The 119,133-nt window shown below is 36.1% G+C and overlaps 18 protein-coding genes and 1 pseudogene across 28 annotated transcripts; 10 read left to right on the top strand and 9 right to left on the bottom strand.

Annotated features, from left to right (window-relative positions):
- The first annotated feature begins 4,925 nt into the window (after positions 1–4,925).
- LOC116114619 (probable receptor-like protein kinase At2g42960) lies at positions 4,926–8,353 on the top strand. Its single transcript, XM_031400760.1, has 7 exons — positions 4,926–5,963; positions 6,057–6,161; positions 6,344–6,466; positions 6,745–6,915; positions 7,001–7,130; positions 7,280–7,489; positions 7,875–8,353. The coding sequence occupies exons 1-7, from the start codon at positions 5,311–5,313 to the stop codon at positions 7,995–7,997; spliced, it is 1,515 nt and encodes a 504-aa protein (XP_031256620.1). The 5' UTR covers positions 4,926–5,310; the 3' UTR covers positions 7,998–8,353.
- Positions 8,354–11,903: 3,550 nt separating this feature from the next.
- Positions 11,904–12,907, bottom strand: LOC116114627 (stellacyanin-like). The gene is made up of 2 exons (XM_031400773.1): positions 12,670–12,907; positions 11,904–12,477 (listed from the first exon to the last, which is right to left on the bottom strand). The coding sequence occupies exons 1-2, from the start codon at positions 12,845–12,847 to the stop codon at positions 12,170–12,172; spliced, it is 486 nt and encodes a 161-aa protein (XP_031256633.1). The 5' UTR covers positions 12,848–12,907; the 3' UTR covers positions 11,904–12,169.
- A 2,956-nt stretch (positions 12,908–15,863) lies between these two features.
- LOC116114637 (stellacyanin-like) lies at positions 15,864–16,569 on the bottom strand. Its single transcript, XM_031400782.1, has 2 exons — positions 16,319–16,569; positions 15,864–16,218 (listed from the first exon to the last, which is right to left on the bottom strand). Exons 1-2 carry the CDS (start codon positions 16,494–16,496, stop codon positions 15,983–15,985), a joined length of 414 nt encoding a protein of 137 aa, XP_031256642.1. The 5' UTR covers positions 16,497–16,569; the 3' UTR covers positions 15,864–15,982.
- A 14,085-nt stretch (positions 16,570–30,654) lies between these two features.
- On the bottom strand, positions 30,655–31,561 carry LOC116115508 (stellacyanin-like). The gene is made up of 2 exons (XM_031401658.1): positions 31,294–31,561; positions 30,655–31,141 (listed from the first exon to the last, which is right to left on the bottom strand). The coding sequence occupies exons 1-2, from the start codon at positions 31,469–31,471 to the stop codon at positions 30,879–30,881; spliced, it is 441 nt and encodes a 146-aa protein (XP_031257518.1). The 5' UTR covers positions 31,472–31,561; the 3' UTR covers positions 30,655–30,878.
- A 755-nt stretch (positions 31,562–32,316) lies between these two features.
- On the bottom strand, positions 32,317–33,446 carry LOC116114752 (mavicyanin-like). Its single transcript, XM_031400890.1, has 2 exons — positions 33,281–33,446; positions 32,317–32,802 (listed from the first exon to the last, which is right to left on the bottom strand). Exons 1-2 carry the CDS (start codon positions 33,444–33,446, stop codon positions 32,456–32,458), a joined length of 513 nt encoding a protein of 170 aa, XP_031256750.1. The 3' UTR covers positions 32,317–32,455.
- A 5,642-nt stretch (positions 33,447–39,088) lies between these two features.
- LOC116115411 (WRKY transcription factor 71-like) lies at positions 39,089–41,609 on the top strand. The gene is made up of 3 exons (XM_031401565.1): positions 39,089–39,708; positions 40,202–40,339; positions 40,867–41,609. Exons 1-3 carry the CDS (start codon positions 39,218–39,220, stop codon positions 41,222–41,224), a joined length of 987 nt encoding a protein of 328 aa, XP_031257425.1. The 5' UTR covers positions 39,089–39,217; the 3' UTR covers positions 41,225–41,609.
- Positions 41,610–45,135: 3,526 nt separating this feature from the next.
- LOC116114741 lies at positions 45,136–46,348 on the top strand (annotated as a pseudogene).
- Positions 46,349–49,200: 2,852 nt separating this feature from the next.
- LOC116115275 (WRKY transcription factor 71-like) lies at positions 49,201–51,721 on the top strand. Its single transcript, XM_031401433.1, has 3 exons — positions 49,201–49,820; positions 50,314–50,451; positions 50,979–51,721. Exons 1-3 carry the CDS (start codon positions 49,330–49,332, stop codon positions 51,334–51,336), a joined length of 987 nt encoding a protein of 328 aa, XP_031257293.1. The 5' UTR covers positions 49,201–49,329; the 3' UTR covers positions 51,337–51,721.
- Positions 51,722–56,214: 4,493 nt separating this feature from the next.
- Positions 56,215–60,611, top strand: LOC116114473. Of its 11 annotated transcripts, XR_004125562.1 has the most exons (8): positions 56,215–56,333; positions 56,498–56,684; positions 57,092–57,291; positions 58,748–59,229; positions 59,327–59,398; positions 60,215–60,263; positions 60,357–60,426; positions 60,525–60,611. XR_004125562.1 is itself a non-coding variant. In XM_031400656.1 (6 exons), exons 2-5 carry the CDS (start codon positions 56,540–56,542, stop codon positions 59,371–59,373), a joined length of 855 nt encoding a protein of 284 aa, XP_031256516.1. In that variant the 5' UTR covers positions 56,215–56,333; positions 56,498–56,539; the 3' UTR covers positions 59,374–59,398; positions 60,357–60,580. The 11 variants fall into 11 exon arrangements, 5 of the variants coding, with proteins under 5 accessions (XP_031256516.1, XP_031256510.1, XP_031256500.1 ...); XR_004125565.1 differs by lacking the exon at positions 60,215–60,263 and having other exon boundaries at positions 59,346–59,398; XR_004125563.1 differs by lacking the exon at positions 60,215–60,263.
- A 71-nt stretch (positions 60,612–60,682) lies between these two features.
- LOC116114463 (two pore potassium channel c-like) lies at positions 60,683–64,124 on the bottom strand. Its single transcript, XM_031400617.1, has 2 exons — positions 63,011–64,124; positions 60,683–61,061 (listed from the first exon to the last, which is right to left on the bottom strand). Exons 1-2 carry the CDS (start codon positions 64,030–64,032, stop codon positions 60,917–60,919), a joined length of 1,167 nt encoding a protein of 388 aa, XP_031256477.1. The 5' UTR covers positions 64,033–64,124; the 3' UTR covers positions 60,683–60,916.
- Positions 64,125–65,217: 1,093 nt separating this feature from the next.
- Positions 65,218–69,153, bottom strand: LOC116114733. Its single transcript, XM_031400872.1, is given in 7 exon segments — positions 65,218–65,796; positions 66,664–66,867; positions 67,133–67,202; positions 67,336–67,395; positions 67,765–67,856; positions 67,985–68,173; positions 68,500–69,153. Coding segments are annotated over 7 exon segments (1,656 nt in total). The 3' UTR covers positions 65,218–65,409.
- An 11,256-nt stretch (positions 69,154–80,409) lies between these two features.
- On the top strand, positions 80,410–86,162 carry LOC116114646. Its single transcript, XM_031400792.1, has 9 exons — positions 80,410–80,799; positions 81,083–81,126; positions 81,207–81,324; positions 81,418–81,538; positions 82,021–82,709; positions 82,919–83,258; positions 83,349–83,616; positions 84,868–85,341; positions 85,592–86,162. Exons 1-9 carry the CDS (start codon positions 80,598–80,600, stop codon positions 85,799–85,801), a joined length of 2,466 nt encoding a protein of 821 aa, XP_031256652.1. The 5' UTR covers positions 80,410–80,597; the 3' UTR covers positions 85,802–86,162.
- Positions 86,163–86,417: 255 nt separating this feature from the next.
- On the top strand, positions 86,418–87,549 carry LOC116114668 (AT-hook motif nuclear-localized protein 16). Its single transcript, XM_031400811.1, has one exon. The coding sequence runs from the start codon at positions 86,598–86,600 to the stop codon at positions 87,393–87,395; it is 798 nt and encodes a 265-aa protein (XP_031256671.1). The 5' UTR covers positions 86,418–86,597; the 3' UTR covers positions 87,396–87,549.
- LOC116114657 (pentatricopeptide repeat-containing protein At2g42920, chloroplastic) lies at positions 87,403–89,356 on the bottom strand. Its single transcript, XM_031400800.1, has one exon. The coding sequence runs from the start codon at positions 89,305–89,307 to the stop codon at positions 87,694–87,696; it is 1,614 nt and encodes a 537-aa protein (XP_031256660.1). The 5' UTR covers positions 89,308–89,356; the 3' UTR covers positions 87,403–87,693.
- Positions 89,357–91,475: 2,119 nt separating this feature from the next.
- Positions 91,476–93,778, top strand: LOC116115269 (glucan endo-1,3-beta-glucosidase 12-like). Its single transcript, XM_031401423.1, has 4 exons — positions 91,476–91,797; positions 92,402–92,902; positions 93,057–93,087; positions 93,173–93,778. The coding sequence occupies exons 1-4, from the start codon at positions 91,734–91,736 to the stop codon at positions 93,345–93,347; spliced, it is 771 nt and encodes a 256-aa protein (XP_031257283.1). The 5' UTR covers positions 91,476–91,733; the 3' UTR covers positions 93,348–93,778.
- A 794-nt stretch (positions 93,779–94,572) lies between these two features.
- Positions 94,573–95,469, top strand: LOC116114728. The gene has a single exon (XM_031400862.1). The coding sequence runs from the start codon at positions 94,573–94,575 to the stop codon at positions 95,467–95,469; it is 897 nt and encodes a 298-aa protein (XP_031256722.1).
- Positions 95,470–98,349: 2,880 nt separating this feature from the next.
- On the bottom strand, positions 98,350–100,587 carry LOC116115488 (glycerol-3-phosphate acyltransferase 1). The gene is made up of 2 exons (XM_031401641.1): positions 99,785–100,587; positions 98,350–99,306 (listed from the first exon to the last, which is right to left on the bottom strand). The coding sequence occupies exons 1-2, from the start codon at positions 100,526–100,528 to the stop codon at positions 98,410–98,412; spliced, it is 1,641 nt and encodes a 546-aa protein (XP_031257501.1). The 5' UTR covers positions 100,529–100,587; the 3' UTR covers positions 98,350–98,409.
- Positions 100,588–102,611: 2,024 nt separating this feature from the next.
- LOC116114965 (ribose-phosphate pyrophosphokinase 4) lies at positions 102,612–106,055 on the top strand. Its single transcript, XM_031401104.1, has 7 exons — positions 102,612–102,883; positions 103,693–104,008; positions 104,382–104,477; positions 104,688–104,756; positions 104,849–104,977; positions 105,543–105,642; positions 105,721–106,055. The coding sequence occupies exons 1-7, from the start codon at positions 102,747–102,749 to the stop codon at positions 105,852–105,854; spliced, it is 981 nt and encodes a 326-aa protein (XP_031256964.1). The 5' UTR covers positions 102,612–102,746; the 3' UTR covers positions 105,855–106,055.
- An 805-nt stretch (positions 106,056–106,860) lies between these two features.
- On the bottom strand, positions 106,861–114,166 carry LOC116114429 (protein MEI2-like 2). The gene is given in 14 exon segments (XM_031400580.1): positions 106,861–107,544; positions 108,618–108,797; positions 109,071–109,139; positions 109,230–109,314; positions 109,417–110,350; positions 110,465–110,556; positions 111,122–111,275; positions 111,396–111,510; positions 111,604–111,762; positions 111,989–112,455; positions 112,539–112,682; positions 112,792–112,845; positions 113,856–113,874; positions 113,909–114,166. Coding segments are annotated over 12 exon segments (2,559 nt in total). The 5' UTR covers positions 112,835–112,845; positions 113,856–113,874; positions 113,909–114,166; the 3' UTR covers positions 106,861–107,427.
- Positions 114,167–119,133: the final 4,967 nt, after the last annotated feature.

The following is a 119,133-nucleotide window of genomic DNA, read 5'->3' as shown; positions in this document are numbered from 1 at the left end:
AACTTCAAATTTCCAGCGATAATCTTCCACTGTCCCAGTTTGTCTAATTTCTATTAAAGCTTCGTGGGGTCCCCTTTCTTGTGAACTACTGAATTGATGAAGAAGGGCACACTTAAAGGTAGGCCACGACGTCATTGGACTCTTACTTCCACCCACTGAAACCAGTTCACATCTAACGCTGTCCATGCACACCGCCATCATGGACAATCACTCAGCCTTCGGAACTCGATACACACTGAAGTATCTCTCAACCTTGAAGAGCCAACCATAAGGATCCTCTCCCAAAAATAGTGGAACCTCTGGCTTCCAGCCACCATACTACGACTGTCCTCGCACTTGATGGATTATCCTTTATTTCCCCATTATTTTGATCGCCACCCAAAGGTATTTCAGTCAACCCATTTCTCTCTACTCTTTACTCTCCTGGTTTCCTCCTCATTTTTGAGCCTCATCCAGGCTAGCATTTCCCTTAAGCACTCTTTGATCGTTCCCAAATCTTTTTTCACCGTACTCATATCTCCCTTCATCGTACTATTCTATTTTTCTACGCTATCCATTATATTCTCCATTTTCGTTTTTACCATAACCCAACCTTGGCTCTGATACCATTTGATATGAACCTCTCCTAACTTAGCCAACGACAACAGGAATAGCAAGGAATAAAACAATATAAATCCAGAAAAGTAAGATAAGCAACACTTCTATTGATAATCTAAAACAAAATACACAGCAAATAGAAACTAGCAAAGCTACCCAACACAAGAAAAACAAACAGATAACTCAAACAAGAGAATCTAAGATAGTGTTGGACTTCGAGGGCTAGCTTCTCCCTAAATGCTAGACTTCAAGGGCTAGCCCCTCCTAGTTTTCCCTTCTATTTTCTTCCTCCTAACATCTGCTTCTTCTCCCTTTTTATTCTCCGGCTCTCTCTCTCTCTCTCTCTCTCTCTCTCTCTCTCTCTCTCTCTCTCTCTCTCTCTCTCTATTGTAACCCTAACTCATGTAAATGACCTTTCAACTCTCAAATGAGAATTCAGCATAGACATAGGGATCCTCTTTTTTTTCTCTCTCTCCCTCTTAGAAGTTCTAACCCAATTCTGAGCTGTTGACAGCTCTTATCCTGGTTTTATTCTATGTCTGCTGCGTAGCAAGAGGTGACTTGGAAGTTGAAATGGAATCTAACCTCTCCAACTTAGCCTCTATAATGGCCTACATCACCTGCCCCTAAGCAACCAATTTCTATTTCACATTACCAATTACTCTTTCTTATTTTTTTAATTTTCTCTTCATTTCTAAGAGTATTTACCTCACTTACATATTTGGAAATAGAATGTGATTCATTAAAAGCATGAGTGTTCAGAGATGATTATGTTTGCTAGAATATAATAATAATTGATTGTGCTGGCTAGCTAGCTAGATAATGGGTTGGTTGCGGTATATAATAAACAAAGTTAATAACTTGTATAAGTCCCTCGTGCAAGCATTCCATAAAAGGAGAGCATCTAATTGGACTCTCAAGGGGGTAAGAAGATATAAATAAACCAACAAAATTACAAGTTTACAAGTTTCATTTCAAACACTTTGATCAGTGCACTGTGAAGCTCAAAGGCTTGTCTTCATTTGATTTATTAATGGTTTGAAGTCTCAAGTAGAAGATTGATATGAGGAAACTAGTGTTAAGAGAAAGAAGGTTTATTATGCATTTGTATATTTTGTTAAGCAATTAATTCTTACCTAAAACAAACTGCTTAATTATGAGTTTCGTGACTTGGAATTTTCATATGGAAGCAAAGCTAAACCTCCAGTCAAATAAAAAGCTGTAGACAGTCGTATATATGACCAAACAAATTCTTCACTTTCAATTGGAAAGCTAGCTCTTCCCATTGGTTCACTTCAGAGCTTCTTGACTTGATTGTTCATCAACCAATACCAAATCGTGATCTATAAGCTATTTTTAATCAATTCATGACGGGGTGTAATTAATTAATGGATAGGCTTTTACCAAATAAGGTCAACCAATATTATTGTGAGATGACCATTTATAAGAACAATATTACATATACAACATTCTCATACAACATGATGTGATAAAAGATGATTGAGTGAAAGTTTATTTTTAATTTAAAATCAGTCAATGATCTTTTGTCACATTATATTATATGATAAAATGTTGTATGTGTAGTATTATGCCCACTTATAATTTGTGCTTGTTGTTATAGACAAATGGGAGATGAATATAAAATCAAAGTATGAATGAGTTCAAACATCCATGAGATCGGCCAGGATTCATTCCTCAACAAGACAATTACAATTTACAAAACATGCAACATTTTTTTCAACTATATTTCAACGTGATACTTGAGCAAATTAATAATAATAATATTTAAATATTTTTGTAGTGGGAATATCATGTTTTTATTTGGATAAAATGGATTTTGTATTTTTTAAAAATTAATGTGTTGATGTTTGTGTACAAATATATATTCATAAATTCATGCAACCGTGGAAACATTCCTTCCCTCTATCTATATTTAACAAAACATAATCTTTTTAATTAATTAATTAATTAATTAATACATGCAGGCAGCTGAAAAGGGCAGTCTTTACACGTGCCTTACACGTGATGCCCATGCAAGTTTTGTTCCAGTAAAGCTGAAGCAACGTGCTCATCACTGATCAACTCCTTTTCAAGATATCACATGATTTACGGTGATCGGCGGTTAGAATTGGCCCTTTTAAGTCAAAGTTTGTCGGAGACACTTAACATCTTATTAGATTTTCTTATCTTCAAAAATATAATTAATTAATGTAAATCTGTAAAAAAGATTAATTTTGAGACATACTTTAAGGAAAAGGTTATGCTTCTAATCAAAGCCTCCAATGGTAGACCCATGATTATATTAATTAACCACATTTATTTACTTTAAATAAATAATAATGTTTTAGTCTAATAATATGACACAACATAATTACCTTAATTAAAATTGAATTAAATGTTTGTTACTATGGTCAAACCAACTTTATATTATTAATGATACCTAGTTATCATCATATATATTAATTGTAAGTAATTAAGCCTGAAAATTTCGGTCATGCTTATCAATTAATGTATTGTCTATGTTATGGTAACTGATCTTGTTTTCATAATTAATGATCTTCTATTTAATGCTTTTTTTATTTATTTATAAATTTTAATGACAGTATACCAACATATTTTTATTACCAAACCAATTTAGAAAAGATTGATAAAAAGAAAATTTAAATTATGGTCTTATCAAAATGAATGGAGACAGACAGGTAATAGACACCAAAGAAAAAAACAAGTTTCAACAGTCAATGTCAAATCCTTTTGGTAAATGTGAAATAAAAATATTTTACCTAATTAAGAAAAGTAGATCAACTTTAAATAAGAAATAATTAAACTGAAATATTTAAATAATTTTATTGAAATATTTAAATTCCTTCAATAAACTAATTTCTCAAGAAAAGTACGAATATCTGATCCAATTGACAAATAAGAAATAAGTGGACTAAAAATGGTAAATTAAGTTGAATAATCCGATAAAAATTAAAAAAAATCTACCTAAATTCTTAACCAATAATGAAATTAAATGGCCAAAGTTAGGAACAAACCTTTTGTACAATTACTTTTATAATTAAGGGAACTTAACGATGATTTAAGCATATACCAGAACCAGAATAATTAAATGACTAAACCAAAGGATTAATTGAAAGGTAAGGTTAAATAATGTTTAAGGTTGTGTTATGTACTATGTAGAGAGAGTAAAACTTGTAAGAAGGGTAAGAAGGAGATGTAAGAAGGAAGTACAAAGAGAAGTAATGGGGTTAGATTTGTAAGTTGGTGTTGACTGATCTCATCTCTCACTGTCCCTTTCCTTTCTTAAATTTTCTCTTAAATTTTTTAACAAATATTAATTAATTTTTTCTTTGCCTAGTTATAAATGCCAATACTGTTCACCTCATTTTTGCTTTTCCTTTACTGTTTCTTTCTCTCTCTCTCTTTCATTCTTTGGTTTCCTACTTTCCTGACCTGACCTCCATTGCAAACTAAGCTTCCTTTCCAGCTTTCTATTTGGGAGGTCCCTCTCTCTTGCACAAAGACCCACCAACCATTTCACCCACCTCTTCTCTTTTTTTTGGTCCTTTTAAATAACTCTCTCTCTTTCTCTTTACATTTTCCTTCAAAGATTGGATTTTTGTCTGGCCTTGACATTGCTTCACATTCTTTTTTATCATTCTCTCAATTCCTTTCTGGCCCACCTGGGGGCACAAACCTCTACTTGTAAACTACTCTTCTCCAATTGTAATTCCATCTCTTCTTCTTCTTCTTTTGTTTCTGTGGCATCTGGGTTTTTTTGTGGGATTGTGTTATTTGAGGTCTACATTGGCCTATCTATGCTCATTGACTCTCTTTTGGTTCTAAACAAAGAAGCCTTTTCTTTGCTTCTGTGGTCGCTCAAGGAAGAAGATCAAGGGGGTTAGTGTAGTTTAGATCAATACCACAAAGGTTATTGCTTTCTTCTTCTTCTTTTTCTTTTTTGCTGTTTTATCACTTTATAGTGTATTTACATTTCTCTTTTTCTGACTCTTGCTTGGATCATAAGTGATGCTTTCTTATCAGAAATTCCATTTGCTCAGAGTCTTTGATTGGTGTTTTCAGTAAGCGTGATGAGTCATCAGTAGATTTATTTATGCTGTCTTTTTAATGTAATTTGTTGAAGTTCTTTTGATTTTTTTTAAAAGTATGATTTAAATGCAAATGAGTTTTTTATTGATTGGTTAAATGCCCTTCAATTGTACTTAGGTTTTCTTTTAGCATTACAGTTTTCTAATTGAACCATAAAAATAAAAAAATAAAAACTAAAAAATGCAATTGAACTTGGTTCAATTTGGTATCAGATTCTCCTTTCCTTTCCTTTTCTTTTTCTGTTTGATTCTTCTTAATAGTTGCAGTGTAAGCCAAGAATCTAATCGTTCATTCAGATTATATTAAATGCACTAGTTTTACTACTTTTATCTATGAGATTTGAGTGTTAGAATTAGGATAAGGATGCTTTTAACAGTGTTGGGTTGCTTGTGTTGTTTAAACTTTGGTTTATTATGAATCAAGTTTATTCAAAATTGAAAATTGCATCTTAGAACTTAAAATTTCAGGGATGAGTTCGTATTTTATGCTGTGTAGACTTACCTTAAATGTTTCTAATATACAGGACGGAATGTGCTAATTTTTTTGTATCAGAAGCAAAAGGACCATATACAAGTTTCTTTCTTAATATCTGGAAGATCAGAAATGTCGTCTGAGGGTTCTCTAAATACTGAATTATCAAAGAAGACAGCATTTTTGGGTCTAAAACTATGGGTTTTGATTGGTATCTCTGTTGGTGCATTTATAGTTTTGATTCTTTGTATCTTATCTGTATGGGTTTCATTTCGGAGGAAATCTAGAAGATCATTAGATAAGTTCTCCCTCACCCAAATACCCAACGTATCAAAAGAAATTAAGGTTGACATAGTCGGGGGTCAGAGTTTTAATGACCGCCCTGAAAGTTTATTTCTTTCAGTCCAAGATAAATCAAGTGATAGGAATTCAGAGAAAATGCTTGTTCGCAAATCAAGTGATCCTGATAACATGAGTCAATGCAGTTCTATTTATCTTCATGAGAGAGCATGTAGTTCACAGTCAGGAGAAGAAGGAAGCTCTGGGATTGTTCAAAAGCATTCTTCATTGTCTTATGGAGGACTAGTGACAGCTTCTCCCTTAGTTGGTTTGCCAGAAGGTTCACATCTTGGATGGGGCCACTGGTTTACTCTTAGAGATCTTCAATCAGCAACAAATCGTTTTGCGGCAGAGAATGTGGTTGGTGAGGGTGGATATGGTGTTGTTTACCGCGGTAGACTGATCAATGGAACTGAGGTAGCAGTGAAGAAGCTTCTTAATAATTTGTAAGGATACTTTTAATGACATCATGTCTGTACCTTTTTTTTAAGTTATGTATTTGAGTCAGCTTTATGATTTTGTATTGAATTGGGAATCAGGGGACAGGCGGAGAAAGAATTTAGAGTTGAAGTGGAAGCTATTGGTCATGTTCGACATAAGAATCTAGTGCGACTTCTAGGCTATTGCATAGAAGGAGTTCACAGGTGTGATGCAGTTACTATTCATTGATTGGTTAATCACTCATCATATGTTAACTTTTAGCCATGTATGCTAGTTCAGCATATTTAATTTATTAATGTCTCACAAACTTCGTGTTTAATTGCTTAAGTTGTGGCTTGGAGACAAATACTTCTCAAATTTGATCGTATTGCATTTAATTACTCAGGATGCTGGTGTACGAATATGTGAACAATGGCAATTTGGAACAATGGTTACATGGGGCTATGCGTCAACACGGTGCCCTCACTTGGGAGGCCCGCATGAAGGTTATTATTGGTACCGCCAAGGCGTAAGTTAATCTTTATCCCACAGAAGATTCGTATGATAGTTTAAAACCCTAATGGTAATTTTGGTTGAAGTTTGATACATTTTTGATAGTTCAATTAATTTTAAGACATTTTAGATTGTTTCCATTTTTTTGAGATCTTTTTCTTTTTCAGATTAAAAGCAAAGACTATAGTACATTAAAATTTTTTAAATATTAGAAGTACTTTAATTCCAGCATTCTGATTCTTCTTGAGGGGTAGAAGTCAGAACTGAAATTTTCATTTGCTTTACATATTGCAGGCTTGCGTACTTGCATGAAGCCATAGAGCCTAAAGTAGTTCACCGGGACATTAAATCAAGCAACATCTTGATAGATGATGAGTTTAATGCTAAGGTCTCTGATTTTGGCTTGGCAAAGCTCTTGGATTCTGGAGAGAGTCACATAACAACCAGAGTTATGGGAACATTTGGGTATGTGATCAGTTTCTCTTTCTAATTGATAATTCTAACTTACGTGAAGTATCTAAAAATGGGAGTTCTCTTTTGTGAATTTCAGTTATGTCGCTCCTGAATATGCTAATACCGGAATGTTAAATGAAAAAAGTGACATTTACAGCTTTGGGGTCCTACTACTAGAAGCAGTTACTGGAAGGGACCCTGTGGACTATGGCCGACCTGCTAATGAGGTGCCAAATTCTTTAAGTTCAATGACTGATAATGCTGAATTCATGGTTTTTCAAGAATTTTTCTTCTCGCTGTATGTGGAAGCTTCTTTAAATTGGTAAGTAGAATGTCTGTGAGAACATCTGCTAAGCCTTACATCTGCTCATGGCAGGTCAATCTTGTTGAGTGGCTGAAGATGATGGTGGGAACAAGAAGAGCTGAGGAAGTTGTGGATCCAAACCTTGAAGTAAAACCTGCAACCCGATCATTAAAACGTGCGCTTCTAGTTGCACTTAGGTGTGTTGATCCTGATGCAGACAAGAGACCCAAAATGAGTCAAGTTGTTCGAATGCTTGAAGCTGACGATTATCCATTTCGTGAGGTATGAAATTTTGTATTTCCCTGGATTGATAAGAGCCGTTGTTTGTCCGACTGTTACAAATTCTCTGAAAATTTACTTCAGGCATTCCTTTTTTTTTCTCATGATCAACATTTTGACTAACAATTGGAAGATTTAATCACAGTACCTTTATCTTCTGGTCCGATTGTGAGGTATAATATCAGATATATTGGTAATAACTATGATATAACACCTCCTCAAGTGGAATGTTGTGGCTTTTCCCCTATAATCCAGATATTTCCCATATTTGCAAAATACTGAATTAATTTAACGAGGAAAGACTTAATAATTCTGTCTGTTCCTATACTTTTCATTTCAAGTTAAACTGATAAGCCCATGACAAAATTTGTAACACACTTTTTTTCAGGATCGGAGGAACAGAAAGAGCCGCACAGCAAGTATGGAAATTGAATCCATGAAGGAATCAACTGATATTGAAAGCAAAATAGGAGATTCTGAGAGCCATATATCTGAGTCGACCCATGGATAGAACTGACAAACAAGTGACCTGGGTATTTATTGCCTTACATTAGATTAAATCTTTTGGTAACCATTGATACGTGATCAAATATCAGAATTTTGTTTTTTGGAAAGTTTTCCTCAAGTAAAACGAATTGGATTGAAGATAGCCCCTTTGGATAGTGAGTCTTCTCATGCATTTGCCAAGGAAGGATTAAGGGAGAGATGCTGAAGCCTGAATGTATGAGAAAGTGAAGTGTTTGTACAGATGTGTCTCCGGTGCGGCCGGGCTGTCCTTCATACATAATTACAGTTCTTTTTTTTTTGGCTGGGTGTTTTTACTTGGTTACTGTTCTTGGAATGGTTATACTACTTATTTCGGTTTCACTTTTTCATTCTCTCTTTTTCGCCAATTATAATTTATTCATCTTTAATGGCCATCAAAGTATGATCAATTTCTTATGCTCCCCTCTTTGTGCCACTGGATTTCAAGCAGAAACAATGCACTTACTATGCTACAGTGTAATGATGCATATTATTCTTTTGTTCTTGTTCTCTTTTCTCTGCAGTTTATTGCATCTTCTTAGTTAACATAATTTTCATAGACTCTTCAACATTCATATCCAGGACATAAAATCTTTAATAAGTTATGGGTCTTAAATTCGTAGCAGTTGTCGTTGAAAGTAGTTTTGATATGGTAGAATGTTAATGTTAGTCAGAAGAGTGGTCCAGAGCCACAAGCACAAGGCTCCCTGATTGGCACTATTTTCTTAATTTGTGGCAGGGCCTGGGATCGTGCTACAGATCATGTTAGCCACTAAGTTTGAATTTAGAGCTGTTGAGTTGAGTTCAGCTTTTGACCTGCCTGTAAGTATCCGACTCCTAGATTGCACCACGTCTAACGGTCGGATTCTATCCTTTCTTCACCACAAATTAACGTGGCTGAGTCAGCTGCAGCTCATTTTTCTAGCTCACGTCACCTTTATGACTGTAATGCACAGCAATTATTATTTAATAATTCTTATTAGACAAGACAACAATCTTGTTACAGGTTTCTGCGCATGCTAGTGGGAACACTTTAAACAGTGCAAAAATTTCAAATTTGGATGAAATTAATGCACTCAAATAAAAAACGTTTATTTATTTATTTTTACATAATAATACATTTATATAATCAATAATGAGTATATTGTGTACATTTATATAATGTGTACACATACAGTATCATACAGTAAAACCTTTTTATACTATATATAGAAATAATCTACAAATAGTTATAAAATTTTTTATATATAGAATAAATATTATAATAAATTATAATTTCTCTAAACTACGTCTTAAGGAACTTGTTTCTATACAGTAATAATTATATGTATATTGCAAGAAATATGTGATATGTTACATTAAAAGTTAAGATGAAATAAAATATTTATTTAAAGTTGTTTGGAACAATAATTTATAATTTAGAGTTATTATCACATTTTCTATCTTGTGGATACATAATAAGTCGTCAGCATGAACACTTTCTTATTGAAGCCAAAATATTTCTACCTTCTCAAGTATGTTTAGAGCTTCTTGACACGAAACTTTTGGTATTTCTGTAATATCATCCGCATGATTATCTTTTTCATCTTCTTATCTAATTTCAGTAATGATTTCTTCCTCAATTAAAACATACACGACTCATTGCTCATTTTGATGATTGAGGAAGACATTAATGTTAATTTAATTCATGTAGTGAAATTGTCTAATTGGATCACTCAATTCATTTATACTACTAAAACATGAATTATAAAATAAGAAATCAAAACAATAATTCTTATAATTATCATTGTTTTAAAACCCAGACCGGACCGGTCGGTTTAACCAGTTAGACCGGGACTCGGGGCCTTTTTAGGGTCGGTTACCCTTTCAACTGTTTTAAGTTTGAAATCTAGCAAACACACCCCTGATTAATACCATTAGTCTTTGAAGGTTTGAAATCCAGTAAACACACCATCTAGCCAAATGCAAATCGGCAATGACCTCCCCTTTTCTAGCGACCTTCCACCTTCCCTTGCCATCGGAAACCACCTTTTGACTTTCTTCAGGGCCATGCCGCTTCATCTCTCGCCGCCGCATGATGTTTCGTTGTCCAGCAATTTTTCTTCCATTTCCCAACGTCGATCGGCTTTCTTTGGCATCAATAGGCCTCCTTAGCCACTCATCTACCTTCTCTGAAGCTCCCTTGCTGCCATTCACGAAGATCCACCATCATCTCGCCAAAAAAAGCCAACGCGACCATTTGACTTTCATCACCAATATGCCATTTTTCGAAAATACCTTAACTTGCCATCTGTCGATTCGTCCTCCCCAGCACCCGATCTACCCTCCCTGGTGTGTCATCGCCGCTCTCCTAGACGATTGTCAATTTGCATTTGGTCAGGGGTGTGTTTGCTAGATTTCAAACCTATATGGATTGATGGTATTTATTAGGGGTGTGTTTGCTAAATTTCAAATTTGTTAAACCATCGGCTAAACCGGTTAACTCGTGACCCAGTCGTCTAATCGGGTCACCCCCCGGGTCAGGTTTTAAAACATTGATAACTACACCTCTATTAAGTTATAACCTTCTCATAGTAATAAATTTAGTTGGTCCTAACATTATGACTATAAAGAGGTACTGTATATGTATTTTTAGACAATAACTAGAGAATAGAGATCATATTGATATATATTTTTTTTTTATTGATAAATGAATAAAGGGAAATGTTAACATATGGGAATGGGACACGTAAAGTTTGTCTAATATATAGAAAATATGAATTATATTAATGTATTTTATTCACAATAATATCATTAGAATTTTTGTATCCGTGATAGTAATATATTTTTCTTTTAAAGTTGCTTTACTTTGAATAGGCTTCTTCCTTCTAGATAACACCCTTCATGAAGATTGAAGCATAGCCTTCTTCAGAATGTCCTAGTTCTTATAGGATGCTAGACATCTTCCTCTTTCTCGAATGATTTCATATTTTTGACAAAAAAATATGTGACATAATTGAACAAGTAAGTTGGGAAGTAGACGCATGCCGTGATTTATGCATTTTACATAATTATATTGTGCTACTGTTAATTATTTAATACATTAAATCTCTAAACTTTATGTTTAGATTGCCAGTAAATTATATACACCCAATTTGACACTATCCTATACTTGTTACATATATTATAGAGTTAATGACATTTTCCCACCCAAATAATGGCTTAATGACACTTTTCTACCCATAAACTTTTAAAGTATCATTTTATTACTCAAATTTATATTCCAACGGCAAACAAATAGCAAACTCAGTACAAACTGTTGAAGCTTTTGAAGAGGGGAGATTGATGAGTCTTTTGGTGTGGAAGATTGAGTTTTGGTGGTTGAAATTGATCGAAATTTGACTTGGAAGGGACGGTTGCACAAACCTTAATAGCTCAATTGCTGACGATTGATGAGGTCGATGGGAGTAGGGTTTAAGGGGTTTTAGTGAGTGATGATCGGGAAAGAGAATGATGGTGATATCGGATCGCAACGATGTCAGAATCAGAAACAAAATATAAATTTGGGTAATAAAGTGATATTTTAAAAGTCTATGGGTGGAAAAATGTCATTAAGTCATTATTTGGGTGGGAAAAAGTCATTTAGTCTATGTTATACATGGTATAAAATTATTCTTAATTACTTGCCATATCATAGTTGGTCAAATTATCTTTCATAGAAAAAAAATAAATTTATTTCATTTAAGTAGAGTTAGCTTTTGATTAGATAGCACTTAAACTATTAATTATGAAGTAAAAGATCAGTAAAGTAATCTTTAATGAGCTCAAAGTCCACCAAAAGAATTGATCGAAATTAAGATGCAACTGCTGCGGACATCCAAACACAAGCAATAGAGTATATTAAAATCTAAGTTTGTTTATTAAATTATCAAACTATAAATTACGACCACGTGATCATCAACGTTTGCAGACACAATAAAAACTTATCTTGCTACCTCATGTCCATTAGAATAGACTAAAAAATTACATAAAGGTACAGTAAACCTCTGAGAGACGACCCAAATTAATTAAAAGCAGTGATATAAACTATAAAGATCGATACGGGGACAAAAGACGACCACCAGAGCTTGAGCGATAGGAAAGATGGAGCCATGTTTCTTGGACGCAGCAGTTGCAGCTTCATGGCGATAAAACATCAAAAGCCGGAGATGGTGCTGGACTAGTGTTGTTACTTTGGGGTACAGGAATTGGGATGATGACTGGGATCGGGATGATCACTGGGAATGGGATGATTTTGATGTGAAGCTTTTGACCAATATGACAGTGACCAGGAAAACCAGACACGAAATATAAGTCTCCAAGTGTTTTGAGGGTGATATGGTCGGAGCCACTGGTGTAAATAGCAATGGGAAATTTCGCATTGCAAGTCTTGAAATGTTGCTTGGTTACTTGTTTCACGTTATGAAATAGCCTCTTGTATTTGAATACTGCATATATACGTATAAATCCACTGTTATAATTAAAACCCTTGTCATATCTCTACAAATTATTGAAGAAGAAATTTAAACGATATAATATTGAACGCAAACGCAAGCAATCAAAATATGTTAAGATTACTCGATGATGATGGAAAGGTCACCATCAAACTAGTAAAACGAAAAAAATGTGTCAGAGCATACCAAGAACATCTCCAACATGGAACTTCTTAGGAGAAGCCCATTTTTCATAATCGACTTTCCCATAAATAGGCAGCGTCCACCCAGCAGAGTCTCCGACATTGTAAACAACAGCGAAACAGACTTGACAAAGAGTTGTGATTATCAACAGAGCTACTAAATTCCTAACTGCTAAAGCCATCACTGATCAAGTAGAGTTTTATCAAAACGAAAGAATGTGTGTGAGACAAAGCACGGTGTGCTTGGGCATATATATATATATTGGATTTTCTTGTCCTAGTGTTGAAGTTTGTGAGAAATAATTCTTTGGTGGACGGATCTCCCGCGTACTCAATAAATAATTATGAAATACAATAACATACTGTTTTAATGTATAATAAACCAATATATTTATGCCAAATATATATTATTTTTTGTTTTATTTATATATTCACTATAGTTATTGTACAGGACATAAATTTATTGGTTTATATTATTGGTAAGGTGGTACTCTTTTTTTGTATTAGATACCCTCTCATCTTGTGATCAAATATAAATTTACCAATTTTTTATTGAATAGATGTCCTAATGGACACGTGGTACCATGATCTAAGCTTCCGATTAAAATTATTATTCGAAAATGATAGAACCATCGAAGGTTGTACATCGAATCTGTGCACCAAATGACGTGGTAAAATCCTGATCATTGATTAATATTAATTGATAATAAATAAACGGTCAGAATTTTGCTACGTCATTAGATGCACAGATTTGGTGCGAAACCTTCGGTGGTTCTAGCATTACTCATTATTATTATTAGGAAAGAATTTGTTTTCACAGAATTTTATTGCGATTGCATGTGAAAAGTATTTCTTTACTTTTTGCTCTTTCCAGTTTCTTGTTCAAGTATTGTTGATATTCTACCAGTGTAATCGATTTAAAAAAGTAGTTATGTGTTGCAGTAATCTGATCATCTCTGAGAATTTTTCATAATTGTGACGATACGTGATGAAATATTTCCTTGATTTCATTCTTGCTCACTTAAACTGGTTGATGACTGATGAATTTGGCAAAGAATATTTCCTTCTTGCTGGACCGGTTGGAACCTTACGCAAGTGAAGCAATTACCTAGTGTCACGGATTCCACATCAAAAACGTATTAGACAGGTTTTAGGCTTACAAGGGGGAGTTAACCTTTTGATATCATTTTATAATTTTATTTATTTTCTTTTTTGTATGTTATTTTAAATTGATATCATTATGATTTTTTATTGAATCTTTAATTATTATGGCTTAGATTGTAATTATTTTTAATCAAAAATATCTATTAGAAAATATATATTTGGATATAGTAAAAGTATAAAAAAATTAATAATTATTATAAAGTTAAAGTTAAAATTTTCGCCTTAAGCCTCAAATATCCTTGAGACGGTTGATGAGTACATGAACGATGTGCCAATGTCGATAATTACAACAAACGGACTTCTGGAAAAGAATTTCCATATTGGAGATGTTATTAGGTCGATTACACATATATCTTAACAATGGTGTACATTTATGTGCAGTATTCAATCACAAGAACCAATTTCACTGCGCTTAAATCATGCAAATATGCAATGCAACATCTTCATGAATTGCCATGAACGTTGGGGCTGACTCTATCACCCCCAAAACTCATTGTGAATCTGGACACAGAAGGTTGACATCGTGCTCACTGCCAGTCGTAATCCTTAATGCATCAGAATCCTCTCTATTGACGGCATCTACCACTACTACCGACACTTTCCATTTCCGATCTTTTTGAGCTTTATTTGCAATTTGTGTTATTGCAGGTTTTGCATATACTAAACGGGTTTCGGGTTTCTCACATTTTACTGGGGTTGTTTCGTGATCACCATCATGAGGTTTTACCGTACATTTAATTACTTTGCAAGACATGAATGTTTAATTCTTTATTCTACTTATGATTACAAATTACAATGGATTTTGTGAATTTGTTTTAAAAACATAAAAATATTAAATCATTCTATGAATTTAAAAATTAACAATTAATCAGCCTGCTCAACGACACTTCTTCCTGTTGAGTATCCTATATTATCTCTCAAATCAATGATTTCCTCCTGTTCGTTCTGGTGCTAATCTAATGATCTTTCTCACAGAAGAACTAGTATTCGATCTCTGTCTGTTAAAGGGTTTGTATTATTGTTATGGAAAATGACGACAACGATACAAATGAAGTTGGAAAGTACGTAGATGCATATCTTGTGAATTTAAAATGATATATCATGCGTCTATTTTAATTTAATGAGTCAAAAAGATATTATATCGTGTAAACAACCATTTAATAAATAGATTAACCTTATTAAAACGAAAAGAGGACCCATGCAGGACAGAAAATGTGAAGTCTTTTTTTTTTTTTTTTTTTTAAATTTATCCAAACTCTAAGGAAAAAGATCTCAACATGAAATTTTAAAAACCCTTTATACAAATCCTCACAGTCCTGATCACCATTTGAATTTCAGAAATGAATACCATGTTGTACATAACTGAAGCAGCACTACTATCCTTTTTCGTTTGTTTGATTTATTTTAGAATGAAAATTTTATGTTTAGCATATATATATATGGGTAGAAGCTTCTAGCATATGGGTTATTAAGCTATAATAATATTGTTCAATACTGAAGATGGTAGTTTTTAAGAAGAACAAAAAAATGGCTGTGTTCATGTATGTTGTATTTGCGTCTCTGATAATCATGTCATCCTTGTTTAACTTGCCTGTCTTTCCTATTTCTCAAAACGTTTCCGTATTTGTAACTAAAAATGATATAATTGAATAAATTTATACAGGTTAGTTGGGAAGTAGTGTGTCTCCTTATTTGACCAATACAGTATCTTGTACACACCATATCCACTTATGTGGGACTTTCTCATTGGTTCACTATTCATAAAACTCTATACTACTCTAATTTCCCAAGTATTTAAAATGATTTACGCATTGAAGGAAATAAAATTGAATCTCTCGTATAGTTTATGTTTAGTTTAGTAATAAACACATCTTCCAGACTTTGACTTGTAAAAAATTATCAAATCTTGTCCAAATAACATCCCATTGGAAGCAGTAGAATTAAAGGTAATTAATTTATTAAAGTATAACATTAATTAAACTTTGCATCTGCCTAGATATACATAAAGATCATGTCCGATAAACTAACACTTAATTAAAACACTAAACCTCGTAGAGATTCAACAGTATTATTTATCTCTGAGAAACCTGTTGGTCTAGTACATGAAAAAGCAAAAGAAAATTAAATCCTAGCAGAGATTGAACAAGTGAAGATCAGATTGTTGTTGGTGCAGGAACAGGAGCAAGTGGAGTGACGTTGATGTCAACCTTCTGTCCAACCTGACAGTGACCGGGAACACCGCATATGAAATACTTGTGGCCAACCTTTTCGAGGGTGATAGAGTCGTTGCCGGTGTTGTAAGAAGCGATGGGAAATGTTGCATTGCAAGCCTGATAATTTTTCTGGGTTACTTGCTCCACGTTGTGAAATAGTTTGTTGTAGCTGAATACTGCACATACATATTAATCCATTGTTAACTAAACACATATTATAAAAATATTGAATGAACTTGAAAAAACAAAAGAAGCAAAAAACGTGTAAGAGCGTACCAACAACATCTCCAACATGGAATGGCTTGTTAGAAGCCCATTTACTGTAATCAACATTTCTTAAAATAGGCAACGTCCACCCAGCAGAGCCACCCACCTTGTAAACAGTGGCAGAAGAGACTTGGAAAAGCATTGTGATCATCAAGAAAGCTAGTGTCTCCCTAATTGCTAAAGCCATCACTAATCAGTAATCACCAGAGTCTCAGGGAGAATAAAGATCAACTAGTGTATGTGTGTGTAATAGGTGGTATGCTTGGGCATATATATATATACACAAATCTATTGAACTTTGAGTGAGAATTCTTCGGCATAGCAGGGACGAAATATATGTCGGTCCAATAAAAATTTGACAAGTTTTTATAGAATAGACATATTGATGACACGTGTGTTGCCAATATTAAACTTTCAATTATAATAATTTTCTAGAAAGAACTAATTTAACGGATTTATATTTGGATTGAATGTGAAAGCACTGGAAGGAGTCTAGACTTTTTGTATTTCTTGTGGATTTTTGCTGCTGGCTAGTTTTGAACGGTTGGAGTCCTTTCAAAGAAAAATTGAAACTAAGAACTAAATATTAAAAACTTGTGTTTCATAATTTTAATTTAATTAACCAAAAGCTTGCCAATTTAATTAATAAATAAAACTTCGCACTTTGATTATCAAAACAGTTAATTGATGAATCATGTATATATGCAATTGGAGCTCTAAAAATTAATATACATCATTGCCAAAAAAATCTTCCAAGTTTGACCCATAAAAGGATTGGAATTAGATTAGCATTCGTTCATTAATTCGTACTTTGCATATGATTGATACAAGTAGAATAACTAAAGCTAGTATCCAAAGCCAATAACAAGAAATGCAAGCGGAACCAAAGCCCACCAAAGCTTGAAATATTGGAGAGATGAAGCAGCGTTGATAGTGGGAGTGGGACTCGGTGCGGTCAATGGGGATCCTGAAGGCGGTGAAGTATGATTAGGACTTGTAGTTGGGCGTAGAGAAACTGGAATCACCATTATATCAACCTTCTGTCCAGCTTGACAGTGGCCAGGAAAGCCGCACATGAAATAGTGGTGGCCCGAATTTTTTAGGGTGATAGAGTCAGCGCCGGAAGTGGAGTCAGCGATTGAAGTCAGCGATTGAAGATGTTGCATTGCATGACTGAAAATCTTTATGGGTTACTCGCTTCACGTTAAATTGGAGATGTTATTAGGTCGATTACACATATATCTTACAATGGTGTACATTTATGTGCAGTATTCAATCACAAGAACCAATTTCACTGCGCTTAAATCATGCAAATATGCAATGCAACATCTTCATGAATTGCCGTGAACGTTGGGGCTGACTCTATCACCCCCAAAACTCATTGTGAATCTGGACCAGAAGGTTGACATCGTGCTCACTGCCATTCGTAATCCTTAATGCATCAGAATCCTCTCTATTGACGGCATCTACCACTACTACCGACACTTTCCATTTCCGATCTTTTGAGCTTTATTTCAATTGTGTTATTGCAGGTTTTGCATATACTAAACGTTTTCGGGTTTCCACATTTTACTGGGGTGTTTCGTGATCACCATCATGAGGTTTTACCGTACTTTAATTACTTTGCAAGACATCAATGTTTAATTCTTTATTCACTTATGATTACAAATTACAATGGATTTTGTGAATTTGTTTTAAAACATAAAAATATTAAATCATTCTATGATTTAAAAATTAACAATTAATCAGCCGGCTCACGACACTACTTCTCCTGTTGAGTATCCTATATTTCTCTCAATCAATGATTCCTCCTGTTCGTTCTGGTGCTAATCTAATGATCTTTCTCACAGAAGAACTAGTATTCGATCTCTGTCTTGTAAAGGGTTTGTATTATTGTTATGGAAAATGACGACAACGATACAATGAAGTTGGAAAGTACGTAGATGCATATCTTGTGAATTTAAATGATATATCATGCGTCTATTTTAATTTAATGAGTCAAAAGATATTATTCGTGTAAACAACCATTTAAAAAATAGATTAACCTTATTAAAACGATTATTATTAGGAAAGAATTTGTTTTCACGGAATTTTATTGCGATTGAATGTGAAAAGCATTTCTTTACTTTTAGCTCTTTCCAGTTTCTTGTTCAAGTTTTGTTGATATTCTACCAGTGTAATCGATTTAAAAAAGTAGTTATGTGTTGCAGTAATCTCATCATCTCTAAGAATTTTTCATAATTGTGACGATACATGATGAAATATTTCCTTGATTTCATTCTTGCTCACTTAAACTGGTTGATGAGTGATGATTTTGGCAAAGAATATTTCCTTCTTGCAGGACCGGTTGGAACCTTACCCAGTGAAGCAATTACCTAGTGTCACAGATTCCACATTAGAAACGTATTAGGAAGGTTTTAGGCTTATAAGGGGGAGTCCCTATGCCTAATAAGTTAACCTTTTGATATCATTTTATAATTTTATTTATTTTCTTTTTTGTATGTTATTTTAAATTGATATCATTATCATTATGATTTTTCATTGAATCTTTAATTATTATGGCTTAGATTGTAATTATTTTTAATCAAAAATATCTATTTGGATATAGTAAAAGTATAAAAAATTAATAATTATTATTTAAATAAATAATAAAGTTAAAATTAAAATTTTCGCCTTAAGCCTCAAATATNAAAGGGACACGTGGGAGCTCCATAGCTATTGGCAGGCCTGACGTGGGTTTACCGTTCTGACAGGAGCAGGTCCCCCCCATCACGTGATTTCCTACGTCAGCCCTTTATTTTCCAGTAGTAACAAAAGTCCCCTAGTTTTTAAGGTTTGAGGATCGAACCTTGGAAACTAAATCATTCCGCGATTGGAGATTTGGGTAATTTCGACCTGAATGGAAGGAGCTTGGGTCAAAGCCTTTTACGAACACACCCTCGCACAAACTTCGCCCGAACGACCTGACAATCATCGCCTAAGCGAGCTAACCTCATCGGGCACCCCTTACTGCTTTAGAGATGAACTAAATGAGGTCTCTCTGCACTGACAGGCGTTCTGCGTGTGTCAGGCGTCTGTCAGGCGCATTAAATGCGTTGTGCGCTGAACCAGAGTTGCTTTGATAGAGCATTAATTGTGCAATAAATTCGAAACGACAACCCTCATCACAGCATTGAATGTGGCGTGGGGCGTATTTAATGCAGGGAGAGAGAGGCGCGTCGTTTCGACTCTGAGGGGTGGTAACCGTCGTTTCAGAATCCATATAAAAGCTGAACTTTTCAGATGGTGCCACCAAAATCTTTTTTACTTCGAGTGAGAGACACTTGCAAAACGGAGATTTTTCTTTTACGATCGGCGTTTTTCCGATATCTGAAACAGGAACTGTCCTCGGTTACGCGCCCCAAAGGGTAAGGTCTTTTTTCTCTTTCTTTTTTGTTTTTGGTGGTGTAACGGCGTTGGGTCTTCTGATGTTTCATCAGAGATGCGACGCCGGAATCAGGTTCGAGTCGTGAATGACGGCTCGAGCCATTGTTAGGGTTTAGGGACTGTTCCACGCCGCCGTGCTAGGTGACGTGCGATGGCTAAAATGACCTTGTCTGTCAGTGTTGCAGACTTTTGGAATGGAACCCTCAACGTCTCGACCTGAGGAAGGAGCTGGTTCGTCTTCGCGAGATGTCCCCGCGAACGCATCCCTCGATGTCTTCTCGGTTCTCACCCGAGAAGAGTTCGATCGGATAAAAAGGCAGTTCGACGTCCGAGCAGAGGTGTTCCTCGACGCCACCAGGTCATCGCGGCATCCTGCCGATGGCCTAGCTGCGATCTCCGAGGAGATCTTCAAGGGTGGGGGGACGATTCCTTTCCACCCTTTTGTTAGGTCGGTCCTGGACCACTTCGGGATCGCACCAATGCAGTTGACGCCAAACGCGTATGTCATCGCAGTCGCGATGTACATCGCGTGCCGCGAATGTAGTTTGGCGAGCTAACAGCAGCGGAGCTCGGCGTCGCATACTTTCTCAAGAAAAGTAAGGACAAGGATTCTTACTACTTGTCCCGGCGACCTACCATCGCCGCAGGGATACATAGCTATCCCAGCAACGCGGGGGCCTACGAGACGAAGTTCTTCTTTTTCTGCTATGACGGCCACTGCCACTTTCAAAACCCAAGTATGTTTTTCTTCGCTAGGTTTATTGGCTGTAAGCCTCATTTGTTCTAACGACCTGCATTATTTTACAGTTAACAAGACGACTAGCCAGGACTTGCTCACCGACCCGGACAGGCTTGTCTCATTTGGAGTTCTTCCCGAAGAAAGCCGGGACGCGAGGAAGCTTGTGACAACTGCGAACTTGCGAAAATACGGTTTTCTTAGTGAGAAGGCATCTTTAGAGTCCCTGGAATGTAAGTTACGCTGATACCCTTCTGGTCGTAGAATAGTTTTTGTTCGGTTACTAACATATTCACATGCAGCGACCATGCATCCGAAGAGTCCGGGCAGCCCCGACGAGCACCGTTCAAATTCCCCCGCTCGAGGAGAGAGAAGGAGGCCAAAGCTGCTCGCCCCGCGGCGGTACAACCGACGCGACCTGCCGCGCCTCCCCAGACTCGTCCTGAGCAAGAAGCGACCATATCTGAACAGGTCGCTCAACCACCTGCTCGCACAAAGCGGAAGGCCCAGCGATCGAGGAAGAAGCAGATTCAGGCCGAAGAGTCTGAGACTGAGACTGAGACTAAGGAAGAGCCATTGAGGTCGAGGCGGGAAGTTAGGAGGAGGTCGGGCAAGGAACCTGAAGAAGAGACGATAGCCGTCGATAAGGCGAAGGACACACCAGTACTAGACGCACTTGGGGACCTGCCTGAGTACCTGCAGCCGGTAGTCTACTCCCTACTCGAGTGTGGGCTATCAGAGTCATATGATCAGTTCGCAGATTAGGGCGACGTCGACCTGATGACCACGTCGTTTCAACACATGAGCAAGGTAAACGACTTGTTTTTTCTAAGAATGTCCGCCTTCTGTGTTCTTAACTCTTTTTTGCTCGCAGGCTCTGCTCGCCATAAGGATGTCCCTGGAAAAGGCTCGACTGGGGGCCCCGAAGGGAGAAAACGACCTTAAAGATGAGATCGCGAAGCTCAAACAGAGCCTGAGCAACGTTGAATCTGAAAGAGCACTGTCCGCTGAGGTAGCGAACAAACATCTGAATGAGAAGTTGGCTGCCATGAGGACAGTTGACTTTCAGAAAGCAGAGCTTGAGCGATGTGCGGAGGAGATAAGAGAACTCCAGAGGACAACAACTAGGCTCTCTAAGGAGGTCGGAGAGAAAGAACAGGAGCTCCAGACGACCTTCATACGAGCTCAGCAAGCGGAGCAAGAGAGAGAGGCCTTTCAAAACGAAAAGATAGCTCTCGAGGCTGAACTCCAGGAGAGTCAGGGAAAAATTGCTTCCCTGACCGAGGAAATCCAGGTTCAGTCCGAAGAGATTGAGGATAAGACTGCCGACTGGGCGATCGGGTCTATTTACACGCTACGACCAAAGAACCCAGATCTGGACATGTCCGACCTCTCACCGGGGTGGTAAGAGACCTTGCGGATCTTGGCAAAGGATGATGATGGAGCAGCAGTAGCAACCGCCCGAGGGTCCGACCAGGCAGAGGGTTCGGGTCTTGCTTCGAAGGATCCCCCCACCGACTAGGCATATTGTAATGAGACCCCCTTTTTGAATTAACAGGGTCCTAACTTTTATTGTAAATAAATGAGAATACATTTGGCTTTCAATTGTTGTTCGCTTTATCATGAGTGCTATTCACAATTCAATATGTTTACATGAGCAATATTACACGCGAATTGCTACAAGCGAGCAGAATATATTTGAACTGTTATAAGCGAACAGAATAATACTTTACAATTACAGGGAACTAACAAAATCAAACTAACTTATGAGGGTTGAGTTCGGGATTACTGATAGTATGGTCGAAGATGCTCGACATTCCAAGCTCAGGGTACTTTGGAACCGTTCAGCCTTTTGAGGTGGTAAGTCCCCGGTCTGATCACCTTGTCGACCCGGTATGGACCTTCCCAGTTAGGTCCTAGTACCCCCACACTTGGTTCCCTGGTTCCGAGGAGAACTTTTTTCAGCACAAGGTCTCCTACCTGGAAGTCTCTTCGCTTGACCTTTGAATCGAAGAACCTTTTCGCACGTTGCTGGTAGGCTGCTATCCTTAGCGAAGCCTTGGTGCGGTGTTCTTCAATAAGATCCAGGCTCACCCTCATAAGTGCTTCGTTTTCAACTTCATCGTACAAGTCTCTCCGAAGAGAACCAATTCACACCTCCACGGGAATCATTAATTCGCAACCATAGGCTAGCGAAAAGGGCGTCTCTGCGGTGGAGGTTCTTGGAGTTGTCCTGTATGCCCATAGGACTTCGGGGAGATCGTCGGCCCAATTTCCCTTGGCCGCCCCGAGCTTGGCTTTTAGAGTGTGCTTGATGGTCTTGTTGACAGCTTCAACTTGGCCATTTGCTTGCGGTCTGGCGACTGAGGCAAATTTTTTATGAATGCCCAGCTCATCGCAGAAGAACTTGAACTCCTCGTTGTCGAATTGTTTCCCATTATCCGAAATGAGGGTGTGAGAAATTCTGTAGCGGCACACTATGTTCTTGAAAACGAAGTCTTTCAGTTTTCTGGTCGTGATCACGGCCAGTGGTTCGGCTTCCACCCATTTCGTGAAATAATCTACCGCGACCACGACATATTTAACTCCTCCCTTTCCGACCGGCATGGGGCCGATGAGGTCGATCCCCCACATAGAGAATAGCCAGGGGCCAGACATCGTTACCAGTTCGTGAGAGGGGGCTCGCGAAATGTTCGCGAACCTCTGACACTTATCACACTTCTTGACAAAATCCTGGGTATCTTCTTGGATCCAGGGTCAATAATATCCCTGGCGAACCACCTTGTTCGCTAGAGAGCGTGTGGCGGTGTGATTCCCACATATCCCTTCATGGATTTCTCTCATGATATAATCTGCTTCTTCGATGGTCACACATCAGAGGAGAGGGGCACTGAATCCACTTTTGTACAGCTGATCCCCCATGAGCGTGTAACGAGCAGATCTTGTTCGCAGGACCCGTGCCTCAACCTTGTCATCGGGCAAGATCCCGTCCTTGAGATACCTGTAAACGGACGTTATCCAGGAGTTTGACTGTGTTACATTCACGGCCTGTTCGGTTGGATTGATGCTCGGGGTCTCGATCAACCGAACAGGAATGTTGTCAGGTGCCTCAGAGTTCAACGACGAGGCTATTTTTGCCAAGGCGTCAGCCACAGAGTTGCTATCTCTGGGGATCTGAGTGATCGTGAAATGCTTGAACTGCTCGAGCGCGGCCTTGGCTTCTTTTAGGTAACAGACCATGTTCTCTTCCTTGGCTTGGTATTCTCCTAGGATTTGGTTGACGACCAGCATAGAGTCGCTGTGAACACTGATTGTGGTTGCACCCATTTCTCTGGCCAACCGTAATCCGGCGAGCAGAGCTTCGTACTCAGCTTCGTTGTTGGTCGTCTTGAATCCGAACCACAGGATGCCGTGAATGCGAGCCCCTTCGGGACTCAACAGGAGGAGACCTGCTCTTGCCCTTTTTCGGGTGGATGATCCGTTGACATAGAGGTTCCAGGTGGATAGGTTCTGGATGCTCTCTTGGATGACTTCGTTGGGCTGTTGGTCCGACTCATTCGGGAGGTAGGAGAATTCTGAAATAAAGTCGGCGATAGCTTGCCCTTTGATGGTCGACTTAGGCTTGTACTTTAGGTCGAACTGGCTTAATTCCATTGCCCATTTGAGTAGTTTACCCGAGGCTTTCGGCTTCTGGAGGACCTGCCTGAGGGGGTAATTAGTCATTACATGGATTGTATGGATGTGGAAGTAAGGTCGTAGCTTTTTGGAGGCGATCAGCAGAGCATAAGCTAATCGTTCCATTTCAAGATACCGCATCTCGGCATCCGACAGACGTTTGCTCGCATAGTAGACAGGCCATTGAACTTTCTCTTCTTCTCGAACTAGGGCTGCACTGACCGTGAACTGCGAGACGGATAGGTACAGAGGCAAAATCTCTTGTGGGTGAGGCTTAGAGAGGAGAGGCGGCTTCCCGAGATGCTCTTTTATACTCTGAAACGCCTGTTCACATTTGGGAGTCCATTCGAACTTCTTATTGGCCTTCAAAACATTGAAAAATGGCAAACAACGATCTGTTAGCCTTGATATGAAGCGGCTTAGTGTGGCTATTCGCCCATTTAGGCTCATGACCTGCTTTTTGTTGGTCGGGCTCTCCATATTGAGCAGAGCTTGAACCTTCTTGGGATTTATTTCTATCCCTCGCTGATTAACCATGTATCCCAAGAACTTTCCTGATGATACCCCGAATGAACACTTGAGAGGATTCAATTTCATTCTGTAGAGCCGGAGGATGTCAAACATCTCAGCGAGATGTCCTATGTGTTCTGAGGTGACCTGGGATTTGACCAGCATGTCGTCCACATAGACCTCCATTGTTCTTTCGATCTGGTCGGCAAACATCTGGTTAACCAGCCGCTGGTAGGTTGCGCCAGTATTCTTGAGGCCGAAAGGCATAACTTTGTAGCAGTACAGCCCTCCGTCTGTAATGAAGGATGTGTGTTCCTCGTCTGGGCCATACATAGGGATCTGATTGTATCCCGAGTATGCATCCATGAAACTTAGCAGCTCATGCCCCGAGGTGGCGTCCACGAGCTGGTCGATTCTCGGCAGAGGGAAGCTGTCTTTCGGGCAGGCCTTGTTAAGGTCGCTAAAATCAACGCATGTCCGCCATTTTCCGTTTGGCTTCTTTACCAGGACCGGGTTGGCAACCCATGTTGGGTAGAGTGCCTTTCGGATGGATCCGCTCCAGAGGAGGTTTTCCACTTCTGACTTCAATGCAATATACCGCTCCGGATCCATTGCTCTTCTTTTTTGGCGAACTGGCTTGCCCTCACCGTCGATGTTTAACGCATGGAAAATAACGTCCGGGCTGATCCCGACCATATCTGCATGTGACCAGGCAAACACGTCGACGTTTTCCCTGAGGAAACCTGTCAAGTCGTTAGCAAGCTGGTGGTTGAGATTTTTACCGACTCTTAACACCCTGCTCAGCTCTTTCTGGTCGACCTGGACCTCAGTCAGGTCCTCAACTGGCCCACTGGAGAGGCAGTCTTGAATGCGAGGGTCTAGGTTGTCCTCAACCGTGCCAGGTTGTGGATCGATCCTGTTGATCGCCATGGCCTGACGAGGTGCATCTCGTGGAATGCCCTTTCCTTTGTGCGCCATCTGGACTGCTTTTACATAGCAGTCGCGCGATGCGCGCTGAGAGCCACTGACTTCCCCGATCCCCGTCGGGGTGGGGAACTTCATCTTCAGATGGTAAATTGAAGTGACCGCCTTGAACTGTCTTAGTAGAGGTCGCCCAAGGATCCCGTTGAAGGCTGACGGGCAGTCCACCATCAAGAATTCAATCATTCTGGTCATTCGTCAAAATCGCCCAGCGTGACCGGGAGTAAGATTGTTCCCTTGGGGAGTAGATGATCTCCTGTGAATCCGTATAGCGGGAACGAGGTAGGTTTCAGGTCGGCCTCGTCCAAATTCATCCTCTCGAAGGTAGATGCGAACAGGATATTCACGGCACTCCCGTTATCCACCAGCATTCTCTGGGTGTTATAGCGCCCTATCAGGGGAGTGATTACAAGGGCGTCATCGTGGGGATGGTGTAACCTGGCCGCATCTTGTTCGGAGAAGGAAATCTCTTCCTCCCGGTGAATCTTTTGTGGTCGTCGATCCGCACTCATTACTCTAATGGGGTCGTGATGAGCTTCACGAGCATACATTTCTTGGGCACCTCATGAATTTTCAGCAAAATGTGGTCCCCCGAAAATCAAGTTGAGACCGAGCACCCCTTTCTGATCGCGACGCTTCTTACTTGGCTCCCCCCGATCTTTTTCTTTCGAGGGAGCAAAGTCATCGATGTATTCCTTGAAATGCCCCTTCTTGATAAGTTCTTCGATTGCTTGCTTCAGGGCTCGGCACTCGTTAGTATGGTGCCCATTGTCCCGATGATAGCGACAGTACTTTTTATTATTTCTGGCTGTCGCAGAGGTTTTCATGGGTTCGGGTTCTCCGAGCAGACTGGCTTCTTCGGATTTATCACGGATGGCTGATACAGAGGCGTTCAGCGGAGTGTATTGGGGCCTGTCGCGGTCGCGACGAGGAATCGGGGCATAGGATTTCTTGTGCTCGTAGCGGGGTTTCTTTCCTTTTCGCTAATCGTCAATATCTCATTTGCGATCAGCTCTTCTACCTTCTCCTCGACCAGACATACTACCCGAAGATCCGTGATCGCGACGTCGTAGTGCCACCAATGAATTCTCTATGCGGAGGTACTTTTCTGCGAGGTTGTAGAATCTGGTGAGGGAAACATCATCCTCAGCCTGTAATTCTTTCCACAGGTCGGTTTGCGGGCGAACCCCAGCTATTATGAGAGTTCGGATTGACTCTTCGGGGGCGTGAGCCACCTTGTTGAGTTCCCTGTGGAAACGGTCGATATAGGATTGTAGGGACTCGTCCCTTTCTTGCCTTATATTGCTGAGATAGCTCAAAGGCATCGAGAACTTCCGATTTGCTTGGAAATGCCGTAGGAACGTCGTGCTCATCTGAGGCCACGAACTGATCGTTCCCGCTCGGAGCGACCTTAGCCACTGTTTAGCATGAGAGGTTAGAGTCACAGCCAGACAACGGCATTTTCCAAGATCTGAAACCTGGTGGAGCTCCATCAGGTCATTGAACTCATACAAGTGATCTTGCGGGTCATGGTTCCCATCGAACGGCCACATGTCAGGCATTCTAAAACCTGGTGGGAGTGGAGCAGCTAACACTTCGGGAGAGAAGGGGGATGCAAAGGCGACCTGGGCCTGCTCGTTCTGTTGCTCTCTCAGCCTGTCCAGAGCTCGCTGCAACTCCTCAATTTGCGGTAATGGAGCCAGTTGGGGATTGCTTTCCCCCACGCGAGTCCGGCCTTCGCGATTATGATTCAGGATAGTACGAAGGTCGGACTCCTCTTCGCCTCAACCGGCGTTTCCGACCGCTTTCGACACACGCTAGCTGGAGGCGTGTGAAGGCGATGGATGGTGCGAGGTATTTTCACGACTCTCGCAGTGGTACGAACCGCCCCGCGAGGTGTAAGGAACATCCTCACGATAGCGATCAGGATCGTTCCTCTGGCGGTGATAAGAATCGCCCCGACCAGCACTTTTGTTTGGGTTCACCTGCGACGTGGCATGGGACAGCTCGGGATTTATCTTTTCGCCGAGTCTCAGTTTTGCCGGCACCCTGCTCGGGGCACAGTTTGTGTTCGCTGGCCCTTTGGAGCTTGTATGCTTGCTTTTTGCCACTTGCTTACCCTTGCGTCTATGCACTGCAGTGCTCGCAGCACGGGCTATTTCCCTTTGCCGCGCTTTCGCGCGACCTGCAGGCGTTTTTGGCGGTTGCACTGCCCCAAATGTTCTAGAGGGCACGCCTTGGTCCAAACGGTCCAACCTTTGGTTGACCGTCAGAAGAGTATTGTCGAACCTCTCCAGGTAACCTCTGATGGTGGGGTCAAGCTGCAAAGTTGTTGGGATATCCACCGCAGTAATTTGTGGGGATGGAAGTACTCTGGAAGGGGTATCCCCTTGGGTCTGGGGAACTCCCTCAACGCGCTGGTTAGCTTGTTCAGGTTCAGATTGGCGGGCCATCTGTTGCTATAGGACCAGTAGGTTAGAGATTCTCTTGATGAAGGGTGAACACTAAATCTGGGCTCTCCTTCTAGCGTCAAACTGTTGATGCGTGATTTTTGACACCAACTAATTGACACGTGCGCAACGTTGATTGATCAAGAGGCACACGTGATTATGAGTAAAAAGAGAAATAAATGTAGTGAGAGCCTTTTAAAGTGGTTCGGATGCTAAGGTAGCAAGTCCTACGTCCACTGATTTGTATTAATATAGTGGGTCAGGTCGCAACAGCGGACTAACTTACAAATGATTGGTAAGAAAAGTAAATACAAAGTTAACAGAGAGAGAGAGAGAGCTAATTTCAAATGTAAAAATAGCCGAATCCCTTTAATGAAGGGGTCTTCCTCTTTTTATAGTGAAGTTAGTGCAAGTAATCATCAGTAAATCCATGGGTTGGTGTGAATGTCAGGAGTAAATCTGGCTTTATGTCACATTTCCCACCTTCCAAACTGATTTTACGCGATTTAGAGTAGGAAAAGGGACACGTGGGAGCTCCATAGCTATTGGCAGGCCTGACGTGGGTTTACCGTTCTGACAGGAGCAGGTCACCCCACCCCCCCCATCACGTGATTTCCTACGTCAGCCCTTTATTTTCCAGTAGTAACAAATATGATGTGTTGATATATATAATTTTCAACTCGAGGGAAAAGATAAAAAAACTTGAGAAAGAAAGAGGCATTAATTTACATACCAATAACATCACCAACGTGGAATTTCTTGGTCGAAGCCCATTTATTGTAATCGACATTGCCCACAACAGTCCACCCAGTAGAATCACCAACTTTGTAAACAGCACCAAGTGAGACTCCAAAAACAGTTGTCAACAGCAGCAAAGCCGCCACATTCTTAGCAAAAGCCATTACTAATTAATTATCAACTCACGAGAGCAGGGAGATCAAATGGTGAGAAAATCCAGGGTGCTTGGGCGTATATATAATGAAATTTGTAGTCCAGAGTCATGGCTTGATTATGTTTACTATTCCTATGGAGTATAGGATTCCCTCTTCCCTTTAATTAGTTATCTTATAGAGTTACGCTGCCAATCAACTTTCCTAGAAAGACGATGGAACGTCGTCTAATTAACTAATATATTTCAAAGTAAAAGTTTAACATATTTATTTAGATAAGTATCATAAACATGATTATATTTTATAAAATATCTTACATGTTTGGGCAATACAAATTAATATATAACAATTCTTTCAAAATTAAAGTGGAAAAGCCTCACCATTTGTGAATTGCTTTAAAGTGCCATCACTTTGTACAGTTCGACTTCTTCCTTCTGGGTAATCGACAATCTTTCATCAAGATTTGAGTTTAACTAAAAAAAAAAAATTTACTTGCGCGTTTTACTTATATAAATATTCTTAGTTGCTTATTTGGTCATATTTCTTTCTGAACTTGTCATCAATCCCTCTTCTAATAATGATATTCGTATTGTTGATATAAAAAGGACGATATTATAAATTGCACATGATCAGTATGCAAACCAAATTGGAAAGTAGATGCAAATGTGAATTTGAATTTAAAATGAAGGATCATGCATGTACTGAACGGCTTAAGAAAATATAATTAATACCATGTTAATTACCAGTTAATAAATAGTTCTTCATGTACTAAAGTATTAACTTGATTGATCACCCATTTTTATTGAATGTCAAACTTCCGGAGTTGCTAACCAGTTGGTTCAGGAAAAAGTTTTGCAAATTGTATGTGCTGTCAAAATAGTTGGACTTAATATTAAAAATGAGGCCATAAGAAAGCATAAATATTCAATATACACTACTTATATATATATATGATTGTCACATTTTTTTTTTTTTTCGATTACATAATATCAACATAAATTAATTTGTATATATTAATCTTTGTCAAGAGAGTTGAATGTGATGTATTATTAGACTTAAAGTTTCTTTATTCTTCGTGTACATGTGTAGACTTCTAACCTCCTGAGCATGTTATTTACTGAAGATTAGAGTTTAACAAATTAAAATGGATTTGTTATGCCATGTTCTATTGCTTATCCGGTTCTATTTCTCTACGACAAAATGATGATATAACTTATCAACAAATATACAAGTTAGTTGGGAAGTAAATGAGAAAGTCTAGCAAGAATTGGTGCGTGAGAGAACAAATACATAACATGTGTGTTGATGTGGAGCCCCTTTATTATTGGTAGGATGTATATGCTAGACTTTTCCAAAGTTGATAAATATACGAGAATTTAAAATGCTATATGCATTTAATCACATAAAATTGATTACATTGTGTTAACTGATTTATAAATAAATTATTTAAACTTCGTGTATAGTTTATACAGAAGATTAATTCAAGAATTAGATGTGAAAATATCGTAAAGTGGTCTAAATTTCATATAAAAAAATGTAAATAAAAAATTGGTTCATTATAGCTAACATCCAATTTGAAGCGAGAAACTAAAGGCAATTAATTCATTAAAAGTATATACTATTTTAACTATAAATTATAATATATAAATCATATACTAGAAAACCTACCTACCTCAATATCGTGTCCATTAAATAACAATTAATTGAAACATTAAACCTTTAGAGATCCAACCAATATTATAATATCTTACAAACTTTTTGGCAATATTATCTGACAAACCTGTACGTCTAGTACATGCAAAAGCAAAATCACTGATTAAAATTGCTGATAAGAGGTTGAATTTATATGGACAGATCGATGAAGCAGTGTTCTTGGTGGAGCAGTCGCAGCTTCACGGCGATTAAGCGCCAGAAATGGGAGCTGGTGCTGGTGCTGGAGAGGCAGTTGGGGGAGGAGAAAATGGAGTGACCTTGATGTCAACCTTCATTCCCATTTGGCAGTGACCAGCAACACCACATATAAAATACCAGTGGCCAAGCGTTTTGAGGGTGATAGCGTCGAACCCGCTGTCGTAACTAACGATGGGAGATGTTGCATTGCAATTCTTAAAATTTTGGTGCGTTACTTCTCTCACGTTATGAAATAGACTGTTGTAATTGAATACTGCATATATAGCCATATATAGTATACATAAACAAAAACACTGTTAATTAGATCAAAATATTACAGTATGATCAAAAGGTCACCCATGAAAGTATTGAATGAAGAGAAAATAAAAGCAAAAGGAAATTACAAGCATCAAAGAACTAGCTTACTAATAATATCTCCAACATGAAAGGTCTTGTTAGAAGTCCATTTGTTGTAATCGACTATGCCTAAAATTGGCAACATCCAGCCAGCAGAGTCGCCCACCATGTAAACAGCACCCAAAGACACTTGAAAAAGAGCTGCCATCATCAAAAAAGCTTGTAGATTCCTAGTTGCTAAACCCATTAATTATCAATCGACCAGGAGAAAAGATCAACAGATGAATGTGCGAGAAAGGGTTCAGCGCTTGGATATATATATAAATTACTGTATATATACTGAAATGGGCATCCTATATATGCCTAATCCAGATTTTATGAAAACACTGATTAATGACGTGGTATCAGCATCAAGCTTTCAATTATTATAAGGTAATAATTAAAATAGAGGATTTTTATTGTGTCAAAAGAATTTCTCCATATATATATATATTTGCTTTTTTTTTTTTTTTAACCAGAGAAATCAAGTAAAAGAAAATGAAATTTTCAAAATTCAGTGTCACAATTTTGATACAAATTTGTTTTCTTTACTAATATATAAATTCTTTATATGGTCCCAGAATAAGATAGAATTTCATATTATAAAATTAATGAATCAAATGTTCACCTAATTTTAATTTATATTCTTCATCATATAATCGTATCTACTCTATCATAGAAATTAGGAACTACTTGATAAGTTTGCTGTGCCTGTAATTAATTAAAGAACTATGGATATGAAAAAATAAGATGTCAAGTTTAATTAAGTTAAAGACTTTTAAGTTTTGTAATTAATTAAAGAACTTGGATGAGAAATTATACACTACAAAAAAAAAAAAAACAAAATTTAAAAAAAAAAAAATTGGGCCCTTTTTTACCCTATTTTTGAGGGCCCTAGGCAGGTGCCTCAACTGCCTACCCCTTGAGCCGGCCCTAATCTGTTTTCATGCATGTTTGGCCAACCAAAGAAAACTGAATTTGAACATCCAATATTCATTATTTCATACGTAATATAATTTACAGATAACTGATATCCACTGCAATGAAGATATATAAGGCCAATTTATTGGTTGTTTAGCATTAATCAACTCAACAGTAAAAATATCCTGAACCACAAGCATTTAAATTCTAGTTAACACAAATAACCATGTCCAGATGAAGACAGATCGACCCAATAGTATGAGAAATCTGTCTAGTACGCAAATTCTGCAGTGACAAAAATTGCAAAGGTAATCAATGAGGACCAAAGCTTGAACGATTGGAGAGAGGGAGCGGATCCTGGTGGCGATGAAGCGCTTGGTGTTGTTTCTGGGCTGGGAGATGGGCCTAGAGAATCTCGAATAACCCTAATATCGACCTTCTGTCCAGCTTGACAGTGACCAGGGAAGCTGCACAAGAAATAGAAGTGGCCATATGATTTGATGGTGATAGAGTCAAAGCCAGTGGTGTAGGTTGCCGCGGCAGATGTTGCATTGCAGGACCGAAAAGCTTGATGAGTAACTTGCTTCACGTCGTGAAGTTTATTATCGTATTTGAATACTGTTTACATATAAAACCCCACTTGTTACATATGATTTGTCAATATATTTATGTAGGAAGCAAGCATACATGCATTTAATCTAAAAAAATGGAGTTATTCATTAATCTAGTTTACGTAAAGCCTAAAAGTCATTTAATTATCTAATGTGGAATTCAAATCTCCATACTTAACAATCTTTTTAGATGAGATCATCAACCGCTAAGTGTCAACTGATAATCAACTCAAAAGAATAAGATAAAATGATCATTCTTCTTCTAATAAATTAATTTCGGATCTGTTTGCTCATTTAAATTAATCTTCAAGTGTTTGATTAAGCGAAGTTACTCGTTCTTCTTATAAACCCCAAAAACTACTCAACATATCGATCTCCGTAAACAAATTTAATAGAAAAAATAAAAAAGGTCGTTGAAAATTAAAGAAAACATATATATATATAAAAATATACGAAAGCAGAAGAGTATCGGAGAAAGAATATACCAATAACATCTCCAACATTAAATTTCTTGGCAGAAGCCCACTTGTTGTAATCAACGGTACCCACACGCCATCCAGTTGAATCACCAACAATGTAAACAGTACCAAGAGAGACTCCAAAAAGAGTTGTCATCAACAAGAAAGCAACTCCATTCTTTGAGAAAGCCATTGCTAGTCAGAAGATGAGGATGGATCAAACAATGAAATAAGGTTACACGGTGCTTGCTTTGATTACATTAGGCATACAGTATAGGATTCATACTAATGAGTTATGGTACGTACGTTCCTACAAATTAAATGGAAATTCCTTGATTCTTTTGATTTGTTTCCATGATTGGATAATATAGTACATGAAGGAGGAAAATTTTGTCAAGCCGTTTAATTTAATTGGATTAGAATTCAGTGGCTTCGAGGCCGGCTCATGATAAATTGGTCTAACTTTAGAAAAGCCAGTTCTAAATTTCCATTGGTGCTGTTTCTTCTACATATAGAATATTTATTAGATAGGCTTTTCATATATAATTTATTTACTGTTCAATTTGTCACCTGTAAAAATGTTTTTAAGTTGGCAAGTTTTTTTTCTTTTTAATGTTTCTTCAATTAATATTATAACCGTAACCAGACCAATAATCGATTTTTATAATTAATAAATTTTAATATTGTTAGATTAACAAAAAAATGGACACAGTTACATTGCAAGACCGGACTCAACTTTAACCCAATTTCGGGGTCCAGATCTGGATTAGTTTGTTGGACCCGACATTCGATATTTACTGAAGAAAGAGATTTGGATCCGGCTTATATCTGAAAAGTTTTTATGATTTATTTCATTAGATTAACAATTTAAAGAATCTTAACAAATCCAAAACCAATCCTTTACAATGGAAGAATTGAATATAAATATATATTTTTTTTTTTACCATTTATTATCTAATATAAATAAGTGGAGTAATTACTATATCATTCTAAATTTGGGAAGTATATAACAATTGATTTGAAAAGAATTGGGAATTTTAAAAACTTTCCTCTGCTTTTAAAACTTACCATAAACATCTATATTTAACCTATATTTCAAACCCATAATAAATATTAAAAATCTCCATCCATAAAATTGGAAGTTTACTATAAACATGCACCAAAAATATCAATAAGATTTCAAAAATTAATTGGGGAGGGGAGGGTAGGGGTACAGGGTATCACTGACAATTTGGAAGCCATGTTTTTATGATTGTTGAATGTTGACCCTACTAAAAAAGGTTTTGGCTTATCATCTCAGTCGGACTAATACCAAATTTGAAGTTCAAGACTGGGAATGTGGGCCTAAATTTGCTTTGACTATAACTATGATCACTTTCCGGATTTGGTAAGATGGGGCTATCAAAAAAAATGGTCCACATGAAAAGACGTCCAAGACGACTCGGAGCCCATTGTAATTGTTTTAATAAAAATGGAATAGCAAAATGTCATCTCCTTTTGCCCCATACCAACCAACTATAAATCATGACAACCTCCCTTTCAACAACGCCCACCACCACCCATACTCTTTAAAAAGAAAAAGTGATTTTGACAAGCTCCTACTTCATCATCCTGGGCAATTGCAATTAGAGTATTCATTAAGTTTCCTTTGTTGATTGGTCCGAATTACCACTACTTATGCCTTGGATTGTTACTAGTTTATATGATTTGATGTGGATTACGATACATAGATGGCCTCAAAATGCGGTGTGCTTTTCTCTTTCTGCTATTACTTAGGTTTATTAATTCGCTGGGATGTCAAACTGCAACTTTTAATATGATAATATCATACATTCCTCGCCTTATTCTACAGGAAATCTTTATACATGTTTACCTTCTCGATCATATAGAATAAAGTGTAGTTAAGTAAACTAACCATAAATAAGCCAAAAAAGACAGACATTGTGTAGTAGGCGAGTCTAATTTTTCAAAATATTGAGTTACATTAAGATTATAATTGTATGATTTGGCCATCTAGAATCTCAAGAAGAAAATCATGATGAACGTCGACGATCTGCAATAGAATAATAAAACATGTTGGCCAGAATCTTTGTCTCTCTCTCCTTCAAAAAATAAAATAGTTCCTAGAATGTCGTTGCTAGAAAATAATAAAATTAGTAATAACACCGAAGTCAAATGTTTTGCTTTCTTCGTTCAACTAAATTAATTATTGATGTAGGTGGAATAAAATAGCTACTCTTTGAAAACTGCTTTAGCAAATGGTCTTAGTTCAATTTTGACCTTTGCCAAACACTAACAGTCTTCTGCATAAAGTATGAAATAGTCAACTTGTCAGTAAATTACTTTGATGATTCATAACAAGCTAGATTCATAAAATATGCATATAGAAATCGATTTCTTCAATGGTGGAGCACATGTTTGAACGGTTCAGACATTGAATTTTATATTCAAGTAAGATGATATCTTATTGGGTAACTTTGGGACCTTCAATAGATTCTTCTCTCTAGTTGTCTTAACGCTTTAGTGGTTGGAGCTCGCAGTCAAGAATGGTTCAAAGCTTAATCACAGCGAAACTAGAAATCCTTTCACATTTGTGTTTGGACTAATTGTACAAGCAAGTGAATTGATATAGACATAAATCATCAAAAAAAAATGGGATATAGAACAAAGCTGTAAACAATTAAGTATTTTTATTGATTCAACATCTGGCTTTGTTTCGCTTTAGTTAGATAAGATACCAACCTGAAAGCTACACATAACTAATAATAAAGACTTGTTTTCAACTTGCTTATGAGTCGCAGCCAAGCTCGCTCGCTCGATCTATCAAACAACAATATACGAGATTGCTCATTTGATTACATTCATGCAGAAGTTTAAGTAGTGCAACTTATTAATTGAAATTGATAACACTAGTGTTACTGACAGAAGGTACTATGCCCAGAGTTGAAATTTGATCTTGGAAGAGATAGGTGTATGCGTTTATATCATGATCACAATTAATAAACGTACTGTTTGAAAATATATTTTTTCCAGGTTAGGTGAACAAATATAATTATTAATGGATTGGAAAAACTCATTTGCCTAACATGTAAAGAATGAGAAACAAAATACTACGTTCAAAGATGCTAATTAGTGCTACTTATAATCATGTATCCTTTTCAATTTTTCATCGACCTTTCATTTCATTTTCAAAACAGCGTTGCAGACAATCACCACACGTTAGTACATGTGGATTCTGCAATGCCAGATGCCTCCAGCTCTAGCAATAGCATGTTATGTTTGAATTCCACCACAACAACAGTTACCAAATTTCTGATTTGTGATTTGTGATGTTTGGAGCTTCAATTTTCTCAATCTCTAGCTGCCCTTACACCCACGCTTAACAGTTTAAGATACTAAAGTCAGAGAAGATCCTTTTCTTAATCCGGCTTCTTAATTTTTCTAATGCTGAATTTGGAGTAATTTGGTTTTCCTTAATGCAGATCGAATTGCTGTAATATTTTATAGAGAAGGTCCAAGGTCAAAGCATTTTGTTAAGTTGAATTTTTCGTCATACCTACACCTGTAAATCTATATATATAATTATATGTTTCCATGTTTATAAGGTTCTTAGTACTCCCAAACCTAACAATTAACTCGTCTCCATTGACTAGTACTTCAATAACAATGTCGTGTACCATATTTTAGTCATTGATTGAGCTCGAGAGGACAAAAAGGTCAACAATCTCAAGCAAGATCTATTCATTGTGGGTTTTATTTTTATTTTTTGTCTTCTATCAAAAGTTTCAGCCCTTAAAATCCTTTTAGATTATGTATATATATGATCAGATAGGACATTCACGACACTTGTAAGTTGTAACCACCATTATAATACATTCAGATTTTAGTGAAAAAAAAAAAAAAAAAAATAATAAATATTCCTAACCTGAAATTTACTCGAATTAATATAGTCGTAAAATACTGCAAATGGGTGCTCTTAGAGTTGTGCAATGCAAAAGTCTTACCTAAATGATGCATTTCGTCTATGATAGCGGTCGATAATATTATTAGATTTTGAAAATGTGGAATGGATACGATATTTTTGGTCTACTTGAATAGTTTTCAAATATTACGACTCTATATGCAAGACGACTTCTAATATTGTGGACATATAATAATTAAGTAATGAACTTTGCACAGGTTTCTTGAATTCAAGTTCAACTATTCAAGAAGAATAAGATGATTTTGCATCTTTTTAAGCATTAATGATGAGGTCAAACATTCATCAAAAGAAATATCGATATGTGTCCAACTTAGATCCAATACAGGGTCATTATTCATAGTTTGCGTAAAGAAAGTGAGGGCGGTATATCTCCATGATTGGATTTGAAGATTATAAATATAAATCATGCCATTCTCCATCTAATCAATCACTTACAGCCGCAGACATGGAAAATATTAAAATATAAAAATACATAAATTTTCTCTTTGATTTAAATTGCAGAAGATGGATCAAGAATGCGGTTACTTCCCTGATTATGAATAAAGTTTAAAATAATTGGATACTTTAGCATATTTCTTGAATTAGATACTTGCTGAAACAAGTCACAGTTGTAAATCCTGCTAAAAAAGGAGTAAACGAAGAGTACAACGTATAGAATTGATTCTGGTTCAAAGGTAACTAGCTGGTTGCAAACTATAAGCAAAAAGTTAGAAAAAAAAGGTGGTAGTAGTACTGAATATTATATGAAATGAAGCCTTTGAATCTTAAAAAAAAAAAAAAATAACAAATTGAGAAATCAAGTATAGCTAATGAAGACATTGAAAAAGTTAGAAAAAGGTGGTAATAACATAAGACAACATTAATATAAGCTTCATAAATGATAAGCATGGTTTTTTCAACTTTATGCACTGATTAGTTAATATAATTATATTTTTTATTTGATTATTCGTGAAAAAAGAAGGAGAAGAATACAATGTAATTATAATCTGCAAGGACTTAATCAAAATTAGTTTGACTTAATGAAACAAGAAGCGTGCCACAAAATTCGGAAGGTAACGGCGATGAGATGACGTGAAACCCCAACAGCTACAGCATAACAGTTGTAGGCCAAATAAATGAAAAAAATTAAAAAATAAATAAAATTTCCCACGTGCCAGTTACGGTCAAATGCCGGTGCCCAATCCTGACACGTGTAAGCCGATCCTCACCAATAAAAAGAAACCGTAAGTTGTAAACATTGACCACCTTTGCAACGTGATTGTGACCGCTTCACCCGTGAACGGTCAAGCCTCAGTCATAGTTTATCTTCAGTTTTTTTTTTTTTTAACTTTTATTATTATTGCATTTGTAAGAATTATAATTAAGTGATTGTCTCCCTTCTTCTTCTCTCGTAAACTAAAGGCGTTGTGCATATAAATGCTTTCTTATTATATTACAATATTTGATTGAATTAATGATGTAATTACAAAGAGATTTTAATTGGTATATAGAGTAACTGAAATTTTATGGGAAAAAGAAAGTATAGAAAGTAAAAATTTTAACCAATTTGATTGAAAACACTAGTATTAACAGTTTTCAAAGTTTTTTTAAGAAAATTTTATTTAAAACAAAAAAACTTTAAAATGTTTTTATGAAAAAGACTTTCAAAATGCAGAGTTAGTGGTATGAACTATTAGCAAATTTCCATTTTTGTTCACATTTCATGGTTGAAAATTAAATAACAATTAATTAAGGAAAAAAACGATAGAGTAAAGTTTTTTCTGGTCTTTGGAAACAGTGGAGAATAGCCAAACCTATCGTCCAAACAACTCCCTATCTCCTTTTTATAATAATAAAAGTGGGACAAAATTTTAACGCAAACCTCACTTTCAAAAAAGAATAAAGAAAGATCAGTTGAACCTAAAGCTCTCTCTACTCTTATTTTCTCTCACTCTTATCATCTTCTTGCTCTCCAATTTCAGCACTAGTGTTCACTTTCTTCTATGTCGAATAATGAGAAGAAAACCCCGTTTCGTTACGATCCTTTCGACTGTAACCCTCAAGGATTTAACCGGTTAGGCTATAACTTCTTTCAAGATCATCATCAAAATCAAAATCCTTCCATGTATAATAATCAACGTCCTTCACCTACACAAGGCCTACAAGGGTTTGATCCAAGCTCCTACAGCATGAGCTTCACTGACTGTTTACATGGCTCCATGGATTACAACACTCTATCAAGAGCTTTTGACATCTCGTGCTCATCATCTGAAGTGATTAGTCCCATAGAAGACGCTTCTAATAATAAGAAAAGTAGTACTGTACATGCTGCTGGAGATTCAGCTGGAATCAATGAGAATCCATCAACCCCAAATTCTTCTGTTTCTTCTTCGTCTAATGAGGCAGCAGCAGATGAAGATTCTGAGAACAACAAGAAAGATAAGCAGCCGAAAGCCCGCGAAAATGGAGATCATGAGAAGAATAAGAAAGCTGGGTAAGTGATATATATATATATATATATATCTTGCGTCTTGGTTTGTTCATGGTAAAAATTAATTGAGAATTTAAGCTTTTTTGGAACTGGATTTCTTCTATGTGTGTACAGGTCTAAATAGGGTTTGCATATCATTTTCCATGTTTTTTTCTTTTTTAAATGATCAGAGTACACTTTCAAAGTCTTTCTGTGACTTTGGCCACTATTCTAAAAAGACTTTCTCTACCTCTTGAAAGAGATACGGATCTGTCTACTACACAATCATTTCCTCTCAGTTTCGTGATCATCGATTGACAATTCTGCTTCCGTTGGTTCTACAAATAGAAAATAATATCATAGCAAAAAATGAAGAGTAACAGGTTACAAAACCCTAATTCACATATACATCAATTATCATTTTATGTGCATGATTATTAATGTTTTAAGGAAATTAGTTTAATTAGATGTCTAGAAATTTCTTCAGGTGTGTTCTAACTTGTTAATCTATGATCAGGAACAAGCCAAAAAAGGAGAAAAAACAAAGGGAGCCGCGGTTTGCTTTCCTCACTAAGAGCGAGATCGATCATCTTGAAGATGGGTACAGGTGGAGAAAGTACGGACAGAAGGCAGTCAAGAATAGCCCTTACCCAAGGTCACTATTTTTCAATTTCTTGCACACGTATAACACAAAAGCGAAACTAAACTTTCTGATTTTCAAATGTATATCAATTTATCAGAGAATAGATGATTATTAAGATTTAACTTTTCAAAACTTTTTATTGATGAAATGACTTAGTTTATGCAGTCGATCTGAATGAGATTTGAGAAACCGCTCATGCTGTTAAATAGTTACTTCATGAATTAAAGACCATTTCACCAACTTTAGTTGCAATCACACACCTTGTTGATCTTCCAACCTTGACTGCATCGTCCAATGTCATTTAAGTTTAAACCATTGTTACAGCTCATTTTTCATCTGACATTGGTTTTAGATATTAATATTCCATCTCATTGTAATCATATGAAGCTTAATTTTGTCCTGAAAAACCCTTGTTATTATAATCTAAGTCTCATCATCTATTGATGACACCGAAAAGTCAATTAATAATCATAACACAAAGAAAACGTTATCATGAAAAGTAGACATATTTTCTTATTGACTATTGGTTGGTATTGCAGAAGTTACTACAGATGCACAAGTCAAAAGTGCACAGTGAAGAAACGCGTTGAAAGATCATTCCAAGATCCCACAATCGTGATCACAACATATGAAGGCCAACACAACCATCAGTGTCCTGCTACACTTCGAGGCACTGCCGCCGGAATGCTATCACCTTCACTTTTTGGATCTGCGTCGGTTGGTCCCAGCTTTCCTCAGGAGCTCCTCACTCAATTGCTTCCGCCACTTACAAATAACCAAGCCGTTCCACCTGCAATGTACTATCAGAATCTTGTACCACAGCAGCAGCTCCAGGTTCCTGATTATGGCTTATTGCAAGATTTAGTTCCCTCATTTATCCAAAAACGGGAGCAATGAACTCATCATCACTTCGTCTCTCTAAATTAATTCGCAAAGGGAATTCGCTTCTCATAGATGAACAAATACCTGCATGGTATCGCTCTCTTACATACCGAGAGAGTTAATTTCATATTTCTGACATATTGGAATTCATTCACATTCATCTCCTGGAGCTTGCAATACCCCAGCTGCCTTTTTCAAAAAGTGAATGATGATCCCTTTCCGTATGTCTGTTTGCTATCTCTGCTGCCAAACTTTGCATGAAAACAAGTCTCAAATGCGAGGATGGTGGGGAAGTGTTAATAGTATATCATTATGTTTGTAAAATTGCAATTACTATGGTGGTTGTTTGACCACTTATATGGAGGTACGTAATATATATGGATATATATGTTGATGAAGATGAGAGGAGCTCTTTAAGCGTTTATATACAGATGTAAAACTTGGCCATGATATCTTTAAGAATATCAATGGAGTTTTAAGGTATTAATCATGTCAAGTACTGCCTTTGCAGTACTTAGAAATCAACCTATCATTTGATCTCTTTGCTACTCAAATTTAGAGTCTTGCATGCATTTTAACATCTCCAAGTTTAATATTAAATACCACATTTTATAGTAATTGCCCAGAAATGCATGCAATGCAGTAGAACGATATATAGCTAGCTAGCTAGCTTGAGGATGTTAAGAGCTGTGTGCAGGGGTCAGGACTTTCTCTATTAATAGTATAAGATTTAAGATATTTCAATCAGGTATTTGAATGTTCACCATGTGTTTAAATCGTCCATGGATCTTTTAATTAAGCAAATTTAGTGCAGAAAGAACTAAGGAGATATAAGCTGGTGTAATTCTGTCCAATATTTGTAAATAAAACATACGCAAAGTAATATTTCCAAAGGTTTTGTTTGAACAAAATATTCACTCTTTTAAAGACTAACTATAATGGAAGTTATATATATATCGGATCAAACTATCTGTCTAGTGACTCTTGTCCTTTGTCTTCGATTATAAAGCAAAATTTCAAAAAAAAAAAAAAAAAAATCAGTTACGAAATTTCTCTCAATTGTCAGCATTGCCATTGCCATTATTGATTCATTTTTAACCATTCCAGGTATCTACGTCACTACATCTTTACTCTAGCTAGCCGTTTTATATATAACATTAATTGCATGTGTTAGTACTTGGATCCCCGGCCATTAAAATCAGTGCATGTTTCCATATTCTTATGCTTTTTGGGAGCCGGATGAATCTTTCCAGTTAAGTTGTTTGTCTTCCTCATTGTGTGAGAGAGAGAAATAACTAAGATCGGGTCATGATGATCTAGGGATCTCTGCCTTTAGGAATTTACCATATATACTTGTAAAAGACGATTCACTGTGCTGATTTTGTGACTTTATTATTAGATATGTTGAATTGTTATTTTGACACAAAGGATCTCGCACGCGAGATTGTTAAGCAGGTCTTAAAAATTATATCTGTTTAATGTGAGGTTTGGGTTAAAGTCACAATTACATACAAAGGTTAAATAATAAATGAGATAATAAGAATTTTTATAGTTGATAGGGTTATGCAAAATTATCCGCTACCCGAACCAAACATGCTAACTGAACCAAATTTTTTTGGTACCTGAAAATTCTGGTAGCTTTCGGATAGTAATTTATGAGATACCCGAATTTTTGGTTTAGGTATCGAGTAGAGATGGCAATGGGCCTGATATTTTCGGATACCTAGCTCGGCCCGAAAGGGCTGGGCTTTACACTGTGTTTGCGGGCTTGGGCTTGGGCCTAGGCCTGATTTTATTCTCCTGGCCCGGCCCGGCCCGACAATTATAGTATTAATTTTACTAAATTATCTTTATACTATATATTTAATTACAAGATTATCCTACATATATATGCCACTTTTTTCCCAAACCTTAATCTCATCCCATTTGATGAGTATTCAAAAATAAATAAATATTTAAAAACTATTTTTAGAATTCAAAATATAAAAAAAATTAAAATGTATTAATATTTAAAAATTCACATTATAAAAATGGACGGGGTTGGGTCAGGCCTGAGGTTACAAAAAATCCGTCGGACCGGGCTTGAGCTTTATTTATCATACTCGTGATGGGCTCGGGCCTTTGTCATGAGGTTGGGCTTGGGCCTGGGCCAAGGGGTACCCGGTCCCGGTCTAGCCCATTGCCATCACTAGTATCAAGTCTTATTAAAAACGCAATCGGGTACCTAATACCTGGTTTTATTAAAAAAATAAAAAGTAAAACAATTTTTCCTTTTTTGTTTGACTCATAACAAAAGCCCCAACTTAATTTAACCCTAAAACGCAAATTTCTCTCCAGTTCGCGTCTTCTTCTTCAATTCTTCCTGCAGGTTATGTCTTTGCTCTTTTGTGTGGGCAGCATTATAACATATAACAACAAAGATTGTCAGAACAGCGACGAAAACATTTCCAAAACCACAAAACATTTCACACTGAAACACAATACAACTCAGTTCAACTCAATTTTTCTTTACTCAAGTTAATCACTACTACAGAGTACGTACACCCAAATGAATGACCTATAATTCTAATGCAAAGAATCAGAACTTATAATAATTCTAGACCTTCTCTTCTGCCACTTTTTCTTTCTCTTTTCAACACTTCCTGAAGAAATGGAGAAGACTGGAAAGAATAAGAAAGGCAAAGGGAGAAGAAGAAATGGAGAAGACTGGGAAGAATGAGAAAAGCAAAGGGAACCGAAGAAGAGAAAGAAAAGGGTCGGTGGAAAAATTAGATGATGAAAGATAAATGGTCGAATGGAGGTGAATAAGACGAAGAAGAAACAGAAGATTGGAGAAGGAAAAAAGAAATTTACGATTTTGCCCTTTAAAAGTTTAATTAAGTATTTAACCATTTACAATTCGGGTTATAAACGGGTAACCGAAAATCAACCCGAACATTCAAGTACCCTAAAAACCGGTTCGGTTTTCGGGTACCCTTTTAGCGGTACCCGATTAAAATGGCAAAACCGGTTCGAGTACCCAGTTTTGCACAGCCCTACTAGTGGTTCGGAAGCTTAAAACGATTCCTACATCTACTGTTATCTTTTATATGAGTTTTCTTGGTTATTAGCCAAGTTACAAGAGGTTACGAATAGTGAATAGAATTACAAGAGCTTGGTATTCAGAAAGAATATTAAGTCAATCTCTTTTCTGTAGGTTGTCTTTGCTATTTGTTTTTGTGAATTTAGAGAGTCTGATCCCGATTTTGTGAGAAGAAGTCCTTTATTTATAGCCACTGAGTTCAAGGTAATGATTACAAGTCTGCAAGTGGGTTGGTATTGTGCAAGTCATTCCTTGCCTCCTATTGGCTAATAACTTAGGAGATATCCTTTAAATTATATGACGCTTGGACAGGTGTCTGGATCACATTCATTCACAGACAAATCTTGAGCTTCGATAGCCGTATTCTCTCTGTCTTAGGGTGACGTGGCAGATTTCAAGCGGTGCAAAGTCTTCCTGAACTTTGATTTTGGCTGATAACTTAAGAGATATCCTTAAATTATATGGGTCTTGGACAGGTGTGTGGACCACATTTATTCACAGACAAATCCTGAGCCTGCTAGGTTGGTGACAACCGTATTCTCTTTATCTAAGCTTACGTCAGCCTTGATTTTTTTAGGCATAACAAGATATAACGACTTTAAATGACTTACACAATTGTTAATTTATTCTATTTTTATCATTTTCCATGTTTTTTTCTTTTTTAAATGATCAGAGTACACTTTCAAAGTCTTTCTGTGACTTTGGCCACTATTCTAAAAAGACTTTCTCTACCTCTTAAAGATATACGATCTGTCTACTACACATTCATTTCCTCTCAGTTCGTGATCATCGTTGACAATTCTGCTTCCGTTGGTTCTAAAATAGAAAATATATCATAGCAAAAATGAAGAGTAACAGGTTACAAAACCCTAATTCCATATCATCAATTATCATTTTATGTGCATGATATTAATGTTTAGGAAATTAGTTTAATTAGATGTCTAGAAATTTCTTCAGGTGTGTTCTAACTTGTTAATCTATGATCAGGAACAAGCCAAAAAAGGAGAAAAAACAAAGGGAGCCGCGGTTTGCTTTCCTCACTAAGACGAGATCGATCATCTTGAAGATGGGTACAGGTGGAGAAAGTACGGACAGAAGGCAGTCAAGAATGCCCTTACCCAAGGTCATATTTTTCAATTTCTTGCACACGTATAAACAAAAGCGAAACTAAACTTTCTGATTTTCAAATGTATATCAATTTATCAGAGAATAGATGATTATTAAGATTTAGCTTTTCAAAACTTTTTATTGATGAAATGACTTAGTTTATACAGTCGATCTGAATGAGATTTCAGAAACCGCTCATGCTGTTAAATAGTTACTTCATGAATTAAAGACCATTTCACACAACTTTAGTTGCAATCACACACCTTTTTGATCTTCCAACCTTGACTGCATCGTCCAATGTCATTTAAGTTTAAACCATTGTTACAGCTCATTTTTCATCTGACATTGGTTTTATGATATTAATATTCCATCTCATGTAATCATATGAACTTATTTTGTCCTGAAAAACCCTTGTTATTATAATCTAAGTCTCATCATTATTGATGACACCGAAAAGTCAATTAATAATCATAACACAAAGAAACGTTATCATGAAAAGTAGACATATTTTCTTATTGACTATTGGTTGGTATTGCAGAAGTTACTACAGATGCACAAGTCAAAAGTGCACAGTGAAGAAACGCGTTGAAAGATCATTCCAAGATCCCACAATCGTGATCACAACATATGAAGGCCAACACAACCATCAGTGTCCTGCTACACTTCGAGGCACTGCCGCCGGAATGCTATCACCTTCACTTTTTGGATCTGCGTCGGTTGGTCCCAGCTTTCCTCAGGAGCTCCTCACTCAATTGCTTCCGCCACTTCAAATAACCAAGCCGTTCCCACTGCAATGTACTATCAGAATCTTGTACCACAGCAGCAGCTCCAGGTTCCTGATTATGGCTTATTGCAATTTAGTTCCCTCATTTATCCAAAACGGGAGCAATGAACTCATCTCACTTCGTCTCTCTAAATTTTCGCTAAGGGAATTCGCTTCTCATAGATGAACAAATACCTGCATGGTATCGCTCCTTACATACCGAGAGAGTTAATTTCATATTTCTGACATATTGGAATTCATTCACATTCATCTCCTGGAGCTTGCAAACCCCAGCTGCCTTTTTCAAAAAGTGAATGATGATCCCTTTCCGTATGTCTGTTTGCTATCTCTGCTGCCAAACTTTGCATGAAAACAAGTCTCAAATGCGAGGATGGTGGGGTAGTGTTAATAGTATCATTAGTTTGTAAAATTGCAATTACTATGGTGGTTGTTTGACCACTTATATGGAGGTACGTAATATATATGGATATATATGTTGATGAAGATGAGAGAGAGCTCTTAAGCGTTTATTACAGATGTAAAACTTGGCCATGAATCTTTAAGAATATCAATGGAGTTTTAAGGTATTACTCATGTCAAGTACTGCCTTTACAGTACTTAGAAATCAACCTATCATTGATCTCTTTGCTACTCAAATTTAGAGTCTGCATGCATTTTAACATCTCCAAGTTTAATATTAAATACCACATTTTATAGTAATTAAGCAGAAATGCATGCAATGCATAGAACGATATATAGCTAGCTAGCTAGCTTGAGGATGTTAAGAGCTGTGTGCAGGGGTCAGGACTTTCTCTATTAATATTATAAGATTTAGATATTTCAATCAGGTATTTGAATGTTCACCATGTGTTTAAATCGTCCATGGATCTTTTAATTAAGCAAATTTAGTGCAGAAAGAACTAAGGAGATATAAGCTGGTGTAATTCTGTCCAATATTTGTAAATAAAACATACGCAAAGTAATATTTCCAAAGGTTTGTTTGAACAAAAAATTACTCTTTTAAAGACTAATTATAATGGAAGTTATATATATATATATCGGATCAAACTATCTGTCTAGTGACTCTTGTCCTTTGTCTTCGATTATAAAGCAAAATTTTCAAAAAAAAAATTCAGTTACGAAATTTCTCTCAATTGTCAGCATTGCCATTGCCATTATTGATTCATTCATAACCATTCCAGGTATCTGCGTCACTACACTTTACTCTGCTAGCCGTTTTATATATAACATTAATTGCATGTGTTAGTACTTGATCCCCGGCCATTAAATCAGTGCATGTTTCCATAGTCACAGTGTTTCTCTGAATTCAAGTTCAACTTATTTCAAGAAAGAATAAGATGATTAGTTGCATCTTTTTAAGCATTAATGGATGAAGGTCAAACATTCATCAAAAGAAATATCGAGAATATGTCCAACTTAGATCCAATAACAGGGTCAATTATTCATAGTTTGCGTAAAGAAAGTGAGGCGTCTGTATATCTCCATGATTGGATTTTGAAGATTATAAATATAAATCATGCCATTCTCCATCTAATCAATCACTATACAGCCGCAAGGCATGTAAAATATTTAATAAATATAAAAATACATAAATTTTCTCTTTGATTTCAAATTGCAGAAGATGGATCAAGAATGCGGTTACTTCCCTGATTATGAATAAAGTTAAAAATAATTGGATACTTTTAGCATATTTTTCTTGAATTAGATACTTGCTGAAACAAGTCACAGTTGTAAATCATGCTAAAAAAGGAGTAAACGAAGAGTACAACGTAATAGAATTGCATTCTGGTTCAAAGGTAACTAGCTGGTTGCAAACTATAAGCAAAAAGTTAGAAAAAAAAGGTGGTAGTAGTACTGAATATTATATGAAATGACAGCCTTTGAATCTTAAAAAAAAAAAAAAATAATAACAAATTGAGAAATCAAAGTATAGCTAATGAAAGACATTGAAAAAAGTTAGAAAAAGGTGGTAATAAACATAAGACATACATTAATATAAGCTTCATAAATGATAAGCATGGTTTATTTTCAACTTTATGCACTGATTAGTTAATATAATTATATTTGTTATTTGATTATTCGTGAAAAAAGGAAGGAGAAGAATACAATGTAATTATAATCTGCAAGGACTTAATCAAAATTAGTTTGACTTAATGAAACAAGAAGCGTGCCACAAAATTCGGAACGTAACGGCGATGAGATGACGTGAAACCCCAATCAGCTACAGCATAACAGTTGTAGCAAATTAAATGAAAAAAATTAAAAAATAAATAAAAATTCTCCCACGTGCCAGTTACGGTCAAATGCCGGTGCCCAATCCTTGACACGTGTAAGCCGATCCTCACCGAATAAAAAGAAACCGTAAAGTTGTAAACATTGACCACCTTTGCAACGTGATTGTGACCGCCTTCAGCCCGTGAACGGTCAAGCCTCAGTCATAGTTTATCTTCAGTTTTTTTTTTTTTTAACTTTTATTTATTATTGCATTTGTAAGAATTATAATTAAGTGATTGGTCCTCCCCTTCTTCTTCTCTCGCAAACTAAAGGCGTTGTGCATATAAATTGCTTTTCTTATATATATTACAGTATTTGATTGAATTAATGAAATGTAATTACAAAGAGATTTTAATTGGTATATAGAGTAACTGAAATTTTATGGGAAAAAGAAAGTATAGAAATGTAAATTTTTTAACCAATTTTGATTGAAAACACTAGTTATTAACAGTTTTCAAAGTTTTTTTAAGAAAATATTTTATTTAAAACAAAAAAAAAAAAAACTTTAAAATGTTTTTATGAAAAAGACTTTCAAAATGCAGAGTTAGTGGTATGAACTATTATGCATAATTTCCATTTTTGTTCACATTTTCATGGTTGAAAATTAAATAACAATTATTAAAGGAAAAAAACGATAGAGTAAAGTTTTTTCTGGTCTTTGGAAACAGTGGAGAATAGCCAAACCTATCGTCCAAACAACTCCCTATCTCCTTTTTATAATAATAAAAGTGGGACAAAATTTTAACGCAAACCTCACTTTCAAAAAAGAATAAAGAAAGATCAGTTGAACCTAAAGCTCTCTCTCCTCTTATTTTCTCTCACTCTTATCATCTTCTTGCTCTCCAATTTCAGCACTAGTGTTCACTTTCTTCTATGTCGAATAATGAGAAGAAAACCCCGTTTCGTTACGATCCTTTCGACTGTAACCCTCAAGGATTTAACCGGTTAGGCTATAACTTCTTTCAAGATCATCATCAAAATCAAAATCCTTCCATGTATAATAATCAACGTCCTTCACCTACACAAGGCCTACAAGGGTTTGATCCAAGCTCCTACAGCATGAGCTTCACTGACTGTTTACATGGCTCCATGGATTACAACACTCTATCAAGAGCTTTTGACATCTCGTGCTCATCATCTGAAGTGATTAGTCCCATAGAAGACGCTTCTAATAATAAGAAAAGTAGTACTGTACATGCTGCTGGAGATTCAGCTGGAATCAATGAGAATCCATCAACCCCAAATTCTTCTGTTTCTTCTTCGTCTAATGAGGCAGCAGCAGATGAAGATTCTGAGAACAACAAGAAAGATAAGCAGCCGAAAGCCCGCGAAAATGGAGATCATGAGAAGAATAAGAAAGCTGGGTAAGTGATATATATATATATATATATATCTTGCGTCTTGGTTTGTTCATGGTAAAAATTAATTGAGAATTTAAGCTTTTTTGGAACTGGATTTCTTCTATGTGTGTACAGGTCTAAATAGGGTTTGCATATCATTTTCCATGTTTTTTTCTTTTTTAAATGATCAGAGTACACTTTCAAAGTCTTTCTGTGACTTTGGCCACTATTCTAAAAAGACTTTCTCTACCTCTTGAAAGAGATACGGATCTGTCTACTACACAATCATTTCCTCTCAGTTTCGTGATCATCGATTGACAATTCTGCTTCCGTTGGTTCTACAAATAGAAAATAATATCATAGCAAAAAATGAAGAGTAACAGGTTACAAAACCCTAATTCACATATACATCAATTATCATTTTATGTGCATGATTATTAATGTTTTAAGGAAATTAGTTTAATTAGATGTCTAGAAATTTCTTCAGGTGTGTTCTAACTTGTTAATCTATGATCAGGAACAAGCCAAAAAAGGAGAAAAAACAAAGGGAGCCGCGGTTTGCTTTCCTCACTAAGAGCGAGATCGATCATCTTGAAGATGGGTACAGGTGGAGAAAGTACGGACAGAAGGCAGTCAAGAATAGCCCTTACCCAAGGTCACTATTTTTCAATTTCTTGCACACGTATAACACAAAAGCGAAACTAAACTTTCTGATTTTCAAATGTATATCAATTTATCAGAGAATAGATGATTATTAAGATTTAACTTTTCAAAACTTTTTATTGATGAAATGACTTAGTTTATGCAGTCGATCTGAATGAGATTTGAGAAACCGCTCATGCTGTTAAATAGTTACTTCATGAATTAAAGACCATTTCACCAACTTTAGTTGCAATCACACACCTTGTTGATCTTCCAACCTTGACTGCATCGTCCAATGTCATTTAAGTTTAAACCATTGTTACAGCTCATTTTTCATCTGACATTGGTTTTAGATATTAATATTCCATCTCATTGTAATCATATGAAGCTTAATTTTGTCCTGAAAAACCCTTGTTATTATAATCTAAGTCTCATCATCTATTGATGACACCGAAAAGTCAATTAATAATCATAACACAAAGAAAACGTTATCATGAAAAGTAGACATATTTTCTTATTGACTATTGGTTGGTATTGCAGAAGTTACTACAGATGCACAAGTCAAAAGTGCACAGTGAAGAAACGCGTTGAAAGATCATTCCAAGATCCCACAATCGTGATCACAACATATGAAGGCCAACACAACCATCAGTGTCCTGCTACACTTCGAGGCACTGCCGCCGGAATGCTATCACCTTCACTTTTTGGATCTGCGTCGGTTGGTCCCAGCTTTCCTCAGGAGCTCCTCACTCAATTGCTTCCGCCACTTACAAATAACCAAGCCGTTCCACCTGCAATGTACTATCAGAATCTTGTACCACAGCAGCAGCTCCAGGTTCCTGATTATGGCTTATTGCAAGATTTAGTTCCCTCATTTATCCAAAAACGGGAGCAATGAACTCATCATCACTTCGTCTCTCTAAATTAATTCGCAAAGGGAATTCGCTTCTCATAGATGAACAAATACCTGCATGGTATCGCTCTCTTACATACCGAGAGAGTTAATTTCATATTTCTGACATATTGGAATTCATTCACATTCATCTCCTGGAGCTTGCAATACCCCAGCTGCCTTTTTCAAAAAGTGAATGATGATCCCTTTCCGTATGTCTGTTTGCTATCTCTGCTGCCAAACTTTGCATGAAAACAAGTCTCAAATGCGAGGATGGTGGGGAAGTGTTAATAGTATATCATTATGTTTGTAAAATTGCAATTACTATGGTGGTTGTTTGACCACTTATATGGAGGTACGTAATATATATGGATATATATGTTGATGAAGATGAGAGGAGCTCTTTAAGCGTTTATATACAGATGTAAAACTTGGCCATGATATCTTTAAGAATATCAATGGAGTTTTAAGGTATTAATCATGTCAAGTACTGCCTTTGCAGTACTTAGAAATCAACCTATCATTTGATCTCTTTGCTACTCAAATTTAGAGTCTTGCATGCATTTTAACATCTCCAAGTTTAATATTAAATACCACATTTTATAGTAATTGCCCAGAAATGCATGCAATGCAGTAGAACGATATATAGCTAGCTAGCTAGCTTGAGGATGTTAAGAGCTGTGTGCAGGGGTCAGGACTTTCTCTATTAATAGTATAAGATTTAAGATATTTCAATCAGGTATTTGAATGTTCACCATGTGTTTAAATCGTCCATGGATCTTTTAATTAAGCAAATTTAGTGCAGAAAGAACTAAGGAGATATAAGCTGGTGTAATTCTGTCCAATATTTGTAAATAAAACATACGCAAAGTAATATTTCCAAAGGTTTTGTTTGAACAAAATATTCACTCTTTTAAAGACTAACTATAATGGAAGTTATATATATATCGGATCAAACTATCTGTCTAGTGACTCTTGTCCTTTGTCTTCGATTATAAAGCAAAATTTCAAAAAAAAAAAAAAAAAAATCAGTTACGAAATTTCTCTCAATTGTCAGCATTGCCATTGCCATTATTGATTCATTTTTAACCATTCCAGGTATCTACGTCACTACATCTTTACTCTAGCTAGCCGTTTTATATATAACATTAATTGCATGTGTTAGTACTTGGATCCCCGGCCATTAAAATCAGTGCATGTTTCCATATTCTTATGCTTTTTGGGAGCCGGATGAATCTTTCCAGTTAAGTTGTTTGTCTTCCTCATTGTGTGAGAGAGAGAAATAACTAAGATCGGGTCATGATGATCTAGGGATCTCTGCCTTTAGGAATTTACCATATATACTTGTAAAAGACGATTCACTGTGCTGATTTTGTGACTTTATTATTAGATACGTTGATATGTTATTTTGACAAAAACGATCTCGCACGATCCAAAGTGTTAAGTAAGTTTTAAAAATTATACCTGTTTAATATAAGGTTTGGGTTAAAGTCACAATTACATATAAAGATTAAATAATAAATAAGATAATGAGAATTTTTATAGTGGATAGGGTTATGCAAAATTATCCGCTACCCGAACCAAACATGCTAACCGAACCAAATTTTTTTGGTACCTGAAAATTCTAGTAGTTTTTGGGTAGTAATTCATGAGATACTCGAATTTTTGGTTTTGGTATCGATTAGAGATGGCAATGGGTCCGATATTTTTGGGTACCCGCTCGGCCCAAAAGGGTCAGACTTTACCCCATGTTCGCAGGCTTGGGCTTGGGCCTGGGCCTGATTTTATTCTCCTGACCCGGCCTAGCCTGACAATTATAGTATTAATTTTACTAAATTATCTTTATACTATATATTTAATTATAAGATTATCCTACATATATATGCCACTTTCCCAAACCCTAATCTCATCTCATTTGATGAGTATTCAAAAATAAATAAATATTTAAAAACTATTTTTAGAATTAAAAATATAAAAAAAAATTGAAATTTATTAATATTTAAAAATTCACATTATAAAAATGGGCGGGGTTGGGTCGGGCCTGAGGTTACAAAAAACCCGTCGAGCCGAGCTTGGGCTTTACCTATCATACCTGTGACGAGCTCGGGCCAGGCTTAGGCCTCTGTCATGAGGTCGGACTTGGGCCTGGGCCAAGGGGTACCCGGTCCAGCCTGGCCCATTGTCATCACTAGTATCGAGTCTTATTAAAAACGCAATCGGGTACCCAATACCCTGTTTTATTAAAAAAATAAAAAGTAAAACAATTTTTCCTTTTTTGTTTGACTCATAACAAAAGCCCCAAATTAATTTAACCCTAAAACGCAAATTACTCTCTAGTTCGCATCTTCTTCTTCAATTCTTCCTGCAGGTTCTGTCTTTGCTCTTTTGTGTGGGCAGCAGATATTGTATATTGTTGTTTCTAATAGTCTTGTCGTTGCATTTGTAAAGGTTTTTGTGTTTTGTAAAGTGTGACTTTGTGTTATGTTGAGTCAAGTTGAGTTAAAAAGAAATGAGTTCAATTAGTGACGATGTCTCATGCATGTGGGTTTACTTACTGGATATTAAGATTACGTTTCTTGGTCTTGAATATTATTAAGATCTGGAAGAGAAGACGGTGAAAAAGAATGAGAAAAGTAGTGAAGGAGAAGAAATGGAGAAGACTGGAAAGAATAAGAAAGGCAAAGGGAGAAGAAGAAATGGAGAAGACTGGGAAAAATGAGAAAAGCAAAGGGAATCGAAGAAGAGAAAGAAAAGGGTCGGTGGAAAAATTAGATGATGAAAGATAAATGGTCGAATGGAGGTGAATAAGATGAAGAAGAAACAGAAGATTGGAGAAGGAAAAAAGAAATTTATGATTTTGCCCTTTAAAAGTTTAATTAAGTATTGAACCATTTAAAATTCGGGTTATAAATGGGTAACCGAAAATTAACCCGAACATTCGAGTACCCTAAAAACCGGTTCTGTTTTCGGGTACCCTTTTAGGGGTACCCGATTAAAATGGCAAAACCGGTTCGGATACCCGGTTTTACACAACCCTAATAGTTGTTCGAAAACTTAAAACGATTCCTACATCTATTGTTATCTTTTATATGAGTGTTCTTGGTTATTAGCCAAGTTACAAGAGGTTACAAATAGCGAATAGAATTACAAGAGCTTGGTATTCAGAGAGAATATTAAGTTAGTTTCTTTTCCGTAGGTTGTCTTTGCTATTTGTTTTTATGAATTTAGAGAGTTTGATCCTGATTTTGTGAGAGGGAGTCCTCTATTTATAGCCGCTGAGTTCAAGGTAATGATTACAAATCTGCAAGTGGGTTGGTACCGTGCAAGTCATTCCTTGCCTCCCATTGACTGATAACTTAGGAGATATTCCTTAAATTATATGGGCTTGGATAGGTATATGCATGGATCACATTCATTCACAGACAAATCTTGAGCTTCGACAGCCATATTCTCTCTGTCTTAGGGTGACGTGGCAGATTTCAAGCAGTGCAAAGCCTTCCTGAACTTTGATTTTGGCTGATAACTTAGAAGATATCCTTAAATTATATAGGACTTGGACAGGTGTGTGGACCACAGTTATTCACAGACAAATCCTGAGCCTGCTAGGTTGGTGACAACCGTATTCTCTCTGTCTAAGCTTACGTCAGCCTTGATTTTTTTAGGTATAACAAAATATAACAACTTTAAATGACTTACACAATTGTTAATTTATTCTATTCTCCATAATTGAGTTCTTTCTCCTTTTCAATAGACTTTGACTAGGTTTTTTTTTTTTTTTTTTTGGTGGTGGAGGGGGGGTGAATAAGGGTGTCCAGGCCAACTTGCAGTATCTCAACTAATCCTCTGGCCTGAAGTGACATCTAGATAAATCTCCTCAGTGAGAACCTCTATTAACAATCAAGTAAATCAAACTCAGGACTTTTTGAAGAATACACACAAAGTCATTGTTTGGCGCTAACTGCCCCTGTGGTGGTGACTTGACTAAGGTTCTGTTTTCCGATCACTATATATTAGATGTAATGGCTTCTTCCCATCTTACATTAATGGGGTATTAAGATACGAGTTGGAGAAGCCTTTGAATTTCCAATAATACTAAAGCCATATATTTATAAGTATGGAATGAAAGAGTGAGAGTAAGTAAAACATTAGCTAGGGTGAATAAAATTAAATTCTTTTCAACAATAAGATTTAAATTGATTCAGTAAATAAGCATGCATAATAAAAATAAGTTCAAATACTCTTTGCTTAATTACTACTATAGATTAATCCAGTTACATTTTCTCTCTAATTTAAATTCACATTAATGGCAATGGCATGTTAGAGAAATATATCAAAGGAGACTCCATACATGTTCATGTTAGAGAAATACAGCTCGTATTTTCATTTATTGGGAATGATAGCTACTAACTATACGTAGGAGATGTTTGTCTAAGCTATAAGTTAGTCAAATTAGCTATAAGCTCTAAAATTAAACTGACATGTTTGTTTATAACTTTTTTGAGTTTATAAAAAAAAAATAATAATAATAAGTTGGGAGAGGTACTTTTTTTTTTTTTTTTGTTTGTTTATAAGTACTTTGCTTATAAGCTAGTTTAACCAACTATATTACCACATTGTCCTTTTTTAATTTTAAAATTTTATAGTATACTCTTGTTTAATGTAGTACCATTTTTAGTCATTTTATAATAAAATATACTTATAAGTCACATTTTATCAAACACCTTAACTACTTATCAGTCACTTATAAGTATTTTAACTAAACACATAATTGTTTAAAATTATAAATGTTTATAAACACTTGTTCTTATAAGCTAATTTTTATAAGTTCAGACAAACCCTCGTAGTATACCCTCAGCAAATTCACAATACAAATCTCATTCAAGAAAAAGCTTCACTATCTAAAAATTGTTGAAATCTATAATTGTGCCTTATGTGTTTAGTTGAAGTTAGTTCGACATTTCAATAGTTGAAATCCAGAAATATAATTTTTATAATCAGATATGGTAATTTGACAATTCCATTCCATCGGGTTTATAATTATTTATGGTAAACTAACAAATTTATTAACAATTGCTGTAATAATATGTTTGCCCATATTACTCATACTTTATATCACAGTTCATATCAATTTGATGTATTATTTATTCAATTATTTTACTTTTTACAGATTTAGCGGTTCGATAAAGAGTCCACCGGAGAAAAGAAAGAGATGATATTGAAGAGCGGTGCCATGGTAGCAGCTTGCAGGGCTTTCGTCGTAAGGCCAAATTGCTTCGCTTCCAACATCAACACAGAACAGCTGCGTACCCAACTCGACCAACTTCACGCTGAAGCAGAAACTGCTCGATCTAAAGGTGACCATCTAAATTCTCTTTTTATATTTCAATTTCATTCAAAATTTGATTAAAGGCGCTTGTAGGTATTTCACGAAATTACTATTTATTTTCAAATTCATCATGCTTAAGGTAGATATTTAATGTTCTTGCTTAAATTCGAACATGTATGATTGGGAAATTGTGACATCATGTTCTGGATTCAGTAACCGGATAAAACTAATTTGTTAACCTAACCACGTGATAATATTCTTATATTTGACAAGATTTTATTAGATGGGTGTAAGCATGACGTGATAGGCTCTTTCCATCTGAAATTCTTGATTGATTCATGCTCAACATATTTGTGTGATTTGATTATTAAATGTAATATATTAGGCTGTTAAAATGTCTTAAGAATTTGAATGTAGTTCATTGTTGTTGACTAGTAAACAGTGCAAGACTAAGACTTTTGCGATTGTCGGAGGCGGCAGAGAAGCTTAAACGACAGGCAGCTATTAGTGTTCATAATGGGAAGGAAAATGATGCAAGGGATTTACTATTTCAGAAGAAGAAGGTCATGCAAGCCATGGAGAAATCAAAGAATCGTATTGAATTACTTGATGAGCTGTCTGCTAAGCTTAACGAGGTAGGATGAAGAGTGCTTTCTTTTTTTTTGGCTCTTTGAAATTTACCTATGTGAACTGTGGAACATATTCCCGGCCAACTAAAGGGGATCAAGTTTTTCCAAGTTAATGTATGTCAGATCTTATTTGCACTACTAGCTATGCCAGATGTATTTAATTGAAATTGTCTTTAGAGAATGTTCTTAATAGTCGCTGAGATATATGTGGATGTTTTTTTTCATTTTGAGTTCACTTTCTCAATTGTTTGTGGTATTGAAACTTAAGCATGAAGATGGTCCCAGAGTTCTTATGCTCGTGGCTTTGTTTTTCAGCTTCTGATATAAGTTGATATTGCAAGAATCCCGTATGACCAAAAATGTGTCTAAATTATGAATAATTTGTGTTCTGCAGCAGAGTAAGTTAAATGTTGCAGATGCTATTAGATTGGCTGATATCTTTAAGCAGACACACAGCGTTAAGAAATGATGGGTTTCTACTGTTTTGGTGGAAGTTTTTACAGTTTGATGGAGAAACCATTCTCCTGTTCATAACATCGATGATGTGGTTTTGCCATGATTCCAATTATGATTCTCATGTGTTGAGCAATTTTTGCCCCTAGCCTTCACTCATGGAAAAACTACTGAAATTTGTACTTTGATTTCAAAATTTTCCCGCACCTGTATATTGAAATAGTAGACCTCTTCAGCTTTGATATAGTTTCTCTCTACTAAAACTTATGTTAGTTGAAGTGGGATTCACTGCCACAAACATAGTCAGCAGACAGAGAACATGGCTATGCGCTGAAATTTTAATATGCTTGATCAAGCATTGTATTCCTTTAACTTCTGAGTTGTTTTGCACTGTTATTGTAGCATTAGTGTTAATTGGAGAATGCTTGGTCATATATCCAGTTTACCACATGATAGAGAAAACTTTTTGATTCTTTAGATTTTTTATCATGGTATGGGTCTTTCAAGTTGTCTGTGTTATCAATTTCTTTCTTTAAATTAGTTACAACTAGTTTTAAATTTAACATTATGCGTCACTTGATGGACTTCTTCATTTCTTTCTGTATTGGAAAATTAATAATCAGCATGGTCTGGGAACACAAAATCCTAGCCTTAGTCAAAGCCAATGCAGTTGCTTTCTTTTATTGTCATTGGTGATTTTTGTGCTTTTGTGAGCCTGTTTATATTTATTACTGTGATATGCAACAAGATTTTATGGTTCCAGTTTTCCTCCCTTTTATGATAAAGTATTCACATACATGTCTTTATTATATGGTCAGGAATGGCTACCTCAAGGGTGTTAATTAAAGATTGAACCGGAATCTTTTGTCTGTCTTACAGTTAATCATAGACTTTGATAATTCATTGGATTGGAACTGTTTCTTTATTTCAATGTATAGTTATTTTGTTGGTCTTATTGAAGAACTGAATGTTTAGTTTTATATATGTCAGAAGCCTAATTTTGTTTCAGGCAATATCTGTAAAAGAATCTCAACTGATTGGGAATGTTGCTTTGGATCTTGAAGTTGACAGAGAAGATCCTACCAGACTAGTTCGAATTATATCTCCAAAGCAAAAAGCTGAAAAAGACACAAATGAAGATAAAGACTTGGACCCTGATGCCTTGAAACTTGGTGATGCTGATACTCCAGTTTTGCAGTTTTCAGCAGATAGTCAGGCAAATTCTCCCATCAATAGAGAGATGGAGGATTTTCAAGGATCTGTAGACGTGGACAATGATGCTGAGGATAATGTAAGCAGTAGTTTGAGGGGAATATCCTCTTATTATGGCTTCTTAAAACATCTGGATGAACAGTTCAACAATATTGAAGCAGAACTTGTCACCATTTTAAATGTCTCATCCCTGATACTTAATAGCAAGGAAAAGCCTGAAAATTTTAAGGTACAGCAAACAATGGAACTTCTTGAGAGTGTCTGTGGTATTAGAGGGAGGTAAGTGCCCTTATACCCAAATTAGTACTGTGTAACAATCATGGCCACTGCTTCAAGATATCATTCTGTTAGTCATTGTTGTGTTCACACTTCACAGAATTGCGAGTTTCATGCAGTCAATGGTGGAGATCATTTAAAGCTTAATTTTATCATACAGGTGTTCTGCCAGGTGAGGACTAGGTTCTTTCCATGAAATGATACACTTATTTAATCTCATCTAAGATATTTTATTCCCTGAACCATGCCAAGTTTCAGCAAAATTCATATTAGGGCAGTAGGAAAAGCATTATATTATACATTTACAATTACATTAATAAACTCATGTTAGTTTTTGCTTTGTTGTTAAAGATCTTTGACAAAGGTTATTGTAGCTGTGGGCTTAGTAGTTCACTATTATTTGTTAAATTTGAAGAAGCAGCTAATTTTTGCCGCTTCTTGTTAGTGTGAAAGTCACTGGGGCTTTGCTCAACTTGTACTTTCTGTGTTTTTCATTTGAGCAAGAAACCTCCTTTGTCCGTATTTAAGGTTTAATTATAAAAACTACCATTGTACCCAGTCCATAGTAGATTTGCTACATACTGTAGAAGTTTGAAAAATATTATATGAACAGCAAAATCTTCTAACTCATGAGCTCTTATCTTGGTGGATGGATTCCATTGCACCCTCAAATATTCATCAAAATCTTCTAACTCATGAGCTCTTATCATGTTAGGTTTCAAACTGGGCTGAAAAGTTAATAACCTCTGTATCTTATGCCAACTAGCCTTACAAGACTAAGGGTATGAAGAATAGCAAATTTTCAAAGCAGTAGTGGTTGTTACTTTACTGTATTTGCTAAAATATGCTACAAAGTGCAAACAAATTTTGTTAAAATGGCAATGTATGCAAAGTAGATTTGTTTGTATGACCGTTTTCAATTTTTTTTGTGTTTTCTGTTGTTCATTTTTAAATACAATTCTTTTCTGTCTTGACTTAAACTTTGCAGTTGCCAAATAATTCCATGGGCATTTGACTACTTGGACTCAGACACAATTGTTAGTGCCTGATTTTAAAAAGAAACACTGACCAACATGATTGGTGCAATATTATCTTGCGACTAAATTGAAGAAATTTCTTGGTGATTGCAGCTGCCAGTTATCTATCTGAAGCATTGGAGAAATGCATGATGGTTTTTATTTGAAGGTCCAAATACATAATGTAAGTTATTCTGTTTCTCATTCACTGTTTATAAGAAGTCCAAACTTGTAATTCATTACCTGTATTGATGAGTAACAAGGCTCCTTTGATAACCGTAGGCTTGCCAGGACTCATGAAATGTTGAGGAACAAAAATATATTTTATAACTGCTTCTCAATGATTATGAATGCATTTTAGATTTTGAGATTGTTACATCTTACATATATGATATACCTTCGGTATAGCCGGATGAAAAGTAATGGTAACTAATCGCACGAAACAAAGACTAGTGATGTTTCATTTCTTCACCAAAATAATATTTGCAAAGAATAGCCCCCCAGTAGTAGCCAGCTGAGCAGTAGTTGTCTGCTTGTGGGAGGGAATGGGCCACAATATGGCCGAGGCCATTGTATATAAAAGAATAATGATGGGATGTTCTTCTGATTTCTACTTCTGTACAGGGCAAAATCTGAAACTTGACAGTCTAGTTCCCATAGAAACCGCATTTGGTTCATTCACTTTCCATGAGGTCTGCAAGAGTAATTTTGCCACATTTGCTACTGTCTATCAAATCAAATTGATTGCATATCTGCAGGATGTCTTTCTCTGCTATCTTTCCCATCTCCTTGAGCTTGTATATCACATATTCCGATTTACTGTAAGCATGAACCAAATCAACTATATGATTAACCTCAAAGATAAATCAGATAAAAGCAAAGAAACAGAAAGGCTATTCTTGGGTAAGAACACTTGCAAAACCAAATGTATCAGAAGTAATAATTTGACTCGTTAACTTCATCCGGGAAAAACACTTCAGCTCGAACGTTCTAACTGGAAACATGTGAAGATATGAAGACACAGGCTTAGCTAAGACATTAGTTGGAATTCTGGAATTATATTCGGATATCATGCTTCCGTATACTTCCAACACCTATGAATTGATAATTTTCTTAATTGTAATTTGGCTCAGCATGATTTTCTTTAAATGTATACTAAAAGGATGTATATATCTGATCAAACTCCAACCCCAGTTGAGCCCTTGACACGTTGACTAAAAGCTCTGAGTACTTGATAAAAGTAAACAGAACTGAACCTCCTTTATAGAACTTATATACTCCATCCTGAAATGGAACTGATCAGCTAGAAGAGTTATAATTCTTCATTTTCTTTCACAATTGAAACCAAAACTTTCACTGCCTGGTGTTGTTTCTTTTTATCATAGAAAAGTAGATCAAATTTCAGTTAAAAATACCAGTGAAAGTACATAGATTTGCCTCTGTTGTGTCTTCTACCCAATTTTCCCATAACTTAACTTAGAACTCCTGGTAAAATCACTACGTTACGCCCCCAAAAGATAAACGGTAATAAAGGAACCTCCTAAATACCAAAATCACACTGCCTGTTCCTACTCAAATTAATGAATTTTAACCGAATTAGCATATCTAGAGCCAAGTCACACTCTCTCTATAGAGAAGAGGACCATGTATAACAGAACTCATTGAGATGTAGTTATACCCATTTTAATCCACTAAATATTGGAAGCAACCAAATATAGAGTCTCAGACGCTTTTAATCTACTGAATAAATCTAAACAATATTCGTCACCATAAATCTATTTTCATTGCATATGTTGCCTTGTACTAATGGTTTTTTGTTATAGCTAATTTTGAAATCCCTACCAGTTTTTATCCTACTGTTTCCATTCATGTATCTTGTTTAATCAAAATTATTTATCTGTGAGTTTTACAAGTTTCATGGAGTCTATTTAACAGGAAAAATAACTTCATCCTTCATTAGTGTGGGCCAAAGATCTAAAACCAACTTTGACATAACCCTGCAACTAATGGAATATCATTTTCCCAATCCACCGAGTATCCTAACTCTCCACTTGTTCCTATTTTTCTTTCATGACATACTACTTTATCATCTATGCAATCTTTGCTTTGATGCAATGAAGGTATAGCGGCTATCACCTGAGCTTCTCTTCAAAATTAATGATCATTGCAACCGCCAGGTTTTGTGAAGGCACTTTGGTGTTCTGACGTATTTGTTTTATGAATAAGAAGTGGATCACTACTTTGTCCCATTATTCATATTTTGACTCCTAAATTAGATCTTATGCTCTGAGTTGGATACCATGATTTCTTTCATCTATTGATGTTACAAGAGTTTCCTTCCTAGGTTGTAGCATTTTCAAATGATCTGTAAAATGCTGTTAATGTGATTTCCTTCCAATTCAGCTCAACCAATTCCTACCAAGCTACGCTTGTACCACAAGGTCATTTAGAGATAGATCTGTTCTCTTCTACCTAATAAACTATAATCATTACCCCTCATTTGAATTCATAAGTGAATACAAAACACAATAGCATCATCAGTATGTTGCTCCAAATTCAAACAATCCATTCCAAATTTTACCAAGGCATAAAAGACCTCATGTGATTTACTTCTAGGGAACTTTCATCCAATGTGATAAATTATCAATTGAACCTAGTATATAACAGTAGATAAATTATATGAAAAAAAAAAACTTGCATAGGGGTTTTCGAATTTTGACAAAAATAAATTTAACCATGAAGCTGACACTAGAAGATGATGATAATACCTGATGGATCCGTCATTATCAAGGTCTGCAGCTACTAAATCCCCCAGGGTCATCTTCTTCTGAAGAACCCATTTTGCAATTCTTCTATTTCTCTTGTCAATCCTGAGCTCAGTTAAGTAGAGAAAGGCCCTAGCAACAGCCAATGTGCTTACTAGTAACCAAACAATAGCAAAACACCTCCCTGTTACTGTGGAAAAGGCATAGTCCCCATAGCCTACAGTTGTTACAGATGTAACAGAGAGATAAAAACTATCAACCCAGCTCAAATTTTCCAGAAAATGCACAGCAATTGTCCCTATAGCAAGGCAACCAACCACAACTATCAAGGCCAAGCACACTTTGATTCTTATTCTCATTCTTCCTTTTTCTTTATCAATCATATACGTTCTAACCATTGTATTGAATCGATTCTCGTCCACTGTGCTTAAGAAAACTGCTTCTTGCCTATCACAAATGTATGAGACCAACCCATGTAGCAGAATATCGATGAACCCAAATCCAACCAAAATAAAAACACAGGTAAAAAGCTTGGTGAACGTCGAATCTGGAACAATATCGCCATAACCTATCGTGCAAAGAGTAACTACCATAAAGTACAAGGCATCCACGGGCCTGAATGTGGCAGTGCCTTTGAAATTTCCACTAACCAAAAATACTACAATACCAAGAATTATATATAAAATCAAACCAATAAAAGCCTGCTGAACAATCACAGGAGTGGATTTAGGGGGCGGGCGAGGGTCAAACGAATCAGTAAAAGTTTCCTTAACTTCACTGAATACAGAAGGAGCAGAGTGAGAGCGGCGAGTTAGGTTTTTCTTCTTGTTCAAATTTGCGATGAGGTTAACATAAGAGGGAGTCTTTGGTGTAGTGATAATAGGAATAATTGTATCATTGGTGATAAGACTAGCAGTTGATTGGCGCCTTGGAGGACCAATATCAAGAAAGGGAGATGTGAATTCTCTCTTGATAGATTGTAAAGTACTGGTTCCTTCTTCTTTGGAGAGAAATGGTTCATCCATGTTGAATCCGCATGATAGATTATTAGATAACAGCGTAAGTAGTGTTCTAGAGACTTTTTTTTTTTTTTTTTTTTCTTTTTGCGGTTTGGAAAGATCATGAGAAAAAGTGTAAACTGAACTACAAGTCAATGCAATGAAAGTGGACACGTTTGTATTGGTAGTTTGTGCAGCTAACAGTCATATGATGGTTTAATGAATCTGATGTACGCTCAATCACGGCCAATTTCTGAGAATGCTTGTTATTGGGGGTTAGTCGTCTGAATCATACAAGACTTTTTCAGTTTGTTTTGGGTTCAGACGGTAATAATTATCATCGCATGATCTTCATGGAAGTAGCTGGGTTGGGAGTATCACACTTCACAATCAATCATCAGACGGTAGAAAATACAACCGGAATTGGACCACTCAACGCTACTTCCAACCAATCAAATTGCAACAAGTAGAGGGATTGAAACCAGAATTTAAGAGCTCAATTTCACAGTCGTGATCACAATTAAATATCTAGATTTTCCTCAAGTATGTGATTCGCATTGGCTTAGGCATAGAGGGATTGAAACCAGAATTTAAGAGCTCAATTTCATAGTCGTGATCACAATTAAATATCAAGATTTTCCTCAAGTATGTGATTTTTATTTCAAAGATTGAAGATTAAAAGAGAAAGTAGACACCTTCTAAACGTGACATAAATAGAATGTGCGTATTTAAATTGTTTTGTTAATGATATTTACCTCTTTTCTTTTTTTGAAGGTTACTGACATCTGCTTCTTCGATTTGAAATCTTTTAAACAAATAAAATAAGGGCCTCCGCCACCACAAAGCTGACTCAATTGTCCATGAATCAACGCTGCGTGCCAAACGATTTTTCACCCAAAATTGAGATTACGATTTAAAATGCACATGACTCTCGTCTCATGCCAGTAAAAATTGGTTCAATGATCACAATCACCTGACACACAAGTGCCTTTATCATTTGCTTCTCACCAATCCCTATTTTGGTAGTTGAGGCCTTCAGATCCCTCTTGCCCAGTTAACACCCAAGACTTTTCGTGCTAAAATTAAATACATCTGACCTCTATGAGCACCCTTGTTTTTAAGCATCAGCTATGCATCTTTTATTTTCTTAAATTTAAAAAAAAAAAAAAAAAAAATCTTTCTGGCTATTATTTGCACGTTGGAACCATTTACTTCTTTTATTTGTACATGTATCCTGTTTTTCCTAGGAAATTACTCAGTTCCTATTGTGCTTCTATTTGGAGCATTTACAACTCTTAGTAACAATATCAAGAATCTAGAATCTAGAACCCAGAATTACGCTTTGCGCATTGTAACTGAACACTAACTACTATGAGATGTTTTGACTTTCTTTGCATGCTACATTCAACTGATGAGAACGTAACTTGCACCATCTGAAAGTACACCTGCGGCAGCTGGAGGTAAGGTGGCACGAGGTACTGTTTTTCGGACCTGTGCATGAGACTCTGCTTCTTGCTGAAAAATCCTAACAAGCTCTTGGAGCTCTAATTTTCTCACTTCAACATGTTCATCAGTGATGGGACTTTTCAAACCAAGGTAGAGCAACCCGATTGCAATCAGCGCAGCTCCTAACAAGAAGAGGATGCCAGAAAACAGAGCAAATGCATATGGAGACCCTTCAGCTCCAGGTATTCCATCCAAATTGATCCCAAAAAGACCAGTGATAATGGAAAGAACGAGGCCACAACCACCAAAAACTCCTAAATTATGTGTAACTGTAAGGCTTCTGTCCTAAAATAAGAAGCATTGTAGAGTGAGGAAACATTACACTTTTAATAATTTTTCCAGACAAAAGTGATGCAAGTTGATCAAACTGCCTGCCTGCTAAAGTGCTAATACATCCAAAAGCTTTTTGTCTCCCTATCTTTAGTATTCATCATTCAGTTGATCTTATGGTATATACCAGTAAAATACCAAATCATTAAGCATATATTATAATTAACAATACCTTGAGGCTAAAACTTGGAACCCATCAGGGGCGACTTGAAAGTAGAGTTACCATAAAACAAATGCAACTTCCATCCACAGCTCACAAACAAGAAGAGTAGATGACATGGGCAAACGACATTCTCTTAAACCCAAACTTAAATGTGTGTTTTGGAAGTGGTATGAGCATTAGTACAACTCAGTTTGGATGATATCCAAGTTTAATAAACCAAGTTGATATAAGTCAAACCTAAATGTATAGAATCAACGGTGACAGGTTCAGATCTGGAATTTGACAGTTGTGATTTGATCAAGACCTCCAAAAACGGATGACTAGAACTGAAAAACAGATAAACCATTACTATGCTCCGGAGAAACAAAGAAGAGGTGCTACATGAGTTAACTAGAGCATAAGTTTGACAGAGCCAACAATCTTGATTTTGATCACTATCAAGCAAAGCGCATTTCCCAAAAGCACCACAAGTTTCAAGAAAACTGTCACTGTCTCACTTTCTGTTCCAGAAATTCATAATAATTAAGTTGTAATTTTATCTACCCAGACATCCTTAGCCAAATGCATATGTATGAAATATCAGGGCTGACTGCAGAAAAACATCAATAGAAATTCAGAAAATTTGACAATGTAAATTTTGGAAATCCGGGTAAGTTTACCTGCAGCCATGCACGAACAGTGCTCTGCATGACATCTTGAATTGTAAATAACCTGCCGCGAACTGCTTCTTGTTCTTCAATCATTTCCCTTGTACTCTTTCTTACTCCCTCTAGCAAGGCTCAAGGTAGATTCCCTCTCACATGTTGAAGAAGCTCAAATACAATTTCCTCCCTGGCATGAAGTGACCATTTCACTCTTATAACCTGCAGATTGAGGCACACAAGGAAAATGCATAACTTATAAGCAAAGGATGACTGGTAGTGATTATCTTCCAAGTCCATACAGATCTTCATGGACATAATATTATCTATAACAAGACTATAAGCATCACTAGACATTTTTCATGAATAGTCTGAACACTATATTATAATTTCTCAATCCAGGCAAAACTCTCTAAGAAAACTTAAAATGGCCATTTTGCACTATGAAAGAAACTAACCAATCCAAAAGTGTAAAGAAGCAAGATACCTGAGTTGATAACCTCCTGATCTCTTGGTTCAAAATTATACTGAACAGATGCATATCTTGGGTTCTCCTACTCAAAAGTGAACATTATTTGTTCAATGCATCATGCAAAATCAATGGCAGACTCACACAGAAAAGAGAAAAGACTAGCAAAACTGAAATTTTTTTCAGTATAGCATATGAAATAGTCCAATGCAAGGTAGCACCTATTCATAAAATTCAACTCTACTTCATCTGCTGCTCCAAATATGGATCTGCGAAATAACCTAAAATAGTAATAATGGGAAAAAAATTGCAATACCAAAAAAAAAAATACTCCTGAAATCCATGGAGTGTCAAAAGTACAGCAACGGAAGTTAGTAGGTAGGGCCACAGTAAAGATTAAATAGAAGGATAGAAAAATCCAGAAGATAAATGTGTTCTGCTCAACTGGCAATAATCGAAACAACCAATTATGAGTAAACTGCAAATTTGGTAATTCACACAATAAAAACTTTACTTTAACGAAGCTTATAACAATTACCTTGTACGTATGTGCACAAAATACTGCAAATGCAGATGACTATTCAAGTGGAGGTGTTAAAAGTTTGGATAAGTTGGGTTTTGATTTTCACAGGAAAAAAAAACTTCGTTACCTATCATCCCATCGTGCAAGCCGATTGACTAGTTGTGCAATGACCTCATATATAGTTCGTGGAATGTTGATGCATCCAGCAGCAAGCAGCTCCTTAACAAAGAATGATTTAAAATTGTCAGATGAATGTATATAATTGCTTTGAACACAGAGAAACTAACTTTATTGGAAACAAAATGCATGAAGGCCACAGCAAGACTTTTTATTGGTCATGAACAAACCTGAACTTCTGCTATACCTAACACATTAAGGTTTGAGGCATGCCCCTTAATATGCAATGCAGTTAATAAAAAAATTTGTGCCTGCCATGATCTTAGAACTATGGGGATGTCATCTTTATCCATTGATGAATCCCCGACTGACTGCCCTAATAGCTCAAATAATAGTCCACCGGCAACTCTTACAGGAACCTGCAACAAATAAGAAAACTTTAATTGAATAAACATTGGCCCTGATGAGATTCAGACAGAGAATAAGCCTATACAAAGATGGAGACTAGTAGTGAGAGTTTTTTAAATATACTAATGTTATCACCATCCTACCTCCAAAGACGCTAATAATGCATCACAACACAAATTATTAGTCATGACAATAAACCATTTTCTTCAACACTACCCTCAAATTCATGGAAGAGAATTCCCTGATCATCGACAACAGACTAGTGTCCCATACATGCAACACTTCCTTCCCTGATAGAGAACTACTAACTATACAAGCAAATATTGCAACAATTTACCTCATATAGAAGATGCTTCATCCGCTCACTCATCAGCTTATTTTCATCTCGCAAAGCAGTGCAGATAGCAGGATGCAGCCATTGAGCATTACTCAACCATTCATTTATATGTGGGTGATCAGCATCTACATGACACCACCAAGTGGGTCCGACCTTTCTTTCCCAGTAAGGAGTAGCCAAATCTGCGACAGTAACATCTTCTTCTTCATCTGTAAAGTCGATAGGCTGTGATGCCCAGCCCGAATCAACTTGCACAGTCTGAACAAGTTGAGAAATTCTAGCCCATCGAATTGGTATCCAATAACTTCTAGGAAGATTTTCTTCCCTGCCACTGAGATTTTCCGAATGCAAGTCCTCATTGTGATTATGTTCGTCTAATTTTTCCTTAACAGTGACCCCAGATTGTAAAACGGGTGAAGATTTACTCAAGTGGTGAGCAACTTTAGGAGATGATGAATTAGTCAGTCCAGATGATTGCGATGACTCATTCTTTGGTTGAACCATCTTCCTGCGGCCTCTAACAAATTCGAAAGCACAAATAAGTCCATCGGTCCATAGATCAGCCCCCAGCACGACATCTCTACTGAGATGATTCTTGTGATTTTCATGCTGCTTCGTTCCAAAGCGTGAATGACAATTCACCCCATCGCTCATATTTGCATGCATTTCACCAAAGCATGAAAATTCAGGTATGTTCATATAATGATGCACCAATAAAGCTCTTTCTGAATTGTATAATTACATGAATTGTTGAAAAGAAACCACGCAATTTCCATTTATATATGCAATTGCGGCAAAGTAACATTCACTACCAACAACATTATGATAACCAAAGAAAGAGGCAAAAATAACAATAAAAGGAAAAAAGAAAATGATTTTCTTACAGAGAGATGAAAGAATATTTGTGAAGTTGAAAGGGTGATAATTTAAGGAAAAGGAAGCGGTGTAGTTGATGCGGTAATTGAAGCAAAATATTGCAGAGATAAGTGGAGGAATGAGAAGGGTGGCACGTGGAATTAGAGCGCTCTGCTTTAGCTTGAACTTGCATGTGTTGAGTTCCACTCCCTAAGGCCTTACAAACAGAGAAGAGGCCAATTTTTCATTTTGTTATGAGCTTTGAAGAGTAAAGAATAATTAACTCTTTAGGATTAGGATTCTCAAATTGAAGCTTATGATATAAATGAGAGAAATGCTACAATTACCGAAAAATATATACTGAATTCATGAACAAACAGAAGAGGCACCATACTCTTTTAAAAAAAAAAAAAACATAATTAATCAACGATAATGATGGTGCAACGTATGTCGGTGCATGAATTTGATATCCATTTTTCGATAACTGTATCATTTTTCTATAAATGGGGTGAAAAAGTCAGTAATCAAATTATTTTTATTGAGACTCCACTAAAGCGCGTGTGTTTTAGTTGGATTATTCAATAGAAAAAAGTAGTTTTGGACTCTTAAAAAACAATTAACCATATTAATTATTAAATTATAAATAGTGTTACACATCTCAATCCAACTAATATACTACTACATTTTATCAAAATTAACACTTGAGGATATTGGGCTTGTATTTGTAGCATGGTTTTAAAACTCGACCCGGGGTGAAACTCGGCAAAGTGGCTGGGTCCCGGGTTGACTGGTTGAACCAGTTTGATCGGCATGTCAAACCGATGACGTCAGCATGTAAAAAATTTCAAAATCTAACAAAAACAACCTTACAAATTACATGTAGGTCCCTACAGGTTTGAAATCTTGCAAAAACACCCCTTAATGCAAATCGGCGGTCGATAACCCAGACCAAATACTGCCTATTTCTAGCATCGATAACACTCCCCATCACCATGAAAACACCCCCTTCAGTCTCATCTCACCCCACCCCCGTTCGCCTCGCCAATCGCAAGAAACAGTCATTATTGCCGCCGCGCCATTGTTGCGATTTTCAATCGTTCCACTCATCGGAAATCACCTCTATCACCACCTTTAAACTCATTGGCCCTTCCTCTTCAAAACCCCTAACATCCCAATCACCAATTGCTCGCCGATCGTCGTCCTCAATCTTCGGCAAGTTGCAGTGCATTTTTGCGATTTTCGGTGGTTGCACCTAGGGGTGAGCATGAGAATAGGTTCTACCTAGAACCGACGGGTACCCAGGGTCCCTGTTTTGGGTAGGAACTGGAACCAACCCTCACAAGGTAGGTTCTGGTTCTACAAAATAGGAACTGAGACCCCCCAGTTCTAGTTTCAGTTCCAATTCCTTCATTCCAAGAACTTGAAATAGGGTACCCTGCTAGGAATCGGTAATAGGGTACCTTACAAGGAATCGGTAACAGGGTACCCTGCAAGGAACCGGGAAAATAATCGGGGTTTATACAAACTAGTATACAATATTGAGAGGTTTTAATAAATTTTACTCTTAAACTAAACTTAAGAGCATCTCTAATGGTGCTCTTTATTTTAAAGAGCATCTTTCATATAAATAAAAAGCACCTTCATTAATTTTTAAATATAAAAAACAAAATTTTTATTCAAATCTAATAGACTCTTTAAATTTTAAGAGAGAGAATATGTATTTTCAAATAAGAAACTTAATAGGAGAGATAAATAATAAATAAAATGCATAAAACTTGTAATTTATTATTTAAAATTATGATAGTGAGTGAAATTTGACTCTCTACTCTCTAGATGTGGAGAGTTAAACTCACTCTTTAATTTATATTTAAATAATAAAAAGTCTATTGGACTCTTGTTTTTATGGATAAACTCTTTATAATAAAGAGTTTGAGTCATATAAAGAGTCTTTTGGAGATGCTCTAACAATGAAATCCCTATATCAATTTTAATTTGTTATAGACTGTATATTGAACATTTTGGATATGAAGAAGCTATGAGCAATTTTGATATATGGTCTTACACTATATATTAAAATTATTTGAAATATTGAAATTAATTAACAAGGAAAAAGTTATATTGTTATAGAACATCTAAACAAATGGAGTTTATTTGTAAATTTTACAGGTTTTTTTTTTTTTTTTTATTACAGGGACCAATGTAATTATCCAGGGTACCCGAAACCGGAACCCTTGAAGCAATTGAGGAACCAGAATCGATCGGTTCTGGTTCTAGTTCTTAATTTCAAGAACTGACCGGTTTCAGTTCCTCCAAAAATCCTAGGGTACTCGAACCCAATCACCTCTAGTTTCACTCGTCAGAAATCGCCTTCGTCGCCACCTTTAGACTCATGACCCCTCATCTTCAAAACCCCCAACATCCCAACCACCAATTGCTCGTCGGTCATCGTCGTTTTTCTAGGGTTTTCCATGAACAGTGGAAATTGGTAATCCGGCCTGGTGAAAGCTCTGATCCCAGTTAAACCGATCGGTTCAGGCTGGGTTTTAAAACCTTGATTTGTAGAGTGTTCAATGAGTTTTGGAGACTAGTCGAGTTGCGTGCAAGCTGGCTTGGACACTCTGGTCATTAAAAAAACAAAAAAAAAAAAAAAAAAAAAAAACATTAACGCTTAGTATTTACACAAAAGCCATTTGAGTTTCAAACAATTTAAATTAAATTTGTCAAGCCTAACTAGGATTAATAACCAGGTGCATTAATAAATGAGTAACTATTGTATATTTTTATGGTGAATACTATAATCATCACTGTTACCATTTTAATATAAACATAATATAATAATTTTATTTGAGTGACATGACATGTAAATATTGATCAATCATACGTAATATAAATATATTCATCAATAATAAATGTAGATAGACCTGGTCAAGGACCGATCCCAAGCATGTCTGGGCCTAGGCCCATTTGGGACCAGTTGCTCATGGGTCTGGGATCGGTCTCAGGCCCATAAGCAATTTTAGGACCCGGACCAGTCATATGAGCCTGCAAAATTTCTTTTTCCCCCTTATCTTTTTTTTATATTTTAAGGGCGAAATGAAATTTTGTAGGGGGTTTTAGTAATTTTTAGAGGTAGATTAGTAAGTTTATAAAAGTTTAATTAATTTTAAAAAATAATAAAATAATAAATAAATTAATAGTTAATTTTAACATAAATTTGATATTCACACATTCACGCTTCACAAATAAACAATTAAAAATTTTTTTTTAATTAAATTATTCATCTTCAGCGTCAACAATATTTAAATTATTCAAATCTGTATTCCTAAAGAGTTCGAGTGGTTTAGGATCTTCAGGGTGCTGTTGTAGTCTTCTTTCTACATGAGTCCAATCTCGTAAACACATTATCACTTCAATCATCTCATCGATTAAAAAACATTTTCGGTCTTCAACAATTCGACCACTCGTTGAAAATGTTGACTCGGATGCAATTGTAGAAATCGGCACAGATAAAATATCAAGTGCCATTTGGGTTACAATGGAGAATCAACTTTCATGAACCATCATCATGTAGGATAGGTCCACTTATAGGTAGTGATTCAGCTCATTTGGTCCATGTATGTATGAGCTGGAGCTGTTACTTCAACCATGTTCCATATACGTCCACTTGCTCGATCCTTGACGGAGGTCTGCATCAGGGTCCTGATCATCTCTCCTGAACATTCCACTTCCACTTCTATTGTACATGTTCTCATATAAAGACAAAAGACTTTCCAATATTTGCTTAAAGTCGGTCAAATAAGACATATAATCATGTCCTAAATGCTAGTTTAACTTAGTAATTATACAGTTAACTACGTGTAATTTAAACCTAGGATCTACAACAAGGCCTAATCAATATAAGAGTGGAATACCTAACCATTATTTCTCGTATTTTTCTTCCATCTTTGAAACAATTTCCCTTTAAACGTCATTATATTTATATTTAGCAAAAGTTTTAGCAATTTGAAGTAGAATATCTAACACTAAACTAGTAGTCGGATAATAAATATCACTTAATGTATTCGTAGAATCATAAAATTTTTTAAGAAATGAATAAAAAAGTTTACAAACCGCCCAATCATCATAGCTGACAACTTCCTGTGGATTCTTCTGGTTGTCGAAATCTGTAATTTGTCAAAATCTGTAATTTGTTATACGGTTGGCAAAGCTTTTTCCAACATCAAGTATGTGGAGTTCCAACGGATAGGCATGTCCGTACATAACTTCAAAGGTCGAACAAGTAGGTCATCTTGCCTATAATATTTGACGTACTCCTGCCATCTTTTATTGCTACCGCCGATGATAAAGCCGATAGCCACGAGCACCCTCTCCATCTTCGAATGTATAATATCTAAACCTGCTTTAATAATCAAATTGATGATGTGGCAAGCACATCTCTGGTGAAAAAATTTGCCTTCCCTATGCGGATCCAATCTCTTTTCAAATAAAGAGATTGCCGCAGTGTTAGCAGCTGCATTATCAAGTGTTAGCGCTATAACTTTATCAGTTAATAGATATTCATGCAAAACTTCAGGAATTGTAAAACAAATAGTGTCAGCACTATGTTTTTCATATAATGGTTTAAAACCCATCAATTTTTGTTGTAAACCCCAATTATGATCTAAGAAATGTACTGTGACAGTTAAAAAATCAGTTTTTTATCTACAAGCCCATATGTCTGATGTAAGTGCAATAAATATATTCCTAAAATTTTGAAATTTGTTTTTAAGTTTATTATTTATTTTGTTATAAAGTTTTAGTATATCTTTTCTACTCGTACTTCTACTAACAGGGGTAAATGCTGGACAAAATGCAATTTTAATCATGTGAATAAAATAAGGATTTTCAGATAAACAAATGGGAGAGTCCATAGCAACTATGAATCTTGCTATTTCCTCTCGTGCAACATGTGCATTGTATGGGCCCAGTCGCTATGGGCCGAGGACCGGTCTTAACTGTATCATTTTTCTATAAATGGGGTGAAAAAGTCAGTAATCAAATTATTTTTATTGAGACTCCACTAAAGCGTGTGTGTTTTAGTTGGATTATTCAATAGAAAAAATAGCTTTGGACTCTTAAAAAACAATTAACCATATTAATTATTAGATTATAAATAGTGTTACACATCTCAATTCAACTAATATACTACTACATTTTATCAACATTAACACTTGAGGATATTGGGCTTGTATTTGTAGCATGGTTTTAAAACTCGACCCGAGGTGAAACTCGGCAAAGTGGCCGAGTCCCGGGTTGACTGGTTGAACCAGTTTGATCGGCATGTCAAATCGATGATGTTAGCATGTAAAAAATTTCAAAATCTAACAAAAACAACCTTACAAATTACATATAGGTCCCTACATGTTTGAAATCTTACAAAAACACCCCTTAATGCAAATCGACGGTCGACAACCCAAGCCAAATACTGCCTATTCTAGCATAGATAACACTCCCCATCACCATGAAAACACTCCCTTCAGCCTCTTGACCAAAACTCATCTCATCTCACCCCACCCCCGTTCGCCTTGCCAATCGCAAGAAACAGTCATTGTTGCCACCGCGCCATTGTTGCAATTTTCAATCGTTCCACTCATCGGAAGTCACCTCTGGCGCCACCTTTAGACTCATTGGCCCTTCCTCTTCAAAACCCCTAACATCCCAACCACCAGTTGCTCGCCAATCATCATTGTCAATCATCGGCAAGTCGCAGCGCATTTTTGCGATTTTCGGTGGTTGCACCTAGGGGTGAACATGAAAATAGGTTCTATCTGGAACCGACGAGTACCCAGGGTCCTAGTTTCGGGTAGGAACTGGAACCAACCTTCACAGGGTAGGTTCCGATTCTAAAAAATAGGAACCGGGACCCCCCAGTTCCAATTTCGGTTCCAATTCCTTCATTCCAGGGACTTGGAATAGGGTAACTTGCTAGGAACCGGTAATAGGGTACCCTGCAAGGAACCGATAACAGAGTACCCTGCAAGGAACTGGGAAAATAATCGGGGTTTATACAAACTAGTTAACAATATTGAGGGGTTTTAATAAATTTTACCTTTAAACTAAACTTAAGAGCATCTCCAATGGTGCTCTTTATTTTAAAGAGCATCCTTCATATAAATAAAGAGCATCTTCATTAATTTTTAAATATAAAAAACAAAATTTTTATTCAAATCTAATAGACTCTTTAAATTTTAAGAGAAAGAATATGTTTTTTCAAATAAGAAACTTAATAGGAGAGATAAATAATAAATAAAATGCATAAAACTTGTAATTTATTATTTAAAATTATGATAGAGAGTTAAATTTGACTCTCTAGATATGAAGAGTTAAACCCATTCTTTAATTTATATTTAAAGAATAAAAAGTATGTTGGACTCTTATTTTTATGAATAAACTCTTTATAATAAAAAGTTTAAGTCAAATAAAGAGTCTTTTGGAGATGCTCTAACAATGAAATCCCCAAATCAATTTTAATTTATCATAGACTATACATTGAACATTTTGGATTTTGGATATGAAGAAACTATGAGCAATTTTAATATATAGTCTTACACTATATATTAAAATTATTTGAAATAGTGAAATTAATTAATAAGGAAAAAGTTATATTGTTATAGAATATTTAAACAAATGGGGTTTATTTGTAAATTTTACAGGTTTTTTTGTCATTTTGTAAAATTACAAGGACCAATGAATTATCCAGGATACTCAAAACCGGAACCTGTAAAGCAATTGAGGAACCAGAATCGGTCGGTTCTGGTTCTAGTTCTAAATTTCAAGAACTAACCGGTTTCAGTTCCTCCAAAAATCCTAGGGTGCTCGAACCCGATCACCCCTAGTTTTACCCGTCAGAAATCACCTTCGTCGCCACCTTTAGACTCACTGACCCTCATCTTCAAAACCCCCAACATCCCAACCACCAATTCCTCGTCAGTCGTTGTCGTCCTCCTCTCTAGGGTTTTCCATGAACAGTGGAAATTGGTAATCTGGCTTGGTGAAAGCTCTAATCCCAGTTAAACCGATCGGTTCGGGCTGAGTTTTAAAACCTTGATTTGTAGAGTGTTCAAAGTGTTTTGGAGACTAGTCGAGGAGCGTGCAAGCTGGCTTGGACACTCCGATCATTAAAAAAAAAAAAACATTAACACTTAGTATTTACACAAAAGCCATTTGAGTTTCAAACAATTTAAATTAAACTTGTCAAGCCTAACTAGGATTAATAACCAGGTGCATTAATAAACGAGTAACTACTGTATATTTTTATGGTGAATACTATAATCATCACTGTTACCATTTTAATATAAACATAATATAATAATTTTATTTGAGTGACATGACATATAAATATTGATCAATCATCTACGTAATATAAATATATTCATCAATAATAAATGCAGATAGACCTGGTCAAGGACCGGTCCCAAGTAGGCCCGGGCCTAGGCCCATTTGGGACCAGTCGCTATGGGCCTAGGACCGGTCCTAGGCCCATGAGTAATTTTAGGACCCGGACCAGTCTTATGGGCCTGCAAAATTTCTTGTTCCCCCCTTATCTTTTTTATATTTTAGGGGCGAAATGAAATTCTGTAAGGGATTTTAGTAATTTTTAGGGGTAGATTAATAAGTTTCTAAAAGTTTAATTAATTTTAAAAAATAATTAATTAATTAATTAATAGTTAATTTTAACATAAATGTAATATTCACACATTCACGTTTCACAAATAAACAATTAAATAAATATTTTTTATTAAATTATTCATCTTCATCGTCAACAATATTTAAATTATTCAAATTTATATTCCTAAAGAGTTCGAGTAGTTCGGGATCTTCAGGGTACTGTTGTAGTCTTCTTTCTGCATGAGTCCAATCCCGTAAACACGTTATCACTTCAATCATCTCATCGGTTAAAGAACATCTTCTGTCTTCAACAATTCGGCCACTCATTGAAAATGTTGACTCGGATGCAATTGTAGAAATCGGCACAGATAAAATGTCAAGTGTCATTTGGGCTACAATAGGGAATCGACTTTCATGTTGGTTCCACCATTGAAGAATATTCATATCACGTTTCTCCTTCATCGTCATGTAGGATAGGTCCACTTGTAAGTAACGATTCAGCTCATTTGGTCCATGTGTGTATGAGCTGGAGCTGCTACTTCCACCATGTTCCATATACGTCCACTTGCTCGATCCTTGACGGAGGTCTGCATCAGGGTCCTGATCGTCTCTCTTGAACGTTTCACTTCCACTTCCATTGTACATGTTCTCATATAAAGACAAAAGACTTTCCAATTTTTGCTTAAAGTCAGTCAAATAAGACGTATAATCATGTCCTAAATGCTGGTCTAACTCAGTAATTATACAGTTAACTACGTGTAATTTAAACCTAGGATCTACAACAAGGCCTAATCCATATAAGAATGAAATATCTAACCAATATTTCTGGTATTTTTCTTCCATCTTTGAAACACTTTCCCTTAAAACGTCATTATATCTATATTTAGCAAAAGTTTTAGCAATTTGAAGTAAGATATCTAACACTAAATTAGTAGTCGGATAATAAATACCACTTAATGTATTAGTAGAATCATAAAACATTTTAAGAAATGAATAAAAAAGTTTACAAACCGCCCAATCATCATAGCTGACAACTTCCTACGGATTCTTCCGATTGACGAAATCTGTAATTTGTTTTGCGGTTGACAAAACTTTTTCCAAGATCAAGTAGGTGGAGTTCCAACGGATAGGCATGTCCGTACATAACTTCAAAGGTCGAATAGGTGGGTCCTCTTGCCTATAATATTTGACGTACTCCTGCCATCTTTTATTGCTATCGCCGACGATAAATCCGATAGCCGCGCGCACCCTCTCCATCTTCGAATGTATAACATCTAAACCTGCTTTAACAATCAAATTGATGATGTGGCAAGTACATCTCTAGTGAAAAAATTTGCTTTCACCACACGGATCCAATCTCTTTTCAAATAAAGAGACTGTCGCGGTGTTAGCAGCTGCATTATCAAGTGTCAGCACTATAACTCTATTAGTTAATAGATATTCTTACAAAACTTCAAGAATTGTAAAATAAATAGTGTCAACATTATGTTTTTCATATAATGGTTTAAAACCCATCAATTTTTGTTGTAAGCCCCAATTATGATCTAAGAAATGTACTGTGACAGTTAAAAAATCGGTTTTTAATCTACAAGCCATATGTCTGATGTAAGTGCAATAGATATATTCTTAAAATTTTGACATTCGTTTTTAAGTTTATTATTTATCTTTTTATAAAGTTTTAGTATATCTCTTATACTTGGACTTCTACTAATAGGGGTATATGTTGGACAAAATGCAATTTTAATCATGTGAATAAAATAAGAATTTTCAGATAAACAAATGGGAGAGTCCGTAACAATTATGAATCTTGCTATTTTCTCTCGTGCAACATGTGCATTGTATTGCTATGTTGAGAGAGTTGAGGATTGTGGATTAAAATTAAGTTGAGTTTGAATTTGCCTACCTGATCCGGTTGAAGATGTACCGGGCAACTGTAATATTCGGGGGTGCTTCTTCTCCAAGTGTTGTCGCATCGTTGAAGTCCTTTCTCATCACCAAAAATGGTTCCACAAAAATTATTTACCTTACACGATTCTTCCCCCTCCCTATCTGTCTTTTGTTGTTTTGATTTGATGAAGTGTCGCCATACATCAGACACGACCCTCTTTGACGATCGAGGGGGGGAGGGGGTGTTGGGCTATGCCCGTGCCCGTTGACTCGTAGCTCGCATGTGTTTGGCTACACCTCGTCCCCGACCGAATATGGTTATGGAATTGCAATTGCTGCCTCTGGAGGAAAGGGTGAAAATGGATTAAACCTTTCAATTTCTTCGGTGGATGGAACATAAAACTCATTTGAGGATGATTCTCCGAATACATCATTTCGAGAATCCATTATGACTTTATAATAAAATAATAAATAATTAAAATGAAAAAAAAATTAAATAATAATATGAATAAGAGATGATATTGAAAAATAGAAAAAATTGAATAATATAAATAAATAAATAATATGAATAAATTATAAATGTAAATATAAATTGAAAGAGAATTTGATTGGAGATTTGGAGTAGAGAGTAGAGAGATTGAGTGGTGTGAAAAAAATGAGAGATTTGGGGGTTATTTAAATTATTGTTGGTTGCCGTTAAACAATGTTTTTTTTAATTTTGTAAAAAATTTTTTTAACTTTTATAATTTATGTTTATTTCAAAATTTATAAGATGTTTTATGTAATTATATAAGAGATTAAAAAGAAAAAATTAAAAGGGTTTGAGCCTGAGCCTTGAAGGAGGGCCAGTGGAGGGACCGGACCCTCCTCCTTAAGCCTGGTATAGTTTTGAGACTAAATCTATTAGCACCGGATTTTTGAACTGGGTTTTTAGACCCATCTCAAATGTCCAGCTCTAAATGCAGATAACCGTCTTTGTTGTTTATTAATATAATGACAACAAAAAAAATAATACTGTAATAATAAACAAACCCACCAAATACTAAAATAAGTCAACTGCAGTAAACTGATGAGTCAATTTGAAAGTGAAATATGTTGACACCATAGATCAAAGGCATTATTCGAAGGTTGATCAATTAATTATAGATCACATAGTAGTATAGGTTGTTTCAAAATTATAATCTAAATAATACTCGTAATTAATTTTAAAATTACGTTTCTGTTAAGAAGATAAGAATAAAGTAAGAAAAAGAAAAACCGCTTACTCCAAATCAAATCCGATTTGACAAGTACCGTACTCTGACCATAACAAGACACCCGCATGACACTTTTATCTTTAAACCATCTACATGCATGCCCACCACAACTAATATACTCTATCATCATCATCCGTTGAAAATATATATTCCACTGGACCCCACTTGACTTGATGAGCGTGATAAAAAAGTAACATCAATAACAGTTACCATATACTAATACTAGGATTCCTGGTTTAATACTGAACAGTCTGTGAGTCCAAAACGGTTTTACTTGTGCGTGCGGGGGTTTTTAATTTTATAAATAGTTTTGTAAAAGAGAAAAAGCGAGAAAGAGAAGAGAGAGAGAATAGGTTTTGTTTGTTTGTTTGTTTTGTTTTGTTCGATTGATCTGCTTAATCCAAAAGCCAAAAGGAGAGAGCGAGCGAGCCGCAAGAGCCTGAGACTTGGAAGATGGAGAGTAATAGCAAGAACAGTCGTAATGTACGCGGCGGAGGCGGAGGTTTGCCGGTAGAGATGCCGCCGGACATTAGAAAGATAGTGCAGAATTTGAGAGAGGTCGTCGGTAGGAACTGTACGGATAGTGAGATCTACGCCGTTCTTGTGGACTGCAACATGGACGCCGACGACGCCGTTCAACGCCTTCTCTCTCAAGGTTTCTTTTCTTTTTTTCTTTTTTTTTTTTGTTGTTGCAGTTAGTTTTTGTGACAAAAGGTTTTTTAATATCTATGAAATAAAAAAATTCTGTATCGTTTTCGTTTTTACGGTCGAATAATTTAAAAAAAAAAAAAAAGATTTCTGCTACATTTTGTTTGGTTGCCAGGAAAACTGACAAACAGTGAGTGGATTTTTTTATTATTTACTCTTTAATGTTTGTGTTTGCGGTTTTAATAATCTTAATTTGTTTGTTTTATTCTAATAATTTGTTTGTTGTGTAGATACTTTCCATGAAGTGAAGAGCAAACGCGAAAGAAGAAAAGAGGTTCGTTCATGACAATATGCTAAGTCTATCCCGGTTCACTTGTACAGGTTTAAAGTTGTTCTTATATTTTGATTTTTCAGATGAAGGAGACTCAAGAATTAAGGGCGGCTCGATGTAACAGTGGCACTTCTAGTCGTGGAGCTAGACTTGGTAATGACGGGGTTTCTTATATTGCGTCAACTGAAAACAATTGTAACGGTAAGTTCATTGTTTTGGTGCATTCAAAGGTTTTGTTGAATTGGGTCTTTTTTTGCATATTCTTGTCGTTTGAACTTGTATTTTTGTATGCAGAGCTTGGTAAAGCTGCATACAAGCGAGAGATTGGTTCATCTGCACCATTAGTATCCTCTTCACCTTCCTATGTGTATCGTGCGACAGGAAAGAATATAAACGAGCAGCCTTCAACTCTCAGGTTAGTTATGTAAAGATATCATTATCTTGTGGCAGGGAAAAGTCAACTATTTCGAGCCTTCTAAGTTTTTTTGGAACCTTGGAATTTTTAAGTTATATGCATGGCAAAGTTGTCACAAGGGCATTTGCTTGTCAGTGATTTTTGGGAGGAAGACTTTTTTCCTGAGCATGTGCTGTTGCCACCATGGATTACATAAATTTATTTCCCTGTGCTGTAGTTTATCAAGAGTAATTAGAACCGATCTCTATGCTGTTCAGGCAACTTGATCATTGCATCATCTAGTTCCACATAATGTATTGGAGTTAGAAAACAATTTATTACATATTTAAGTCATCCATCTGTTATTTTCTGTCTCTTTGATGTTCCATGATATGTAAGTAATTGATTCCGCAGGAATGTTCCACCCTTTTAACTATGTTCCATCTTGTTTCTTAATAAATGTTTGGTTATATTATTTGAGTTATTCATAAACCTTGTTGCAGCAATTTTTTTAATGCTGATAATAGAAGACAGTCAATAGGAACAGGTGATGCCATATCTTCATCTGTACAACTGTCTCTAGGGCTTCAGCCTGCTTGGCCAGGGGTTTCTAAAGGACATTTATCAATGGCTGACATTGTGCGGCGGGGTAGGCAAGAAAACAGAGGCTCAGAAATGTCTACTGAAATATCATGCATGCCTCAACTTGCAGCTTCAACTAACTCATCTCATTCTCACATCAAATCTCCACAAACTTCGTCACCTCCAGAATCAATGATGCACCAAGACCTACATTCTCCACATCTTTCTAATCTGTCTGAGATGATCCATGAATCTGGCATGACTGCCAATCAGCATGATGTTGATAATGAATGGCCTGTGATTGAGAATCTGACATCTTCTAGTGGATCATCTGCCTTATGCACATCTGCTGACCCAGACACAGAGGTGTACGCTAATCAGTCTTGCATGTATGGTGATACGGCTGACTTGTCAACAAACTCCCAGCCAAATAAGGTCCAAGTATCTGAGAGGGATATTGATATCCAGAATCTAAATTCTGCCAACGGGTCTTCTTCAGCATCTACTAGACAGATTTTTGCAAATGGTGCTGGAGGAGCATCTGATGATGACTTGCTTCAGGAGAAAATTACCCATGATTCACTTTGGCACATGTCTAAGCCTCAAGAAGGTGATTGATAATTGCTCTCAAATTGATGTTAGTACTTGTTATTTTGCCTTTATCAAATAATATATAAGTGGAATATTGCAATTTTAGGATTAATTTATGAGATTTCAAAAACCACCAATAACTGACTATGTAGAAATTTATTTTTCTTTATATTCGTTTCGTTTAAATAATCCTTACTTTTGTTCATTTTCTTTTTCCCTCAATTTTAGGAATGGCCAGTAGTTCAGATTTACCTTTCCCAAATCGAGCTGCATCTGTGAATGGTAATATCACATTAACAGTATCATCTGCTGCTGCAAATTTGCTGCAACTAAACATAGGCAAGGAGGAGCTTGCTATGCCTCCACCAGAGAATAACAGTACAGTGGTGCTTCCAAATTATCTGCAAGCCTTTTCTTCGGATTGTTCACATTTGAGTTTTGGTACCTATAAATCTGGAGCTGCTTCTGCATCTCCCAAGCCGGTTGCATCTAATCCTTTTAAAAGCAACTTGGAGTTCTCTGCAGCAATAGATGGTTCATCTGCCGGGCACTTGAATATCAGGGACAGGCATGAATTTTTTTTTTTTTCTTTTTCTTTTTTCGGTGTATAATTCTTTGGTGATGGTGTTTCATAAGATTTGTATCCTTTTCTGTGCAGAAATTCAGGATACCTTGCTGATGAACATCTTGGTTTTTTGTATGATATTCCAACAACAACTGCAGATGTAAGGAATTATGAATTACTTGTATCTTCTCCGGCAGAGGTTAAGACGCAAGATGCTCTTGAAGCAACATGTGGGCATCCCTATATTTCCCCATTGCCAGTGCCAGATTCCAGCATCAAGAACATTCAACAATCGAGTCCTAAGTCATCTTTTGTGATAACCCCCAATGCAAGGAATCTTCCTACTTCACTGAGTGAAATGGTATAGCATTGCAATTTCATATAAGTTCTTCCTTATTTGATTCTATGATGCTAGTGGACTTAATTTAAATGAACGGTATCCTGAGACACTTTTGTTTTGATCATTGTTTGCCTATTGCTTATGCCTTGGAGGTGGGATTGCCCCCTTTTTTTATTCTAGGGATACAGCGAAAATGTTCTATCAATTGCATTTGTTTGGAATTCAAGGTGACTAGATATATGTTTTATCCTAGTCATGTACTAAGTTGCTCTATCTGAAGTATATGATGTCTATTTTGTGAAATTAGCAAAACACTAGGTTGACGACAGATGATAACAAAAATGTTTGACCCTAAGTTGATGACAGTTCAAGGTGGCTGATTTAGATATTTCTTATTTCATTAAAGTAGTGTAGACTTTGCTCTTTCAACTTGGATTTGCCCATTGCTTTTATTGGTAACTCTTTCTTATTGGCTATTATCAAGCTTAATCTAAATTGATGTTAAACCCTGGCAACTATATGTTTTAGTGGTATTGCTCACACTTATTCCAAGTTCATTGTCATCTCTTGATAAACTTTGTGCACTTCTGTATGTTTTCTTTTTGGTATCCTAGCGTGCTTTATTATCTACTATTCTTGTTTATGCTTTCTGTTTGGGCAATTATTTGTTGATTTAGTCGTCAATCCCAGGAGTAAGACTTAGTAGTAAAAGCTCTTGATTTCAACTAAGAGGTCAATGGTTCAAATCCCCTTGGGGCCACTACTTGCTCACAGTACAAACTTCTTGGTTACCGAGGTTTTAAGCTCTGAAGCAGTCCCCAATTTAGAGCTCAGTGAACACATAGGGAAGGTTGAATGATTTCTGATATAAAATAATAATAATAATAATAATAATGAGGATAGTTGTTGATTTACTTCCATGTTCTATGATATGTTCATGCTTTTCTATTCATCTTTTATATTTTTTCAAACTTTCATATTCGAACGTACAAAATTGTAATTAAGGTTTTAGATGATGTGGTTATGTTTTATAGTTGAACTATAGTCTTTATGTAGTGGAATTATCTCTCTTCAAGGATTTCTGATTAAGATTTCTATCTTTTTCTTCCATAAGTCATCATATTTGATTCTCAATTTCATCCTGTCCTATTGATGCTTCATTTCCACCCAGAGTTTGGTCCATCTTATGGTATGCTTGTTCTAGTAAGGCTGTGGTATAAGGAGTATATCACAAATATATTATTGACATGTTTATGCATTGCAATTGTGCAGGTATTGAATTCAGGCACCTTTTGTTTACCTCAACAATCCTCACAGACTTTGCCTGGTTCCAACCTTGCCTATAGAGCTGTACCTCCGCAGCTCTTGTCAGAGCGTTCTTATTCTCAACCTACACTTCCCTTGGGAGAATCAGCCAACATGTTTGGCTATCCTTCCATCCCTCAAAGCCAGACATATGTTCCATCTGCTTTGCAGCAAGCATATCAGGGTAGCAGTACATACCATGATTCTGTGGCAGGAATGAACTACAATCTTTTACAATACAGAAATGGTGCCACTATGAGCAGCTTGCCTCTGTCCAATGATAGTACTTCTGCTTATAGAAGTTTTGTTGGGAATACTAACAACATTCCTGGAAATTTTTTGCTTAACATGTCCACTTCCCCTACGCGTTCTGCAGTTGGCTATAATGATCTTTTACACTATCAGTATCGGGATGGAAATAATTCAACACGCTTTCAACAGGTAGAAACAATGCTTATATAGCCCCATGTCTTCTATGTTATTGTTTTGTTGGTAGTGATGGGCATGCTTTATTATTGAAATACATAATTTGAGATTACTGAAAGGGTTCTGTGCTGATATTTTGATATTTGCCAATTTAAAAGGATAAAAATATCATTACCTTTTTTTTTTTTTGGGTATATGCTTATTGCTCTATTGTTATTTCTCTTTAACTTTTGTATTCTAATCATTCTTTTTCTTATGATACCAGAATAATCATTCTACATGGGATTCTGGTATTGGTTCGCAAACAATGTTGCTTCAAGACGGTTCGTGCTATAGCTTGCTTGGACAGAATCCACAGCATGCTGGATATCAACAGGGTCAGCCAGCTTCACACCATTATGAGTCTCTAGGGTACCCTAATATGTATCCCTCTCAGACGGATTACACAAGAACATCAGCTGCAAAACCTTGGTGATTTTGTAGTAATTGATGGTCAAGCCCCGCACTAAGCAATTGCACCAAATTTAGCGGTGCATCTACTAACATCTCTCGATTTTCCTTAAGTTGTTTTGGAAGTAGCAGGTGGGGTGTTTTTACAGTTAAAATTTTTATGATGATTTTGAGTGTGGCAATGTCCCATTGTACATACTTAAAATAGAAATGAGAGGCATTGCCCTATGTCTCAGCATTGTATTTTCTTTAGTTTCATGTTGGGGCATGTTTATGATTTTAGAGAGGGAGCCTGCTTGTTCAGTTTTCACTGTGCAAAAAGGCCTTTTGATTGAATAGTTGAACAGAATGCATTAACAAAGATATTCCAGCTGGTTTATGTTACATGTAATGAATCAGTCTTACTCTTGCATATGTGTTAGAAAGGCCATTTTCATTTCTTATGTGACATGAAAAAATATTGTTATTGAACACTGCCATTTTACATGATAATTGAAAAGTTGAAGAATTATTGTTGGAATTAAGTTTTCTTACCATAAACCATGAAGGGTTTATTATGAGGAATATTTATATTAGATTTGGGTATCTGTTGGGGAAGGCAATTAACATGAAGGGTCGGTTAGGAGGTAGGCTGTGAAATGAATACGTTAAACTACTGTTAATTGAAAGGTTGGTCTCACTTAACCATCTCCTAATTCTCAATCATTCTTTTTGGTTCACACAATAAATTTATTGGCACAAATGCACTACTTAAACTCCCACACCGAGCACAGTTTCTATGAATTTCATGTCTTTTTGAGCAAACAAGTGCACCTACAAGAATGGTGGGCGGCCCAGATTTATCTGTACCTTCAGTCGTGACCAAAACTGCCATTGATACAAACCAAGAAACAGACAAGGGCAGTCACCAGAGAGCAGGAAGCATTGATGCGATGCTAATGCCTCCTAGAATAGCCAAGGCAGTGTCTCCAGTTTCTGCAGCTGATGGGGAGACTACCAGGCGGCCACGTGGTAGGCCAGCTGGCTCAAAAAACAAGCCAAAGCCACCGATTATCGTCACCAGAGACAGTGCCAATGCCCTTCGAGCACATGCAATGGAGGTGAGCTCAGGTTGTGATGTTAGTGAGAGTTTGGCTAACTTTGCAAGAAGGAAGCAACGTGGCATTTGCATACTAAGTGGGACCGGTTGTGTAACAAATGTTACACTCCGACAACCAGCTTCGGCCGGGGCCATTGTTACCCTTCATGGGCGGTTTGAGATATTATCATTGCTGGGATCAATCCTTCCCCCACCAGCCCCACCAGGAATCACGGGGCTAACAATTTACTTAGCAGGGGCTCAGGGACAGGTTGTGGGTGGGGTTGTGGTTGGTTCATTAATTGCTTCAGGCCCTGTGGTGGTCATGGCTGCTTCTTTCATGAATGCTACTTTTGATCGTCTTCCATTAGATGATGATGAAGTTGCTGCAGCCATGCAAAATCAGCATTACCAAAATGGTCGTCATCACCACTTGGATATTTCCGATTTGTATGGGATGCCACAGAACTTGCTTACAAATGGTACTATGCCTCCTGAGATTTATTCTTGGGCACCTGGGCGAACCATGTCAAAAACCTAGATTGGTTAGCAGCAATGCATGAACTGCATTCTCATATCCTCCAAATCTGGTGTCATCTCATCACTACTGTTAAGCTTCTGTCAAGCATTGCTTATTATTATTTTTAATTGCTTCGATTAAGTAACCAGATTATGTACAATTCCATAAACATTTGTTCTGGAAGTATTAAGACTTCAAAGAGTACAATTTTAAGTGCATCCTTAAGACTAATTTTTCATACTCTGATGAGTTCATACATGTATGGTAATACAATCACAAACATATATGCACGAACCACAGACATCATATTTAGAAAAAACTACACCATTTCTAGCACAAGCAATCCCAAGTGATTCAATAAAAGGTAAATCTCTGGGGCTTTTGGATGCAGTCTTCCACCTGCTACAAACTCGTGAACTTCTCCATCCACTTCTATCAAACTACACCCTGGTTCTTTCTCTATTTTATTTTCCTTCATCAGAAGCCTCTCCTCCATTGCTTCCTCAAACTGATTGGACGCAGCATAAAGATTAGACATAAGCACATAACTACTGCTTTCATTTTTATCCAACTCAATTATACTCTTCGCGGCTCGTCTTGCCAACTCTATGTTTCCACGCTTTCTACAAGCTGAGAGTATAGAACCCCATATAATAGCATCCGGTTTTAAAGGCATGCTTCTTACTAGCTGCTCTGCCTCTTCAATCAGTCCAGCTCTGCCTAGTACATCAACCATACAACTATAATGCTTTATGGATGGTTTAATCTTGTATGTTTCAGTCATTAACAGGAAATAATCCTTGGCTTTATCGACCATACCAGAGTGATTACAAGCTGTTAGTACACCAATGAAACTAACATAATCTGGTTTTAGATTCGAAGATTCAAGCTTGGAGAACAATTGCATTGCTTCACTCGCATAGCCATTCATAGCTAGACCCAAAATCATAGAGTTCCAACAGGATAATCCTTTCTTTGGGACAGTTTTAAACACTTGAAGAGCCTTATCAGGACTACCGCACTTGCAATACATGTCTATAATTGCTGTAACAACTATGCTATTCAACTCAAAATTATTCTTCCTCAAGAAAAAATGAATCCATTCCCCTTGTTTTATTGCTCCTAATTTAGCACAAGCATTTAACAAGCTGACCATAGTGAACTCAGTGGGATTAATTTTCTGCTCTTGCATTTCATGAAAAAGCTCCAAAGCTTTCTTAAATTTTCCATTCCTAACATACCCACTAATCATAGAATTCCAAGAAACTGTATTTCTTGACACCATTTTATCAAACAAATATCTAGACTCGTCAATTTCTCCACATTTAGCGAGGCCTATGATCATTGAATTCCAGGCAACTAAATCAAATTGCACTTCCTCATTAAACATCCTCTTTGCTTCACTTAAAAATCCACAATTGGCATACATATAAATAATAGTGTTACGAATAAACTGATCAAATTTAAGACCCTGTTTTATAACTCTACCATGAAGTTGAGCTCCATCATGGGCTAAACCAAGTTGAGCATAGGCCTTGAAAACTGAAGGATAAGTCAACCTCTGTGGTTGCACACGTGAACTAACCAACATGTCAATGAAAAGATACACAGCATAATCTGGAGTTGAACTCTGAGAGAAGCCTCGAATGATAGTATTCCAGATGAAGAGATTCGGGTTTTGCATTCTTGTAAAGAGTAAGTAAGCATAATTGATGTCACCGGCTGATGAGGTGCAAAAGGCCAAAACACGGCTAGCAACAATAGGGTTTTTGGCAAGGCCGGTTTTGATGAGGTGGGCATGGATCTTTCTAAGGTCTTTCATGGTGGCACAATGCTTATCTAGCATTGATAGATGTGGTTGATCTGAGATAAATTTGGTGATGGAGGTTGGTAATGGAGATAGAATTTGTGACCAACAACTACAAGCTACCATTTTTTTTCTTATGGTTCTTATTTTCTCTGAGTGTTATCCTTTTGTCAAGAGAAAACAAAATAGCAGAATGTGAAACGAAGAGCAACAGGTTGACTTTGATTGACCACTAAGTATTTGCAATATAACATACTGTGAGTTTTATGGTATTTTACCATTAGGTTTTTTATAAAATTAACTAAGGACGAACGATAAATCACGAATTTCACGTTCGGTGGTATATCTTTCTGCTCATGAGTCATGACCCAATTTGCACTTTAAAATTTTATTCTTTTAACTCAGAGAAAACCTTTTGATTAACGAATTAAAAAAAAAACATTTCTACTCTATCTATCATGGTCAAGAATAGGGTATTAATTAAAGGTGCAACAATACCTACAAGGATATGCTTGAACCTGATTAAACTTTGGTGGCTGTGGCTGGTGCTATCACCGGCAACGGAAGGACCCCTCCTACAATAATAAATTGGTAATATTTTGTTTGGTGGGAAAGAAAAAGATGGAAAAAGAAAGCATATACAAGTACATAAAATTAAGAGATAAGGGACATGGACGGGAGATACTCTCTCTTTATTCCTAGTGTGTGTAGGAAAAAGAGGAAGAAAAGGAATCTTAATTGATAAAATAAAATTAGGGTTTCTTTCTTTCTTTGCATTTATTGTAGGATTAGTTTTTATGAATTATTGGAGAGCATTCTCTCAAATTTTCCTCCAACCAAATGCTTCTGTATGTTGCAAGCAAATTAAAGAGTTAAAAGATGCCTGCCACTGGAGATTCTCTGTCCGATCCTTCATTGTTAAGTTAATTTGCATATTTCGAAAACTTTTACATTCAATGAGAATTGAAGCAAGCACAAGAGATACGGAAGATGACTGTAGAAATAATCAAAAGAAGAAAAGGAAAAAAAAAAAAAAGGATTGGTCTTGTAGAAGATGATGTGTAGAATGAAGAAAAGTGATATTGGGATTACATTAGACCATAGACACATGGAAGATTTGTTCATAATATGAAAAGTGGAAGTTTGTTAACGGGTATGAGATTAACAAAATATGAACAGAGAACAATTATTGGCCTTTGGATATACTTCCAAGTCTTAGTCAAATACATTCTCATTTAAAACTAAAATAATGCGGCGGTGTCAACAATCAAGAAGTGCCTTTATTTGCCCCTTCATTAATTAATTAAAACGGTGTAGGAGTTTAATATATATGAATAGGTATCCAATTGGTCAAAAGTGCAGCGGAATTTTGCACTTCATTTCCACTTCAAACGACTAATTTCATTAGTTTTCTTTTACTTTTATCCATGGCCCCCTGTCATGTGGGTTTTCATTAATATATTCATTATTGAAGACTCAACTTTATAATTTTATGATATTAGCAGAAAATCAGTGGAGTAAAAAGGGTTTATTATTAGGAGCAGTGGATTGATTTTAAACTTTGTATTTCTTTATTATAGTGAAAGCAATTTTGTATCTTGTTTTTTCAATAATGAGGTAATTAGAGGGAAAAAAACCACCACTGAGTGGTCCAACAATCAATTAAGACTTTTGGGTATATTATTTAAGAAGTCTTGAATTCGATCTATCGGATTGTTAATAGAGATGATTACCAAGGGAATTTATCCGGCTATCAACTCCAGGGCCTTAAAAGATTAGTTGAGGTGCGTACAGGTTAACCGAACACCCCATTAAAAAAAAAAAAAAATGGATCAATTCCTGTAGAAAGATAGTAGTGATTGTGATTTGTGGGCTTTTTGGTATAGGGTGGAGCTTATCCTCACCATTCTTTACATGGACTATGTAGTTGTAAATAGAGTCACAGTTCATGGAGGCCAAAACATGAATCCTATTCCAATCACAACAAAACAAAACACACTCAAGTAGAAGAGAAAAGAAGATGATATGAAGATGAGTGGTAATGCTACTGCAACCCTTGTTTCCTTCTTTTTCTTTTCCTTCTGATTCTCTTCCCTTTAAATCTTTTTTCTTCTTTGGGTACCCAAACAACACAACCCTATTGGTAAATTTCAATATGTATAATATATGAGCCAACAGGTCTTATATTATATATAGAAAAATAAATAAAAGAAGAGAAAAAGTAAAATGCATACATCACCGTCATCATTACAATCATCACTTACTAGTTAGTACACCTAAATTCCAAAACAAATTTCTCCTTCTTTTTCAACCTTTTTCCCTCCTTCAGTCCTTCTCTTGCTTGCACCTTCCCACACTCCATGTCTTCTTTCCCTCCTCTTATCTTTCTTTACATTTACATTCCCATTTCTATATATATATTACACACCAAATCTTCTTCTTTACACACCTTTCTCTCTCCTAGATTTCTCTTAGATTCTCTTCCTTAATTGCAGCCTAACACCAAGATTGCAGGCACACTTCAAATTGAACGAGCAAAGTTGAAAGCTTTGATGGGTGGAGGACCAGTTTTCATTCCAAAATTATACCTACTATTTTGTCTCTTCCTCTGTTCAGGTGAATTTGAACTTGCTTCTCTCTTTTCCTTTTTTTTTTTCTGGGCAAATTTAGTTTTCTTTCTCTTCTTGCCCCAGTTCTTTCATTGAAACATGAACATGAAGCTAACCTCCCGAGAATTCCGTCAATTCCTTGTTGTTTAATTCAAAGTTTGGTTACTTTACATGTTGGACCAAGAATTAGATTGTTTTTCCATGTGGGTATGGTTCTCTTTTTCTAACTTTATCCTAACGCGAATTCCAATTCTTTACTATTACCAAATAGTTAGCTGCTACTAGTTGTAGTTTTTTCAATTTTCCAATCATGGTTCTTGTCGTTAATTAATACATATTACCTGTTAAATATCTTACCTCATTAGACATTTTTATTAAATCTATGCTTTATTTGTCTTCTTGTCGAAGAAATTCAATTCCCTCTACCTTTCTATATTAATTTTATGTACAAGCAAGCATGGTCAATAATACTAATCCAGTTCACATTTAAAATTTGAATTAAACATTAATTATTTTGCATAAGACAGTTTGAATCAAGGTTTGTATGCTATAGTTGTGTTAAAAAGTTCAACATTAATCACCCTTTTTTCCTTGATTTGTTTTAAATCCAGGTATAGCAGCAACAGACAGGAAAACACAGTCAGATATTGAAGCAAGGCAACAACAATTCAGTTCTTCTATATCCACTACTGAAAAGGATATTACCACACCAATTACAACTGTTCCCACTCCCACCATAACTCCTACTACTCCCACCTCATCAACTCCAATTATAAACCCCACTTCAACCCCGGAAACAACCTCGCCGCTGACTCTGACACCTGGAATAACTCCGGCCACAACCACCCCTACCACAACTCCAGTATCTTCGGGCGCTAGCTGGTGTGTCGCTACCCAAAGTGCGTCATATAATGCCTTACAAGTTGCTTTGGACTATGCCTGTGGCGTTGGTGGTGCTGATTGTTCAGCAATCCAGCCCAGTGGAAGTTGTTACAATCCCAACACACTTCGTGACCATGCTTCTTATGCATTCAATCAGTATTATCAGAAGAATCCAATTCCAAGTAGCTGTAATTTTGGAGGAACTGCCGTTAGTACTAGCACTAACCCTAGTGAGTATTCTTCGTTGCAACTATGCTCAATAGCTCATACTGATGTTACCATTTTGACCAAGTTATTGAGGAGACCCCTGTGTCTAAGACTTATAATCTCTGATTTATCATTTAAATTTTGTTTAAATCTTATCTATCTTCACTATAATTTCAGGTTCTGGAACATGTCAGTATCCATCCACCAGGTGAATTTTCCTAATTCAATTCCTATCTGGGTTTCATTTTTAAACATTACTTGTAGAAAAAATCTCACCAGTTATAAAATTGCAGCACAAGTTCATCAGTATTAAACACAACAAATTCTAATGGTGCAACTGTTTATGGTGCGGTTCCTAATCCACCGAGCCCTTCTACATCTGGTGCATCTACCACACTTCATTGCAGACCACAATTCTTCCCAGCAGTTACATGGCTTTTTCTGTTGCTGGCCAAACACTATGAATAAAAAACAAATGGAAGAATCCTCATTTACTTTATTTTTTATTAAAGTAAACTTCCAAGTCACGCAATTGCCTTCAAGGGTTCTTTTGTTTTCGTTTTGTGGAACCAAGAGGCATAAATTGGAACATGCTGATTGACTTGAGACAAGAAGATAATGTCCAATATGCGGTTACTGCTGTATTGATTTGATGTAGAAATGAGGAAATTGGTTAAGCTGCTTGACCAATCGCATAATTTTACACTATGAATTCAACAGTTGTGGAGATATCACATCACATAGACAAGGTCAGAGAGCAATGTGATGAGTTTTGTACTGTTAGGAATCATTCTTTTTCTTTTTTTTCTTTTATAGTGTTGAACATAAATAACATTTATGGCTTCTGGACTGTTTTGTTAATGATGAGAGTAGTTAGCTTTTCTACTTTTACATTTTCCAGAATTGGGCTCTTGGTTGGACTTAGACCCTGATTCAAATGGGAAAGGCCCAGAGTGGGCCATTTTTTTTTTTCAAACCCCCAGCTCATCTCATCATTTCATTTGCTGGATATATCAAATCACACAATGTAGAAAGGTACCTTTTGACTTTAATCACCCATTTTAAAAAATTAACAGAAAATCAACCGTCCCACTTCAAATCTTGAAAATCGTACTAGCTTTTATGATATCAAATTATAATCTATTTACTATAATTAATAAAGTTTTATATTCCGTAGATGTTAGGGATGAACTGACAGCCTAGTGTTAATTGATCAAATATGGTGTTCATCTTAGAGTCGAAAATTTAGATCAGGTGAACATAGTAGCTTGCTTGAATAATAAATCAATCCATGAAGCTTAAAGTTGGATCGCATGAGAATGTATGTGAATGAAGGCATGATCCATTCGTCTTTGTATAATTACAGTAAGCATACAAGAGACCATAATCAAAATTGTCACATGAAGTCATAAAACACCATGTCTCCACGTGATACTTCCAAAGAGCCATGTGATCAAAATTACCATCCATTTCTCCCCAAGTTTCGCTATATTGCAAATACATAAGCACTACTCAAACAATATTCATATAGCTTCAAGGAAAATTGCAAATAATTGTTGTTTGGCAGTATGCAAGTCGCATTTTGTACATAATAAACTATAGGCAATGTTGAGGGCCCTTATGCTTGCTATCACTCATTGTGCTTTATTATTATTCCTTTTATCCACACTACCTCTCTTCCTTCAGCTCCTTTATGGAAGAACATGACCACCATCTCTTCCTACCCCTCTTATCTGCCACTCCCACCACCTCCACCGCCTTCAGCAACACTACCACCACCGGTTACATCAGTAATGTTGATGCTGACAATATAAAGATTTTATCTTCAAATAATTCTATCATTTCCCGGTTGCTTTCAGTTTTCTTTATCGGTATAATTTCCATATGGGCAAACTACGAAGCTTCAAAAGGATTCGATGTAATCATTGTCAATGACTCCAAAGACTCTCTTGCAGGCAAACCCTTCGAGCTTCTTTACATATCAAACGACAAAGCCACAAGAATTCTCCTAAACACAAGTGCCTTTGCTGAGAACATTCTTTATTCAGATACCAACCACAGCAAGAAGCAAGTTCACCGTGTCACTCTCCGGCTAACTGCCAAGAACCTGAGCCAAATCGTCACCGTCGACACAAGCAAAACCGATGAGTTTGTCATCAACCTAAGCCCTTCAATAATGGGATATGCAAATGTGAATTCTGCAATGATCTCAGCATTACAACGTGGCATGGCTCGAACATGGCTTTGGGACGGGGAGTCCAGGGCCCCAGCACGGCTCATGGATGGGTTGGTGGAGTATATAACCATGTTGGCCGGAATGAGTCAACGGAAAAAGTTCGTGGGCGCTGGTGAGTTGCCAGAATTCAGTCATGTTTGCTGGGATGACAAGGACCCTAAGGTTGTGGCAGATTTTTTGGATTATTGTGAGGAGCATAATAATGGATTCATCCAACGGCTTAATCAAGCAATGAGAGAAGGATGGGATATTGCAACGGTGAATGATGCGTTAGGAATGGAAGCTAAGTATTACTGTGATTCTTATAAAAAAAACAAAATTATGTATGGCAATAGTATCAATATCATTCTGTGATTAACAAAATTTGCTAATTTTTATTAACAAAATTAGGTCTTCTTTCTTGTGATTAGTAAAATTAAAAGAGAGAAGGGGAATGCAATTAAGTTATGAATTGATTGGGTAAGATTGTGAAAAGCATAATGTAGATATTAGTAACAAGATTATGTATGGCAATAGTATCAATATCATTATGTGATATGGATATTTTTGGGTACATTTATATTTATTAGTATAAGGTTAGTTTAGGCCATGAATGATGCATGTTCAATGATTTGTTATTCTGCTCCATCTTACTTCCAGATCAATATTTTGTTTGCAATAATAACGGTAGTAGGACCAGCCATGTATTGTTCTCAAATCCAAATATTTGTAAGTTTTTTATTCAAAACAATTAAGATAAACATTAAAAGTAATTATTTTTAAATCATTGAATTACATCAAATCAAGGAAAGAATATGTGTTATTAATTTATAGCAAGATTTTGTTCTATAATAGTTTCACCCTTGAAATTTATTAGTAATTACACATAAGAAGTAATGGTGAAAGGCTTGGGCCGAAGCTGGAAACAAAACGTGATACGCAAAGCCTAAAAAGGTTGACCAAAAATGAGAACGCTTCTGGCCCAATTTAACATCATCACTCTACGTAGTTAGTTCTTGACCCAATAAAAACTAGTTGGGCCGAAACTCCACCTGATTTTTGAGACCCCATTTGTTTGAACTGGATGTACAGTGTACTTCAATCCAATGTTTAATTGTCTTCTCACTATCTCATTCAAACACGTTAATAACTCTTAACAAGCTTCTCGAACTTATATTTTTCCAAGTTTGACCATTGAAGACACTGATTACCGATTCAACAAGGTAGATCATCTCCCAATCAGATATTTAATGCCTTACCGTAAACGATACAAATTATTCAAGAGTGATTATAATTAAAATCAAGAATAATATATTCTTCAAGCACATCCAAATCCAATGGTGGGCAATATCTTGTGAAGCCATTCTTTTATTTGTGCGTAGAAAGGGGCATTAGCTGATAGATTCTTGTTATAAAAAGATAATGAAGACAAATCAACCAAGCAAAAATACTAGTCTTCAACAAGAAGTAAACACATGGACCACGAACTCTGATTGGAAGAATATGAATATGGGTAATCTTATAGTTCACTGAACACGTACATCTAGGGGTAGAGGGCAACCGTTGGTCCCAACCAGCTAGAAACTTCAATGATCCTTTGATGTTGATGAATTCTGTGGTCCAAATTGTGGTTATGTTTGCCTTGCTTGATTAGCTACGTTGTTATTCCTTCTTCAATTTAGTTTCTTGTATAAGCAAGTGTGGGACTCATCCTTCCCTTTTCGATTGCCCAATTTGGTTTCATAAGTAATGGCATGAGCACATGAAAGATCCATAAATTCACAATAAGTAAATCAGTTAATGACCATATATGGAAAGCAGGGATGGCATTGCTCCTTTTCTCATCGCGTATTAACATAAAAGTACTCCAAGTCAAAATCAACACATAGATTGATTAAATGCTTCTGGTGTTACAGCTATACTATATTACTATACATGGCTCTTGAAAAAAGACCCGCACACTCATAATTTTCATCACAGAGGCTAAATTTTAGTGCAAAGAATCTTCTTCTAGCTGGAGGTATAACGTGTACGTAATTTATGTAATGGCAAGACGATCATTTAACTATTGCAATGGATAGAAATGCAGTAGAAGCTAGCTAGCATACCACCGATCAGCTAAACCAATGGGTGTGTTTTCAACAGCAGTATTGAAATTAAAAAAATATATAATCGCTTGATGGTTGCATTTATTGGCACCATTCATTGCAAGTGCAGGGGCCATCCCATGAAGAAATCAGCACATGCACGCATTTCTATGAATGTGGAAAAGGATATATACGCAGCTCCCAGCAGCATGAGAGATGTAACTAAATTAAAGAAGACGACTATTCAACATTTAATAGATTCCCATACTTACTTATTAATTATCAAAGATCATGTTACATATATTTAGTGTAGGCAGAAAAATCTATACACTGTATTAGTCAACTCTCTTGCACGATGTTTGCTTCTCATCCATAGGAAATTGATAACAGACGAGTTAGTTCAGCCGAAAAGCGTTGTGCTTTATCACATGCAAAGACAAAGTGATTGAATCATGTATATAGTATGCATGCATCATGAGTTTGGAAGATCTTCTGTTTTTTTTTTTTTTCAAGGAGTAATAAAGTCAAAGAAGCTATATATGTATTTGAGGCGTTTGCAGTTCGTGACTTCTAAGCATTAAACCAGGAACAAAAGCATTAATTACTTGACGACAACTTATCTAAATTAATTCATAAGACATTTATGACTTTGACAAAATGATGGATTTGCCTTCTGAATGGTACTACTAGATAAATTAAGGCTGGCATATCCCAAATTTTACCCCTCCCCACTCCCTAACATGTATTCTAGTGTAAACGGAAGGTGGCCGCAGTAACAAGTTTACAGTGAACATAAAGGCATATACACGATATATCATTTATCTTTTGCGATTAGGCTATTGGTAACGGATGGAATTTATACTATATATCATGGAATCTGTTGAAGTTTTCTGTTCATGCAGTAAGCTAATAATAGAAACACTGAGTCATATATTGGAACAATCATGAGTTAATTAGTTGATGAGGTTTATTCAGTATGGTTAAATTTTAAAATAGTACTTTATATACATACTAAAGGGTACTCTCAGTGTTACATTACATGACATCTTCTGCAACTAACAAATGTTATATATAATAACAGATAATGATCTCACAAGTACAAGCAGATGTAAGAAAAAATAATAATTAATGACGATCTATAGGCTTAAAAAAAATATGGCTGCTGCAAGAGGGAAAAAAGAATAAGAAAAGAATAGAAATATAGTTAATAATTTAGGTCTTAATTTGTTTAAGTAGCTAGAATCCCCTTCTCCTTATCATGGACAAACCCTTCATTCCCTGCTAGCATCAAGTACTTATCCCTCCTCGTAAGAGTAGTGCACTCAAATCCCAAAGCATCGGCCAGTTGTCTTTGAATATAATTTGCCACTTCGTGACTAGATTTCCCTCCAGAACACGTGAACTCCTTGGGCACCTTCCTGAGAATATGAACGCAATAGCTTGGTCTAGGGTTCATAAAGAAGAAGATTGGATCCAGGCATTTCAATCCACTAGCAGTTGTACCATAGAACATGCCTACATGTGTGTTCATCGCTACAGGGACAATCTCATCAGCTAACTCTGCAAACAATGAGCTAAACCTTAACAAGTAAGGCTCTCTACATGTGGTTCCTTCAGGGCACACCACCAAATCCCCTTCGCTAAGCAATTTCTGCATTGTTTCTCCGTCTTTTTTTCTGTCTCTCGTTAACCTCACCGTTCTAATTGGGGCTATAATATCAGACATTCTGCTTAGACTATATGTAACTGCAGTCAAAGGCTTACCTAAAGTTGTGCTGAGGAAAACTGGATCCAAAAGGGTCCTATGAGTGCATACATATAGGACTCCGTTTCTATGATCCGCATTTGATGAAGAGTTGAACCCTTTGACCGTGATTCTCACACCGCTCAAAGTGCCCAACAAGATGGCTAACTTATAAGGAAAGACAATACCCACTAAGATTCTAAAGATGGCTAGAACTATTCCAAGTGGAAGCCACATGAACATGAAAAGAGTTGCAAATGGAGTGGGCAAGAATGCTAGCCTTCCATCATGGAATATCAGAGGCTTTGGGTACTTGTTCTTTGGCATTATTGAAGATGCAGTACTGTTCTTGTTATCTTCGTTGTTCACCACATAAGCTTCCTGTACCAATCACGTACAAGGAACAAATACTTTGTTAGGCAGCAAAACTACAGGGTCATTTAGAAAGTAATCAATTCACTATAATGAAAAGGAATTTTCTTTGAAACTGTAACAAGAAACCTTGTCTAAATTACCGAAATTCGCAGATTTCTGTTGGAGTTATTTACTGTAAAAGTACCATATACCAAAAATATTAAAAAGAAATAGAAGGGTTTAGCCGTTTTGGATCTTGCTTGGGAAAGTGATCTAAACATGCAGTAATTATTGCCCAAACTTTGGAAAAAAGGGAAAAAAATTGAGGCGGAAGGTCTGGTTGCTCAATTCAATTGTTAGGTGTAACTTTACCCGAAATGGAAAAAAACAATTTATAATTTTACGGTATATCTAGAAAACTTCCCAAGTTGCTCCATGTCCCTCCGATATAATAGAATTTACAAGTACCACATAAGAAATTTGAGAGTGGTGGTTTTAAGAATACCTCGCAAAGGGAGACGAAATTGCGGTCATGAAGACTTGAACTTCCAAGGCCGATTGCAGGTTTTTTGTCTCGGAAATACTCTTTAAGAGCTCTATGCTTTACAACCAAACCAGACCCAGATACTAAACCGGTAAAGTAGTCCCCAACAGACTGCAACTCAGTTCCGAGAACACCATCAACTCTCAAATAATCCTTAAGAAAGCCCTCTACCATCACTCTAGGTACACTTGTAAAGACAACCCTAGTCCCAGCTGAAGCCAAAACCTCATAAGCATGAACATTGAGATTTTCAAGGTAAAACTTAGGCAAAACAGCCCTACTCACATTTTCCATATATTTTACTTTAAGGCCACAAAAGGAAATGAAAATCATAACCCTTAACTGGAGCTCATAGTCAAAAACCCACAAGAAAATACTTGACAAAAGCAACAAAAATGCTCTAAAGATGCTACCGCCTTCAAAAGCAACTAGCATAAAATAAGGAAAAAAAGATTGGGATCGTAACAAGACTCCATTTATGTCACAAACCAATGTATCAAAACCTCTATTTTCTAAATCACACTTGGTCACACTAGGAAACAAAGGAGGTTGCTGCAGATATGAGTCTGATGACTTAGAAGATAGGTTCCTCAAAAAGAACCCATAGCTTCTCATCTTCCTTGCAGCCCTATAACATGAGTTAGCCAGAAGCCGGTACAAGAGCCAGTCCGCTAGTTTTACAATAACTGATACTGGGAATATCATGGCTTTCTTAGCTTTTTCTTCCTGTCTCAATGATGTTATAACAATAGAAAAGAAGACTAATAGAGTCTGAAAATGAAAGAGAGAGAGAAAGAATAAAGAGAGGGCTCAGGCTTGTGAAGAAGATGAAGAGAAGCAGAAAATATTTATAGTAGTCATTAAAGGGTTTTGTGGGAAGTTGACCAGTGCATTTGGTAAGCCACACCGCTAGAATTAATTGCGCACTGTTAAAAAAAAAAAAAAAATTCTTCCTTTGATTACTCACTTGTATTATTATTTTCAAAAGCATAACATGAACATGCATATGCTTCTACAGTCCTTTTTCTTCCTCAGTAACCTACAAATACAATAGTTAGGTTAGATTGTTGGTGTTGGTGACCGCCTTTATAAGCTGTGTATCGTTGTTTGAAAATTTTAGCCTCTTTTTCTCACCCAACAAATTTCATTTTACATTGGAATGTGTGCATAAAATTTTAGAATATCAACAGGCTGGAAATGCAGATGAGATGAACATCCCTCGACCTCTTATTAATGGGGTTTCAATTTTCAATTCATTTTAAAACATAAAAGAAGCAACGTGAAGTTAGATAACCCATACCATCTGATCGATTTGACTTTTTTAATAATTTTAAATTTGATTCTGGTCAAATCTCATCGGTAAATTACAGACAGGGTTGACTTTTGTTTCAGTTTGACCTTGTTGTGTTCTCTCCCGATGCCTTGGTTAATCATGGTGATTAGAATTTGTTAAAGGGTTGTCCAATTAGACTTTTGATTCTACTTAGAGCCAAAGAATACAGCTTAATTTATTAGTAACGTAATACTGTTAATTATAGAATCTGTGTAATTAAAGGCATAGTTAGATTATGTTGGCAGTTGAGATCATGCACTTCTCATTAATGGGTTGGTGAACATTTTCAATCATTTTGATATGAATGTATGATTATCATGCATATTCTTTGCATGGGACAGTAATTGTATGATTAAATTATTTTGTATAAATAACAGTTAGTGCAGGAGCATGAACGAGGTTCCGTGGTACATTAACCATGAGGATAATCAAGTAATGGTTTGTGAAAATATATCATATGCATCGACCAACTCAACCATTTAGTTGAATCATGCAATTTATGTGTCATTACTCAAAATTTATGTGACAATATGCAATCAAAATAAACTAAGACCAATATTGTTTTACTTATATTCACGATAATCCATGTTGCAAAACAAACGGACCAATTAAGATTAGGCTTCGACCTACCATCTAAAAATATAGACAAAAAAGCTATCACAAAATAAATAACCTATTTAGGGTTGTCAATAAGTAATTACCAAGAAAACAAACAGAGAACAAAAGGATGATGAGTTTAAAATAATTAATGTGGGTATAAATTACACATAATTTTGAGAATAAAATAGTTGGGTTTAAGTCACAATGATATATAAATTATTAGAAAAGGATGTCTCCTTAATTAGAATCGTCATGAATGATATGAAAATTGGAAAGTATTTTGAGTATGATAAAACTTGACTTTATTACATATGTTTATATGTAGTATACCCAATTCTTTTACTCCACAATAGAAGCTGTGAGATGGTTAACCACCGACTTGGGCTGGATCCATTGATGTCGTTTGGATAATTGGTAATAAGAGAAAAGTTATTTAAAGGGCCCATCGAGAATAATTAACAAGAAATTCCCAGGTAGATTCTTTTGCTCTGTAAACCTTATAATCGTTTCGTTGCCATTCAATCAATGACCTGCCATATTCTACTTTAAGAACGGGAGTTATCGATTGAATGGACTAAATACATGCACTTCTTTACTCGTGGCATTCAAATATTGGACGTTTATAATTAAATGTTGCAATTTTATTCTCTTGTTTAAAACATTTACCATGTTTTTTTTTTTTATATTTAAAGAAAATTAATATTTTTAAGTATATTTTAATGAATTAATGCTAAGATGCCATGGAGATAACGTCAATAGTGCATGGATGATGGAACACGCCTGCTTTGTTAAACAAGTTTGATTATAGACCGGACCAGACCAGACCAACCCGCCAGATACGTCCCCCGTTAAAGAAGACACTTTGTTCGAGTTGAGTTGTAAAAACTTTTATCACATCTAATGATCTAAATATAATATAAATATGACTATAATTACACTCCTCCACTAAAACCCTCCTCTTGCATCAGAGCAAAAGCTAAAACAATAATAATGGGGCAAAACGGAGAAGCGCAGCCACTCTCACCCAAGAAGCAAGTTCATCTCTTTTATTGCGTCGAATGCGAAGACCTTGCCCGCAAAGTCGCCGCTCACTCTGACAATATTACCCTTCAGTCCATCAACTGGAGGTTCTAATACTAGCTCTATATCTCTTTCACAACTTTGTATTGCTTATTTGTTGCTTCACTTCCATGAATATGAGAGGCCTGACACTTTTTTTTTTTTTTTTCCTTATTTCAATTCTTCTCGTGCGTTTACTGGTATGGTGAATAGAACCCAGAAAGGGAGGAAAAAAAGGCATTTTGAATTGTTCTGAGGAAGGGAATATGAAGTGCTAACAATAAAAAATGGGTAATTTAGAAGAAAATATATCCTTGTAGGAAAGATAAAAATTTGCTTGCTCGAACTAATAGCTTGTGTAATAAAAGGTTATAAATTAAATTTTTCGAATTAAGAAACATTGCTCTTTTGCAGCTTGTCTTCTTCCAATGTGATTTTGAGTTGTCTTGATTGATGAAATTTTGCTGGGCTCAAAGTCACATGCGTTGGCTATTTTTTCCAGTTTCTTTCTAAATTTAATAAAACCATTCCTTTGTTTGGGTTGCTGCTTAAATTTTTCAGCTTAATGTTGCTGCTCTGTAATTCTATAACCAAATTCCTTGGTTATTGAACTTTTATCCCAACTGAAAACTTTGATAATCTTGGGGCTTTAATTTATGAATTTCTAATCTCTTGCATTCCCTTGGGGGCTAGAAAATTTCCAATTTAAACACATTTGTTGGTTTAATTTTTAATGATATGCAAGTATATTTTGAGTTAAAGGGCAATTGCAATTCAGTTTGGCTTGTGTTCTAGAATACATTGTCAAATTATGTTACTGATGAGTATTCTTATGATTGAGGGAGAAATCATAAAACTCTATTTATGCATGTGTCAGGAACTTTGCTGATGGATGGCCAAACCTTTATATAAATAGCGCACATGATATCCGAGGTCAACATGTCGCCTTTCTTGCCTCTTTCAGCTCCCCAGGAGTTGTCTTCGAACAGATATCTGTCATATATGCACTCCCGCGGCTGTTTGTTGCTTCCTTTACATTGGTGTTGCCTTTCTTTCCAACTGGCTCCTTCGAGCGAATGGAGGAAGAAGGAGATGTGGCAACTGCATTTACCATGGCTAGGATATTGTCAAATATTCCCATTTCAAGGGGTGGCCCTACTAGTTTAGTAATATATGATATACATGCTTTGCAGGTTAGTTTTGCTTGCAATGAAAACAATTAAATTATTTACTGCTTTTGTGGTGATGTCTCCTTCTTATGTTTTGATTTGTTGATTTAAAGGTTCAGGGTGGGAGCAGCAAGTAAATCTCCTGGTCTTATCACTAAAATTATGTTCTTGTTTTCTCTAATCAATACGGAATTGTCTTTCTCTAATATACGTGCATGATATATTGTTCAATTTACCCATTATTATTACTGGTAGTTGAGATGCCTGTCAACTTTTAACAAAATGGAAGGTTGCAAAACATGTCTAAATTTATCTATGACTTTCTTTCTTAACCACTCTCTAAATTTTTACCTTTTGTAAGAAGTCTTGATTCTTTGTCTTAGTTTTCCTTATGCAGGAAAGGTTTTATTTCGGGGACCATGTCTTGCCACTGTTTGAGACAGGGATCCCTCTGCTAAAGCAGCGTCTTGACCAGCTCCCTGATGCTGACAAGGTGAGTATACACTTACTGCTGACTGTCTTTGTAAAATATGATGTTCATGTTGATAGTGGTATTGCTATCTTTCTCATTATCACTGAAGGATTTTCATTGTTATATCTATTTTTATTATTGTTGTTTTTATTATAGATTTCTTTTAAGGTTTGGTATGGCACTGGGACTTGTACTTTGCAGTAGCCGTAATATTTCTTCAATGTAATTCAGATTGTTGTTGCATTTCCGGATGATGGAGCTTGGAAACGATTCCACAAGCAGCTGGATCATTTCCCCATGGTTGGTTTAGACTTTTCTCAAATGAATTCGAATATTGTACTTATACTCCATGTCTTGTGTTATCAGGGATATTTGATCTTGTTGAGTTGCAGGTGGTTTGTGCAAAGGTTCGTGAAGGTGATAAGAGGATAGTTCGGATCAAGGAAGGGAATCCTGCTGGTTTTCATGTGGTCATTGTGGATGATTTGGTGCAATCTGGAGGAACACTTATTGAGTGCCAGGTAGTTATTGCCTCTTAAAGACTACATATTGAATCTCGTACTTCTGAGTTAAAAAATAAATAAATAAATAAATTATTGCCCTTATGACTCCAGAAAAGCTCTTCAAATTTATTTGAAATGTCAATCCCAACTTCTTCAGTGAGTATATTTATTCATGCATTCCTAAATGGCAATCTATGCTTCTTATTAGTAATGGGTTTCTTACAGCGTTACCCATCTGTCATCTTTCTTATCCCCAATATACTTACAAACTTCTGTTTTGTTTGATATACTGACTTCATCACCTAATTTATGAATTCTGAATTATTAATTTTATTAATAACTCCCGAATCTCCTCAGTTATCAGTTGGTAGGATAATTATGTTATGTCTTCATTCTAATTGAACCTGTGTAGGACAAATCCTATCAAGTCTAAATAACAATTCATTTTGATCAAGATTTTGAAATTAATAACATTTATTTAATGTTCAAGGTGATTGGCCCGTCATGAAACGGAGCCATTGTGTTATTAATTATGTATCTGAAAGACTGTCTTTTATTCCTTCTTTGCTCTTGGATATATTAGAAAGTATTGGCGGCTCATGGTGCAGCAAAGGTGAGCGCTTATGTCACACATGGTGTGTTTCCGAAGGGCTCTTGGGAGCGTTTTACTCTCAAGAATTATGGTAATTACCTCATGTTCTTATCCGTATTATCTCCCTTTTAACTTCTATGATCTTATTGCTAGTTGATTTTGTTTTCAGAAAATCCAGAGAGTGCATTTTCCTACTTTTGGATCACAGATTCCTGCCCAAATACTGTCAAAGCCATAGCTAACAAGGCTCCTTTCGAAGTTCTGAGTCTTGCTGGATCAATTGCTGATGCTCTACAAATTTGAAGATATGCTTTATGGCATGGAATCAACTTTTGAGATTCTTGGGTTCAGGTCTGGTGATAGTATGTATATTTTTGGGGGATGATTGTAATTTTATGAGTCATTTTCATGCTTCATATCAGAAGACATGAGTTAAATAACAATTAACTACTGCTTGAAGGTTATCTATCTAATTATTACTTAAAAGAGATAAAACTCTGATAACTCTCTGCAAGTTGGGATGATCGTTCCCTAAAGTACATATTTGATCTTGAATCTTTTGTTGTGTCAGATTGAAGGACTCTAAATTACTAAGACTTGAGGACATTACGAACTTGAAAGTTGAAACTCATATCTTTTCCCATACGTAATGGGAACACTCCTTGCACCCTGAAGTTTTTCCCTAATAACAATTTAAACCCTCTGCCGTTTCTTATAGTTAACTAATTTGATAACCCGATACCAGCAGAATGACAAAATCTCCCTTTTACCCTTATTATGTTTTCTTAGAGTCTTCCCCTAAACTAATTTTTTTTTTTTTTTTTTTTCAAAAGATCCTTTTTACCTTAATTATTCTTAAAACACATTTTAATTAATATAAAAAATTAAAAAGGTCCTGCCCTATCCCCCACCTATCTCTGCATAACGCCCAGCTTTCGCTGTGAAGCCAACCCAATACCACACTGCACATCAACCCCATCCATCACCACTCTGCTCCAAGATCTCCCCTAACAACCCGGCAACTTCACCCTCCATTCAAACACACAACCAAATTATTATACTATTCAAAAGAGGAAACAAAAAAAAGAACCTTTTTCTATGAAACTTGAAGAAAAAAATAAAGAAAATAGTTAATTAATATTCCCCTCCGTAATCTTTTCAGTTATTTTCTGACATTCATGAAAATAAATTTATGTTATGACAGATCAACAATTTAATCAAAAAAAGAAAGAAAAGAAGGGCAACGCTTTCCAGAATAGACGCAAATCACAACCATCCTATTCTATTTCATTACATATATTATCATAGATTATTACTAATTAAAGTATTCTGCATAAAGGAGAGTAATAGTTGTGTCAATGATAAAGTAATGGAATATCTGTACAAACCTTTTATCTCGTGAAATACAAGTTTTCTTAACTAAATAATCAACACAGTGCGGCGTCTTTTCACCCTATACAATTTTGTAAACACCACTTAACCCTACACCCCCCCAATAGACATTTACTGATATAAACATGTGATGATATTTGCAAATGGACTCTAAATACAAAAGAAAACCTAAACAGATGAAACCTAGGAAGAGCGATAATCCACAAATCGCTGAGCAACTCCTTCACTTCCCAGCAATATGCTTCCACCTTATTCCTCTCTCCTGGTTCAATAACAATTAGTTGATCTAAATATTAACAAAATGCTCTCTGCTTTTTAGTGAGTATATGGAGTGTCCATGACTGAAAAGCGGACACTGCACATAATGCCAACCATAATATACACTTGGTTTCTCTTCCAACTTTGTACACTTAATTACCTATGAAACAGTCAGCACTCTAAGCCACTATTACTTCTGGCCCAGAGTAAGAATTCCAATGCTCTGTTAAATCTTCTCAGGCTTCTCATCCAGATTGCCCTTTAAACTTTCCAAGGAATCGCCAGCATAAGACCCATCTGGTTGACGAATAAAGATGTTCAAATTGCCAGAAAGGAAGGGTTCCTGGAGGATCCAAAAAGGTGCAGAGTCAGTAACTGATTTTATGGTGTCTAGAAGACAACTTCAAGAAGAAAATCTCAACTTCTACTTAATTTTGCAAGCACTTTAATAAGTTCACATTCATGTTCTGAAATGAGTCAACATTTGGATTAACTACTTAACAAGGGAATTTTCATATGTTCAGGCAAAGCTCTAGAGTAGAATTCAAGCCACTTTATATTCAATCCCTCTAACATGATTTATGAAAAAGCATATGTATTGAACCCCTCCAATATTCTCATCTCGTTTACATCAAATTTCTTTTAACACATCATATTTAAAGGCCTGGCTAATTACGAAAATGATATTTGTCATTCTTCCACGATTATTTTGTTTCTGTTTCAAAATAATATTATTATACGAGGACTTGACCACTTACATGAACACACTGACCTGGCTAACTAATAAAGAGGAATTTGGGCCTAACTAAAAAGTCTCTAATTTGATATATAAACAAGGGTAGAAAACAATTAAATTGAAAGCAGATGACAAAAGCTTCCTACGAAATAATCTCTACATCTCCAACTCTCTCTCCACTTTCCTTTTTATCCTCATATTCGGGACCAACGCTCTCCCACTCTCCCCATCCACTTTACTATTATTTTGCTCATATTCGGGACCAATGCTCTCCCACTCTCCCCATCCACTTTACTATTATTTTGTTCATATTCGGGACCAACACACACTCTCTCCCCATCCACTTCCCTTCTTGTCCATGATATGGCACCAAACTCTCTCTCTCTCTCTCTCTCTCTCTCTCTCTCTCTCTCTCCCTCTCTCTCTCTCTCTCTTCCACTATCCTTTTTGTCATTAAGCCCTCTCACTGGACTGTATTTTTGCATCAAAGAACATGTTTTTGATGCAAAAATATAACAAAATAAGTAACCAAATATAGAAGCTAATAATCAACCAATCTAATACAGATTTTTGTATACTTATATTGGAGAAACTGCACCAATAAAGTAAGTAATAGGAAAAAAAATTCAACTCATGGAGCAAAAGTACTAACATAAAAGAAAAGAGAACTTAAAATTTACCTGATCAACTGTCTCTTGGCCCTCTGAGTGGAAGAGAATTGGCCTGCATCTTTTGTCTTCATTCATTAGGCTTGAGTTTTGAAAGTGTGTTACAAGGGCAGCCTTGCCCTGGATTCGGGCATATGCCAGTGATGCAACTTTCTCACTGTTGAACTTCTCCCATTTCTTCCCATTAAAAGCCTGCACAAGATTTCCATCATGTCAGTTCTGAGTTGACTTAAAGTCCTGAGGTTCACTTTGGCAATATATATAGTATAAAATTTTGGCCAGCCAGTCTGATATAATTAATTTGATACAAATAATCTTCTCTCATAGTACAAAAACTCGGATACACAATAATCCCCTACAAAACCAACTTATTCAGATTTCTATGGATTAGATGATTTATAATAACACATGAATCACTGATCAGACATATGTTTGAAACAATAATAAGGGGGCCAGATATCGAACCTCATAGAAGGATATGATGCGTGAAGGAGAGACCATATTGATGAAAGCGTAACCCACGTTGCACTTATTCTGCAAACAGATAGCTTTTAATCATCAGCAGAAATTCAATTTGAAGAAGTAATATAACAAAATTTCAGAAATTCCTCAAATTTGAAGTACCTTAAAATCAATTGGCAAATAGAGAAAATCATAAGTACCACAGTGATTCTCATCAATGGCAGCCAGCAACATCTTTGAAGTATACCTAAAAGGAAGCCAAGTAAAAATAATCAAGCAATTAGCCATCTCAATAAGAACCTACAAGCATCACAATTATGTTATAAGGATATTCATTTTTTTTTCTTACTTATTAGGAATGTTTTTAATCATTAAAGTAGTCCTAGTATCTTCCCCACTAATGATTTTGTCCAAATCAAGCTGATACTGCTTCTTGCTATCAATCTGGCTTGCACTACCGTCAACTCGCCTACTCCGACCACGTTCAGTCAATCCCTCATTACTTGCTGTTGCAGGTCCAGGATAGGAACCATTTCCAAGGAACACAGGACCATGCCTTGGCAATGACATCATTCGAAGACTAGGAGAACCATTTTCAGTCACATTTCCAGGAAGGCCACCAACACGACTCCCAACGTTCATTACATAACTTCCGTTATTGTGATTTACACCCATGCCCCCAAATGTAATTGGGTTCACAAAGGATGTATCTGGTGACTCTGGGAAAAAGCCAAAATGTCTATCAAGGGTCACACCAGAAGGAGCAGATCCCACATGATGATGATGATGTGAACCAATAAATGATCCATGCCGACCGTATGGAAAGCCCTGTCCCTGTCCACTAGATGAAAATGGGTGCCCCACTGGTGATGTCGGCCAAGCAGAAGAGCTGGAGCGCTCAGAGTAAGGAGTGGGACTTCCCCATAAAAACTGAGGACCAGACAAAGTTCCAACACCTGAAGAATTTGAATTTGATTCACCAAAAGGAGATATAGGCCCAGGACTTGCACTCAACTTCTGTTCAGGAAAGGATTGAGAATGCTGAAAGGGTGCTCCTTGCACTGGTGCAGTGTTACTAAATATCTGGTTTGTGTGATTGGCCCTTCCTTGGTCCTTGCCAATTGGAGCAATCTTTCCAGAGTTAGACAAATGAGGTGGGAGAATTGATGCCAACCCAGGCAAATGGTTACCATTTATAGGATTCATTGTTCCCAGAACAGGAGACTTACTAAAACTATGCAAAGAATTATGTTCAACTGGGCTACCAAATTGTGCCCAGTTACCTGTCATGATGTGGTACAGAATCAGCTAATAAATCAAAAGTACATTTCCAAAAGGAACCAATAAGATATATAGACAGTTGACATCTCAGGAAACCAGAGTACCAGGCTCTTTACCTGGAGGAGAGTTGGTCAGCGGAGAGCCTACTTGATGCCGAAAACCTCGGGCTTCGTCTTGTTCCAGCTCCTGACTTAGCTGCTGCATCAGACTAAACATAAAAAGTACCTCTAATTATTCAATTTCATCTTACAGCTTAATCAAGAGACATTGAAAAGAAATATAGTAATAAGGCTAATATAACCATGTAGTCTATTGGAAATATACTCTAGACAGAAGGATCATATCTCCGGATTCTTTTTTGAAAAAAGAAAAAAGTCTTCAGAATATTTATGATAGCCGCTGTAACTGATTCACATGAAAAGTTTTGAAGTTTGGAAAGAGTCATATCGATTAATAATATTACAGAAATTCAGGTGGAACGTCAGTGTTTCAGGAAGCATATAAAAAACTACAGTCACCATTGTTTTGAGCCACTGCTACACCGCCAAAAATTTCGGCAGTCTTTCTGGAGGGATAGTGAAACCAAAGACATATGCTTTAAAATAACACAAAGCTCTCCTTATCAATCAATCCATCATGTAACCCACACAATTTTTTTCTTGTCCTTCTTATATTGAAAGATAGAATGCAAGAATTCCTAGCAAATGATATAAAACGGTACCTTGAAGTTAGAGTTATAAAGACAATACTTAAATGAGCAAACCAACACTTACTTTCGACGTGCTCCACCAGGGCGGCTAGGTTCAAGCTTTATGCGTTTCCCAGCTATGTCACTCCTATTCAATGCTCTGAGGGCTGCCTCAGCAGCTCTAACATCATAAAACTCAATGAATTTATGGTGTCTCTTGTGTGGTGTTTCTCTGATCTGTAGTTTACACACAAAAGAACTTACAACATATCAGCATAGAAAGCAAGACATAGAAACCGGATGCCAAGAGGTAAAAAAAAAAAAAAAAAGAAAAAAAAAAAAAGTTCTCAAACATATACCTCTTTACTCCCCATATGCCCCAAAAATTTGACGCAGGTCATCGTTGGATACTGAAGAATCCAAATTAAACACCACAAGAGTCCCCTGATTTATATCCTTTTCTGAGGGATTATCCTGGAATTTAGCAATGAAAATAATGCATGAATAAGATGTTGGTGGAATCGACAGTCCAAACTCAATCCTATGATGAGATATCCTCATTCAAACCTTAGGAATTGAAAAATGAATATCCAGTTTTCTTCGTCTTAAGGGCTTATTTTGTAATGCACGCATTGCAGTCCGAGCAGCTCGGATATCATAGTAAGATATCATTACAAAACCCCGATGTTTGCATGCAGTGTATAAAGTTCTGATATCCCCATATTGCTACAAGAAAAACAATCAAGAAGCACTTAAACTAGCCATTAAAGTTCAAAAACAATTTTCCCCCATAAGTGGAAGAACGACTTTGAAATAAAACTGCCAAATCACATCCATAAACTTCCTCAATCAAACCCAAAAAGCAAAAGGGTCACTTCCAATAAATCTTTACACAAAATTGATGTCCAAAGCTTTAAATTTGGTATAAAATTCAATACACATTATGAAATACCTCAAAAAGGGACCTCAATTCAGTGTCCTCAACATTGCTATTGATATTTCGAACAAATAGTGTTCTTGAAGGATGCTCGCCATATGGATGTTCCCCAGCCACAGTTGCCACACCATTAGAGAGAGGATAGTGAGCAATTCCATTTCCAGCAACCCCGTCAGATATGTTAAGCTTTGATATCTCAAACCTAAGGCTCTCTTGAGGTTCGAAGTCCAACTCCATCCCCCCTCCACTGCCAAACAGATCATAATCTTCTAAATCCTCCAATTGGCTAGGCAACCCACTAAGATCAAAATCATCCGTTATGCCAGCAAGAAGCTCGTCTTCATCAGGAAGCAAAGTTCCATCAGCATTTGGTTCAACACCTTCAAGTGGATCCTTCACGCCACTTTCTATGTCAATCTTGTTTAAATTTGGCGAGCTATCATCAACAAGTCTACTATGATCCTCTGGATCAGCAAAGTTCACTGCATGTTTGCATAAGAAGGTCTCAAAAATCATTTTAAGGGGGAGGGATCTATTACATCTAGTAAGAAGAGCTCACACATACATTTCTCATGAGGAAGGACGGGCAAAGAGCTAGAAAACAAGCTTGCATCATTTGATGCAAGAAATGCATCTCTTCCACTTGGGATCCCCCACACACCACTTCCTGCCTTTCTAGGAATAGGCAATGATGGTATATTGAATGAACCTACAAAACAATGTGAATGACCACTCAAGATCTCCCCAAGCAAAAACACGTATATGGATAAATGCTTTTACTTATCTACGTTAGAGGGATAGAGAGAAAGAGAAGGTACCTCCAGAATGACCTGATACTGAATCCTTTAAATGTTGTTCCATTAAATCTCTTTCTGCAACAAAAGGTAAGCAAAAGAAAGCTGGAAATTAAGCTATTATAATATTCCCAAGTTTTCTATTGTACCAAACTTTATTCAGGATTAGAAAGCCATTCAGAACTCAGATATAAATCAATAAGCATTGAAGAGTATGAAGACAAATGTACTCAGCAAAGATGTGAATGACAATACAGCTATTGAAATACCAAATTCAAGTGCATGCACTAATTCTCAAAATGACCAAAGTGACTGTAAATATGGTCTAAAGGCCCAATCCTGTAGCCCACAGTGAACGTCCTGATGAATTGATTACACGCTCCTGATGGTAATCCTTAGATGATACAGCTTTATTGTCAATCGATTGCCACAATCTTTATTTATTTTTCTTTTCTAGAAATTCTTATGAAATTCTTTATACCGTTTCTCATTGCATATCCCTATTGCAAATACCTCAATATAACAAATTACAAAATTATTATATTCTGATTGGTGAGCAAACTCAGCCCCAACCTTATCATTCCTTGTGAATCAAGACTAATTTCTCACTTGATACTATTTCTATATTATCTCATAAAATGTACCTTTCTCTCTCTCCAGTATACACACAGACACATATTTTCTACATAATCAAGCAAACAAATACTCAACGTCAAGCAGAGACCTAACTGGATACAAAATAACAAACATCAAGAAACCGGTAAACAAGCAAAAGTAGTACCAAAATTACACAGCTCATCAAAATCAAGCCGAACTAGTAACAGTAGCAACAAAGTCAACAATCAACATCCTCATTCATGAATGATCAAACCATACAACAAAACATCAAACATAACGAAAACATGATTATAACAAAACAACCAACTCATTTAGCACAAAGAACCCACTTAACGGCATGTCAACACAATTCCAAAGTCTTGAAATTAGTAAAATTACAACATCATCCACTACTTCATCAAAAAATCACTTTAACTGATCAAAACAGAACAATAATAATTAAAAAATGATAATAAAGAGAGAGTGTGTACCTTTTAGGAGAGAACAAGAAATGAAAAGATAGTAGTAGTTAAAGAGAGTCCATTAAAGATGATGAGATGTTTGTTTGGCAAAATTCAAACAAAGTTTTGTCTTGATCAAAGATAATATAATTTATAAGTAAAGACTAAAGATAGATAAATAAAAGAAATAGTTTCGTAGAAGCTGAGAAATTTATTTCTTCTACTCCTCTACTTCCTTTTCTCTCGCCGGAAACCATGAGAAAATAAAAAGAAAATAAAATATCTGAGAAAAAATGAAATGATTGGAGAGAAGAAAAGACTAGTAAATAAACAATTATACTACCACCAACACACACACAAATTATTGAGAATGAATTTACTCAACTTATAAAAACATAATAAAAATTCAGCTGTATTTGAATTCTGTTTGGCGTCCGTTGACACAAGTGTGAGTAAAATAACTAATAACTATTTCGGCAGATAATTTTGTTGGTTAGATTAGCCCGGGTAATTCGCCATAATTACGAGAAGGCCACAGTGAATGAGACCTTGACTGTTGGCGTAATCTTATAGGTTGGAAGGTTGATAAGGGATTTTTACTTCGGTTTATCTTAACCAACCATATGTTACCACGAGGAAATAGTTAATGAGATTGAGTGCAGAATAGAAACTTGTAAGTTGTTTGAAGTAGTGGGGTAAGTGACGTGGTATTGCGTCGGCAGGGATCCAGCTGCTCCGCGTGGGACATTTCAGGGAATAAACTCAACCAATCAAATGCTGACACTTTTGTGAAAAAAACATTATAGGACCCGTAATCTATTGGCCCTATTAAGGGCATTTCTCTTTTCATCAACTTTGGACTGTGGTGGAATCATACAAGGTAAACAGACGTTTTTTTGTTTTTTTTTTTTTTTTCCGTTCACATTAGATATCGGGCCAACTTGCGCTGCACCTCATCTAATTTTTTAGGGTCTTCGGATAAGAGACTTTGTAGGCACCCTTGAGAGATTTAAATTCAGAAATTAATTTTTTTTTCGTCTTTTATCATCGAGTCACCCTGTTAGTTATATCCTGTTTATAAATTTTAGTATGAATAATAACATATTTATAATTGAATTATATAAAAAAGTCATACAAACAAACAAAAAATAAAAGGTAGATTAATTATTTTACATAAATTTTATTTATTTGTATGATTTAGTTATAAGCGAAATATTATTATTTTAGTATTCATTGTCATAACTTAATCCAAGAGAAATTCATAATTAAGTTAAAAGATGAATCTTTTAATTATTGATTTGTGTGTTATATTATTTGCTTAGTCGAAGAGTAGGAGGCATATTCATATGTATCAAAACTATCATTATTATGTATAGATTAAGGTTCTGAAAAGGTCTCAAATCAATATGATAATTGCCCTTTTTTATTGATAAGTAGTATCATATATTAAATTAGTATCTGATATGTTAGACTTTTATGTTGCTTCTAGAAGTACTGAATAAGAGTAACACGTTGTTGCATGGTACTGATGGTAGAAGTAGGATACTCATTAGAGTTGTTTGATGATATGGAAATGAGGGGCTGGATTATGTCAATACAATTGAGATCATAGAGGCCCAAACTACGGCCCAAAGTTACTATCTTCTTGTCGACAATAACAAAAGTGATAGATATCCCAGAAGTGCTCATGCATAGGCCCCCAGTTATTATTTGAACATAACAAATTGAAATTCTATCAAATCACTCGTAACAAACCAAACAGGAACATATAATTAACAGAATGATATTTGATTATGACCATTTTTCATGCCACATCCAAGTGTAATAGCCGGTCTTATCAAAAGGATCAAGAGTCATGCTTGTCTTGCTAGAGTAAAGATGGTCAAAGAGAATTTAATGAAGGTAAGTAAGATAATGGTAGCGCCAAAGTAACTCTTAACTGTGATCCCTTTAATTATATTTCACAATTTACCCATATATAAATAATAAATGTCCAATAGCAGGCTGTACACCAAGACGAATTTTGTTCTAGATATACAGTGTGATTACTGGATTATTAACAAGAATCTTCATTGGAATTATGCTTTTATATGGGATAAGGAAATGACTAATTTCTTTATTTTTGTCGATGGGATCTGAGTTGTGGCCTGCGGGGAGGAGGATTCTTTATTGAATGTTTTGGGCTGAATATTTGGGTCGCAACAACAACCAAGATGACACCAATGAATAGTGTTATTCATTAAACATTTACAATGAATAGTATTACATTTAGAAACATTATGACTTAATGCCCTTGTTGTTCTACAATCACCACCATGAGTTTCCTATTTAACATCCTAAAATAAAATAATCCATTTTCTTTAATCACTATAATTTCTTCATTATTGTAGATAAAACATACATTACTCTTAGTTAAAACGAAATTTTTTTACAATTAAATCTTGAGTAAAAAGGAAAAATCTTGTCGTTGACTTTAGTAGTATTGCAATTTTCCTCCTCGTTATGATTAGTTGATAAATTAAATTTTTTATCTTTATTTTTTTAGCATATGCTTTAAAAGATCTATATGTATATATCATCTGATGGAGAATGCTGACCATACCTGCTCGGCAGTTTGTACGAGTGTCCCTATTTTTATAAAAATAAAAATAATAATCTTTTAGAAAAATAAATTAACTACTGGATTTACGTCCTCTTATTTTAAGAAAAAAAAAAAAAGTTTTGATGTAAAAGAAAAATATAAAAAGATGATGAAAGCAAAGAGGGGACAAGAAGCCCCAACCGAGTATGGTTGAGTTGGCATAACAAGTAGGTACAACCGACGGAGAAGGGACCCACACTTGAAGAAGGGTCACCAGCGCAAGAAAACTTCACGTGGCCATGTGGGGATGTGATCAGTATATTATATATACTTGTGATTGAGGCTACGGATATCCTCTTTCCTCTTCTCTCCTTTTCTTCTGTATTGGATACACCGTATTCGTATGCCGTACGCGTATAAGACTTATATACGCAAGACTATTTATTATGGAAAAGGGCGAAAAGGTAATTCCATTCCAGCTCTCCATTTGACTCTTCTCATTTTACGGTTCCGTGATGCACGTGATCTAATATAAATAGGTAAGGAGGAGATGATCATAGGGTTTGTTTTGTGTGGCTCTAGTTGGCCCGTAGTCTATATTTGTGTTTAGACTTTGTGGGGAATTCGGTTAGTTGAATGGAAAAAAAAACCATGTGCATTTAGATTTTATTTTCTTTTAAGCCAAATTAAGGTATTAATATTATTAGTATAAATAATGAAATGCAAAATGTTTTTAGAATATTGAGTAGAAAATGTTATAATGACAGTTGTAGTTGTAATTGGTTGAGTTAGAATAGTTATTTAACTCATAAACTAAGGTGCTATTACTTGGATATTTATAGAGTTTTTTATCGTAAAAATCATGGTTAGATATGAATCTGTTGATGTTGGATTTTGACACCAACTATTCGCACATGCAAAGCATTAAGGTGACTTAAGAATTACACGTAAAATGGAAATGAAAGGAAATAAAATGGAAGATGATTTTTAAAGTGGTTCGGATACTCAAAGCGAATCCTACGTTCACTGTCTTTTTTATAAATGAAAGGTTACAATCAGGTCACAAGTAGCGATCAGAGAAATATAAATACATAGAGGGAGAGTGAGTGTTTTTGTTATCAGAATCAGAATCCCTAAAAATGAGAGGGGAGCTCTCTATTTATAGTAAGAGGTTTCTAGGTTATGATTATGGGTTTGTCAGCAGGCAGGTGCCGTACAGTTCCTACCTTGCTTCCCATTGGCTGGTTGCATGGAAGATATCCTTAAATCGCATAGGGCTTAGGTAGATGGGTGACTCCCAGCCACTCACTCGCGCAGGCCTTTACGTGTCAAGCTGATGATAGTCTTACTCCTTCTGTCCTTGGACAATGTGGCAGTGCTTGGACGACACAATGTCTTCCTAAACTTTAATTGGTCCTCGTTGACGTAAGCCTTGATTTTTTAGGCATAACAGAAGCCCCCTAGTTCTTAAGGTTCAAAGCTTAAACTTTGAGAACTTCATGATTATGCCATGATTTGACTCATCCCGAGGATCGCTTGCTTGAACTGCAAGTGGAGAACGGTTGAAATAACATGAAGTTCACAATTTTACTCGAACAAACAACTGAGTGGAGGTCGCAACGTGAGGCTTGGCGAACTGCACAAGTGACCTGAGATGTCATCCCTTAAAGGTTCAGCGACTTAGGTTCAGATCATGCCCAATGTTATACCAACAGGCTTCGAATTTTGCCCATCGCTCACAACCTGAAAACACTTAGAATATTTTCACCGAAAATCGGAAGTCACTTCGCTTCGAGCTCAATACACGAAGAAGAGTATTTCATTCGAACGACCTCTTCAGATGTTATCCGTTGCGCTTAACAACTGGCCTAGTCAATAAAGTAAGATTTATTTGACAGACATGTCTTTGCGCAATAAGTGTCAGCCATGAGCATTAAATGTAAGTCATGCTGAAACGACATTCTCTTTTAAAGCATTAAATGCGAATAATGGCGCATTTAATGTGGTGAAGATAACCATGCTGATGTTTGGTGTCTCCAACAGAGGGAAACATCGATTAATCTTCACGAAGCGTGAAGGTTACTCTTCATGAGGATTGGTGACACATGGTCGCATCCAACAGCTAGGAACGTGTCTCGCTCAAACGTCGCTTGCAAAGGAAACCAAACATCGCCTTCTTCCTTATAAAACCGAAGGCCACTTCATGATTTTCACAGAACTTGAATCTTCAGAGAGAAAAACAGAGTTTTTGCACTAAAAAAACCAGTTCATCCTTCTTCCAGTTAATGCGCACTCGTCGTTACGACAGACCGTTCATCCCCAATAGGGATGGGCACAAAGCCCGGCCCCGCGAGGATCCGTCCCAACCCGCCCCGAACGGGGTAGATTTTTCTTGAATTTTTCGGGCTTCAGGCCAGGATCGGGCCCAATATTGGTCCCCGAATTTGGGGACAGGCCGGGGTCGGGATTGGTTTTGCCTTGCCCCGTCCTTGCCCCGTATATTATATATATATAATTGAAATTATACACAAGTTATGCGTACCCAAAGGCCAAATCCATTCAACATTTCAACTAATCAGTAATCAAACTCACGAGGGACCCAACTCACTCACCCAAGTTATCAAAGTTTGAAAGTGAAAGTGTGAAACCCTAAATACCCACTTGAAAAAAGTTGCTACCTGGTGTGCGGTATGCCTCTTCTCTTCATCGTCAACCCTTCACCGAATC

The sequence above is a fragment of the Pistacia vera genome, unplaced genomic scaffold (assembly GCF_008641045.1).
Source record: "Pistacia vera cultivar Batoury unplaced genomic scaffold, PisVer_v2 Contig122, whole genome shotgun sequence".
Lineage (NCBI taxonomy): Eukaryota > Viridiplantae > Streptophyta > Magnoliopsida > Sapindales > Anacardiaceae > Pistacia > Pistacia vera.
This window is presented reverse-complemented; position numbering and strand designations above follow the sequence as displayed.

Bases quoted from the DNA above. Each gene is read 5' to 3' on its own strand.
- LOC116114619 (XM_031400760.1), top strand. From the start codon at position 5,311: ATGTCGTCTGAGGGTTCTCTAAATACTGAATTATCAAAGAAGACAGCA. The intron at 6,162-6,343 runs GTGTGATGCAGT...TTAATTACTCAG, and splicing joins TGCATAGAAGGAGTTCACAG to GATGCTGGTGTACGAATATG. The intron at 6,467-6,744 runs GTAAGTTAATCT...TACATATTGCAG, and splicing joins ATTATTGGTACCGCCAAGGC to GCTTGCGTACTTGCATGAAG.
- LOC116114627 (XM_031400773.1), bottom strand. From the start codon at position 12,847: ATGGCTTTAGCAGTTAGGAATTTAGTAGCTCTGTTGATAATCACAACT. The intron at 12,478-12,669 runs GTATGCTCTGAC...GTATATATGCAG, and splicing joins CCATGTTGGAGATGTTCTTG to TATTCAAATACAAGAGGCTA.
- LOC116114637 (XM_031400782.1), bottom strand. From the start codon at position 16,496: ATGGCTTTAGCAATTAGGGAGACACTAGCTTTCTTGATGATCACAATG. The intron at 16,219-16,318 runs GTACGCTCTTAC...ATGTATGTGCAG, and splicing joins CCATGTTGGAGATGTTGTTG to TATTCAGCTACAACAAACTA.
- LOC116115508 (XM_031401658.1), bottom strand. From the start codon at position 31,471: ATGGGTTTAGCAACTAGGAATCTACAAGCTTTTTTGATGATGGCAGCT. The intron at 31,142-31,293 runs GTAAGCTAGTTC...CTATATATGCAG, and splicing joins TCATGTTGGAGATATTATTA to TATTCAATTACAACAGTCTA.
- LOC116114752 (XM_031400890.1), bottom strand. From the start codon at position 33,446: ATGGCTTTCTCAAAGAATGGAGTTGCTTTCTTGTTGATGACAACTCTT. The intron at 32,803-33,280 runs GTATATTCTTTC...ATATGTAAACAG, and splicing joins TAATGTTGGAGATGTTATTG to TATTCAAATACGATAATAAA.
- LOC116115411 (XM_031401565.1), top strand. From the start codon at position 39,218: ATGTCGAATAATGAGAAGAAAACCCCGTTTCGTTACGATCCTTTCGAC. The intron at 39,709-40,201 runs GTAAGTGATATA...ATCTATGATCAG, and splicing joins GAGAAGAATAAGAAAGCTGG to GAACAAGCCAAAAAAGGAGA. The intron at 40,340-40,866 runs GTCACTATTTTT...TTGGTATTGCAG, and splicing joins AAGAATAGCCCTTACCCAAG to AAGTTACTACAGATGCACAA.
- LOC116115275 (XM_031401433.1), top strand. From the start codon at position 49,330: ATGTCGAATAATGAGAAGAAAACCCCGTTTCGTTACGATCCTTTCGAC. The intron at 49,821-50,313 runs GTAAGTGATATA...ATCTATGATCAG, and splicing joins GAGAAGAATAAGAAAGCTGG to GAACAAGCCAAAAAAGGAGA. The intron at 50,452-50,978 runs GTCACTATTTTT...TTGGTATTGCAG, and splicing joins AAGAATAGCCCTTACCCAAG to AAGTTACTACAGATGCACAA.
- LOC116114473 (XM_031400640.1), top strand. From the start codon at position 56,540: ATGATATTGAAGAGCGGTGCCATGGTAGCAGCTTGCAGGGCTTTCGTC. The intron at 56,685-57,091 runs GTGACCATCTAA...GTTGTTGACTAG, and splicing joins AGAAACTGCTCGATCTAAAG to TAAACAGTGCAAGACTAAGA. The intron at 59,230-59,326 runs GTAAGTGCCCTT...CACACTTCACAG, and splicing joins GTCTGTGGTATTAGAGGGAG to AATTGCGAGTTTCATGCAGT.
- LOC116114463 (XM_031400617.1), bottom strand. From the start codon at position 64,032: ATGGATGAACCATTTCTCTCCAAAGAAGAAGGAACCAGTACTTTACAA. The intron at 61,062-63,010 runs GTATTATCATCA...TCATGCTTACAG, and splicing joins GATAATGACGGATCCATCAG to TAAATCGGAATATGTGATAT.
- LOC116114646 (XM_031400792.1), top strand. From the start codon at position 80,598: ATGGAGAGTAATAGCAAGAACAGTCGTAATGTACGCGGCGGAGGCGGA. The intron at 81,325-81,417 runs GTAAGTTCATTG...TTTTGTATGCAG, and splicing joins AACTGAAAACAATTGTAACG to AGCTTGGTAAAGCTGCATAC. The intron at 82,710-82,918 runs GTGATTGATAAT...CCTCAATTTTAG, and splicing joins CATGTCTAAGCCTCAAGAAG to GAATGGCCAGTAGTTCAGAT.
- LOC116114668 (XM_031400811.1), top strand. From the start codon at position 86,598: ATGGTGGGCGGCCCAGATTTATCTGTACCTTCAGTCGTGACCAAAACT.
- LOC116114657 (XM_031400800.1), bottom strand. From the start codon at position 89,307: ATGGTAGCTTGTAGTTGTTGGTCACAAATTCTATCTCCATTACCAACC.
- LOC116115269 (XM_031401423.1), top strand. From the start codon at position 91,734: ATGGGTGGAGGACCAGTTTTCATTCCAAAATTATACCTACTATTTTGT. The intron at 92,903-93,056 runs GTGAGTATTCTT...CTATAATTTCAG, and splicing joins TAGTACTAGCACTAACCCTA to GTTCTGGAACATGTCAGTAT. The intron at 93,088-93,172 runs GTGAATTTTCCT...ATAAAATTGCAG, and splicing joins TGTCAGTATCCATCCACCAG to CACAAGTTCATCAGTATTAA.
- LOC116114728 (XM_031400862.1), top strand. From the start codon at position 94,573: ATGGAAGAACATGACCACCATCTCTTCCTACCCCTCTTATCTGCCACT.
- LOC116115488 (XM_031401641.1), bottom strand. From the start codon at position 100,528: ATGATATTCCCAGTATCAGTTATTGTAAAACTAGCGGACTGGCTCTTG. The intron at 99,307-99,784 runs GTATTCTTAAAA...TGATTGGTACAG, and splicing joins ATTTCGTCTCCCTTTGCGAG to GAAGCTTATGTGGTGAACAA.
- LOC116114965 (XM_031401104.1), top strand. From the start codon at position 102,747: ATGGGGCAAAACGGAGAAGCGCAGCCACTCTCACCCAAGAAGCAAGTT. The intron at 104,757-104,848 runs GTTGGTTTAGAC...GTTGAGTTGCAG, and splicing joins AGCTGGATCATTTCCCCATG to GTGGTTTGTGCAAAGGTTCG. The intron at 105,643-105,720 runs GTAATTACCTCA...TTTTGTTTTCAG, and splicing joins TTTTACTCTCAAGAATTATG to AAAATCCAGAGAGTGCATTT.